The sequence below is a fragment of the Cryptomeria japonica genome, chromosome 8 (assembly GCF_030272615.1).
Source record: "Cryptomeria japonica chromosome 8, Sugi_1.0, whole genome shotgun sequence".
In the NCBI taxonomy this organism is placed as follows: Eukaryota; Viridiplantae; Streptophyta; class Pinopsida; order Cupressales; family Cupressaceae; genus Cryptomeria; species Cryptomeria japonica.
In genome coordinates this window covers 656,714,407-656,858,585 of record NC_081412.1, presented here as the reverse complement: position 1 = coordinate 656,858,585, position 144,179 = coordinate 656,714,407, and positions in this window count along the sequence as shown.

The following is a 144,179-nucleotide window of genomic DNA, read 5'->3' as shown; positions in this document are numbered from 1 at the left end:
GCCTTGAGTCCTTTCAAAATTTGATTATCTATAGACATGATTATTTGTCACCTATTAGATAGGTGAGTTGGGAGAAACATCTCGCTTAAACAAATCAATTTCAATGCTCGATTGTGACATGAAGTGTTGATGTACCCCCCACCTCTACATCAGACATAGCAATAAATAATGTAAACATGTGTTTACTTGGCCCTTGAAGTGAGGAGACTATTGAGTAATTGCATAGAACTTGAGTTTACTTTTTTAGATTTCAGTGGTAAAGTCTATTATTAAAGGGGTGATACACTATAAGGACCTCCCTAATATTAAAGTATTAAATTACATAATTACATTAATACTCATAATTAATCATTAACCAAAGAAACTGGTTAATATACAAAAAAATAGATAAATGATATTATTTCTTAACACAATGTCAATGTACATAAGCTCAACATAAGAAAAAGATAAGGAACTATTTACATTACAAGTGACCATAAGATCTAATATAATAATATATAATGTACAAAGTTTATAATAATTCTGACAAGAGCTCTTGACATATATCTTGCACAACATCACTAGAGTTCTTTACTGCCTTACTACAAATAAATTATGCTTTCCTAGAGTTCTTCATGAGATGAAGAACTATTGACCCTACACAAGGATGTTTAGAAACTTGGAACTTGTAGGGTGATGGAATCTAGTGTAACATAGTGTACCTACAATTGAAAATACTATTATATTAATTGAAACTATGATGATCAAGAGAGTGAAAAATAATAATTGTTTAATTAGTAAGTATATACTAAGAGATGACGGAGTAAACTTGGGCCAAAGTTCTTTTTGCGCCAACTACTGGTAGATAGGTTAAAGCATAGATTAAAGGTTCTCTACGAACTTATTGTTAGTTTTACTTCATATTCGAAACTCATCCAAAATGCACACTATAGCTCACAAAATATACAAGAACTTACAAAAGATTACAAGAGCACATAAGTGCATACAAATTTTATATTCTAGACATATAAAAAACTTTATACTCATTGGTTTACAGAGCATATAGTTATGCATTATCTACTTGGAAATAGGTTCAAACATTACGACCACCTCAATCACAATACAAAAATATGAAATTAGCTTCATAATTTTTAAACATTCACGAGAGAGAGAGAGAGAGAGAGAGAGAGAGAGAGAGAGAGAGAGAGAGAGAGAGAGAGAGAGAGAGAGAGAGAGAGAGAGAGAGAGAGAGAGATTACAAAAGCATGTTAAGAATACAAAATCTTATTATCACTTCGTATTGCCATAGAAGTGAAATCCCAAAAGGTATAATTGTCAAAAATTCCCCTATGTTATTATCTATTCCTCTTTTGAGAGCATTATTAGTTTAATAAATCATTGATACTGAATAATGCCTTTTGAAAATTTCACCTTCAATTTACATTTTCATGAGTTCATCAATAACTCTATTCCTCTTTTGAGAGAATTATTAGTTTAATAAATCATTGATACTGAATAATGCCTTTTTAAAATTTCACCTTCAATTTATCTTTTCATGAGTTCATCAATAACTCAAGCTGATAAAGCCTATTTAAATATGTTAACATCTCAGGGTTGGATTTACACATTATATAAATTTCCATAATTTCAACTTCATTTTATGTTAATTTTAAAGAAAGTCTTCTTGTTCTTCTACACTAAGATCTTAAGTCATTGATAGTTAATACACAAGTATAATTATCCAAGATGAATAATAGCATGTGTTGTCTCAAATAGATAAATTTTAAGGTGACTCAATGGATAACCATACCCAAGTAATACTTATCACTTCATTAACATAATTACTCAAATATAGCTATGAGACATTATACTATACATATTTGCTAATGACATACATGTTTCTAGGTTGCCAAGTCTAATAATGGAACATTGCATTCTACATAATAAGGATCCCAAATTTAATAATTATATAAATCTTTATGATAATTAATTCTTTATAGAAAGAAAAATCAATTAATATATTTATATTTCAATAATTGATTCCTGAGTTCTTATTAAGATAGTAATGATAGAATAATATATAAACATATGCTTATTCATCTCATAACAAATTGCATAGATATCTAATGCATCTAGCCTGTAGTCAAAATATTAATATATTCACAAATATATCAAGTTCTACTAAGTCAATATTTAGAATACTTATGTAATCCATGTTGTCTAGGATTGTCAAATCTAGACCGTAATAGTTCAAAACAAGATTATTTCAATATGATCGTCATCTATCCAACAAAAGAGATCTTAGATACCCTTATTAACATTTGGGCTTAAATATAAATATGTGTACGATTACAACTTTAAAACCCTTCGTTCATATGCTAACTATTGATGTACGATTAAATGTAAACTTCAAGGTAAAGTGGTTGGCATGTAAATTAGAATATTCTATTGCCTTATCATTTGATTCCATCTAGACAAACTTAGAAGGTTTAATTTGATATTTTATTTTAATGTCCCTATTCAATGTTGGGATTTTGCACAACAATTCTTGTATTACTATATATATTATTTTAAATGTTTCAAAATAAAAGTGGTTTCAGGCTTCCAGGAAAAGATCAAATAGGTTTATTGAAAAGGCTTAAGAAACATTCAATCAAAGCTATTTGGTAGGCTTTGGGCTGATTTCCCCAGCCTTTTTCTGCATTTTTCTCACTTGTGATAATATTGGAAGCTTTTGAATAGAATAAGGATAGGAATCCAGAAAGCATATTGTATGTTTCTTGTTATCTTTTCTTATGTTTTGGGTAGTTTGAATTTTGATGTATATCTCTTTTGATAGTCTATTGATTATAATCTTGTAATTCTAATTGCATTCTTTTAATAAAAAAAGGCATTCATCAAAGTATAATTTTATTTTATTTATATTGAATTAATATAGAAACAAATTACAAAGAAGATGGGAAACACAAAGACTACCTTGTTAAAAGAAGATCTGCTATAATAGCCATACATAGAGCAAAGTTTTTAACCATACAACAACTAAAAATAATAGTAAAAAAATTCCAACCATACCACTATTGTACATATGAAATATAGCTTAACTTAGGCCAACACAACTACAAGTCGTACATTAGCATAGATTTGCAACTAGACTTTAAACTTAAAAAATATTTGAAGTTACCTAGAGCAAGTGAGATCTTTTTGATATTGAAGAATTTGGAGCTTTATTTAGTCCAAGTAGTAACTAATTGTATTTATTTTCTTGTAAATCCCCTGTAGTTAAGAACACAAAGAAACAATTTTTAACAATATATTAGAGTAAAACATTAAAATTTGAGTTCCCTAATGAATTGGTAGATTTGAAAATATTAACATACACCTACATTTTCATATATCAAGAAGAACAACTTATCTCAAGGAATCAACCACCACATTATTATGAAGACCAACACCCAACAATATGTTTTTCCAACTCAATGAGTGATTAAAAATGATAAGAAAATATTTAAAATAATATTCCATTTTGCACTTGTTGTAGGAAAATCCCAAAAATATGTGATTTAAGCTCTCATTATGTTGACAAAAGGAGCATTTAATAGAATGGATTACAAATTTCAATCCATCCCTAATTGGTAATTTGTAATGCAAAACTTTATAAGCTAAAATCTTAGCATTAGCAAATTGTTTTAGCCTTCCAAATTTGTGCACTCAAAGTCTTCCACTTTCTTTCACTGAACTTCTACCTACAATATATGTTCAATATACAATTGAGAGACATGCCAAGAAGAATTTTTAAGTAGATTTTTCTAAGAGGATATCAATAAAGGCATATTTAGGCAGCCATAGCTAATGTTCAATAAAATTGCATTCCAAGGGGTACAAAGTTTCATCACAAGGTCATTCACAAAAATCAAGAATCTCTTTGTTGAGGTATTTAAATTAAATTTATCTTTGAACTTGTGTCAAGAACTCTAGTAAAAGGAATTAAAATCCCAAATGTCACAAAACTAATGAACTCCTTTCTTAAAACAATACAAATCATATCTAGGAAAGGCAATGGAAAGGGATGCACTGTGATATTAAACCTGTCTATTTCACCATATAGGAGAGTTTCCAAAATTGAACCCATACTATAAGGAGGCATATTTTCAACATATAAACTTATTAATAATTTTTCAAGCCTTCCATATAGATTGAAGAGGAAATGAAGTCTTTATATGGAAGAAAGGAGCAAGTAAAATTTTATTAAACCATCCAACATTTTGGCATTTCTTATTGTCAGTAGAAAGAATAAAATGGTGATGAATGAGTTTTTTTGTGGTTCATCACAAGATGTGATTGTAATAATCCATTTATCTAATGGTCCTATCCTTGCATTTTCAGATCTAAAAGACCTAAACCAAATTTAGTTTTTGGTTGAATACAGTGTGACCAAGAGGCAGATACTAGGGGTAGTCCAAGGGTTGGACTACGGACCCAACCGCCAAGGTGGATGATTTGGGGGGCGCTCTCGTACGAGAACGAAGGGAAAGATCCGACAAGGAAAGATTCTCCATTGAAGAATGCCACTGGTACCTACCCAGAGAGTAGCTCGTGAAACACACTCCGAACATAAATTAGTCAACTAGGACGATGACGCCATGATTATAAAAATCCATTTAGTCAATAGTCCTATCCCTTGTAGTTTTGGATCTAAGAGACCCAAACAACCTTTATATTTTAGTTGAATATAATGAGAGTAGAAGGTAGATTTATAGCCATCTTTTCCTTCCCCATTCTTTTGCGTCAAAGTATGATGATACAAGATTTTTGTTAGCTATTATAGTTTAAAGAGAAATGGTATATATGTATGTAAAATGTTAACTTTACAAACAAGAAACATGGACTATTTGATAGAATACGTTGAAGAAATAATTTTTATCTCCTCCTTATCTCTACAAAACTACTTACATGGATAAGGAGGATTTTTTCTTTAATTTTCTTAGAAGCTACTAAAAGAAAATTTTTCATAAACTTTTTCTCTACCTTATTTTCTTGTCTTCCTATGTGGGAAGCTAGGAAATTTGTTTATTTTCTTTTTCCTTTTTGAATGCTAAATTTAAAAGGTTTTAAACCTTTCACATTAGTAACTATATAATAATAGGAGATTTCTATCTTTTACCTTTTTGTAATGTTTACTTTTCCTTCTAAAAATAAATGGCTATATTTAGGAATTTAAATAATTTTAAGTTATATATATATATATATATATCATTTAAGATTTTAAGTATAGCTTTCAATATAGAATAAAATATTTTTAATGATAATAATTTAAAATGTAAGTACATATTATTATAAATATCAAAATATCAAATTAATATTATTATTTTTTTTTCATTTTCAATTGTGAAAATATTAAATAAATAAATAAATACATTGAGAAAATAGGGTAGTGACATACACACTTATTGAAATGATCAAATATGTGCAAATTTTTAGATCAAGGGATGACATAGGGATAGGTTCATAAATAAGTGCATGTCATTGTGCATGCCTCATTGAGGGAATTGCATGAATATATTGGAGTGTGTCCACATATGTGGAAGGTTTTAAAGAAATCTTTAGGAATAACTATAAATGGTTATTTAAAAATATGGGGTAAGGGGATTGAATTTGTATGAGATTATGCCAAATTTTTACCAATAAATAAATGTATCAAGCCAATCTATGATAACAAGCACAAAAATAGATTGGAAATAATATAAAAATGTCACCATTATAATTAACCCCTAGTTTCGAGTGTATTTGAATCCGAAGATGACCATAAATCTCAAAGTACTTAGCACTAAAAAATATACACAAAAACTAAATATCCATATAAATAAAATGATGTCTTCTAGTTCCACAGGAAGAGAGGGACACTATTCAATTTTATCATGTTTAATATCATTATGTCATGCACTCTCCATGTGAACCTACAAGAAAGATAAAAATGTGTCAAATGAATAGGTTTTGTGAAACAAGTAATAACAAAAGTACAATATAATTCTTACTATTAGGGATCTTAATAAATAAGAGAGGATGAAAGAGGATCGGAGAAATTTTTCTTGTATCCAAAGTGGTAATGTTATTCTATTCACAATCATCTTGGGGTGATCTTAAACATGCACTAGGTTGATGGCATGTCATGTGGTACTAATGCATCTAGTCATGGTATATGAAATTCTATATAATAACAAACAATTTACTAGAAAATCATGATGAGAATGATAAATAATTAACATGACAATGCTTTAATTAGTTGAATACATATAAGATCTAGGGAATTGAATCATTGTGAAAATAACTGATGAAGTATAAATATCATACATTTGTAGATCAATAAAAATAATATTAATAATATATCAAGTAGAAGAAGTATACCAAGTATGATAATGAAAAAAAATTGCCTAGTGATGAGGTCTATTATGAATGAGATTGTGATTCAATATAGGAAAATCATGGATGGTTGTGTTTCTCTCACTGCATAAGAAGAATTGTGTAGGAGAGTAGGATACTAAAATAATCAAATACCTCTAATGCAGTATGTATAATAGCATCCACATACAAAAAGATGAGGTAAGGAAATATTTCTCTTGTGGTAATGTGCATATAGGCACAAAAATTCTTTGTAAAATCAACTTATTATCAATTAATTTAAAATTAACATATTGATCATATTCACATCCATTAAAGCCAAGGTGTGATATAAAAGAATAACTTATAATACATTAATAGTTTTTTCTTTAGATCATATGCAATGACTACTTCATATTGTAAACCGAGTTTTTATTTTCTTTTACCAAAGAACCATCTTGATTGTTGGTAGGAAAAATGAATAGTTAGACATAGTCAAGAAGATCCTATCATATCATACCCTATCATGTCCACAAAGACCAGATTTTGAAAGATAGCATCTAGGTTGTTAATTTACTATATATGGGTCACATCCCATCTCTCAAATATAAGTATATTGAAATCCATGTAAATGATGGAAGATATATGTACAATTATAGAAGATATATTTGAAAGACTATAAATACGAATAGGGATATATGAACATATGAGAAAATATAGAAGAGTATAGAGGAAGATATGATGTATATGATGTGCTAAAATTCAATTTAAATAATACAAATGCTTTTGGGTTCTATGTATGATATGATATATGGTGACTTCATATTTTGATAAGTAGTTAGTCTCATGGTAAAACCTAACCCCTATTCCTTTGATATAACTAAATCTGGGGTATAAAACTAAAATACATAGAAAGTACTAAAGGCTCAAAAATTTGGTTTGTGTTCATTGATTTATTGCTAGCATTTGTTCCACTATTAGGACCCTGGTTAGGCCATATTATGGACAACAAAGCAATATTAAGCTTTTAAAAATTTTAACTTAATAATGAAAAATAATATAGGATGAAATGGATGTGAAAATATATAGCACTATTCTCTTGATATCTAGCTTGTGAGGGGAGTTAGGTACCAATTATACAGGGAATGGAAAGTAGGAGGAATTTTGAAGGGAATCCTTGAAGAGATGTCCTCATAAGAGTTATAAAATCACTACCATGAGAAACAATCAACTAGTATTGTATTCCTAAACCAAAAAAAGTCATGGAAAATGGAGATAAGATAAGTACAAGAGAGATTAAGAAGAAAATTTACTTAGAAATAAATGTGACTATGATTAGGAGAAATAATAAGGAAAGAATGTCTAAAGTCAAATTGTTGAGAGAGAAGAAATACATTGTATAAAGATGGAAAATATGAAGAAGATAGATGAACATTCCAATGAATATGATATGAAGTGTGCCAAGTGGGGTGTTTCCAAAGATAAATAAAACTTAAAAAATGATTCGAAGACCCTAGTAAAAATGCATTAATGTTTGGAAAAAGACAAACAAGTAATATCTATTATAAAGATAGGCATTGATGATTATGGGAGATCTAAAATTTCTATGGGATTGGAGTAGCATGGAGGCTCAAATCCCACCATAACTACCCAAAATTCCTAAAAGAATAATGGTTTTGTCAAACATAATATTAAAATTGGATAACAGGTTTCTTGATTCTTAAAAAATTCATTGAACGTCTTATCAACCCAAGAAGAAAATTTAGAAGAATTAGTTAACAAAATTATAAGAAAACGAAGAAGAGAACAAAAACAAAAAAAAGGGAAAAAAAATAGAAGAAACAAATAATTATTTATTTTGGTGATAGTGAAAACCAACAATTACACTCAATTTTGCTGAATTGGTCTTTTAAGTGATACTACTAATCTATATAAATAATAAAAATTATTTAAAATCAATTATTTTTTAATCTTATCAATCTACATTGCACAACAAGGAAAGTTCACTAAAAAAAATATTGAGAGAAGTGAGATTATTAGAGGATAGTGTCATTTTAAACCCCATCTTTCAAAGTGGTTATGTTAAATTTCCCTTGGTAAATGTATAAGTACAACTCTAGATTAATTATTCCTTTGTTTTATGTTTTGATCCTTGAAATGTCTTCTATCTTGAAAAGGATAAGGGTATGAGGAAACTAAATAATATTTCATATGCAGGTCTTAAAAGTGAAGATGATGACATAAATGTCAATTATAAATTATTCAATATTTTATTAAAACTATTATCATTAGTCTTTGATTTTTCAGAGTTATAGTCATGCTATTAGTTGTCAATCTATATCAAAATACTTGGTGATGTATCAACTACTATTTGGTCCATGCATCTTGATGTGGATATGATGCAATTGAGTTACAATCAAGCATTCATTATTAACAACAAGCAGGAAGAAACCTAAAAAATAGCAAGGATGAAATGAATTGTTCTTCATTATTCTTCAACTACTCTGTTGCTAGAAAAGAAAATTTCATATTTAATTACAAATTAAAAATTTCCTTATTTGCTACATTTTTACAAAATCTGAAATTTGCCATGTTAGGTATTTTTAAATCCGTCTAAAAATCACCCAAAATTAAAAGAATCTTAAACACATAACTACTGCACAATTTTTTATCTTTCTAAACTGATAACAATTATGAGTTCTCTATTGAGAAATTCCTCGAGGGTTTAGAAAAATCTATTTCAGAATCTATAAATAAATATGTGCAGAGGTATATCAACTATAGTTCAGTTTTCACTTCTTGGGATGCAAATATAGCTAAGAAATGGAAGTTGATTTGTATACCCACTGCTAATTGCTCTTCATCTAACAATCCATTATAATTTATAGATAGATCACATGTTGTCTGGCATCCTCCTTAGTGTAACTTTGTAAAAATAAAATTTGATGGATCTTCACGAGGTAACCCACGTGACTTAGTTGCTGGAGTGTGTATTAGAGGTCATCATGGTGAACTAAAAGCCTTAAAATCCTCAATCTTTCCCCCATGAACCAATAGCATAGTAGAAGCCCAAGCATTTTTACTTGGCTTGATACTTGCTAAGAAGAAGGATTTTTCAAAAGTTCATGTTGAAGGGAATTCTAATATTATAATTAATTCTTGCAAACATAGAAAGTCCATCAATTGGCATATTCACTATGTCTTAGTCCATGTTTGGGATCTATTGGATTCATTCGATGAAGTCCACTTTTTGCATACGTATAAAGAAGGGAATAAATTAGTAGAAAGGCTAGCAAACTTGGGGTGTGATGGTATAGAGGCTGACTCAACAAAAGATGACTGTGGTTTATTCCAAATCCTTCTCCAGTTAGATGACATCATCAAAGTTGAGTCAAGTATGGGAAAATGAGAATTACATCATTAATTATTTAATCATTACAATATATGCCACCTGAATCCTATTTAAACTTCACATATTGGAAAACATGTCAATTATTCTATTCATTCGCATATCCTCGCTTGCATGTGCAAGTAGGTACTAATGGATTAATTGGTGGCTAAGACGTGGAAATCTTGGCACACTCATCACTGTTGGCTCATGTGAAGGCATGGTTTCGGCCTTCACATTTTCAGTAATCAATCTCATCTACTATTTTTTTGCTTACATCATCATTGTTATGAAAATATGTATTATACTCAAAATCCAACCTACATGCAGCTGATTCGGCATCATAAATCAGCAGTTCTCATAATTTATTATATGCATCCTTTATAGTCTTTTGCATTTTCTTAAGGGTTCCAAATTAGTGCAGTCACCACGCAGGGTTCGACTGCAGTTGTCGAATGCTTTCTATTGATGCAAGGGACATGCAGAGTAACATTGCACTTTTCACTTACACTAGAGAACATATGGAGTATATTTTGTGTAACTACAGAGTCAACATCTCTGTGGCAGAATGGGAGCAACCATTTACAGAGCATATTTTAGATGACCATCTTGGGTAGCTTTTCTTCGTTCACAGCTACTAGGTCAAAAAGAGTATCAAATGATTAATTGGGGTAAAAAAAAAATTTCCCCAAGCAAGGAGGCTCATATTACCATCACATTTGGTTTCAATCTTCCTTTCAAACGCTTTAGATATGTTAAAATCTCTTTCCCTGTTGGAGATCATTGCCATAAAAGTTGTAGAGAGGTTCTTTTGCCAGATAATAAACTCCTACTTGCAGTCCAGAAGTACAACCTCTGGGAGGGTCAAGTACATGTTTGTGGCCTCTTCCCACATCAATTTCTTCTCAACATGCTTGAGTTCCTTTCAATTTATGACAACATTAAAAACACATTTGTGTTGCAGAATTTTACAAACATTCAGAGGGTTTTCGACAGACACCACAGAGTTATTGGACAAGAGATGACAAACATGACTAAGATGAAAGTGAATGCACTTCTTATTTTACTTAGTACTCCTCATGTTGATGTCAGGGACCCTCCTCTTCAACCTCGAACCTCTCAGGTCATTCACTCTTCTCTTCTAGATCTTAATATTCTGCCAGTGATGGTTACAACACAGGTATTGGCTGAATTTTCCTCCACTTCTCAAGAGCATGATGTTGGTGTAAAGACTTTGTCCTTTCAACAACAAGCTGAGCATGAGATGAATCCAAAATCAATGGGGGAATAAGTTTGTGTCTATTCCCTATTTTGGATCATTTCTAGTAAAAGGTGGTCATTTTGTTACAAATTTTCAAATCTCTATATGGATTTCAATGGTCAATTTTGGCAATGTAGTAAAAACTGGTCAATGAGTAGCAAGAATAGGTGATAGTTATGTTTTGGGTTCCTATGTTGTAGTTTGTATTTCATTTCAAGCTATAACTAGTGGTTTTATTTCTGGTTTTTCCCTCTTGGTATCCTCTTTGAACTAGATTTTGTAACCTTTTAAGTATATTAATATATATTAGTGTTTTACCACTTTTGCAAAAAAAAAAAATAAAAAATTACGAGTTCAAGAAAAACTTAAAAGAAACATCTTTCTAAAAACTCAAAAAAAGAGAGTTGTTTTAAGGCGCAAGATGAAGGAATTAGGCCCTAAAAAATGCACTGATCCAAGGTCCAAGTTTGGTTGGTAATCCAAACAACTCCTCCTAATACATCTCTATGTCAAATTTCAACACAAACAAACAATCGAGTCAAAAGGTATGACCTTTGAAAGTTTGATGTAGGAGCATCTCTTCTCTATGAGCAATCTTGCATCAACCAAAAATATTTCCTTTCAATTTAGTTCTTGTTTAGCTCAATGTGCAGTTTTATGGGCTCTTACCAATAGGTACTGGTAGTTGTTTGCTTTTCATTTCAAATCCTATTTTTTGGTTTCCAGCTTGGTTCTTGTACTTAATTCCAGTTTTTTAGTCCATGTGGATTCTATTCTGGGTAGTTATCACTCCTGGTTGACTGTTTCTAGGTTCTGGGACAAATCTTGTACTTACCAGTTAACTTTTCTTCATTACCAAAGTGGTTCTTGGCATGTGGATCTATTTAAGGTCTTCCTCGATGTTCTTGGGTATGTGGCCGACCTTCTTGCTGATCCGATCTTCTTAGTTGTTATTTTCCAGAATGATTTCTTTCATTCTTAGTGCTAACCTAGTTGCACATTTCATTTTCCTGCATTGGTAAATGTAATCTTTTGAGGCTGACCTTCATATGTTCTGAAGGGTATATATTGTTGGTATTTTGGATATGTTGATATGGTTTTATCATTGATGTCAACACTTATCAACTCTGGTCAACCTACTGGCACTTGGAGAATTGGCAATATTCACCGGCAAGCAAGTGACTTAGGCACAACCACCAGTATTTGGTTCACCGATAGGATATATTGTTCACCGGCACTTGGAATGACATGGAAAATACTTGGTTATGTCAAATACATTGTTTGGACACTTTGTCTTGGAGATTTGTTCATTAGTACATTCATGTTTGCATATTTGTTGTTACCAGCAAATAGGTCCAGGATAAGCATCGACAGGCTTATCTATTACAGATCAGCACGACATGTCATGGAGATGATTTATTATTGTTGTAAATGCATTGAGATGACATCATGCATGGAACATTGCATCGGTCATTGATTTACTTGTAAATTGTTTTTATTGCAATATCTTTTGTAAAGCCAACCTACATATTTTGGTCCTAGGCTTCGGTATATATGTAAGATCTTATTTGATCAAAAAGAGAGGAATGTGATTAAAAGGATGGATTGTAATTCAGTATATACAAATATTAGCAGAGTTATACACATAGATATCATTCAAGATTGAAGGAAGGTTTGAAGAAGGAATATCAGAACTCTACCGATACTGAATCCAGCATATGAAAATGCTATTTTAAGCAGTACATCATCATTGGATTTAAACATCCAATTGTAGTCAGTGTGACTCCTATTTGTGATTGAGTAGTGAGCTCTAGGCGCTTTGCCTTTCTGCATGTGCAGACCCCATTTGTATACACATACTATCTGTAGTAGTATCATCTGATTGTGGGTAAGGTTTCCCACCATGGTTTTTTCCCCTTATAGGGTTTTCACGTACAAAGATTGGTGTTATGTGTTGTGCATGTTATTACTTTTCTGTTTCATGCATTTATCTTTACTAGTACTACAATTAACTAACAAACTATCTACCTGCATTAAGTTTTGGTTTAGCGGTATTGAGCATTAAGTTTGGTTGAGTTGCTTTTAGTTTGAATTTATTTGACAACTGATTCACCCCCCCCCCTCCCGCTCTCAGTTGTCATCGAGACCTAACAATTGGTATCAGAGCCTAGTCCTCTTTTTTGGAAGTTTAACAACATGAGGAGATCCAAAGTCCTCTAACTATTTCAGGAAGGACAGTCTTAAACTTGATGGAACCAACTATGGGATATGGAAGATCAGGATGGAGACACATCTGAATTGCATTGGAAAGGACATCTAGGAAGTTACAAAGAATGGCTATACTACTCCTACTCAAAGTCATCCTAATCCACCTAACTTGACTAAAGATGAAGAAAATGATTGCAAAGCAAGAGAAGCACTTTTGAGCGTATTATTAGATCAGCAAATCATGGGATTATCAGATAGATCTACTGCTAAAGCTATTTGTGACCATTTGGAAACATTGAATGAATGAGATTCCATAGTCAAAATTGCAAAACTTGAAAGCTTCCGGGTCAGGTATGAAAATCTGAAAATGGAAGAAGATGAAAGGATTTATGCTTTTATGGAAAGAGTTAATGAAATTGTTTTAGGTATTAAATATTGTGGAGGAACCTTAAGTGAAGATGAAATTATTTCAAAAGTTTTGAGAGGATTTCCACCGGCATACAAAATGAAAGTTACTACTATAAATGAGTTAAGAACAATGCCTAATACATCAGTAACTAGGGACACATTGATTGGAAAACTTTCAGCCTTTGAAATTGAGGAATTTGGTCATGTTGCTACTATAAAGATAGATTTAGCTTTTAAGGCATCAACATCATCATCATTTGACAAATCTGATTGGAAAGCGTTTTATGCAAGAGAACTTGAAGAAAGCAGGAAAGAAAATGAAGAACTTGAAGAACTTGAAGCACTATTTGCAAGGAAAATGCCTAAAGTTCCTATTGGAAGTAAGTATGAAGGTAAATCACCCTTTAAATGTTTTAACTGTAATAAGATTGGTCATATGGCTTCAAGATGCCTTGATAGACATGCTAGATTGAAAGAAGAAGGTAGAAGAACATACAAGCCTAACCCTGAATATCAGAGATACAAATTTAAGAAGAATAAAGACAAATCTTGTTATCTTGTTGATGAAGGATTCATTGATGATTTTGATGAGGATCTGACAGACAATGGATGGGGCTTTTTTGCTATAACAGAAGATCAACTAGCACCTACTATTCAATCAGTAGAGCGGGCCCTGGCAGCTAAAATTGAAGTTAAGGATGAATGGATCATTGGTTCAGGATGTTCACATCATATGACTAGTGACAAAAGTAAATTCTTGACTTTTTAGGAATATAATGGAGGTCTAGTAAGATTTGGAGATGATAAAGCTTGTTTGATCAAAGGAAAAGGTACTATATCTCTTGATGGTAAACATAATACTGACAATGTTTACTATGTTGAAGGTTGAAAGAATAATCTTTTGAGTGTTGGTCAATTAGTTGAAAAAGGATTTCAGTTGCAATTGAAAAATGGTAAATGCAAAATTATGAACAGAACTGGTTTTGAAATTGCAATCGGTAGTCAAACTAGAGGTAATATCTTTCATTTGAACAAGAATGAAATGACATGCTTGATTGCACATATTGATGAAAGTTGGTTGTGGCATAAGAGATTCTGTCAAGTAAATTTTGATTGCATTGTGAGAATCAGTAGTACTAAAGCAGTTAGAGATTTACCTAAGATTGTTAAACCTCACAATCTGGTATGTAAGGAATGTCAATTTGGAAAACAAGTAAGAGAATCTTTTAAAAGTATTCCAGAAAATTCCAATAATGCTCTTGATCTAATTCATACTGATTTATGTGGCCCAACTAGAACTAAAATCTTACAAGGTGATAGATATTTCATGCTAATCATTGATGACTATTCTAGAATGTGTTGGGTTACTTTTTTCAGAGAAAAATCAAAAGCACTTGGGAGATTCAAACTATTCAAGGCAATGGTAAAGAATTAAACCGGTAAGAAAATCAAAATGTCTGAGATTAGATCAAGGAGCTGAATTCCCATCTAAGGAATTTAATACATTCTATGAAGTAAATGGAATCAGAAGACAGTTATTAGCACCCCGGACACCACAATAGAATGGAGTTGTAGAAAGGAAAAATAGACCCATCTTGGATGCAGCTAGAAGTATGTTATCAAAAGAAAACCTACCACATGTATATTGGAGAGAGGCAATAAGCACAATAGTCTACACATTCAACAAAGTTCACATCAAAGGTGAAGCCGGTAAGACCCCTCATGAACTATGGTTTGGTATTACTCCTACTCTTAAATATTTTAGAATATTTGGAAGTAAATGCTATATTAGAAGAGATAAGTATATTGTCAAATTTGATCCTAAAAGTGATGAAGGAATATTTCTTGGTTATTCATCTAAGAGTAAGGCATATAGATGTTTTAACAAAAGATTATAGAAAATTGTTGAAAGTACAAATGTGAAGATTGATGAACAGTTTAGAGGAACTTCAAGGTACATAGACTCTAAACCGGAAATAAAGAAATTGACAAATGAGCCTACACTGAACACACCGGTATAGAATGAAGATCCAGTTACATCGGTATCATCTAAAAATTCCACTATAACTGAAGAACAACAACAAACAAAGACACCCTGGTATGTAAGATTTAACCACTTTGAAGATCAGATAATTGGGAACAAGTATCAAGGAGTTATGACAAGAGGAAGACTGGCAAATGAAGAGGTATGTCTTATTTCTCAAATTGAACCAGCATCAATTAATGAGGCATGTGAAGATAAACACTAGATTATAGCTATGGAAGAAGAATTAGAACAAATTGATAAAAATAACACATGGAAATTAGTTCCTCAACCTAAAGACAAAAATATAATTGGAAGAAAATGGGTATTCAGAAACAAACTCAATGAAGGTGTTAAAGTAATCAGAAATAAAGCAAGACTAGTGTGTAAGGGATATTCACAGAAAGAAGGAATTGATTATATTGAAAAATTTGCATCGATAGCTAGAATTGAGGCAGTTAGATTATTCTTGGCTTTTGCAGCACACAAGAACTACAAAGTATATCAAATGGATGTCAAATGTGCATTTCTTAATGGAGATCTTGAAGAAGAAGTTTACATTGAGCAACCTGATGGATTTACTTTGATAGATAACAAAGATATGGTTTGCAGGTTAAGGAAAGCTTTCTATGGGTTGAAGTAAGCTCCAAAAGCTTGGTATGCTAGATTGGATAAATATCTTTTGAAAATTGGTTTTTCTAAAGGCAATGTTCACAACAACTTATACTATAAAGTGACTAATGATGACATCTTGGTTATAGAAGTTTTGGTTGATGATATAATCTTTGGAGGAGAAAATGGATTATGTAAAGACTTTTGTATTGAAATGCAACAAGAATTTGAAATGTCTATGATTGGAGAGGTAAAATTCTTTTTAGGATTGCAAATTTCACAGACTGATAAAGTTATATTCTTATGTCAATCCAAGTACTTAAAGGAGTTATTAAAGAAATTTGGCATGAAAAACTCTAAACCGGTAAGCACACCTATGACTACAACTGATAAATTATCACTAAGGGATGAATCTACACTTGTTAATCTGACTAGGTGCAAATCTATGATAGGAGGGCTACTGTATTTGGCACAAACAAGACCTGATATAATGAATGCAGTATGTATTGTTTCAAGATTTCAGAGTAATCCTAAAGAAAATCATGAATCAATAGTAAAAAGGATTTTTCGGTACTTGCAAGGTACTAAAAATCTTGGCTTATGGTATTCCAGAGATGAAAAATTTGAATTATGTGCATACACAGATGCAAATTGGGCAGGAGATGTAGATGATAGGAAAAACACCATTGGTAGAACATTTTTTCTTGGAAGTAGATTAATTTCTTGGTTGAGTAAGAAACAAAGTTGCACATCTTTATCAACAGTAGAATTAGAATATGTTGCAGTAGTAACTAACTGTACACAGGTATTATGGCTTAAGAAAATGTTGAAGGACATAAAGGTAAAATGAAAGGAACCTATAACTATCTATTGTGATAATACAACAGCAATTGATATATCTAAGAATCCGGTACTACATTCTAAAACTAAACATGTTTCTATCAAATTGAATTTTCTAAAAGAGAATGTTGAAGCAAAAGAAGTAAAACTGGTTTATGTGAATACTAAAGAGTAGATTGTAGATATTTTCACTAAGCCTTTGCCTAAGGAGACCTTTGAATATCTTAGAGATTAGCTTGGGGTCATACCCCCACCAGTAGAGACTTAGACAATTGATGTTTGTCATCAATCGACAGAACTAACAAAGAAATCTTTACTCTGACTTTGATGAGGAGAGCTACTTCTCAGGGGGAGTAGTTGGTATTTTGTATTTGAACCTAGTTTTGGTATTGCTTTGGCATTTGATGTCAAAGGGGGAGAGATTGATATGGAAAAACACATGTTACTCCTAGGGGTAGAGATTATTATTTTGGGAGAGATTGTTACTCTTTGTATCTGAATTTTGATTTCTAGTTATGATCTCTTTTGGGAGATTATTGTTTTTGGTATTTGGCATTTCTGTTTTGGTACTTTGATGGTTTTTCCATCTTGTGTTGCCATCAATGCCAAAGGGGGAGATTGTTGGTATTTTGGTTATGTTGATATGGTTTTGTCATTGATGTCAATATTTATCAACTTTGGTTAGACTACTGACACTTGGAGAATTGGCAATGTTCACGGGCAAGCAAGTGACTTATGCACAGTCATCAGTATCTGGTTCACCGATGGGATATATTGTCCACCGACACTTGAAATGACATGGAAAATACTTGGTTATGTAAAAGACATTTTTTGGAAACTTTGTCTTGGAGATTTGTTCATTAGTACATTTATGTTTGCATATTTTTTGTTACCCGAGGTCCAGGATAAGCATCGACAGGGTTATCTATTCCAAATCAGCATGACATGCTATGGAGATGATTTATTATTGTTGTAAATGTATTGAGCCGACATCATGCATCGAATATTGCATTGGTCATTGATTTACTTGTAAATTGTTTTTATTGTTTTATCTTTTCTAAAGCCGACCTACATATTTTGGTCCTAGGCTTCAGTATGTATGCAAGATCTTATTTGATTGAAAAGAGAGGAATGCGATTAAAAAGAAGGATTGTAATTCAGTATATGCGAATATCAATAGAGCCATACATGCAGATATCATTCAAGATTGAAGGAAGGTTTGAAGAAGGAATATCAGAACTACACCGGTACTGAATCCAGCATATGAAGATGCTATTTTGAGTAGTACATCATCATTGGATTTAACCATCCAATTGTAGTTAGTGCGACTCCTATTTGTGATTGAGCAGTGAGCTCTAGGCGCTTGGCCTTTCTGCATGTGCAAACCCCATTTGTATACACATACTATCTGCAGTAGTATCCTCTGATTGTGGGTAAGGTTTCCTATCGTGGTTTTTCCCCTTACAGGGTTTACACGTACAAATATTGGTGTTATGTGTTGTGGATGTTATTGCTTTTCTATTTCATGCACTTATCTTTATCGGTACTACAATTAACTAACAAACTGTCTACCGACATTAATTTTTGGTTTACCGGTATTGAGAATTAAGCTTGGTTGAATTGCTTTTAGTTTGAATTTAATTGACAACTGATTCACCCTCCCTCTCTCGGTTGTCACTGGGACCTAACATATATATGGCACTATGTAATCATTTTTAGGGGGGGAGGAAGTAAAAGTCAAAATAAGGATTGAGATTGGTAATTAGGGATCTCATTGATTTTGAGTGTCTCGGTTAGATTGTATCTGGCTTGTAGCCCGCATGTAATCAGTTAACTACCAGATGTTCTATGATGATTGTATGATGATAACTGGTTGGTTGTCCAAAATTCAAAGGCAATAATATAATATGTTTCTATAATCTTGCTAGCTATATTTTCTTGTTGCTTTCATTGTGTTACTCTTGCTGCATAAGAGGGTTAATTCTTTTTTGAGGGTTGTACTGGTTATGGCTTCATCAAGTGGTATGAGAGCTGGTTACGAATTGGTTAGTGCAAGAGTTATTTGCAAACCTTTTGTCATTCATTTGGGTGGGGGTGTACTCACAATGTTGGTTCCCACTTTTTGGTACATCCTGATTTTTGCTGAAATCATTCATTTTTCAGAAAATATAATGATTTATGCTTTAAGAGGTCCCATTTGAAGTAATTAATTGAAGAGAGTTAGATCAAATGCTCTTAGATCAAAATTTCTTGGATTGAACCTCTGTACTTCTAAATAATACTTGGAATGGAGTCTCCTTTGCATCTATCAAATGCTGATAAAAAACCAATTGTACATTATCTTTTGGGGGGTCAAATAAATTCATTTAGAAGTTTTGTTCTTTTTAGTATTTAATCCTTATTATAATCTTTCCAAATAGTATAATTTTTAATATATTTAATTCATTAATATATTTTTATTTTATTTCTTATGAATATAGGTTTTTCATTGAACATGAAATTCTTTGTTCAATGCATAAGGAAAAATAGTAAACTAATTCAAAAAAAATCTGAAAAATATGTATGCACCAGGTGTTGATTTCTTCTTTCTAACAAAAAAGATAAAATTGAATTTTTATATATATAGAACAAGTTATGTGTTCAAATATACACCTATATCTATAATATAATTAGTTGGACTTCAAAACTTAATAAAATGAAAAATATTCAACATATCATTATCAACCAATTGTATGCTCTGATTATTGATGTTAGAAACCAAAATTCAAAAGAATTAAGTTTGTATCATTTATAGAAAAAAAGTTGTGTTTCATGATGCAGATTACTCTTAAAAAAAAAATTGTTGTAGAAAACTACTTTATGAGGGAGATGGAAAAGTCAATAAAATTTTATTAAAAAAACTGAAAAAAATATATTTAGAATCTAAAAACAAGATGCTACAAATCACTATTCTACATCATCTTCAAATTATTAATGGTTTATAATTTATAGGTGTCAGAAAGTGAAGTTTTTTTTCAGAATCTTCATCTAAGTGTCAAAGTTGGTTAAAAAGTGGGAACTAGTATTGTGAATTCACCCATGGATAAATCGCTGATTAGAGGTGGGCTACATGTGTGTTCAATAGATCGCCAAAGAGAGGCAATTGAAACCAGTAATTAGATCGCTAAGTTGAGGCAGTTCACCGAAGCAAAAGATGAGATGTCGCATAGAAGGACAAACCCTCAGATGGTAGAGAAGATGATGGAGGACTTCAAGACTAAAGTGAGGAATGAAATCCAGAGTGCATTGGCTGATTCATGGAGGAACCTACATCTGAGGATGAGTATGAAGAGCTCGATGAAGAGCTTGAAGTGGAAGAGGTTGAAGGATCAGAAGATGGAAGCACTAGTACATTTGGCCCTAATTTCTGATGGCTAATTGTCGGATTTGCGATGACCAAACATCGGACTTCTGACTAACTTTACCATAAAAAACTCATCAACGGGCTTCCCGATGATGCCATTTGCATCAGTCATCTGATGATGTAATGAACTCATTCGATGGTGGCTATATTTGCATGCCTCACCACAGATATCGATAGATTTTCATAAGATTTTTGATGGAAGTTATGATTGCTCCTCGACGACCGTCCGACATGGAAGTGACGTCAGATATATAGCATCCTTGTCTGATGTTTCATTAGTTATCGTTGGAATTCCAATGATGAGAGATGATGTGGGTTAAACGGCTTTGCCGTCGGTGGATCAAAGCATTGAATGAGTTCTATTTTTAAAAATTACATTAAACATTTATTATTTATTTGATTCAATGTTATTTGCAAAAAATGATTATCAACGATGCTCCCTTTCTCCAAGAATTGTCTAGGATCTTTCCATCAGATAATATGTAACATCGAATGACTAAATCTTTTCTTTACAAATGCTTATTTTATTTAATTATTATCTGAGCATGAATGAAAATTTATATCTATATGGAAGCAGAACATACAAGCTTTAGAGTCATGTGCAAGCAAATTTCTTAAAAGAAAGCAAGTAGGCATTATCTTGAATGACATGGGAACAAGCTCATCAACTGCCTAGAAGAGAGCAATTGGAGAAAAGCAGAGGAAAGTGTTAAAGGGTGATAAATAGATAGAGAGTATGCAATACAAACAAACAATGTCTAGAGTGTCTGATGTGACGTCTCTAATTTATGTCTGGAGGGACTAACTAGTTTTGGAGTTCCTACGAAACCTATTGGGCCACGCTTTGGAGGAAATCGATGTGTTCATGCAAGGAGCAACTTTTTTCTATTATGAGAATGATGCTTTTGCACCGAAGGATATTTGGACGTCAATATCCAAAAATTTCTGTAGTGTGGAACCAAAGTTGGCAGACTCAAAGTAATTTTCAGCTTTCAAAAGACCAAGAGGTTATGTACACAATCTCCCAATAAAAGGGTGATTTCAAGCATTACCTCTCCCCCCCATGACTATTTAGGAAGCACTTCCTCAAACAAAGGACTATTGGCCTCCATGGGATCAAAGAAAAAAATTGAAGCATAGACTCTAGATGATGTGGTGGTGTCCTTCATGAAGAACTCTGCACTATAATTGAAAATTCACAATGGAAACTACAAGATAGTGAAGAGAAATACAATCTTGAAAAGTGGGAAGAATGGATCTTGGTTTGGGTGGGGCCGAGTCAGGTGGCTCCTCTAGAGGTTGACAAGATAGAAATCATATTAGGATTTGAAAAAGACCACACTCGTGGAACTTCATGTGCGAGTGATCAATTGCGGTGTTTGGGTAATGCATTCCAAATAGATACAGTTGCACGCCATTAGGATAAAAGTATTTAATCAAGACATTACCCATTTGGAATGCAACTCTATCTATTTGGAATGCATTACCCAAACTCCACAATCGATCACTCGCACACAAAGTTCCATGAGTGTGATCTTTTTCAAATCCTAATATGATTTCTATCTCGTCAACCTCTAGAGGAGCCCCCTGACTTGGCACCACCCAAACCAAGATCCATTCTTCCCACTTTTCAAGATTATATTTCTCTTCACTATTTTGTAGTTTCCTTAGTGAATTTTCAATTATAGTGCAGAGTTCTTCATGAAGGACACCACCACATCATCTAGAGTCTATGCTTCAATTTTTTTCTTTGATCCCATGGAGGCCAATAGTCCTTTGTATGAGGAAGTGCTTCCTGAATAGTCATGGGGGGGACAGATAATGCTTGAAATTCTATTGGGAGATTGTGTACATAACCTCTTGGTCTTCTGAAAGTTGAAAAAATTACTTTGATTTCGCCAACTCTGGTTCCACACTATAGAAATGTTTGGATATTGACTTCCAAATATCCCTCGGTGCAAAAGCATCATTCTCATAATAGGAAAAAGGTGCTCCTTGTATGAACACATTGATTTCATCCAAAGCATGGCCCAATAGCTTTCATAGGAACTCCAAAACTAGTTAGTCCCTCCAGACATAAATTAGAGATGTCACATCACACACTCCAGACATTGTTTGTTTGTATTGCATACTCTCTATCTATTTATCACCCTTTAACACTTTCCTCTGACATTCTCCAATCGCTCTCTTCTAGGTAGCTGATGAGATTGTTTCCATGTCATTCAAGATAATGCCTGCTTGCTTTCTTTTAAGAAATTTGCTTGCACATGACTCTTTAGCTTGTATGTTCTACTTCCATACATATATAAATTTTAATTCACACTCATATAATGATTAAATAAAATAAGCATTTGTAATGAAAAGATTTAGTCATTCGATGTTACATATTATCTAACGGAAAGATCCTAGACAATTCTTGGAGAAAGGAAACATCATTGATAATCATTTTTTGCAAATAACACTTAATCAAATAAATTAAAAATGTTTCATGTAATTTTTAAAAGGAGAACCCATTCAATGCTTTCATGCACCGATGGCAAATCCGTCGGACACACACCATTATCCATAATAGAACAAATCAATATAATAGGGTATTATAAAGAATATATACAAAAATATGAAAGAACATTAAATTACCATTACAAACCCATAAACCATTAAATAGTGAAAATAGATATAAATTTGTAAATGTCTCCCTATAAACACCACAACCATAACCAAAACAAAAAAAATTCTTACCCGCAAAAACTAAGTAGTTGGTGAGATGCAAGTCTACAACATCTCTCAGATGATCAAACCATTTCTTAATTTTGTTCTTCTGATTAGTCAATGGATTTAGTTGAATTTACAAGTTTTCTATTTGAAGGCTTCTGTTTCCCTATATTTGAGACTTAATAAAATTATTGTGTGTAGGAAATTGATTCAGGAGTTACGTGTGAAGAATTTGGCAAAGTAAATGATGACAATCAAACTCAAATTTTATCTGTCTTGAAAGCCTTTTATCCTGATGACATTAAATTAAAGTTCTTTCTCTATTTTCTTGTGATCTCTGGTGCAGAGGTTGCTTTGCATCAACCTGGGATACATTTAAGTTGTGTTGAATCTATGGAAATATGTATCCTAGGATGATGTGATGCAACCTCTACTCCACCAATACCAGATAGAAGAGAAAATACTTTAATTTAAAGCCATCATGATAAAATGCTTTCAAGACATATATTAGGTATAAAAGAAAGCCTACCCTGTCATTTGAAGGGCTTTACCTACAATTCAAGTGATCTCTTAATTATAAAATAAATTGAATTCCAAGTGAACAGGCAATCAAGCATTCATCGAGAATTGAAGGAGAAATCAAGTTAATAAAGATATTTAATAGAGGAGATATTTAATAAAGATATCATCTTTTAAATTAAGAAATGGGCAGGAGATTAAGAATACAAACCTTCCATATTAAACACTTCAAGGTATATTAAAATCAGTTTAAAGTGTATTCATTTAGGGACCTTTCATAAAATATTCGCAACTTACACATCATAAAAGGATCTTAAAATATTCATTGTTTATAATGATAAGAATTTGGTTGTTCCATACACCTTTCTTTACTATTTTAAAAATATCATCGACCAAAAGATTGTGCAGTAGTAGTATGGAGTGCATTTCATCTATTTTATGCCTAAATATTTCATCATACCATTTTCTTTTCAAAGGTGACCGATCGATTGTGGTGTTTGGGTAATGCATTCCAAATAGATCCAGTTGCATACCATTTATTTGTCTTGATTAAAGACTTTTATCTTGATGGCATTAAATTAAAGTTCTTTCTCTATTTTCTAGTGATCTCTAGAGTAGAGGTTGCTTTGCATCGACCTGGGATACATTTAACTTGTGTTGTATTTGCGGAAATATGTATCCTAGGATGATGCAATGCAACCTCTTCTCCACCAATACTAGATAGAAGAGAAAGTAATTTAATTTAAAGCCATCAGGATAAAATGCTTTCAAGACATATATTAGGTATAAAAGGAATCCTACCCTATCATTTGAAGGGGTATACCTACAATTCAAGTGATCTCTTAATTATAAAATCAATTCAATTCCAAGTGAATAGGAAATCAAGCATTGAAGGAGAATTCAAGTTGGTGCAAGTGCATTTGGAAGACCAAATGACTCAATTAGGCCATTAAAGACTTTTGAAGGTCTTAGGAGTGAAGAGACAATCAATTATGATCTCTTAAGGGGGTAGCCTTAAACAACACACACTAAGCTTTGACTGCTTAGGTGCGCTATGGGCCCATTCCTTCCCTTGACGTCCCTTCCCATTTGTTTCTGTTAGAAACACAATCACCGTTAGCATTTGAATTCAAACAGTGTTCCCACATTTGACTTCATAGAACAAAGAAAATGGCATAAGAAACTCTCATCTACCTCGCAGTTGTCATAGAATACCTCCCCGAGGAGATATTCTCATGTCCTTTCCTACTTTATGATGATGAAATACATAAGCGTCCTCACAATGTAGTCAATGCAACAAATAGATTTCCATTTCGATTAGTTTTATTTGCCAATGTACTCTCTACCTATGCCAAAATGGGAGCTTTGGAAGAGAGTATGGGCTTCCATCAAAGCAGAAGGTAAGGGCAATTAATATCAGATTCTTATGGTTGGAAATGCTCTGTTTGACATGTGGAAGTATAGACATGAAAGCACGTGAACTCTTTGGTGAGATACATCAAAGAAACATGATCTAATGGAATGTTATGATTGTAGAATATGCACACAATGTGTTTGAAATGGATTTAGAAACTTCCAACCAAATGTGATTAGTGAGTATAGACGTTGTAGTGCAACTACCTAGGTACACATGCATGCAAAATGTGTAAGCTTAGATAAGGCACATGAACTGTTTGACATAATGCCTCAAAGATCACCCAATATCCAATGACGGTTGGGAGAAAGAAAACATCAAATTTTTGAGAATCTTAAATATTTCTTTATTCATCACTATAAATCTATTATGAATTTAGTCTCAATATTGCAGAAATTTATTCTATTATGAATGCAATATTTAGGGATGTAATCTTTATATTTTTTTTTGAATATGGAAAAGGTCCTAATAGAATCCCCAACTAATTAATCTAGAGAAAGATACCACTAAAGAAAGAAATTCAATCCTCACCACTATGGTCTTGAAGGCTTTTAAGACACTTGGATTCCTATTTTGGCCCGCTTTTCCTTGATCCTATGTTAAGATAGTAAACTAGTTTGAGAGAATCTATTGGGTGGGAAATTGTGTATGGTTGCAATTATTTTCATGAATGGAAAGTGATTTAAAGTTTAGACCAATAGAGGATAAGTATTGCTTGAACATTTGAGGACATGTGTAGAGCACTGCATGGATGTTTCTCCATTATTGAACTCTTTGAATATGTAAGTAAATTATTTTTGGTTGATGACACAGTAAGTGTGGTATTTGTCTTTTTGATATGTTGTGGATAATATAAATCAAATATGGAATTTTTTTGATGCTATATACACTATGTTTTGGATTGAATTTAGGTAAGAAAAGAGGTAAACAAAGGAAGAAGAGTGAAATAGGTGGTTTGGGATGGAGGTTACAAGTATATATGATAATTCGTATGGATAATTTGTTGTCTATAAAGAGGCAAATAAGCTATCACAACTTCAACATGAATGAATGCCTCATCTACATAAGCAAAAGGTACCTCTAATGGTTTCAAAATTTGTCAAAATAGTTATGATATACCAAATAATCAAGTGGAATATCCTTTAGGTAACTAATATTATCTTCAAACTATTTATTTTGATTTTCATCATATATGGACCTAATTGCCCCACCTTAAGGAGATAACTATAGGAGATAATTTATTACATTTAAAATTCCATCATAAATAAATTAATTATACATGCTATGTGAATGTTTACTATCACAAATTGATTTTAATTCATTTATCTACATGAATACACTCTTTATTTATTAGTTCTAGGAATGGAGCACTCACATGGGCAAACAAAATGCTAGGTTTGAGAAAAATAGTTAAGAGATTGGATATATTTTTTTATATTTTCCAAATGGCTTGAGTATAATGATAATATAATTTTTAAAATAGGTTTATATCACTTTCCTTTGACTTGGTCATGGAAGATCATCTAAACCCCGAATGCACCTTCATCTTTAAAAACATGTAGTTTAAGGTCAATCATTCATATCTATCTTATCAAACATCAGAGGAGTGGGCTTCTAAAAGTAAGAAGTACCAAGATGCGTGGTCTAGTAAAAATTTTGTAGTCCTAAATATCCACAAGATTTGGAACAATAATATAATTTTTAAATAATATTTAATTGTAAAAGAAATGGTTAAAATGGAACTAAACACTCGAAATAAATTAATCAGGGTTAAAGGGATAAACTAGGATCAATTCATGAAGGCAAGGTTTGTTATCTCAAAATTAATAGATTCATAGAGATAAAATTCTTGAAAAATTTAGCTAGCTAAAAGTGAAAGAATGTTGTCAAGCTCTCTCATTTTTGCGCAAACTCGAAGAATGTTGGCAAACATTGTAGAGGGTAAAGATTGTTGGCCATTGTAGGGTCCCACTTTATACCCACCGATCAGATTTCATTGGAATTTTGTAAATCCATTTCAACAAACATTGTTTGTGCATATCCTGCAATCATAGCATTTCATTAGACCATATTTCTTTTAGGCATCTGACCAAACAGTTCATTTCTTAATTATATAATCAATTCAATTCCAAGTGAACAGGCAATGAAGCATTCATCAATAATTGAAGGAGAAATCACTATTGAACTTACCCCTATCTCATATAACCCTATGTTGGCTAGGCCCCACAATAATTAGAAGATCCTAATTACTACTATCCTAAACCTTGCATTAACCATCACAATTTCATAGTGATTTGAGTTAATTAGTCCATTAGTGAGATTGGGAAAGAGTTTGGTATTGAGTTAGGTGTTGGTGGAAGGTTTAAGGAGGTACACTATCATCATAATTAATGTTAGAGAGTGTTGTGTGAAGAAGAATGGCCATGAAAGGAGTGACTGTCCTAAGTTCTTGAGACTGTCACAAAAAGTGAGTGTTGTAAAAGTGAATCTTCCTTTGACCTTTGTGTGTTTAGGAGGGTAAAGACCCATGGTGGTATATGTTGAGTGGTTGGGAGGGTAAAGACCCACAAATCAACTATCTACTTTGACAACCTAGGATGGTGTCCACCTACTCTAAAACCTTGTGGGCACTCTTTGTCTAATACTAACATATACATAACATGTGCCTCTCATATAACCCTATGTTGGCTAGGCCCCACCATAATTAGAAGATCCTAATTACTAAAAACACTAGATTCTCCCCTAAAAGGTTGTTGAGTCATAGAAGGCCTAGCTTGATAGCCCTATAGTCTCTCATACCTAAAATGAGAGACTTTGCCATAGCTGGTTACAAACTTCTCTCATGCCTCTTGTGTCCTCCCATGTACCTCCTTTTAAATAAGAGACTTTTCCATAGCAATCCTAAAGTCATTTGGATTGGCCATGTGTAGGAAAACTAAAATTTTGGGCTTTCCACCCCTAATGAAATAATTGACAAGTAACTTGTCTTGAATGTAATATACAAACTACAAGAACTCCAAAAACTAACTCTCATGTTGAGCCCATATGAAACCTTATTATGTAAATTGTTAAACTCATCTATGTATCTGTGTCAAAAATATTTTGAAATAGAACACACTTTGAAGCACTCCAAAATGGTATCTGGAGAGGGTTTCCAATGTGAGTTGGTGCATTTTATCCTCCCAGTACCACAAGGTGGAATCAAGTCCTCTAAAAAAATGCATCAGAAATTATGCCTTTAAGTTGCTCAAATATATATGCAACCCAAAGCATAAGTCCAAGCTAAGTAACCAAGACTTAACCTCAACCCCATTTGTGGATCTTAAAAATGTAGAGGATTGGAGATGAAGCAACTCTCGAATATGATCCTTTGGCTCATGATATGTGCTCGCCATAGTCTATACCTCTTGTATTTATGCATGATGAGGCTAGGTAATGTGTATAGATCAATATTCTATCTCCTCTATGTGTATTTCCCAAATTCAAGGCGAACTCCTAATAATCTCCCAAGATGCAAGTATATGCTCCTCTACTACAAGTAGATCCTCATGGCTTGTAATATTTGAGGTCCATAATCAGGCTACTCATCTTGATGAAAACTATCAAAGTGATATGACCCTTCCTTCCATTTCCTACACCCTATTTTCTAACCCACACCTCATAGCCTTTACCTCACTTCCTATCATTATTACCTTCCATCTACCTTTCATATCTGCTATCTTAACCTCCTCCACTTTCCTACATCCTATCCTAAACCTTAACCTCATACACACTTACTTTTACTTCACCTACCTAACCCCATTCCATCCTTCACATCCTTAATTTATCTCCCCCCATTCACTTTCCTACCTTCCAAACCACTAACATATCTTAGCTTACTCTTTCACCATTACATCCTTCATCACTTACCTCCCTATATTACCTCCCTATCTTATCATCTTTCACCATTTTATACCACCTTCCTAATGGTACACTTATGCTCCCTTCCAAAACACTGACAAAAAATACCACTCGATCCCTACATAGTGCTCTCATGGTTCTGCAGCAGGGATATCACCTCAATTTGTATATATTCACCTCAATTTGAGTTGTAGTAGATATCAGAGCATAGAGTAGTGAAGGACAACTATAATAGTAGTTGCCCACAGGATCACGAGATGGATCTATCACCAAGGTTGCTTTCTTTGTTGCCTCTGCCCAATGAGGGGAAGCAATGAGGAACAACTAACACCTCTCCTTGTAGGGGTTCCCTGTTCCAGATGGAGGCTCACCTTCACTGCTTCAAATTCTGGGATAACCTTCATTCAATGTGCGGTGTATGTTAGTGTCATTGATTTTGGTCACTTCACCAGTCATGTCTGTGAGAAAAATGATCAATTAATCGATGGTTTATTAGCTAAATGGACGTTGGTCACTTCTACAGTCATGTCTGCGAGAACAATGATAAATGGAGAGAGAAGTTATGTCGGGGCCCCTACTATTCTATGCCCTTACTATTCTATGGTTGAAGAAGATCTATTCCATCTGATTTTTTTCTGGTCAGAGGATCGATCCACAATTGTTACACTCCATCCCGGGGAAGAGGGATTGAAGCCAGTCCAAAGGATGGAGGTAGTTCACCCCTAGTTGAGGAAGTTAGGTTCTCGATAGTTCAGTTGAAGGGAGCGAAGCTCTTAGGGAACCCCACTTAATTCTATTTTGTTACCCCACTGGATTTTTCTCCCTTGTTATCAGTTTAAATCCTAAACCCATACACCCCTAACAAAATGTCAAATGGCTTATAAATGGGCCTAAAATATTCCCTTATTACATTAAATAATGCTGAGACTTGAAAATTCCCAACAAAATTCCTACCATGAAATTGGAAAGTTTCCCGTCACCTAGTATCCTGGTATAGCTGCTCCTGTAGCACCACTTCATTCCACGGCTGGTTCCCTGTAGAGGTAGGAGGAAGAGGCAGGACAAAGTAATGGCAGAGGTTGATGGGATGAAGATGCAGGATTTATGAAATGACTTGGTCTTTTCATTTTTTTTTAAAGTAATGCATGCAGTCATCGGGATTTCGACGAACGCGGGCACTTTTTCTAAAAAAACCAAAATGTCATTGCCAATTCCTTCTCTGTCGAAACCAAATGTTGCATTATCATTGGAATTCTGATGAAATCAGACATTTTTTCAAAAAAAAAATCAAATTTGATCATAATATACCTTCTCCGTCAGAAACCTCCATCAGAATTTTTGGCCAAATGTATTAGTGAAGAGAGGAAAGATTCCTAAGAGCAGTAGCTCAAGAAAGTAAAGTTCATAAAGTGAAAGTTTCAAACTTTTCTGGAACATGTCAAGGACCCATAGAGAGTCTGATTGGCACATACCAAGTTGAAAGGGCATAATGTCTTATGGTGGAAAGAATTGTAGAAAGACAAAGTGGAGAATGGTGAAATGAAGATCACCCAGTGGAGACAAATGGTTGCAAGATTGAAGGCCAAACTCATACTTAGAGACTATGAGTTGGAATTGTTTAAGAAGTTGGAGAACCTAAAATAGAGAAACATGACTATGAAATAATACATTGAGGAATTCTATAAGGTGATTATTAGATCTGGACATAGAGAGATGGATAGAGAAAAGGTGGTGAGGTACATAAATGGAATTGCATAAACATTCAGGATGAGATGAGTATGTTGAGGGTTTATATAGTTGAAGAAGCTTACCAGTATGCTTTGAAGGCTGAGGAGAAGGTAAGAAGAAGACAACAAAATAACCCTAGAGGGAAGGGGAGATTCAAGGGGCAGATGAGTACAGAGAACAAGAATGTCGTGGAAGAATTAAAACCTAAGTGAAGTAAAGAAGTGAAATAGAAAACACAAAGGAAAGGCAGTGGTGGTACTGGTAGAGAATTTCTTGGCAAATGTTACAAGTGTGGGGAAACTGGACATGGATTTTCTGAATGTAAGTAGGGACTGACAAGAATTTGTGTAGAAAATGAGGAACCCGAAGGTGAAGTTACCGAAATTGACTGTACACTAGAGAAAGGAGAATCCCTTATGTTCAGAAGAGTCATTATGGAATACCTTATCTAGTTAGAGAAAGACTCTTTTTCAGACTATGTGCAAATCACCTGGTAAGTTTTGCAAGGTTATTGTGGTTAGTGGAAGTACTGATAATTTGGTATCTAAAGAGATGGTAGTGAAGCTTGGATTAAAGAGGATTGAGCATCCTTGTCCTTAAAAGGTAATTTGGTTACAATATGATCAAAAGATAGAAGTAAAGGAGTAGTGCTTGTTAAATTTTAATATTGGTTCTTTCATGGATGAAGTTTTGTGTAATGTTGTATCTAATAGTGCTTGTCATCTCTTGTTGGGAAGACCTTGGCAGTTTAATAGGGAAGTTGTTTATGACTATAGAAGAAACCTAATGACTATTGAGAAATATTGGCAGAAATTCACATTGACTTCTTTGAAGGAGAAAGAGAAGGAGGTGAAGAATCTGAGTATTGAGAAAAGTTGCAGTACTGAGAAACCAATTGCAAGGTGATGGGGAGGTTTACTCAAAGAAAGTCAATTCTTTGTCAAATGGAAGTCAAGTGTTGTCTTAGTGGGCTCCCTTCATTTTTCTCTATTCTATCAAACAAATTAGGCATCCAAACTCTCTAGGAGTGCTCCTAATCAATATGTGCTCATTGGTTGCTAAGGTATGGTTGAGATTCACAAGGGTAAATACAACCTTACACTATCAAACTCCTAAAAAATGCTTGCAAAGGTTGTAGTAGATGTTCATGAGGTTTTCCAAGGCCAATCAACTAGTTTTGAGTTTGGGTTTGATCCATTTCCCCATCACTCCTTCCTTTTCCTATTTTCTAGGCCTAGTAGCCCTAAAGGCCCAATTAGCCCTACCTAATTGGTTTTTGTGGATTTGTTCACAATTTCCCCAAACACCCACACAAAATATTTGGTGATCTGAGTGCCCTTTTGGAAGTACTTTAAATTTGAAGAAATGAGAAATCTCAGTTTGACCGTAAAGGTACGAAACCCTAGAATGACTTGTTTTAAGGGGTTTTAGGCTCTTTTTGGTCTTCTTTCAAGGGTTTGGTGTCTTCCCTGATCTACCACACCTCCAAAATCTCACATATGATTTTCCACACCCCACTTATTATTCCAAACACTCTACAAATCCAACCCTACTCATCCCTGCAAGCACTTGCATAATTTCATTCATTTCCTAATTGGGATATCATTGAGCTCGCCTAGGAAATGATGCTCATTGGCCTTTCAATGACCTCCAAATGAAAATAAAGGCTATATACACTATAAAAAGGTTCCATGGCTCAAGTCCCAAGGTTTATTGAGAAAAACTCAAAGGAGTTCAAGCTGGAACCATGTTGGGGCCTCTCAAACCCTTACTCAAGCCGAGAGCTTACAAAATTAAGAACTCAATTAAAAATTGCAACCAAAATAATCAAAATTCTTCCTAAAAACTAGAATAACATGTAAAAAAAATGATCAAATAACAGAAATGCAATCAATCCATTAAGTACAGACTATTGCTCTAATTCTTAGAAAACACAAGGTAAAAACGGAAAAATGGTCTCCAAATTGTATTCAAATTTGCTCCAGGTGTTCACCAACCTCATTACATTCATGCTCAGAGAATTTATATGCTATTTTTGGTATAACTAACTCTCCATTGGTTTCCTAATCAACCCTTTGCTAAAAAATGCAAAAAAGTTGGTCAATGTTGCAAAAGTTGTCAAGCAACTTTGACAACTTTTGCCAAAAAGTGCATTTTGCATTACATGCTTTGTTTCCTTCTCCAAACCATCTAAGATGACTAAAAACTACTAATTTAATATTTCCCAATGCCAAACAAGGCTATCTCAATACACTTTACATCAAAATGCATGATTGTGCCATTTTAGGCTTACAAGGGCTTACAAGCCAAAATTGAGCAAATGCATGATCCTATGGACATCCAACCTACCAAAGCATATCAAAAACATATGAGTACATAAGATAAGACTCTTATTCACCATCCAAAACCAAACTATGAACAAACACACCAAAATGAATAAATTGCACTCAAAACTAGGTGTTCCTGCACCATACTCCCCCAATGAGAAAGAAGTCAAGTGACTCCTTTAGGCAGAAAAGAAAGGGGAACTCCATGCTTAGAAAATTATACCTCAGGTATCCAAGTATCCTCAAATTCTGGAAGGTGCTGCCATTTTATCAAGTTCTCCATATAGGTTCTATGCCTTGTTTTCTTCAAAAATCTAGAATCTAACACCTTAACTTGGGGAATGGGTGCAGATGATAAGGGAAGGTCTGAATGTACTTTAGAGACCTCTGAGACTCTACTATCTTCCTCTAAAAGTGTTCCCTTATACTACACCAAATCTGCCACATTGAAAATGGTTGATAAAGCCATATCACTAGGTAGGTCTATCTTGTATGCATTAGTACCATATTTGGCCAAAACTTTGCAAGGACCTATCCTCCTCATTTGAATCTTACTAGGGACACCTTTCTAAAGCCTTGTCTTGTTCAAATGAACCATCACCATGTCACCAACAACAAACTGGATATCCTTTCTTTTCTCATCTACTCCTTCCTTGATCTTTTGAGTAATGTCTAATAGGGTTGTCATTACCTGCTCATGAACCTCTTGCATTGATTGAGCCATGTCTAATGCATGTCCACTCTTCTGTCCCATCTTTCCCACATCTCTTAGCTCCAAAACACCTCTAGGATTAATGCCATACAAAATCTCTAAAGGGATTTTATCGGTGGACCTATTCACACTATCATTGTAGGCAAACTCAACTTGATGGATGATTTGATCCCAAGCTTGCCCATACTCTTTTGACAGGCATCTAAGAAGGTTTCCAAGTGCTCTATTGACCACCTCAGTTTGGCCATGTGTTTGGGGATGATAGGCTGAAATGAAAGACAAGTTAGTACCTAATCTTTGTCATGAAGTCTTCCAAAAATGACCAATAAACTTTCCATATCTATCTGGCACAATGGTGATAGGTAAACCATGGATTCTAATAACCTCTTCAAAAAACAAGTGAGCAATGTGACTAGCATCATGAGTTACCTTACATGGAATAAAATAAGGCATCTTACTAAACCTATCTACCACAATATAGATGCTATCAAAACCAGATTTGGTTTTAGGCAAACCAACAACAAAGTCCATACTCACACACTCCCATGGCCGCTTGGGAATAAGTAAAGGCTGATAAAGACCAACATTGGAAGATGTACCCTTAGCTCTTTGGAAAACTACACATTACTCCACATATCTTTTGATATCTCTTTGCATTTTAGGCCAATAGTAGAATCTTTGGAAAAGCTCCAAAGTCTTATTCAAACCAAAATGTCCACTCAAGCATCCACTATGCTTCTCTTGCATCACGTTTTCTCTCATAGACCCTTTAGGCACACATAGTTGTCCTTATTTGAACAAATGTCCATCTTTCAAGGTGTAATTTGCATATTCACTATGAAAATGATTTCCAAACCCTTGGCAAACCTTGTAGGCAGTAGTAAAGTCTTCATCTTCTTCATACAAATCCTTGAAACTATCTACTCCAATGGTTTTGAGCTGCACTTCTTGCACTATTAGTATCCTCCTACTAAATGCATCAACTACCTTATTACATTGCACTTTCTTGTGTTTAATGGTAAAGGTATATGACTGCAAGTACTCTACCCATTTAATATGCCTATGGTTTAACTTTTCTTGAGAATTAAGAAAGCTAAGAGCTTGATTATCAATGTAAACCATAAATTGCTTAGGTAGAAAATAATACCTCCATTTCCTAAGAGATTGGACAAGTGCATACAATTCAAAATCATAGGAGGAATACCTTTTCTTTGCATCATTGAGATACTCATTGAAAAAGGCAACCGGTCTATTGTCTTGGCTTAAAATTGCTCCAACCACTATGTTGCTTGCATCACATTCAATGGTGAAGATCTTGTCAAAGCTTGGTAGGATGAGTACTGGTTGAGTAGCCACCTTTGTCTTCAAGAAATCAAATCCTCTTTGTGCTTCCTTTTTCCATACAAGCTTGGTTCTCATATCTCCCTTGATTGTCTCAAGCATGGGTGCACATATTTCATTAAACCCTCTGATGAACTTTCTATCAAACTGAGCCAAGCCATGAAAGCTTCTTACTTTACTTGTTGACTTAGGTATAGGCCAACTGATTATGGCTTCCACCTTAGAGGTATCCATCTTCAAATCACCTCTTGAGACTACAAACCCAAAATACACCAAATCCTATTTCATAAACTCACATTTCTCCAAATTTATGGTTAGTTGCTCATCACATAGTTTACTCAATACAATTTTTATATGCTTAAGAAGTTCATCTTTAAAATTCCTAAAAATTAAGATGTCATCTAAGTAAACAACAAAAAATTTACCAATGTAGTCCTTGAGTATTTCATTCATGAGTCTCATGAATGTGCAAGGAGCATTTGTGAGTCCAAATGGCATAACAAGCCATTCATAGAGTCCTTTTGTGGTCTCAAAGATTGTCTTCCATTCATCACCCTCCTTTATTCTGATTTGGTGGTAACCACTCTTGATATCTATCTTGGTGAAGTATTCAACACCTCCCAAACATTCCATCAAGTCTTCAATTCTTGGGATGGGAAATCTATACCTGATAGTAATCTGGTTTATGGCTCTAGAGTCAGTGCAAAGTCTCCAAGTACCTCCCTTCTTTGGAGCTAAAACAATGGGTACTTCACATGGGCTGATGCTCTTTCTGATTAGTCCATTATCTAGGAGTTCTTGTATTTTCTTGGCTATCTCCTTGTTCTGATCCAGTGTCATTTTATAAGATACCTTATGGGGCGATGAAGCTTTGGGTATGAAGTGAATTTGGTGACTTATGGCACATTGAGGAGGCAATGTAGCTAGTGTTCCATCACTAATGGTGTCCTTAAACTAACTTAGGACCTACTGCACTTCTTTAGGAATGTGCACTTTCTTCTCTTTGTTGTCTTCTTTTGGCTTTACAACTATGGAAAAACCCACTCCTTGTCCCTCCTTGAGTGTGTTGATGAACTCTTTCTCACCAACTAGCAGCATATTAAAACCTTTGGATCTACCCTCTACTTGGTCTCCTATGGACTGGATTTTGTAGGTGGTTCCATCTTTTTGAAAGGTATAAGCATTCTTCTCTCCATGGTGTATTCATTTTCTATCAAATTGCCATGGCCTACCTAAGAGTAGATGACAAGCATCCATGGGAAAGATATCACACAAGATTTTGTCCTTGTAGCCTCCTATAGTGAACTCCACCCAATTTTGTTCATTTACAAGAACATGCTACCCCTTGTTGAGCCATGTAACTCTACAGGGATCACTATGTGGTATTCTTGGCAAATTGAGCTTATTTACTGCTTCCTTTGACACTACGTTGTCTGTGGATCCTGAATCCACCACCACTCTACCTACCTTTCCCATGATCTTGCATTTTATTCTACCTTTGGCTAGGTTCATCCTTAACCAGTTCTTTAATCAAGACTCTTCTTATCATGAGGTTCTCTCCAACCTCTGAATCCAAACTCACTTCTGATGCTTTCATGTTTTCTGCATCCTCTTGAGCATAATTTACTCTCCTCTCACCTCCTTGGGATAAAGAAGACTACTCAGGGCATCTATAGGCTAGGTGTCCAAGTTAATGACAATTGTAGCTGTCATGATCTGTGAAGTGTGATACCTGCAACTGCAATAGAAAAACACTCAATAGATCATTACAAGAATGGTTAGCAAATTAAAAGCAAATGAAAGATAAAACTATGACAAAGTGACCTATCACCTCCTAAGATACGCGAGTATGGATTTTCTCTAATATTTATATAAGCAATCCTAGTGACTTGACTACACCTAGACAGAGGATATTAAATAATAATGATGTACAAAGATGGGATTGATTATGCTAGATTGATCCAAGTGACTAATTAAGGTAATGATATGCATGACTAAGTAATGATGATGATTCAATTAAGCTAGACAAGAGATTGATTAAGCTACATGATTCAACACTTATGCTAGAAAATGATCAAATTAAACTATATCTAAGATGCAAATTACTTAAAACAACAATTCTCAAATGATATGCCTATGGTAACAATGCATAAGATGAAAATGAGATGGGGTCCTTATTTCTCCAAAATGGGGGATATTTATAGGATTTCCAAGGCTAGGGGTGAGGTGGCAGGAATCAACGATCAAGATTGAGTCTAAAGATATCAAGGGTGAAATTGGAGGAGGTTGAAAAAGAGGTTGTAGGAAGAGACACTTGTCATCTCTCTGGTGACAAGTGTCAAGGAACTTTGCTCATAAAAGGCCAAGTGTCCAAGAGAGGAGACATGTGGCAAAAGTGCCATGTGTCTCAAGAAGAAAATATCCATACCATAGGAGGTTAGAATGTGCAAGATAGGATAGGGTTAGTTAAACCCAAGGTTAGGTGGAATGGGTTAGGTTAGAGGGATGATTAGTTTAGGTGGTTAGAAGTTAGGAGGCATGTGGGTAATTTAAATTTAAAAATTCAAATAATAGGAAAAGAGTAATTAATTGTCAACAACTCATAAATTGATTTGTTTTAATTAATTAGGGGATTAGAAGAATTGAATGAAGTGGGGGGAGGATTAATTAATTTTAATTAATTAATCAAAGGGGACTATGGAAATGAACCTATTAAATAAATCCTTAGATTTACTAATAAGTAGATGAAATGGAGAATTTAATCAAATTTCCTAATAAATTCAATTAAATTAGGAAGGGGGATTAATTAAATAATTGCTTATTTAATTAATTATCTTCAAACCATTTTTAGGTGTATACATTTTACCCCTCTTTGAAGCGAGGTGTCATGACACATTGATTCAAAAAATAATCTCATTTTGATGATGATATTGGTTTGATAGGATGCCCTAGCTATTGATTAATACGTTGCGATACGATGATGCCCCCTTAGAAGATCAATTGAGATAATTGACCTTTGGAGTGTTTGGATCTTTTTTAAATTGATATCCCGAATAGAAATAATTTGATGTCTGCAACTGTGGTTGATGAAAATGTGAGTTCTATGGTCATGGTGAAGTGGTTTTGATTATTGATAAAGCTTGATTGATTAGATTGATAAGATCAAGATTCAGTCTGGTTTCAAAAATGATACGTCCTGTATAAGACAAAGCTGATAAAAGCATCTGGTTTCAAGAACGATGTATCATGTATAAGACATGATCAGAACATCTGGTTCTAGGAAAGATACATCTTGTATAAGACATGACAAGATCGATTTAAATGCGATTGATTGGGTATAGAATTGATAGTTGTTGATATCAAGTTGCAGGAAAATTTGGATATGTTGATGTTGGTTCTGTTGAGGGGATAGCATAAGATTCTCAATGAGTCGACAATATCTGGAGAGATGATTCATCAGTCTGACTACATATACACTTGTGATGATACCTTGATGATTCTTGTGATAGATTTAACCTTGGATAAAATGAGAATGTGGGATCCCATGCAAGAATGAAATGCAAGCTAAATGCAAATACCAGTGCAAATGAAATGAAAAGCTATGACCGGACCCGTAACTAGATTATTGTGTTTTGTCATCATTGAGCTTTTTAAAATATGGGAAGTGAGTTTAAACATCAATGGTATAATTAAACCATGATGACTTGAGAACGAATTTCTTGGATTTTGATATGGCAAGTTAGCACAAGCATTGAGGTATAATTAAACTAAGATGACCTAAATGTTGCTTGTGTAAAACAGGCAGTATTAACCATTTCAATACGCAAATCAAAAATGTCTTCGATGATACTTCGATGATCATGTCCTAAAGAAAATTTACACATATTAATGATTAATTTATAGAAAGCAGATAGGAAAAATATCATGTTCCTTCCTTGTTCCTCTAGTTAGAGACATCTTAGAGTTACTCAGAAATCATGATAGTGAAAATCAAGATAGAAAAGTTGAACAAGCATGTTTAAATCATTATCCAAAAGATATCATCCATGGAAAAGTGTGTGAATTTTCTTAGACCGACATGCGATAGTTTGATGTTTGATAATTTGATCTCGTGTTCAATGTTGGCTATGTCTCAGTTTTCACTTGATAAGGGTTACCTAGTTGTTGTTCTACCTATTTGATTAAGCTCAAAATGATCAAAAACTTTTGCCCTCAGCTAGGTGCAGGATTTTGCCCCAAGCCTAGAAACAAATTCATTATGATACACCCAATGATCCAAACCATGGCAAGAAGCCACTCGGGATGCTTGAATATGTACAAGGCTTTATTATGGATATGAACAACATTGAATGAATGCAAGTAGAAGGATGCATGAACTAATAGATGAAAGAGCTAGCTGACAGATAGCACCTATTAGCCAGGTTTTCACCATCTATTTTTATTGCACTTTTTCTCATATTTGATTTGTTTTTTGATTTTCTGCTTTTTCACTTTTTTGGGGATTTTCTTGCTTTTTTACTGTTTTTGATTTTTCTTGCTTTTCCACTATTTTTTTATTTTTCTACTTTTTCAGACATAAAATTTCTTTAGATGTATGCTATTGATGGGTTCCTCGAGCTGATCTCCATCCTATGTTGATATTTGATATGCTCCTTACCCAGATACTATTGTGACCACAAACGGACCTAACCAGTTTGGTTCAAACTTTCCTTTCTTTTCTTGATCTACCTGGTTGCATGGATTTTCCTTTAGTACTAGTTCTCCAATTTGAAAGACTCATGGTTTGACCCTGTGATTATAACTTCGGCATATTCTTTGCTAATATACCTTTAAATGATCAAATTCATTTTGTCTTTGTTCATGGATCAATTGTAACTCTTGCAATCTAGATACTCATTGTTCTTCATCTGGGATAAGACCTTTTAATGATACTCGTAGACAAGGTATCTCTACTTCTATTGGTAGTATTACTTCTGATCCATAGACAAGAGAGAAAGGTGTGACACCTATTGGGGTGCGGATACTAGTACGGTAGGCCCATAGAGAAAGGTTCAATTGAATATGCCAATCTCTTCTAGCATCATTTACTGTCTTTTTGAGGATTTTTCAGAATTGTTTTGTTTGATGCTTCTACTTTCCCATTCCCTTGTGGATAGTGGGGTGTGGAGAATCTGTGTTGGATCTTTAATTTCTCACATAGTTCTTATACATCCTGATTCTTGAAGGGTTGCCCATTATCAGTGATAATGGTCATGGGTATTCCATAGCGACAGATGATGTAGTTCAAGATAAATGTAGGAATTTGTTTTCCTGTGATATTTGTTAGAGGTACTACCTCAATCCATTTTATGAAATATTCTGTAGCTACAAGGATGAATTTACGATCATTAGATGAAGAAGGATTTATCTTTCCTACTAGATCAAGACCCCATTGATAGAAAGTCCAAGATGTTGCCAAAGCTTGAAGTTCTTGTATTGGTGCATGAATCAAATTCCCATGGATCTGACATTGTTTGCATGTTCTAGCTATCTGAAAAGAATCTCGTTCCATAGTTGGCCAATAATATCCCAAGTGTATGAGTTTTTTCAAAAGGGTAAGATGACTTGAATGAGTGCCACAAATGCCATTATGGGCTTCATGTAAGGCCTTCTCAGATTCTTCTTGTTTGAGACATCTTAAAAGAGTACCGTCTAGACCTTGTTTAAACAAGGTATCCACTATGAGAGTACAATGGGAGGAATGGTGAATAAAGTTTCTCTTTTGATTTTTTGATAAGTCAAGAGGGAGGATATTATCTTTCAGGTATGTGTAAGTTTGGCTGTAATGGGAGGAATCATGCCCAACAAGGTGATAGATAGTTTGGGAATCAAGAAAATTATCAGTAGGGTAAAACAACTCTTCTACTAGGAATTCATAATGTTTTTGATTTTCCTATGTCTGAAGGAGAGAAGCAAGTGTAGCCATGGCGTCTTCTACTTTATTGTCATTCATTAGAATCTGCTGAAAAGTTATTTCTAGAAAGCATTTCTTGATATCATCAACCATCTTTTATAAGGCATCAACTTTTCATCCTTTGTTTGATAATCATTATTGATTTGATTGATGATGAGCTGAGAGTCTTCAAAGAATTGAAGTTGTGTAATGTTCCATTCTATAGCCATTTTGATACCTGTAACCAAAGCTTCATATTTTGTTGTATTGTTGGTGCATGGAAAGCTTAATTTGTATGCTTTTGGAATTGTATGACCTTTTGGTGTGATGAATAGGATACCTTCTCATGATCCATCCCGTGTATATGAGCCATCAAAGTATAATTGCCATGTGTTTTGTTGTGACTGGTAGGATATCAGCATTAGGAAACTCAATCTGTAAAGGATGATTATCTTGAAGCAGTGCCTCGGCTAGTTGCTCTACAATGACTTGTCCCTTGATAGATTTTCTGTCTACATATTCAATATCAAACTCACTCAAGATTATGATCCATTTTCCCAATCATCCTATCAATGTTGCCTTGCTAAGTAAATACTTCAATAGATCGATTTTAGCTATCAACTTGATGGAGTGAGATAGTAGATAGTGTCTTAATTTTTGAGAAGCAAAAACTACCGCCAAGCAAGCTTGTCCTGTTGGAGAATAGTTGAGATTGTATCCCACTAATGTTCTACTGATTTAGTAGATGGCTCATTCTTTTTCTTCATTATCCTATTGTGCAAGCAGAACCCCTAATGATACATAGAGTAATAACAACTTTCCTGGAATTGGTGACATTAGAATAAGTGGTTGCATGAGATAGGCCTTGATCTTTTTGAATGTGTCCCCACATTGATGGTCCCACTTGAAATGAACATTTTTATGCAATAGGTAAGTAAATGGTTGACACTTATCTGCTAGTTGAGCAACAAATCTTTTGACTGATTGGAGTCTTCCTTTGAGTGATCTAAGTTGACTGATATTTTTGGGAGATGCCATTTCCATGATTGCTTTTACCTTATCTGGATCTACTTTGATACCTGTAGTTGAAACAATGTATCCCAAAAGCTTGCCTGAAGTGACACCAAAGGCACATGTCTTAGGATTGAGTCGTAGCTTATACTATTCTAGCCTGTCAAAGATCTTTTCTAGTATTCCTATATGGTCTTCTCTGTTGTATGATTTTGCAAAGATGTCATCTACATAGTCTTCCATGAATGTATGCATCATGTCATGGAATATTGTTGTCATAGCTCTTTGAAATGTATCACTTGCATTCTTTAGTCCAAAAGGCATGATGTTCCAACAGAAAGTACCCCATGGGCATGTGAAAGTTGTCTTTTCTTGATCTTCAGGTGCTATTTTAATCTGATTGTATCTAGAGAAACCATCCATTAGAGAAAACATGGAGTGTCCAGGAGTTAAATCTACAATGATGTCAATGTTAGGCAAAGGAAAGTCATCCTTTGGACATGCGTTATTAATATCTCTAAAGTCTATGCATATTTTGATGCTTTTATCTAGTTTTGAAACAAGAATGATGTTGGATACCCATTGAGGATAATCTACAGGTCTTATGAATCCGACATCCAATAATTTCTTTAGTTCTGCTTTGACTAGGAGAGCGATATACGGATGCATTTTCCTTAACTTCTATTTGATTGGTTTGGCTCCTGGATTGACATTTAAGTGATGCATAATAAGCTCTGGATCTAACCTTGACATGTCTACATATGACTTGGCAAAATTGATTTTCCTTTGTTTGAAGAATACCATATATTGTTGCATTTCTTCTTCTAACAAAGAAGTTGTTGATGTCGGATCTTTGGTTACTTTATTGTCCCAATTTTAACTACCTCTGCTGGTTCAATCAAAATGGATGACCTTTCTTGATAGTGTGTAGGTAAAGTGTCAAATGTCCCATCTTCCGGTGCCTTGAGGTCATTTTCACCATTAGATGCGTCCTTTCTTTTTACTTTTTCTTGATCTAATGATCCCAAGAAATGGTTTTCAGCATTAGACCTGATATTGTTTTTTTTATTTTCCTTTTTGCGACTAGGAGATTTGGCACCCACTTGACTGGAAGATGTGTTGATGAAACTCTTGGTGAGAGTTGTTGCAGGTTCGATTGCATTAAGATATACAGATATGGCATGGTCATTCGGAAAGGTATCAATGGCAGTATGTCCCTCATTTTCCTAATCAATAAGTTCAGGGTGGATTAGAGGTAGGGGGTCCTCAAGTTCGGGATTTTCAAGAGTATCAAGGATTATGATGGATGTACCAAAGTTTTTTGATATGTATGTCAATGTCTAGAATGGTATTCTCATCAGAATGACCTCGCATAAGAAGTTCTTGATTGTCCTCGATTAAGTGCAAGTCATCTGAATGTAATTCTAATTCAAGTGAACTAGTTCCTAACATTTTCCCTGCATACGTGTGAACTACATCGACTCCTACATCTTCTTCAAAGCAATTTCTTCAGCTAATTCTTCAGAGTGATAGGAATCCCATTCCCATTCATTAGAATCTGTATCACTTGTAGCCTACAATCTATAGATTTGTTCATATAATGTTTGATTTGTTTCTTTAGCTTTTGTTGCTATATCTTTTCTTCTTACATATTCAACCTCTTTAGGATTGAGATTAAGTTATGTCATCTTTGCTATGAGCTCTCCTTGATTAGTCCTAGGTTCATGCTTGTTTTGATTGAGATTTAAGGTTTCTTGAGAGGTGTTTTTAGTTTGTTTTTCCTATTGATTTGAAGCTTGCTTCTTTTTCCATTTCATGTTTGCTTGTGCTTGTTGTTTAGTTGATGTTTCTTCTCTTTCAATTTCTAGTTGTTCTTGTCTTTCTCATATTCCTCTTGTTGTTGGCTAGAAGATGTGTCTTTTGGTAAAGTAACTTGTCCATATCCTAAGCCTATTTTATCTGTAGCCTGTTGAGTGTAAGGTTGGATAGGTTCTGATATACCTTCTTTTCTTTTCCCTATAGGACCTATTCTAGTGTATCCCATTTTTATGAGAATGTTAAATCCTTTTTCATACTTTTCTGTAGGTATGCAGACATTGTTGATCTTTTGTTGAACTTCTTCATCCTTGTATAGCCACTGTAGCACATCTTTGTCTTATGTTTCCTCTGATAAGGTTCCAGCACTAACAAGGATTTATTAGTGGATGACCTATAAGGAAGTGCCTCCTTTTCTTTATCTTTTTGTTATGGTTGTAGGAGATTGTTGGCATAATGCTACAAATATGTGCTTGAGAGATATTTGAGAGATGTGTTGTCATTGATGTCAACATATTCCTTTGTCTGAGATAGTGATACAATGAAACTTAGTTAGTTAGTTTGTTCGGTATAGAAAGTATGATGAAGATCAGAGTTTATAAATGAAAGGGTTTGTAGAGGATTATCTCTAGTTGATTTAGCTCAAATTTCAGACATCTGCATGAAGATTTGATTAAGTTATGTGAATTTGTGTTGTGGCCAGTTTTTCAGTTGTTCAGTGCTGATAGAGTGTCAGTATTTTTATCTGCATTTATCTGCATTGTAATATCTTGATTTTCTGATTTGGAGGAATGTTAGGGACATTAATATGTGTTCTCAATTCACGTGGTTCGTGGTTTGGAGGTCTGTAAGTGATTTTTCAAGGTTGATAGTCATTACAGTTTGTGTTCCTGAGGTTTGATATGAAATGATGGTGATTCATGTAATTCATGTTGGTACAAATGTTGCTATAATAATTCATGATGCTTGTGGATGTTTTTGAATCTTGTTCATTTTGTGTTGGTGGTCCACATTAATCATTAAGCTAGTAATCGATTATTTTATTCAGTTTAGTTGTGTTATTCATGTTCTTGGCTGATTGGATGCTTGTAATGTGTTGGAGATGTTAAAGGCATAATTCTTAGAGGTGTTTCATGTTTGAGGCAATTAATTTAGGTACATGCTATGTCTTGACTAACATTTCTTGGTCCACATATGATATTGTATTATGTATGGTTATATTTTTTTAATATCAAGGGTAATGTCATGTATAAATAAATGTAATATATTTCTATTCAAGTGTGGCAAGTGGATGAGTGAGTGTGTATTTGGGATGAATGTATACATATTTTTAAGGAAGAGAAGAAATGTGAAAAAGAGAAAGGTGTTGTGTACTTCAATGGAATTGAACCAAACATTGAGATGCTATTTTACACATCATAACTTTTGAATGTGATCCATGGCTATATGTATAGGAAGTGAGCCTTCCCTAAGCACTGAGGCTTCTTTGTTTTTAGTAGTGAGCTCTAGGCAATGTGCCTGAATGCATGTGCATTCCCCATTGTAATACTCATAATAGAGTATACTTATTTTCTGGGTTCATCCCCACTGTGGTTTTTCCTTTAATCATGTTTCCACGTTAAATATTTTGGTGTTATGTGTGTTCATGTTGTGTTGCTGATTTATGCTTTCATATTCTATTATCATATCTGAGAATAAGTTTAAGTTGTATGAGTTTTTGTGACAACTAATTCACCCTCCCCCTAAATTGTCTGCCCTATTTCCATCAAGGGTGTTCCTGTCTGTGTTCCACCATGCTTTCTTTATGTGTTTCTTCCCTCCTAGAGGACCTAAGTTACTCTATTGGTGCTTGGAAATATGAGGTTTCCTATATTTATGTTATGTTCTCTCTCTGTGGGTGCTTGGAAATAGGGAATTTTCATTCCTCATATTCTCCGATTTATTAATTAATTTTCTTTAATTTGTCGTATCTTAGTTTTTGATATCAAGGATGATGCAAATCATTGGGGGAATTTAGGCTCTCTTCAATGTTGACCCAACTTTTCTTATCTTTATATTCTCATGTGCCTTCTTCATATGATCCATAAAATTTTATACCATGATGAAACACTTATATATAGCTATATATTTTCTCATTTCACTACTATGGGTCCTAATACCAAATCATTGGATCCCCCTATGATTTTTTGTTTTGCTAATGTTGTGGGTGTTATGTATCATCTACTACAAGGTGGCATTACATGGAAACATCTCGTTATGTTGGTGTGACACAATGTATCTCTTCCTTAGAATGACATGTGTTTCACCCATATCATTCTAAGGGGGCCTTTCATATCTTCGTTTGTCTCTATAATTCATGTTTCATGCATATTTGCATTCACATTATGATTGTCCTAGTTTATCTATCTAATGATCTTATTATCTTATCATCTTGGTGGGGTCCAAACCACTAGATCTTTTTTCCTTTTGTGGGTTCCAATCCACTCTATTTATGGTCACCCTATCATATGGCTATCTTTCATAACACAACTTGCTACCCATACTGAGGTTTCAATCTTTTTTTATCTTATGATCTAAGGTCACTGTATTGTATGGCTATCTAGCATATTTTGCTACCCATATCAACAAAATCCATTAATCTATAATTTATCTATTTATCTTTATGATCATTATCTATTATCTCAAAGTCTACAGTATCATAATTTTTTCTTTTTTGTCTAACATGTTTTGATGGAACAACCTAGTAGCATCACTCAAAGGTTCAACACTCTTTATGGGGGTCATCTCCAAAGAGTTAGAAGGTTATTCTTCCCCTTTTATTTTGATAATATCTCTAGTTTAGCTTGCATCTTGATAGTAATATGCTCACCAAAGTGGGGGTAAAATGTAGTGTCGTAAATTGCACCCCATGTAATTATATGCTACATAAGCACCTCCATTTTACATCAACTAGAGACCCTCTTTATCATTTTGTCATTTAGTCTATATCTCTTACCATGTTAGTCTCCACCTTGTCCTTTTTTTGACACTACTAATTGTTTGACATATAAACACTAGCGCTTTGTAGAGATGTTCAAATGCCATGGTAGCATGTCATGAATTTGATAGTCAAAAGGTGGTCATTTGAGCATTACACCTATGACTAGAAGATGTCTATAATGTCTCTCTATGACCGTTGACATATATTATTTTCCCAGCATACTTATCTTCCTATTTTGGTTTCATTTTTCCTTTGTAGTTGGCTCTCTAGCTCTCTCTGGTGTGGGATTTGATCTATGTTACTTTTACTCACTCACATGCTTTTTCATTATCACAGTTCAAACCTCTCTTATTATTTTCTTCACTCTCACATATTTTCTACCACCGTTATTATGATTTGAGGAAAACTAACTGATTCTTCTTCTTCATTTGGAAAACTCCTTGTTTTGCATGTAGAAGGGGAGTCTTCCTCTTCCTCTATCTCTCATTATCTCTGTAGTGTATTAATTATTCTTGCTTCTATTATGTATCATTTTATCTATCTATCTTGGCTGTTTGGGGAGTTGGGAACACCAAAATGGGGTTTTAACTATGGCAGGCCTCTAAAACATAGCCACAACATTTTTTCCTTGCTTGTATTATGTGCATGTTATTGAATGGATTTGGGGAGCTAGCTAGAGAATTAAAGCATGGACTAGTTGTGAGATTGTAACTCCTCTTTATTTCCTCTTTATTACTTGTTAGTTAGTTTTGTTTACCTTTCAAATTGTCAAATCACTTAGTTTTCATTATATGGGCACATTTTCATCATAGTTTATTCTCTACATAGACTCCATGACTCTATTTTTTATAGGATTCCAACATGTTGTGCTATTGTCTTAGACTGGTGCATGCATCCTCAAATAGATTGTCATTAGGTTGTGTGAGAGAACCTCTATTACATGTTTAGTGTCATCTAAGAGGTACCTAAGAGTCCTAGAATCTATACTTCATCCTAAGTGGAGAGGTTGATTAGTGATTCCCTAATAGGTGGTCATTCTCCTATCAAAGTGGTTCACTTTTTTCCCTCTACACCATCAAATGCCTCATTCTTTAGTGATACAACATGTCCTCTATACTATTTATGAGGACGGACAACCTCTCAATTGTCAATAATTACTATGACCAAAGGGGACTTGCTTACTAGAATTTCCTTATGTAATGCCATTATACCAACAATGACCAGTATTGATCATGTGTGTCAATATGATAAATGTGGCACCATAGATATCCTTTTGGAGGCTACTAATATTGTTGATGCTACTTGTCAAAGGGTCCCTTTCGAGACTTCTATCCTTCTTATTGTCTAGAAAATAGTACTTTTCAAATTCATCTTATAAAGACTAAATGGCCTTTTATTGTTGATGTAAATTCACCAACTCTTCAAAAGACACCTTCTTTTTGGTGATATTCAAAGTTGTGACAAATATTAAAAATTGAGAAGGAAGAGCTCTCAAGGTTATGATTACAAGAAATGTATCCTTGACCTTCTCACCAAGTGCAAGAAGCTCTACTCAGAGGGTAAACACATGACACATGCAGTCCTCAACTTTCTTGCCATCTTGAATATAAAGTGTATGAAGCTTGGAATAAAGATGAAAAATATTGGTCTAATTATTTTCCTTGTATATGGTAGAGTTCATGCATCCCAAGCCACCTTCAATATGGTTTAATATCGAACATGGACTTGAACCTTGTTAGAGATGCTGAGTGTGATTAACATTAAAATTTCAATATTGTCCTTGTCAAACTTCTTCCATTTATCGACATTATTGGGACATGTTGTGGTACTAGTAACAATCTCTTCTAATTCTCCAAACTGAATAATCATGCGCATCTTGGTTTCCTATGTGGCATAATTTGACTCTTTTAGAAGTTGTGCATCTAAAGGGATACTTTTTGGAGCAAACATGGTAAACACAAAAATAAAATACACTTCACAAAAAAGGAGTAATTTTAATAATAGTATGATGAAATTCACACTTTTATTCAAACAAACACATCCTTTTACGGATGAAGAGGAATCATTAAGATGAGTGTGATAGGCTCGTGCAATGGGATGAGATCTTTTTGTGGGAATTCTACCTCACCTTCATTATCAGCATCATATCCCTCTTCAATATACACACATGTATTTTCCTTACTTGACAATGTACATCAAATAATTAAATACCCCAATGGTCCTTGTCATATAAGCTCATATAATTATAAATTATAATTATAGTATTTTGGATAGCATCTAATAAAGTGAAATAGAGTCTGGTGCTATCAGGGACTACATTCTAAGAATCATGATTACTAACATTGCTACTAGCATAATCTAGCAAGTTTGACATTCAAAACACAAAAATTCTTCTTCCAACTATTTTATTGTATTCTAGATCCATTAGTTACTTGCAAACCTTTTCCTTAATCACTATCATAGTGTCTTTCATCATCTTATTTCTCCATACAAATTTTTTTTCATAAAAGTAACCATAGACCAATGGATGCAGATATAATGGTTTTTTTCATTTTGCATTGATTCTTTTCATTCAAACTACTCTTGCATATGACATTATTAAAATTTCAAAGATTTTTTCTACTTGCAAATCATCTCTCAAATCTTTTATCCATGTTGTATGTTTCTTTATGCTGATATTTTTAAGAAAATGCTTTGCATATGTAGATCACATAAAATATTTCATAGAGAATGATAATTCTAGAGATGACATAAAAAATGCTAACACATGTACCTCTCCTAGGATATCAATACTGCTATCAATACACATACTCTACTATGTGGGGGAAAGGTCAAAATGTTAGTGTATGAATCCCTCTAGATCCTCATTATTGTCCTAGGGCTTACCTTAATCACCAAAATATTTGTAGAGAAGATGATGTTATGTGTTTTAATTATGATCTTTCTCCTCACATAACATTTAGCAAAGATGATTCCTTACATGGAAATGACCCTTCTTCCCAACCAACCAAAGAGGACATGAAATAATGATGATAGAAAGGAGAATTCCCCTAAAAAGGATATCATGTTTTCATCTAATTATCTCTTTAACCCTTCTATGTGTCCTTACACCATAAAATTTGAAGAAATTCATAATGAAAGCCCTTGTCTTTCAGAATTTAGAGCATCTTATTAAGTTATATATTATATGATTTCAAAACATGTCTATAGAGGAGAAGGACTTGGTACACATGAACAAAGAATTAAGATCCTTGTAGACCCTCACACACAGTTTACTAAAGAAATCCTTGGATACTCTAATTCTTAAACATATATAGAGGATTATTGTAAGGTTCAAATGATTAAGTACTTTGCAAAACCTAGAAACTATCATCCATCCAAACATGCTTCTACATCAAGTACAATCCTCCTCCTTCTTTACCAATTCCTTTACCTCAAGAAAATAATCCTCCTAATTATTTACCAATTATTTTTCCTTAAGAAAACCATCCTTATATTTCCACTAGCAAATCTTGTCCTCCATCTCAAGAGACAAGACCTAACCATATTGACAATCGAGAAAAAAATAGCTACAAGAATCTTTTTGAGATTGAATTATGATAAGAATGTGATATTTTCTTTCATAAGATATAATAATTATATTAGAGAAGGTGATTAGTATTTTATTTTTCATCATTTTAATTATCATTCTTTAGGAAATTGTAAAGGTTTTAAAGAATTTGTTCAAGACCAATATGATCGAGCTCGCATAGCTCTTACAATTGATCTTGCAATTTTTATTGGTGAAGACGTAGTGTCTTATCTCTCCATTCACCATATTTTGTTTCTCCTTAACCTATGATATTAGTATTTAAATTTATTGGGGCTCTTGTCATGTGTTGTGATGCATCTTCAATTACAATCATACTAAGACAACAAAATAATTCTTCCTTGTCTCCTTGCTTGGGGGGCAAGGATGGTATATTATCAATTCTCTCTCCTTTTATAAGATTGCCTCTTCCTTTGAGTTATATTTTTTATAATTTTATTCCTTTTCTCACATTGAATTGTTATTCATGATATTACATGTATGTTGCTTGGTTAGGACCTATTCTTTCCTTGAAGTGGTGCACATGTTATGTATAATCTCTCTTTAGAAGGAGTGTAATCCTTATATTTTTCCCTATACTTGGGGGGCATTGATGCTATCTTCTATCTCTTATCCTTTATAAGGATCCAATTTTCCTATGATGAGTGGTGTTTCCTTATGATACAATATTAATCCTTATGCAAAGTTGTTTGGTTCCTTAAGGATTCTCTCTTACGCAAGAAGTGTGTATACTTGAGTACAACCTCTTCTTCACTTGATGATATATAACTAGTATAAATAAACCCCTGGCTTAGGGTTAAAATTGTGTTATCCTTTATCAAGAATTTTCTTACCTAGAAATAGTGGGAAGGTATTAATTCTTGTTCTCCTTCCTTTCTTTGGGTCAATGATGTTATTTTTGTTCAAAATCTCCTCTTGGAGGTATATTTCTTTGAGAAAAATATCTCTTTATCCTTTTCTTCCAAAGGATTCGATTTATACTTGTTGCGAGATATCTCTTTTACAACTATCTTTTCCTTGCTTATAAGAGTCATGCCTTATTAGCTTTGATTTATGTACATTATTGCCTAAAGGATATATCCTTGTTGATGAAAGTGTGTATCCTTGTTTCTAGCTTCTTCAAGACATTAACAAACTTCTACGATGACATCTTTAGAAGTGGGAGGGGGCGTGAGGAATACAACACACCCTCTTTGTACAACATTTTTTATTCTATATGTCTTATACAAGGTTCTTGCATGCTGAAAACTAGATCTAACTCTTAGGTGTGATGCTTCATTCCTGAAACTGGACATGAACCTTTTATATTTCTTATATGGGGTGTACATGATTGAAGCCAGACCTAACTCTTAAATGAGATGTTTCTAAAACCAAACATATTATTTTTCAATTGCATATCTTAAACAAGTTTTTACATGCTCAAAACCAAACCTAACTCTAAGATGATATGCTTAACTCTGAAAACCAGATAGAAACATATGTAGTAGGGTGAGTTCAATAGCGTAAAATAGTTTTCTAGACCTTTAACTCTTCCCTTTTTATCTTATTTAAGGTAGGTTGGCTAGCATAAGAAAAATTTCTAGACTATTTAACCCTCCTTTTTTGACATTTTTGAGATGAGTGGAACTAGCATAACACTACTTGATAGACTATTCAGACTCTCCTTCTATACATGAATTAGACAATATAACACAACTTGTCATCCCATGAGTATTCATGTAGTTTTGGATCACGTAGCATAATGGATCTTCCTAGCCTATGAATTCCATAGTCTCTCTTATTTTTCCTCTCATGGATCAACTAGCACAATGCATCTTGCTATCATTTGGTGTCCATGTTCTCTTCTTTCTCCTCCCCATGAGATCATATCTTTTCTATTTGTTGGATTATGGTTCATCACAAGATGCATGCTCCTTCTTTTTTCATCTAACTACTTATGCTCTTGTAATATAATTCTAAGAATGAGATTAGTGGTTGAGACATTTTGACTTCCAAGGTCTCTTCAACTAGTTGACTTTGAGCTTTTTTTTTTTTTCTAGTAATAACCCCTTGTGTTGTGTGTCTTTTGTCTTTGTTTATATTTTTGTATCTTTGTCTTCTTTTGTGTGTTCTTACATTTGATTGTGTGAGTTAAGATCCTAATATTGGGGGCTTGGTTCCTCAAAATTAGTGATGTTTTATCTTCTCTCTCTCTCTCTCTCTCTCTCTCTCTCTCTCTCTTTTCTTTATCTTTCTACTTTACCCTGATTATTTACATAGGCTCAAACTACCATTAAAGTGGGGGCTAAATATAGCATCGTAAGTTATAATTGGTATAATTAATACCTCATATTTGTATTCCTAGTTTAGCGTACCCTATCTTAATTCTCCCTAGGACAATTTTGGCCCTTTCACTATAAAATTGATGTCACTTTATACATGGCTAAGTGGACACCATACCAAGGGTATGTCCCATATATTTAATGGACTCTTATCCTACATTTGGAGGATAAGGGTATTGTGGTGCCCCTATCTAGACCATGGTAACATTGAACCCTGGTCCTCCTTAACCAAGACCCATTTTAAATATGGGTTGGCTCTACCCCTCCCTGATGAATTCTATTCCTCCTACCTCAATGTGATCATTGGAGGTCAGTCTCATTAGTAGTTTTCCTAGGGAACCCTATGTAAGATATCCTATTTATTCATTTTAGATCTAAGACAAAGTGGATGATGACGAATAGGTTTAGATTTTGATGGAGCAAAAAGTATAAAGGACTAGGGAAACCTAGCACCACAGTCTTGGGAATACTTCTGGAGCTTTTGATAGTAAATCCAATGTGTCTCCCTAATCTCAAAAATATTTCACTTATCTATTTTACAGTTATAGAACCATGGCAACCTAGCACCATGGTCTCAACAATTCAGCTTGAACTTTCAACATCAGGTTCTGATTTTCTCCTTCTACTCAAATCCATATCTATGGCTCTATTTGAAATTTGTGGCATTCTATTATTACTGTCATGTTCTGGTTATTCACTAATTTACCCTAAACTTCATAATTTACATCCAATTTCAACTCAAAAAGGGGAGACAAACAAACAAGTAAATATAATCAACATTTCGGCTCTTTTCATAATTGAATTGTGGCTAGAGCTATTGGATTCACCCCTCATTTTTAATGCAAATATTAACTAGGTAATATTAGTATTTTATAATCTTGATTGGTGAAACTCTAGTTTTATCACCATTACAAGTTGTTTATATTCTACATACCTTTCATGATGGTTTGCATGGTGACTTTAGTTTGTCAGTTTGGCCAGACTATTCGCTACATTACTTGATTTTTGTGAGCGCTTGGGCTTAGAAGTTTTCAAAAAAATTCAAAATAGTTCGGCTAAAATCAATCCGACCGAACTAAGTCGGGCCGGACTCACCTATGTGGCAACTAAATCACCTATTTTGTCTATGTTTCCAAAACTTTTCACTTCTACTCAATTTTTCTTCAAGCAGAATATTGTTTTACAAAAATAAAAAAATACCCTTTTGTAGAGCTCGAAGTCATGAATCTAGAGATATTAAAATTTTAGTATTGTGATTAATTTTAATATTTTTTATTGATTAAACATTGTGAGTAGATTTTTTAAGTTAAAAAGAAGTTAAATAAAAAATTATAAAAAAAGTATTAAATGATATTATAAAAACTTAAATATATGTATATATATATTACTAGATGAGAGAATCTTCTCCAAAAGGGTATAGTTGGATTTTTTTATAATCATAAATTTAGTAGACCAAAGGTGACGCCAAATGAGAACTACCAAATTTAGCTATGTTTGATTTCAAAATATTATTACAAGAAAAATATACGTCAAAATTTATTTTTTTATTTTTTTAACACTACATATATATGTCATCTATTTGAAAAATAAAAAAATAAAAAATAAAGTTCATTTTCATTTTGTTTGGTGATGCCAACTAGAACCCCTAATTTTTAGCATTTTTCAGCAATAAAAATTTGTCTTTGAATATATAAAACAAATGTCAAATTTTAAGAAAAAAAAATTAAAAAATAAAAAACGTAAATTTCATTACTATTTCTATATTTGATAAATTTAAATCATTTTGAAATTCAATTTAGAAATGTCACTTTTATGCGGTCGAAGTTAAATAGTTTTAGTTGTGTTGGCCATTTCCTTTATAAAAGTTTGACACAACATTGTGCTTTTACCCTCCTGCATTTATACACAAGGGAGATGGAGTGATGCTAAATAGTGAGATTCTTTTGGAAACAAATCTAGAAGCAATAAAATCTGAGGGATGGGTTATTGATCCTACTATTTGTGAAGTAGATCTATAAGGTGAAAATGAGTCTACTCCTAGTGGTTAGGATATTGCAAGAGCTAAAAGTGAAGATACAAGGCCAAATTCAATAAGGCTAAAAGGAAAGTTATTAAGGTAAATACTTAAATTGTAGATAGCAAGGAATGCAAACTCAAACTCAAAGAAGAAGAAGATGAAATCATAAAACTAGAAAATGAGAATGATGGAAGCAAAGATTGTGATGATAAACTAAGTAAGGAAGAAAGTGATATGAAAAATCCAAAGATTCAACTTGAAGAAGAGAGGAAAGTTATTGATTGTTTGGAGACCAAACTTTATGATAGAATTGTTAAATTCACCAAACTTGAGGAAGATATTGTTTCTTTGAGAAAAGAATTTGAGGATGCAAAAGTAAAAATAGAGAAATGTTCTAAACTCAAATGTGGTAGAGATCTACTTATTGAGAGACCCAGTTCTCAAAAAACATAAAAGAATGAGGGTGTTCTCTACAGTTGTTCATATTATGTTTCTCATTGTAATATCATTGTATCTTACCTTGGAGAAGTGATCTTCAGTTTATAATTTCATTATATTTTATCCTAAGGTAGTGAGCCTTAGCCTATAAGTCCTTCAAAGAGAAATGAGCTTCCTTAGAAACAACCCTAAGACAAAATCTATAATATATGTTTTCATATAGTATGAACTTTGGTCCTCACCATGGCTATTTCCTCCTTGGGTTTTTCGCATAAATTTTTTGATATTCTTGTGTGGTGCATATTTTGTTTTTGTTCTATATTTTAGCAAAAAAAAATTTAATGGTTGAAGATTGGTTAATAAATATTTAAGTTTTAGTTTATGTTGATTCACACCCTTCTCAACATCTAGATGTGTTGAACACATTCAACTATATGAAATATTTTTATGATTTACTAGAAACACCCAAATTGACTGAAAATTATTTACTTCATAATATAGTGATATATAATAATAGGTTTTTTGAGCCTTTTAGACTCAATCATTAGGTTTTTAACCTATAAACACATTCAACAAACACTACTTCCTAAGTTACCCTTTTATCTATGAATGCATTTATATATCTAAATTCTGTTATCATGTTCATGTCACACAAGAACTCAAGCTCCTAAGATCAAATGAAAAATAAAAGATAACCCTCTATTAGTGAAAGGAAAGAGAATAAATTGACTGATTATGGATATATTAATGATATAATAAAAAATGATCAATGATAATATATGTATTTGGCATTCCTTATATAGGAAAGGTGATAGAATAAGTGACTAAATATTATTACATGTGTCAAAATCAATATGACATGAGACAAAAAGAGATAAGGGTCCTAAGTGACCCTTAAGTAAAATTAACTTACAAGTGTCAATATAACATATGAGGTGAACTAGATAGGTAATCTTCATATTCACATCAACCATTAAATATTTTGTAAGGGTCAAGGAATTGTAGTCTTACCTTTTGTACAATAGATTTATAACATAACTATTACATTGGTGGAATGAATCCTATAATTTGTTATATTTGTTAGGATAATTGGTGAACAATTGAGAAGGGGGGGGGATGAATCAGTTGTTAATAGATTATAACAATTAATCCACAATACAACTTAAAACAAATCAAGTACCGATTACAAAGCACATACAGATGTTGGTAGGAACATATACCAGTAAACAATACAACTTAACAATTAACCAAATAATCAATGTAAAGCAACAATACCACATAACACCATGATTTGTATGTGGAAAACTCAAAAAAGGAAAAACCATGGTGGGAAGCCTACCCATAGTCAGATGATACTTCTGTAGAAAGTATGTGTTACAATAAGGGGCCTCCACTTGCAGGAAGGCACACTGCCTAGAGCGTACTTCTCATTACAAAACAGTCTTAGTGACTACAGAGGTTGAACCCACCTTGAGAAGAATGGACAACAATCCAATAAAGTGAACTGCAAGAGATAGCATCTACCATGCCTAATTACAGTCTTGGCTAAGCTCAATGTTAGAAGACTAAATCCTCTTCTGAATCCATTTTGATCACCAATGATCAACCAACTCTTCTGCTTGAATGATATTACAATATTGACACATTACAATCCTTGACCATGACCTTTTCCACAACCATGATACTCTACAAAGAGTTTCTACCTTTTATTTATACAAACCCTAAGGCCAAAACTAATTAGGTCATCCACCTAAAAGATATTATAATATAAATCCACAATACAATGGTATGCCATGTCGGCTTAAGACCAAAAAAATAATAAAAAATCCATAGAACATCCCAAAATATCCCGGTAACATGTAGAGTACACGTTAGCATGATATCGGTCCATAACCTAGATAGGTACTAGACCTATTCTGAGTCCACCATGCCAAAGCAATATCTTCAAGCAGTTGAAGCACAATCAAAGAACATCTTCAACATCCTAAAAGCCATCTAAAGCTGCACCAACACCACTTATGCATATTGTCAAGATTCCTAAATGAAATCTCTATCGGTAATGCCTTGAACCAATGTTGGCAAGGGTTTACTAGAGTGTGTGACACTATCTGATTACTAAGCCCATACCAAATTACCAAGACATTCTCTAGGAGCACATACCACATGAAATCAAACATATCCCATAGATCAAAACATGCCAAAAGTGTCCAACATATAGTCTCATCTATCGATAACACTAGATCTCTTACTGGTAACCAAAAACTTGTCTGCGGGTACTGGTAACCAACCATATTAGCTAGTGTTGACATCAATGACAAAACATCAATGCAACACATTATCAATTCATCCATAATGCGAACAATCCCTCCGTTTGGCATTGGTGGAAACACTAGATGTGAAAAACATCTAAGTACCAAGAAGTGTCAAACAAGTCTCCCCCCGAGGATGACAACCACCAATTAATAGCTCTCCCCCTGTGAATGATATTTCGGTAAGGTTCTAAATGATTTTTCACATTACTATCAATCCCCCTTTGACATCAATGCCATAAATCTGACATAAAAATCAAAGAAATGATATAAACCTCTAAATCTCAAAGCTGACTACTCCCCTTGAGTAGTAGCACCACTCATCACTACCAGAATGAATAATGTCTCTGATAATGCATGTAAGATTGATGACCAAATGCATCAATCAAGTCTCTGCCAGAGGGACAGAAACCCCTAACTTGTCTCTTAAGTATTCAAATGATTCCTTAGATAATGGTTTAGTGAATATGTCTGCAATCTATTCTTTAGTGTTTACATAAACCAATTTGACTTCATTTCCTTCTACCTTGTCCTTTATAAAGTTATACTTTATTGATATATGCTTAGCCTTAAAGTGAAATACCGAATTCTTAGACATGTCAATAGCTGCAAAGTTATCACATTAGATAACTATCAGTTCACTACAATTTACCCTAATATCCTTCAACATTTGCTTCATCCACAAGACCTGAGTGCAATTAGTTGCTGCTGCAATATACTCAGCTTCTGCAGTACATAAAGAAATGCATGACTATTTTTTGTTGATCCATGAAACCAATTTATTTCCAAGAAAGAAAGCTCCACCAGAAGTTCTCTTCATGTCATCAGTATCACCTGCCTGATCAAAGTCTGTATATGCACATAAAGTGAAGTTATTATTCCTAGAATACCATAAACCATATTCTATTGTACCTTTCCAATACCGAAATATCCTCTTTATTGCCCATTCAATATTTTCTTTAGGATTACTTTGATATCTTGAAACAATACTTACTGCATTCACAATATCTAGTCTAGTCTATGTCAAATATAATAGACCACCAATCATAGATTTATACCTTGTCAGATTTACCATTGAAGAAGTATCCTTGATAGATAATTTCTCACTTGCAACCATAGGAGTACTTACCGGTTTGAAATTATCCATACCAAACTTCTTCAACAATTCCCTCAGATACTTAGTTTGATAAATAAAATGCCTTTATCAATTTGAGTAATCTGCAAACCTAGGAAAAATCTCATTTCACCAATCATGGACATTTCAAATTCATTCTTCATATTGTTAGCAAATTCCATGCACAATTTATCTTCTCCTCCAAAAATGAGATCATCAACAAATACTTCAATTATCAGAATATCATTGTCAGTGATCTTATAATATAAATTACTATCAGCACTGCCCTTAGTAGAACTAAGCCTCAAAAGATATTTATCCAACCTTGCATACTAAGCTCTAGGAGCTTGTTTCAATCCATATAAAGATTTCTTCAATCTGCAAACCACATCTTTATCATCTGTCAGTGAAAATCCATTAGGTTTCTCAATGTATACTTCTTCTTCAAGTTCACAATTCCAAAATGCACATTTGACATCCTGTAGTACCCCTACCGTAATCAATCTCTAACCTTGGTTTAATTTGGATTAGTTATCGTAATATTATGATTAATGTCAGATGTTGATTTTATGCATAGCTATTGATGTGGTTCTCACACTAGTTATATGCAGGTTATTCAGTGTACCTATTTCGTGATTTTAGTATCGGACTAACGCTTTCACTAGATTTTATAAATGTATGCATGTATGATCTTTTGTTGCAGGAGATTTCAGGTACGAAGTCGCATGAGTGCGAGGTTCGTCGTCACCTGGTTTTGCAGGTTTGAGCATACCTTTTAATCCTTAGAGTTGGATTAGGTGGTCGTAAGACCTTAGTCGGCCTTAGTTGTGCTCTAGTGAGCATCGCCAGTCGTCGTCGGTAATCCCTTCTTGCTTGGGTTTGCGAGTCGTCTGTTTGGTTGACTTTCTCGATTTGCATGCTTGGTGTGTTTGGTTAATTGGATTAATTAGTCCTTAATAATTTCTTGATTAAATATGCATTTGTGCATTGATGATTAATGGATTAAATTGATTGAGAATTCGTTATGCATTTTTTCGTTGTTAATGAACTGCTCGTTTTAGATTGGAAGTAAATTTGAATTTAATGGCTGATTTCGATTATTAAATGCATTATATATATATGCTGTTGAAAAGGAAGTTTTATATGTTATCGCCATAGAGTTAATTGTATTTCGTTAGATTGCTAATTTGAAAGGTTAAATTGATCTGATATGAGAAATCGAATTTTGAATTGAAAAACAAGTTAAATTGTTGTATAGTTGAAAAGAATTAATTTTGAGTATTATTTTTAAATAAAAATTTTTATTCCAAAAATGGAATTCTTGGGGTCAACTCTTCCATATTACCCAAATTTGGGAAAATTTGGGGAGGAGGGACAAATTTGGAGAAGATTTGGCTGGGAAGGGATTTTGGAGGATTTTTGGATGGAGAAGGAAGGATTTGGGTAGCTGGAGATTAGGATTCTTCAGCGGATCTTGCCAGGATTGCGTGTTAAGGTAGGATCCAACTCTCTCAATTTTGGTTTTGGTTCGGAATGATAATGGAGATTTTATCTTGGTTTTAGACTCTCCTTCGAATGCCATGTTTATGTTTTGTTTTGGTAATTTAACCAGCTTGGCTGGAAGTGTTTGAGGTGTGATAATTCCTCTTTTTCCTTTGGGCGTTTGAAACCCTTGAGTGTTTGTTATGGATGAGCAAAACCATAAAAAAAAAAAGAGATCCTAATGCAGTTCGTTTAAACCAAGATCATGGCAAATCGAAATTTATTAAAACATGTTTGGGTATGGCGTTTTTAGCCAAGTTCGAACTGTGTAAACAGAAAATATATTATTGTAGGTTCGAACTATATTATGTTATGTTCGAACTGTGCATTGTTATTTTTTTTTTTTGTTCGGAACCAGATGGGCGTTTTTATTGTTTCGGACGAGGTGTGTTTATTTTTTTTAAACCCGTGGGTTTGGGGTTTGGAGGCGGGGAGCGGAGCTCCACCCGCTCCCTCTCCCCTCTCCCCCGCTCGCTCCCCCGCTGGTTCTCCTCCCCCGTGCTTGCAGCATGCTCGCAGTCCTTTTGTAGCCGCAGCGCCTGCGCTCACGACAGTGGCCGCAGGGGCCGCGGTGGCCGCAGGGCGCCGTGGCGCCTGTGGGCACCGCCGTGGCGTCGCCTGCGCGAGGCCCTCCCCGGCTAGGGTTTGGGCGCCCAGCCTTGGCCGTTGGGAGGTGGGCCCGCCCTAGTATCTTTTTTTTTAAATGTTTGTTTTTAAATTAGTTTTTATCAATGTTTTTTTTTATGTAATTTTTTTAAAAGGAAAAAAATATATATATAATGTTTAATATTACTTAATGAGGATTTTTAATTGAGTCTTGATGATGAAAATGGGGCAAGAATGTATTGTTGATGCATTATTTTTTTTGTAGTGATTATGCAAGGCATAATTATAATGGTGTGTAGTTGAGAAGTTAAAATATTTTTATATTGAATAATCTTTTTGGAGGTAAAACGTACTTTATTCTTTATTCATATTGGTTGAAGAATTTAAGGATATAAGTCATATGGAAAGGTTAGAAATGAGTAATTAACCATTGATCTTTAGAATTTAACGATATACTTTTGATAATGATTATCTTCTTTTAGACGTCTTTTTTATAATTATATCGGTTGTCTGAATTTTATTATTATAAATATGGTTTAAAACTCTCATGGCTTTATATGTCTGTTCGATGCTTTGAACTTTAGAGAGATAGAAAACCAAGTATAACTTATCCCTTGACAAGGTAGATAACTGTAATATGTTTTAGATCTTGTAGAAAACTTGTTCGATTTTAATGATTAAATCAAATTGAGGAAATATTGTCTTTTCTGATTATTGCCTTGCGAGTTTAATTTCTGTATTCGCCTTTAATTATGAAATGGCATGTTTTGCTTTGTTTAAATAGGACCCTGTCGTATGAATTGACTTGGTGTACCTGTTTCAGTCCTCGAATGTTGAGTTGACTATGGTATTGTGATGTTGTCTTAGTTGGTTATATCCTCTTGTGTGAGTCGAATGGTGATTCGTGGTTAACCTTAGTTGTCAGGTCTCTAGTTAGAGTACCGTCAGTAAGTGATTACCCTTGAGTCATGTTTGACCAGATGATTGCTCTTCTTCTTGAACTCTGTTCGTCTTACCATGTGTATTCCATGGTTTGAGTTTGTCTGAGTTAGTCTAGTGTCGTATGGGAAAGTGGCTTTCGATTGGGGGCCGCGCCCAAAGTGGCTGCTGGGTAACCCGTCGAAAGTGAGTCTAATAAGTGATAACCTAAATAGATTAGAAAATAATCTCTAAATAAGATAATGTGCCTCACACATGAGACGAATGCTATCATAGATTCGGCATGCTGTGAGAAGGCCTGAAATGGCAAACTACCTTCCTTGTCTTCACGAGAGGATGTGTGGGTCCACATGAGGCTTGGATGGGCCGGAAGTTCGGATTAGGTTGCCAGGGTTACCAGTGTATGGGCTGGGACCTATGAAGACTTGCCATGGTATCCATACCAGGTTGTGTGATGACACTTGTCCCTACGTTCGCTAGTGTGTTGTCGTTTTGTCCTGTTTTGAGTACCTTTGAGAGTCGTCCTTTGTCTCTGCCCTTGTGAGTGTCGGTTTCATGTTATACCCTTGGGTGGTGATGGTTCAGTTTTATGGATGCTCTCATGGACTCTTATGTTATTAGCTTTGATTATGTTCAGCTGGATCCTGTTCCTTGTAAGGATCGTTTATGTATTTATTGACCGATGTGGTCGCTTGTATAATGTTTATGTATCGCCTTGATGGCTGGATTGTATAGTGTAACCTCTTGTACTCTTAACCTTATTATTTATTCGAGGGGGTCTTGCAGTTGAGCAGACCCGGAGATGTAGCCCATTAGGGGTGAACTCCGAGATCATTATGGTGTTATGTGATGCGTTCTTTTACGTCTCTTATTTCAGCTTTATCATGTATGATTAATTTATGTAAAATGGTTAAGTGGATAATGGAATTAACTTTAAATGCTTATATTCAGTTCTATCTTGAATGCCATGTGGATCGAATGCATAATTGGTTGAGATGCGATTTATCGTAATGCATGTGTGAAATCGTCATTTTAATGCAATAAGTTGGTATATGAATGAATGTAACTTAGAGTAATGAATCTTACTCAGTTGATGTTAAGTAATTTAAATATGCTTGGAAAGATCTCTTATGTTATGATGAAATCCTAGTGTATTAGAATGTTCGATGTGTGATTTGTAATTTTAAATGAAAAGCTTGAATGAGGAATCATGAATGGATCTTAATGATGAATTCTTGCTTGTGATTTATATTTCCATCTTTGAAAGAAATTATCCTGATTATGAATTATCTCATTATTAAGATTTTCAGCGTAATGGATTAATGGTGTGAGTTAAATGAATTGTGAATTAAGTAATCTCGTTGGGAAACTCTTTAGGAGTTAGTTGAAGTCTTCCGCTTTGTAATCTGAATCTTTGTTATCGTGTTGCATCTTATGTGTTGTAACCTTTAAAAAAAAAATTTTGCTCTCTATTCTTGTGTTATGGCTTTATCCCTTCGAGATTTCCTGGCGGGGCATTACATTTGGTATCAGAGCCCATGTTGCAAACATTGGGATCTCTGGTGTCGCGTGTGCCCTCTATTTGTGTGAGGTGTATCGACCTTATGTGTATGCTTGTCCTCCTTTTGCATGTGAGTGATTGAGCAGACCTTAGCTGGTGTGTAACGTGTGTGTGTTCACACCTTGTCTTCGCCTTCTTGATGTTGGTGTTGAGTGCTTATGTGTGCATTGTGTGCCTTCCCTATTGAGTGTTGTACTCTTTAGACTAACCCAGTTGGATTGGTCTGTGCTTGTCTTGGATCTGAAAGTGTGAATTGCATTTGTTTAAAAAGATTAGGATCTAGCTTATGTGGTCCACTTGAAGGACTAGTATGGCAATTATTGAATGCTTATTTGTAGAAAATTAAATGATCCTCTCTCTCTTTCTGGAAATTAAAATGATTAAGATATGTGTAATTATCTTTGATTCGAATTTTCTTGTTTGCAAGAGAGAAAAGGTTGTGACTTCTTGAACCTTTGTGTGAGCCTTATGTCGCTTATGTTTTAGATTAGTAAATGGGCTATGGGTTTAAAAATTTATTTTGGGTGATGGGAGAAAACTGCATGTGTATGTTTAAAGAATTCTCCATATGTATGTTGTAGGAGTAGCATGATTAAATTCTACCTTAGTAAGGTGCATTGATATGCGAATAGATGAATTATGTGAAACTGCTTGGTTATAGAAGAAGTATTATAAAAGAGCATGTTATTGTAGCTCCAAGAAAGTATTAATGTGTTCCCTGAAAGATTGTTTTATGTGTTTTCCGAAAGATTGTCTTATGTGTTTCAGTAAACCAGTTTGATTGAAGATTTATTTTAGCAAATGCTCCATTGAACTCGCTTTTGGGTATATGTAATAACCTTAATGTGTTTAGAAAGTGCGAATGGAAAAGCTATTTGATGAGTATGCATTAATATGTTCTATTTGGTCAATAGCTCTTTGCTTATCTTTGATCGTAATGTGATCTTCTCTAATAGGTTGCAAATGACGGCATGTGTCTGAATTGTATTATTTATGTGAGTGTTCTTATGAGGTCTTGCATTATCGAAAGAGTGCCTCTCTTGATTTCTGTTTTGTTTGGTAAACTAGAACCTCCTGTTGCAACCATAATTGTTGGAAATGTTTTTGCTCGGCTGATTGTCATCTTTTTAAAATGGTAGCGAAATGAAAACCGTGTAATTGAAATGATAGGCTTATAGTGAGAAATTTAATATTGTAGCGGGATCTTGATTGATCTTGTGTTTTCGCAGGAAACAGTTTGGTTATCAAACCCTCTTTCCCTTCTCTTTGCCTAATCCTAAGATTTTTAGAAATGGTATTAAGGAATGCATTGATTTAAATATAATGTTTATAAAACCTGTGAAGTTATGTGTTTTCTTTTGGCTTCATAGTGATAGATGAAAGTCTTAAGCTTTAGAAATGAATTTGCTTAGCTAGTAATTTAGTTATGAATGCTTAGTAAGATTCGAGAAAGATATAGGAATGATGTTATTTCCTTATGTAATTGTGAATTGTTAATGAATTCAATACTTGAATCTAGAGTAAACGTGATTCAGTTATCTATATAGAAAGCGTAATTGGAATCTTCCTTGAATAGATGTTAGCGTACTGAAAAGTATTCCCCGTAATGTGACTAAACCAGTATTGGTGTTTTATGTGCATTGTGAGAAACCAGTGCTTATCTTGTGTGCCCATGGGTTGGTGAAGTAATCAACCATGGAGGATATGTTGTTTATGAGTATGGGAAACCATACTGTTTATGTGATGTTGCTTATTTGTTTCCCTGCTGAGTACCAAACCTCGGGTTGTGGGTAACTCGGTATGTTAAGGGGTAGTATTCGAAGCGACCGTTCCTTGAATAGTATGGATTGGCGTGCGAGTAATGTCGACGCGAAGCGACTTTAGCTTCTCTACTTCGAGGAATGATATAGTTGTACTACTAAACTATATCAAGGTGTACTCAATACTTTCCCTTTGATGAACCTATTTATAGGTTTATGTGTGTCAGCCTATTCTCTTCCTTATCTGAGCATATAGATGGTAGTTTTTGTGCATATTGTTGGATTCTATTGGAGTATCTGTTGCCTTGTCTTCTTGAGAGGCGTGTTATTATTCTTACATAAGTTGCCAACTGGCCTGTGTTGGTAGACTTGTGGGTGGACCAGAGTCATGTATACCTCTGACTTACGGCGAGTATCCTTCTAGATACGTCGCTATGCGGGATGTGGCTTGCGCGTGCTTTTTCCGCGAGGTGCACTACCATGCGGGATACGTCCATTGTGTGTTTTCTCCACTTGGGGTATTGCCATGCCACGTGACGACGTGATGCGGGGTGATGTCGAGGTGCACACCGCCATGCCATGTGGATAGTGTGACTATGTCGCACCACATGATGAGCTACTGCAATAGCTAGTCAGTTGTTCCTTCCTTCCTCGTTGGTGGCTAGATGCTAGTCACACAGTGCTGTTATGTGCAGTTGTGATATTCTTTATATTTCTTGGGGATCAGCAATTTATTTTACTTTGACTTTGAAGGTTTAGCCACGATCTTGTGATCTTTTGCACTTTGATTTGGTGTTGAAATTCCAGATTATTTTCTTACCTTATTGTTGGAATTGATGATTTATTATCTTTATTCATCTGTGCTTTGGTGGTTGAACTGGTTTATTCTTATTGTTTTCGGATGCTGGTCTTGTGTCGAGATGTGAAATTCCTCTCCAAGGACGTATGATACGGAATTGGTAGAGTGTGTGCGAGGAAGTTGTTGTAGGGAATCCGTGAGGATGGGGGTATGTGAGGCTGTGATGCAGCTAGTATCCACTACCTACCTATGTGTGGTGACTATCTCTTGGAGGCTAACCACCTTGTACAACAAGGGATATTCACAAAGGTCTTGTATGGAAGGTAGCACCGCTATGGTGTGCCTAGCACCATCGAGCCTTTGAGCGAGATATTGGATATTTATGATCATATTGTTGTTATGAGATCAGGCATAGAGATGCTGATCGTGCATGTTATCATTGACCGAGCATTAGACATGCTCACATGTGGCCTTTTCTGTTATGCATTCCAGTCATGTGGATGGTTATTATTTGTATCATGGAGTAAATTGTGTTAGCTTGTCGCTATGTTATGGGACATAGTCTTTGGAAAGGTTTTCTTATGCTTGGCAAGTGTAACCAATTGAGTTATTTATGTTGCTCTTATTTCATGAAAGTTGATTTGGTTATAGAAATTGATATTTTGAGCTAGTTCTATGTTATTAAATTTTATGATTAAGATGGATTGGTAAAGGAAATTGATCTTATGGCATGTTTTTCTGTCATTTGTGATCGAAGATTATGGTAATTGTTGTATACCTCTTTGTAATGTTCTAATTTGGTGTAATGAAAGGAAGAAAATTCCTGTTTTCTCTACTATGATTGTGGATAATTCCTGGAATATTTTAAGGAATGTATGGTTTTAGATGTATCTTGCCAATGGATAATGGCGTTTGTAAAGGATTTTGCAATTATATTTCATTTATTTATGGAAAGTTTTCTATGTGCAATTTGATCTTTGTTGAATGAGTTTCAGGGCTGATGCGTACGACGTGTTCTTCATCTAGCCTTACGACTTCCAGGAGTAAGTCAGAACCTAGGGGGGGAGAATGTAGTACCCCTACCGTAATCGATCTCTAACCTTGGTTTAATTTGGATTAGTTATCGTAATATTATGATTAATGTCAGATGTTGATTTTATGCATAGCTATTGATGTGGTTCTCACACTAGTTATATGCAGGTTATTCAGTGTACCTATTTCGTGATTTTAGTATCGGACTAACGCTTTCACTAGATTTTATAAATGTATGCATGTATGATCTTTTGTTGCAGGAGATTTCAGGTACGAAGTCGCATGAGTGCGAGGTTCGTCGTCACCTGGTTTTGCAGGTTTGAGCATACCTTTTAATCCTTAGAGTTGGATTAGGTGGTCGTAAGACCTTAGTCGGCCTTAGTTGTGCTCTAGTGAGCATCGCCAGTCGTCGTCGGTAATCCCTTCTTGCTTGGGTTTGCGAGTCGTCTGTTTGGTTGACTTTCTCGATTTGCATGCTTGGTGTGTTTGGTTAATTGGATTAATTAGTCCTTAATAATTTCTTGATTAAATATGCATTTGTGCATTGATGATTAATGGATTAAATTGATTGAGAATTCGTTATGCGTTTTTTCGTTGTTAATGAACTGCTCGTTTTAGATTGGAAGTAAATTTGAATTTAATGGCTGATTTCGATTATTAAATGCATTATATATATATGCTATTGAAAAGGAAGTTTTATATGTTATCGCCATAGAGTTAATTGTATTTCGTTAGATTGCTAATTTGAAAGGTTAAATTGATCTGATATGAGAAATCGAATTTTGAATTGAAAAACAAGTTAAATTGTTGTATAGTTGAAAAGAATTAATTTTGAGTATTATTTTTAAATAAAAGTTTTTATTCCAAAAATGGAATTCTTGGGGTCAACTCTTCCATATTACCCAAATTTGGGAAAATTTGGGGAGGAGGGACAAATTTGGAGAAGATTTGGCTGGGAAGGGATTTTGGAGGATTTTTGGATGGAGAAGGAAGGATTTGGGCAGCTGGAGATTAGGATTCTTCAGCGGATCTTGCCAGGATTGCGTGTTAAGGTAGGATCCAACTCTCTCAATTTTGGTTTTGGTTTGGAATGATAATGGAGATTTTATCTTGGTTTTAGACTCTCCTTCGAATGCCATGTTTATGTTTTGTTTTGGTAATTTAACCAGCTTGGCTGGAAGTGTTTGAGGTGTGATAATTCCTCTTTTTCCTTTGGGCGTTTGAAACCCTTGAGTGTTTGTTATGGATGAGCAAAACCATAAAAAAAAAAAGAGATCCTAATGCAGTTCGTTTAAACCAAGATCATGGCAAATCGAAATTTATTAAAACATGTCTGGGTATGGCGTTTTTAGCCAAGTTCAAACTGTGTAAACAGAAAATATATTATTGTAGGTTCGAACTATATTATGTTATGTTCGAACTGTGCATTGTTATTTTTTTTTTTTGTTCGGAACCAGATGGGCATTTTTATTGTTTCGGACGAGGCGTGCTTATTTTTTTTAAACCCGTGGGTTTGGGGTTTGGAGGCGGGGAGCGGAGCTCCACCCGCTCCCTCTCCCCTCTCCCCCGCTCGCTCCCCCACTGGTTCTCCTCCCCCGTGCTTGCAGCATGCTCGCAGTCCTTTTGTAGCCGCAGCGCCTGTGCTCACGACGGTGGCCGCAGGGGCCGCGGTGGCCGCAGGGCGCCGCGGCGCCTGCGGGCACCGCCGTGGCGTCGCCTGCGCGAGGCCCTCCCTGGCTAGGGTTTGGGCGCCCAGCCTTGGCCGTTGGGAGGTGGGCCCGCCCTAGTATCTTTTTTTTTAAATGTTTGTTTTTAAATTAGTTTTTATCAATGTTTTTTTTTATGTAATTTTTTTAAAAGGAAAAAAATATATATATAATGTTTAATATTACTTAATGAGGATTTTTAATTGAGTCTTGATGATGAAAATGGGGCAAGAATGTATTGTTGATGCATTATTTTTTTTGTAGTGATTATGCAAGGCATAATTATAATGGTGTGTAGTTGAGAAGTTAAAATATTTTTATATTGAATAATCTTTTTGGAGGTAAAACATACTTTATTCTTTATTCATATTGGTTGAAGAATTTAAGGATATAAGTCATATGGAAAGGTTAGAAATGAGTAATTAACCATTGATCTTTAGAATTTAACGATATACTTTTGATAATGATTATCTTCTTTTAGACGTCTTTTTTATAATTATATCGGTTGTCTGAATTTTATTATTATAAATATGGTTTAAAACTCTCATGGCTTTATATGTCTGTTCGATGCTTTGAACTTTAGAGAGATAGAAAACCAAGTATAACTTATCCCTTGACAAGGTAGATAACTGTAATATGTTTTAGATCTTGTAGAAAACTTGTTCAGTTTTAATGATTAAATCAAATTGAGGAAATATTGTCTTTTCTGATTATTGCCTTGCGAGTTTAATTTATGTATTCGCCTTTAATTATGAAATGGCATGTTTTGCTTTGTTTAAATAGGACCCTGTCGTATGAATTGACTTGGTGTACCTGTTTCAGTCCTCGAATGTTGAGTTGACTATGGTATTGTGATGTTGTCTTAGTTGGTTATATCCTCTTGTGTGAGTCGAATGATGATTCGTGGTTAACCTTAGTTGTCAGGTCTCTAGTTAGAGTACCGTCAGTAAGTGATTACCCTTGAGTCGTGTTTGACCAGATGATTGCTCTTCTTCTTGAACTCCGTTCATCTTACCATGTGTATTCCGTGGTTTGAGTTCGTCTGAGTTAGTCTAGTGTCGTATGGGAAAGTGGCTTTCAATTGGGGGCCGCGCCCAAAGTGGCTGCTGGGTAACCCGTCGAAAGTGAGTCTAATAAGTGATAACCTAAATAGATTAGAAAATAATCTCTAAATAAGATAATGTGCCTCACACATGAGACGAATGCTATCATAGATTCGGCATGCTGTGAGAAGGCCTGAAATGGCAAACTACCTTCCTTGTCTTCACGAGAGGATGTGTGGGTCCACATGAGGCTTGGATGGGCCGGAAGTTCGGATTAGGTTGCCAGGGTTACCAGTGTATGGGCCGGGACCTATGAAGACTTGCCATGGTATCCATACCAGGTTGTGTGATGACACTTGTCCCTACGTTCGCTAGTGTGTTGTCGTTTTGTCCTGTTTTGAGTACCTTTGAGAGTCGTCCTTTGTCTCTGCCCTTGTGAGTGTCGGTTTCATGTTAGACCCTTGGGTGGTGATGGTTCAGTTTTATGGATGCTCTCATGGACTCTTATGTTATTAGCTTTGATTATGTTCAGCTGGATCCTGTTCCTTGTAAGGATCGTTTATGTATTTATTGACCGATGTGGTCGCTTGTATAATGTTTATGTATCGCCTTGATGGCTGGATTGTATAGTGTAACCTCTTGTACTCTTAACCTTATTATTTATCCGAGGGGGTCTTGCAGTTGAGCAGACCCGGAGATGTAGCCCATTAGGGGTGAACTCCGAGATCATTATGGTGTTATGTGATGCGTTCTTTTACGTCTCTTATTTCAGCTTTATCATGTATGATTAATTTATGTAAAATGGTTAAGTGGATAATGGAATTAACTTTAAATGCTTATATTCAGTTCTATCTTGAATGCCATGTGGATCGAATGCATAATTGGTTGAGATGCGATTTATCGTAATGCATGTGTGAAATCGTCATTTTAATGCAATAAGTTGGTATATGAATGAATGTAACTTAGAGTAATGAATCTTACTCAGTTGATGTTAAGTAATTTAAATATGCTTGGAAAGATCTCTTATGTTATGATGAAATCCTAGTGTATTAGAATGTTCGATGTGTGATTTGTAATTTTAAATGAAAAGCTTGAATGAGGAATCATGAATGGATCTTAATGATGAATTCTTGCTTGTGATTTATATTTCCATCTTTGAAAGAAATTATCCTGATTATGAATTATCTCATTATTAAGATTTTCAACGTAATGGATTAATGGTGTGAGTTAAATGAATTGTGAATTAAGTAATCTTGTTGGGAAACTCTTTAGGAGTTAGTTGAAGTCTTCCGCTTTGTAATCTGAATCTTTGTTATCGTGTTGCATCTTATGTGTTGTAACCTTTAAAAAAAATTTTTTGCTCTCTATTCTTGTGTTATGGCTTTATCCCTTCGGGGTTTCCTGGCGGGGCATTACACATCCATTTGATAAACCTTATAGTTCTTATAAGCTGCACAGGCAAGAAATAATCTAACAACTTAAATTCTAGCTACAGGTGCAAAGGTTTCACCATAAACAATTCCTTCCATTTGAGAATATCCTTTACAAACCAATCTAGTCTTGTTTCTTACAAATTTACCATCCTCATTCAGTTTATTTCTAAAAACCCATTTCGTTCCAATAACATTCTTATTTTTAGGTCGAGGAACTAAAGTCCAAGTTTCATTCTTCTCTATCTGATCTAACTCATCTTCCATAGCCTTTAAACATTGTTTATCCTTACAAGATTCAATAATAGTTGCTGGTTCAATTTGAGAAATAAGACATACTTCATCATTTGCCAGTGTCCTTCTTGTCATAACTCCCTTGTTCCTATCTCCAATAATTTGATCTTCAGAATGATTTAATCTTACATACCTTGGTGTCTTCTGAATTTCATGTTCACTTCTCTGATCATCAGTCACAGTTGAATTTTATGATATTGTAGGTGTAACTGTCTTAGATTCCTATACCGTTTGAGTCATTGTTGGTTCTATTATGATCATTTCTACTGTTGGTTCCCTATCATATGATATTGACTGATTTCTATATTTCTCATCCACTTTCACATTAGCACTCTCCATAATTTTCTGCAATCTTTTATTGTAATATCTATATAATTTTCTTTGAATTGAATAACCAAGAAATATCCCTCCATCACATCTATGGTCAAACTTTCCAATAGAATAATCTCTTTTGATATAACATTTACTTTCAAAAATTCTGAAATATTTAATAGTCGGTGTATGTCCAAACCATAATTCATAAGGGGTCTTACCGGTTTCACCTTTGATATGAACTATGTTAAATGTGTAGACTATTGTACTCACTGCTTTTCTCTAGTAGATATGAGGAAATTTAGCTTCCATCATCATAGATCTAGTTGCATCCAAAATAGTTATGTTCTTTCTTTCAACTACTCCATTCTACTGAGGAGTTTGGGGTACAGATAGCTACTTTTTGCCAATAGACAAAAACTTCATTTGTACTTGTTCACATAGTATAAATTGCCATTTTTTTCTATGCCTTCTATAACTAATCTTTGAGAACATCCTTTTTTATCATACATCTAAACACATGAGAGATGAGATTGTAGCCTTTACTACACATTTGAGTCACACTCAAAAATTATGTCTCAAACGTTTAACATAATAAAGATCACTTTTCTTATGGTTACCATAAATAGTCATGGTTCCTTTATTAAAGATAGGTGCAACCTCCTCACTAGTGAACTTTACTGATCCACCATCATACTTTTCAAAATATATGAAATTTCTATTTTCACCTATCAAATGATATGATAATTTGGAATCATGTATCCAAGATTTAGATTTCACTATTGCATGTAATATAGTCATAACAGTGACTAAGCTCTCATTGTTATTTCTGTCATGTAGAGTAACATACCTTTCACAGTCTTTTTATTCTATGGAGAGAAACAAAATTCTTCATTTGAGTCATCACCATCTTCATCTTTAGAAGTGTAGGTTTCCATTGAACAAAAACTTATTTTAGACTTATCTTTGTCATCCATTCTTTCTTTCTTTTGTCACCTCTCCTATAATTATCTTTTTACTTATTATCATCATCCGATATCATATAGTTATCCTTCTTGAAAGTAAATCTAGAAGCATAATGACAAATTCTTTCATAATTAAAATATTTAATGGGCAACATGCCTTTGTATTTCCCAAATCCTTTCTTTAGTCTTCTCACAAAGTTTTCCTCCACTTCATCCATGCCATTGCATATTTTAGGTTGATCTTCAATCTTCTTGGTAACTTTGAATGTTGCTTTGTTCTTGTCATTGTTCTGCCCACTAAGTTTTGAATGAAAATATAATTATACAAAGAAATGAACAATTATCTTGTTCTACAAAAATGGGTCCTTTTATAGGTTGGAACAAATAAAATGCATTGAAGTAAGATAAAAATGAAGCAATGATATTTTTAGAGATTAAATTATATAAGAAAGGAACAACATTATGGAAATAACTAAATTAGAACATGTCTAATAGCATGTGTGCATATTCTATATATTTATAAAGCAATGGGAAATTCATACAGGAAAAAGTTGTAATAATGTAAGTGAGGAGGTGCCACTGCTAGAAAAAGATCATATTTTCATAATAAGATATTCATACGATTCGAAATCTTCTCAAAGCATGAAAATATTTTTAAGGCGGAGGAAAAAAAAATGAGTGGGGTGCTTGGTTATTGGGGAATCACTAGGAAATGCTTTTGTTGCCACCTTATCACATAGATATGTATAAAATTGAGTTACATAATAAAACATATAGTTATAAGCATCATTTTCATGATACATTAAAGATGTATAAAATGAAATGTAATTGAATTTTTTGATAGTGGGCTTGCATATTTTATAGCTTTTTCACTTTTTCATTTACTCTTCTAGCCCAAATAATTTTGTTTTTCAATTGAATGAAGTGAAACAGATTACAATATCAAAGAAGAGAAAAGGTGCAGAAGGGTCACCCACAGGTACAAATCTAGCATAAACAAGCAAAACAAATAATTATTAGCATGAGACTCGCTATAACCTATTTATTTATTTGCATCTCCATTTAAGATGAAAGCACAACACTGCAATCACGCTGCTAACAACATTAAATGTAAAAGAGAGGTAGTTATAAGGTTGCATGTTGGATTAATTCACATTGTATAATATTCTTTAATAATTTAATATATTATATAATTAAGATATATGTTTTTAATTTTATTATATTTAAAATACTAGTTTTTGAATATTATATTTTTTCTTATATTACAATATTAAAGTGCATGTTTGTGTTTTATTATATTTTACTCTTTTAGTATACATATACTTATTTAAATGATCAAAATGAATATAATTACTCTTCTAGTATATATATACCTATTTCCTGAGGAATGTTACCTGACAGCTTGTTGTGAGAAAGATCCATAAAGTGTTTGTTGATTCACTAACTCTAGTGGGAAAAGGGGACCAGCACCAAATCCAAGAAGCCCAGTCCCTGTTGTGAGTATTACATCACTTTGTGACTGATCCCAAACTCTGAGGAACATGTCCAGTTAAATTATTATGAGATAAATCTAGAACCTGAAGATTCCCAAGCCTAAGCAATTCCGACAGAAAAGTGCCTTGAAAGTTATTAAAAGCCAAGCTGAGAATTCGTAACTCTGCCAAATCTCCAATCCAAACTGGGATGCTTCCCTGAATCCTGTTACTTCCTATGTCGAATACTTTGAGTTTTGCACAATTTCCAATAGAAGGGGGAATCATACCTTGCAATTTGTTTCCATTGGGATTTAGTGTCTGAAGTTAAGTAAGAGTTCCTAGCTCTTCTGGAATGTCACCTTCCAAATAATTTTGAGCCAACTTCAAAATTAACAGCTCAGAGCATCTCCCCAGATTTGTAGGAATGACATCACTTAGCCCGTTCTTAGATAAGTCCAAAAGCATCAATATTCTAAAGATGGAGCATATAGAGCGTGGAATAGAACTGGTGAACTTGTTACTTGACAAGTCTAAAAGCGTTGGACTAAAATCTGGAATAGAGCCATGTAAACTCCTACTCTCTAATAGTCCTCCAGAGAGATCCAGACTCAAATCCAAATATCGCAGTAGGTATGGCAGTAGGATAGAAGTCATTCAGACTCAAATCCAAATATTGCAGATGCTGCAGGTTAAACAGCGACGGACGGATATTCCCATTAAAACGGAGATCAGACTTAAAACTTTTGAGGTCGAGGGAAACAACATGGCCGGAATGATAGTCACAGACGACACCCTCCCATTGGCAACAGTTGAAGTGCTTCCACGAGCTCAATCGGCTAGAGGAATCCTTAAGGCCACTTTTAAAATCGAGAAGGTAACTACTTTCATCATCTCGGCAAGCATTAACAGATGAGACATGAAAGTGCAGAATTATTATGACGGCCATGCAGAAGGAAAAGGGAGACATGATTGTACACAAAAGCCAAGCTGTTGAGGTGGAAGAGAGTAAGGGTTGTGGATGATTTAGCAGATCTCTATAACATCCTCCTGAAAAAGAATCTTCGTCTCTCTTCTCTGCCGTGTGTGTTTGAAATGAGGTTATGTTTATTTTAATATAAAATATTATCAAAGACATGTTTATTTCACATATTAATATAAAATGTGTTATATAATGTTTATTTTTATGTTTCTTAAATGAATATTTAAAACTTGTCATTTTCATATAATATGTAATATATTTTGTTCTATATAATGTAGTACAAGTATCTAACATATATGTATTAATTTTAAAATAGAGTTTCTGAAATAAAGATTTAAAATTATGTATAAAAACTATCTATTACATATTACATTTTAAAATAAATTGGATAAATATTTGATATCATTTGCATAAATGTAGATCTAAAGTAATGCAATTTACAATTTAGTTTGTATCAGTAAATTTATTAATTTGAATAATCCAATTAATATTATTTTTCCAATACAATAAGCTAATATACAACTAATGGAATACTTGTTTAAATATGATATAATATTAATAAAAGGTAATTACATAGATAATTTAATAATACAAAATTTAAAATATTTATATCAACTATATGTGAATGCCAATATTATATTTTGATTTGTATATCTAATTTGCACATAGCTAGTTCATTAAGCATTTATATAAAAAATCATTTGTGATTGTACCAAGAAGATTAAATGAGCTTGAATGCAATGGATTCTATCATGGATCAAGACATCCTTTATTAAGCATTATGAGTTGATGAAAAAATAAAATAGAGAAAAAGGAACAAGTAATAGGAGACCTCGTAAAGACTTTCAACATTGTCTAGGAAAGATCGGTATACCCATATATAATTGATTAAGTGGTTGTTTTTCTTGGGGTATGAGTAAAGGAAAATCACATTATATAGAGTTTGTGTTAGATAAATATTCAAAATATAAGGAAGAACCATAGATATTGGGAAAATATAATGATCATATTGATAAATAACACATAGACACAAAGGAGAGTACACTTATTGCCATCACAAGAGACCCAAAATACCTTCCCTTCAAGGTTCATGTAGTGTTAGCAAGGTATAGGATGACTATCCTCATTGAGAGTCAAGCTATCTACAATTGTATGAATGAATATTTGGTGATGAAAATAGCATTGAAGGTAGAAGAATCTGAAGGCTTCAATGTCATAGTAACTAATGTATCCACTATTCCCTACACCAAGGTACTTAGGTAACTTGACATAAATCTTGGATATAATAAGCTATGTGATGATTTTTATGTGGCTAGTTTGGAGGCTATTGATATCATATTGGGTGTATAATGGTTGCATCATATCAGATCGTATTTCTAGAACTACTAGAATATGGTGCTTAAGTTCAAGTAGTATATTGAATGAAGATTATCCTTAGAGGGATTCTATATGGAGCTTCATGGGTGGTGAAAACAAATATGATGGAGAGAATCTTTCATAGAAACCACCTAGCATGGGCAATGATATTAAAGAATTGGAAGAAGTAGCTAAACATATTATCACTACACCATACTACCATCCAAAGGGGTATAAAGAGGAGATAGAGGAGACTATGAAGGAATTTCTTCACATGAGATTTATAGACGTAATTCCAATTCATTTGAATATTCACTAGATTTGATAAAGAAGAAGGATAATACCATGAGAGTGTTTATTAACTACATAAACCTAAACAAGAAGATCGTGAAAAATATGTAATATTTTTCTAAGGATAGATGGACTCATAGATGAATTAAATGGAACCTTGAACTTCTCCAAGATTGATATGAGATTAGAACACTGTCATATCCACATGCTGGATAAAGATGTTGAAAATATAGATTTCCAATACCATTATGAATATTTAGAGTTCTTGGTCATGTGTTTCTATTATGGTTCTAATATCACATATTCTTAAGTCTATATTACCTATTTATAATTTTGATGAGTTAATCACTCATGGAAGGCTTAAACTTAACCAAAACATTAGTTAATAGTCTAATCCATCTTAACTAGGATGAAGGGGTTTGTCCATATATAGTTAAGCCTATCAAAAAGGAAGAAAAATCTCTTGCATATCAACATATAATCTATTATTGAATTCATAGATTATTAGATAATTATTTGATGTCACCCCTTTGACATGGGTTTTTATATTTTTTATCTTTTCCATTTATTTCCAAGGAATATTGTACCAAGTGGTATCACAACTGCAATTTATTTTAAAAAATTGTTTCCACCATAAATTACAAATGAGCACACAATTGGATCAATTTCTTTTTGGAGTTTTAGGTATGATTTATGTCATCTCTCAATAAAAAATTTTAACTTTCAAGTATTATTTTCTAAAAGTTACCTAGACTTAATGTGTTTCAATTAATTTTCTCTATAGACCACAATTTTTATTTTTTTATATTTTTAAATTTACATTTTTAGAAAGCTTGCAAAAAAATAAACAATGTAAACTATTTATAATTTTTTAATTAAAAATAAAAAAATTAATTAATTAGTTGTTAAAGTCTAGTCAAAATTTTCACTAATTTGTTCTATAGAATACAAATTTTGATTTTTTTTTAAAACGTAAATATTTTTTAATGATTATGAAAAATTAAGTAGGACTAGTTCTTTACAATTTCTTTTTAGACATAAAATATATCCTTAATTTAGTGGTCAAAATTGGATAAAAATTGAAACATATGGCAAGTACCCTATGTTGGGCCCTAGTACTACTAGCATATGGCAAGTACTGCTAGTGACACTCTAGTGCGGGGGCACTTGAGAAATTTTGTTGTGTATGTTCCAGGAGTTTGGAATCATGTTATCTTGGTTTGTAATAAGGTCATTAGGTTTGTGAATAAGTACTCAGAAGTTTGTAAGGACCCTAGGAGTCACTGATTAGCCAATGTTGGCATATGGGCTCTTAAGGGTGCCAGGAAGAATACTTGGTAGAATAAGTTGATTTTGTGTTACAATAGGATGATTGTTGTTGTCTAGTGGTTTTTAAAGTCATTTGAACCTTTATAAGCTATCTAGGTTTGTTTTGGGCACAAGTTTCTCAACTATGTAAAAGTTGCAAAAAGTTGCAAAAAGTTGCTCATAGCAACTTTGCAACTTTCACATTTTACAAACACCAATGGCTAGTTGGTTGTCTTTTTCAGTGAAAAGAAACTTGTAACCAACCCAAGGCTAATATAAGGCTCTGGAAAACTGATGAGAATGTTGGTTTCTGAGAATAGAACTAAGGAGAGTAAGTTTTAGCCTTCAAATTTTTGCGTCTTCAATGAATTGCATTGAGTTTTCATTGGTATTGCACGGTCTACACGGACTTCCAAGCCCAAACCAAGATATGAATTGTTATAAAAAAGACTTGTTTTCCATTTCATGGTGATTTGAGGATTTGAAGTGTTATTGTTTGCAAGTTTTGGGTTTTTGGTTGCAGGTGGGTCCTACAGACCTTGAACAAGGGTTTTGAAGACTCTATGGCTCAATCCTAGCATTCCATGGTCGAAAAACATATTGAAACCTTGTGGAATGCTAGGAGGATTTTAAAATTGTGTTTTCATTTTTTTCTTTCTTTTATTTTTAAGATATGGAAGGCTGATCTCCTGTTTTGCTAGCATACCCTAGGCTTGGCACATTGAGTTGGCAACCAATGGGGTACATGGACAGCAGGTCGTAGATGGGTAAATCCATTGAATGGAATTGATACTAGGTTGTATTGGGCATCTTCATGCGTGTAAAGACCTGAGACAAACATCATATTTATTGGACCTTTGGACTAGTGAAGACATTTGAGCAAAACCCTAGTTTGTAGGCTTAAAGGGTGGAAAGTAGGCCTATAATAGGGTTCAAAGGGTTAGTGACCAAACCTAGATCTAATTATGAGATATTGTTTGAAACTCCCAAAAGGGTGTCTGAAAAATGAAAGAGTTCATAGGGGTGTTTAGGATTTCTGGAAGTTAAGTGAAAAATACCTTGTAGGTAGGGCGAATTGGACTAGGTCTTCTAGTAGGCCTACAAGAGAAAATAGGTCCTTAAGCTAGAAATTGGTAATCTCCAAAGACCTATATGAAGGGATAGGGTTGGAAAATAAAAATAAAATCAACCCTATGTGTGTTGGGAATGTGTGAATGACGATCTTATTGTGGACGGGTTTGGCTCATGGTGAAGGTGTGAGTTGGTGTTGGGTTGGAGAGTCACAATTAAGGAGTCTTGGATACTCACAAGTCTAGGGGTGATCACCTTAGTCATAAGACCTTGGGAAGGTTAGTAAGGGTGGACCCTACAACCTCTAGAAAGCTGGGTTAGAGAGGAACCATAGGATGGTTCAAGAGACAACATAGTGAGACACCAAGAACTAGCTACCCCTGAAGGATTGAGTGTCCTCTCTATATTAGATTGGTATCAGAGCCACTTGATTTAACAAAGTGGTGTATGTCTGACCAAGAGGTAGAATTAGAAGCCAACAACATGCCACCTAAGACAATGAGCCAAGGAGCCATTAGTAAGTTGGTCCAAGACATGCTTGATGAAGCCCAGGAGCAAGACTCCAAGAAAGGTAAGGGTAAGATCATAGAGTGGGCTAAAGAAACTGATGATGAAGATGTGGAAGTGATAGGAGTGGTAACTAAAAATAAGGAGTTGGAGAAAGATCAACAAATCTTCCTAGATTCCCTTAAATCACTCAACAAAGATAGCCTAGATGGTTTATCGGCCTATAGTGGAAGCATGAATGGAGAAGAACTATTGCATTGGATAGAAGCTTTGAATAACTATTTTGAATACAAGGAGGTTGTAGAAGAGAAGAGAGTCAATATGGCTAAGACCAAGTTGAAAGGATTAGCTATAGTGTGGTGGAACATGATGCAAGAAAAGAGGGAACAAACCGGGAGAAAGAAGATCAACTCTTGGGAGAGAATGAAGATCAAAATCAAAACTCAATTCCTAAATTTAGATTATGAGGTGCAGATAAACAAGAAATTGATGAGTTTGAAGAAAGAGAAATGGACATGAGTGCTTACACAAAGGAGTTCAACAAACTAACTCTAAGAGAAAGGAAACAAGAGAAAGATGTGGAGAAGGTAGAAAGATACCTAAATGGCCTTAGACAAAACATTCAAGATGAAATTAGCATGATGGAACCTGAGACAGTACATAAGAGTTTTCAGTTGGCCTTAAGAGTAGAGGACAAGACAAAGAGGAAAAGTGAGTTTGATCAAAGAGGTAGAGGTGGTAAAGGATTCAGAGGAAGAGGAACTTTTGGAAGGGGTCATAAGTCTAGAAATAATGAAGAAAACAATCAATCTTAACATAGTTAGGATAAATTTAGCAAGAATGGTCCATTTAGAGACAACTCTAGAGGAAGAAACAACTTTAGGGGAAGATTTAGTAGTCAAGGAAGAGGATTCATAGTCTTCACCTTTAAATGATTTCATTGTCATCAAGTGGGCCACACAATGAATGAGTGTCTTGAAAAAACTTCAAGTTCTTATGTAGGTGAAAGGAGAACTTAGTTGCTGCAGGAGGAAGACAACCAAAGTGATACCACACCAATCAGCAAAGATGGACTAGTTCTAGATGGAGAGAACCTGATGTTAAGGAGGACCTTGTTGAAGGTACTATAGGCCAAAGAACCCACTCAAAGAAAGACACTCTTTAAAACCACTCGCAAATCATATGGTAAGATTTGTAGGGTCATAGTGTATTCAAGGTCTACTGAGATCATTGTAGTAGTTGAAATGGTAGAAAAACTCAAGTTGAAAAGGTTGTCACATACCAATCCTTATAAGATATCATGGTTGAAATTGGAGAGTATAAGGATAGAGTACTATGTGATATATTATGTATGGATGCATGCCATTTGTTGCTTGGACGCCCTTGGAAATATGATGTCAAAGCCATACATGATGGGGAGAAGAATTCTTATGTTATCACCAAGGAAGGAAGGAAGTTCCAAATGGATCCTTTGCATAATGACCCACTTAACTTGATCCAAAAATCTCAACTAATTTTTTTTTTTGATGATTACTTATTCCCACTTATTCTTAATTATTTTTTATTCAATCACATACTCTAGGCATCTATCCAGACGAGATAGGCATCCATACAACTGGGATGGGCATCTAACCATACTGGTTAGGCATCTATCCATATGGGACAAGGAGTTTCATCTATCCAATTTATGATAGGCATCAATCCAAACGGAGTAGGCATCTATTCAAAGATTAGGTAATGCTTTGGCCAAAGACTTTAGACTCATCGGGACCATTCAGGTCTTGAGTCACTCTCTAAAGACTACACTCCCCTACTATGAATGCACTGAGGTCATCGTCTTTAGGAGTATATAAAAAAATTAAAATAAACAAGCTTGAGTTCTGCCTCAAACTTTGGCCTAAAACCTTGAGAAGTCAAGCGAATCCATACGGGATCCCTTTCGAGTATGCATTGAATTACTTATAATCTTCTAATTAGTGTTACTATACCCTTTCATTGAAAGACCAAGGAACTTCAATAAAAAAATGATCAACTCATCCTTAACGAAATCCTAATCCCCATCCCCGAATGTGTAAGTACAAGGGACAACTCCATCCCTAGACTACCTACATACCCATTTTGGCACGAGATCAAGGTGTAAAGTATGTAGTTCTGGTTTCTAACAATGGTTTAATGTAAACTATTTGGTGGGTATGCAACCCTTTCTAGGGTCAATGCCCCAGATAGATTCTCTATGGTTGCTACCCACGATGGTAGCTCCATAGCAAAAAGGCTCAAGGTGGCCTTCCTCTTGTAGCCTAAAACAACTAATTCCTATTTCCTATCATATGTGTCACCCTTGACCCATTATCAGCGACTAAAATTCATCAAGATAGATCATTTGCAAAACATCACACACAACCAAACCCTAATGGGGTTTTCTAAGTTTTAACTGAGCGGATGCAAATTCATTTCAAAATTTATCTTTTTAGATTATCGATCCAAGCGGGATTACCCACCCCTTGCATTTTGACTTCCAAATGACCCTTATTTCTGCTCAACGATTTATAGGGACGATACCACAAATGTCATTGTTGCAGCTTTATTAGGCATTAAGTGCGGTAGTTCAACACGACAACATTACACATAAGCGTGACCCAGAGGCACCATAGATACTGAATGCTACTAAGGTTTTTGGTTTCAAATCCTCTTCTTTAGTTGTCTAACTAGGAACTATTAATTTATAAAAGTTAAACAATATTATACTAAAACAGCTATGAAAATATTACATGCAAGGAAAAATTGTTTCAATTTCAGAAATCAAGATATAAATTTCACATAATTGAAGGGAACCTTTGTAGAGAAAAATAAACAAATTATCTACTTGGGAAAAAAAAATATTATTTCTTGAAGAAGAAAGACTAATAATGAAAGGTAGCTTGCATGATAAACAAACAATTATTCAACTCCTTGAAAAGTAACTTGCATGATAAACAAACAAATGTTCAACTTCTTTAAATAAAAAATATTTTTACTAAACATTAAATTATTTTGCAAGAATTATTTTAAGGAGACTATGAATCTAAACACATCTAATTAGAAGATAAATCCTTTCAGCTTTTAATACTAAGCATCTAAATATGTACATACTAAACACTCATCTAACTTATATACATTATATTTAATAATTCAAAGAATAAGGTTCCCACTTAGATGATAATTTAAATAAGTTGAATGAACTTATATTTCATTCAATAATTAGTAAAATGTTTAATTAATAATATTTTATTTCATATGTTATTTGGTATTTTAACTACAACTCATCGTTAGCATATTACTTATAATTACCTCCTTCTCCATTTATATTCAAAATATAAGGACCATTTAAATAATTTAAATGTAAACTCCTATTCAAATAATCCAAAATATAAGGAGCATTTAAATAATTTAAATATAAAGTCCTACTTAAATAATTAGAGTGCACATAATAAGTAAACTTTACTAAACAATTTCTCAAATATAAAAAAGAAATAAATTCTCTTTTTCTTTTATTTTTAATAAAATTTTCAAACAATTAAATTAAGATTATTCTTTTTTTTATGAGTATAACTTAACAATTGATTTTAAAATTTATAGCTTTAATAGGGAAACTCAAATAAGAAAGTTTTAAATCTTTTTAGATAACTTATTAATTATCAAAGAGGCGATTTTTCAAAACAATTTTATCCCTTATCTTTTAAATTTTAATATTCAAGAAATTTAAATAATAAGTCGGGTTAAATCATTGGTTCATAAGTATTGGCATAAATTATAATTAAGGTTGTTAATATCTTTTTATAAAATAAGCAATCAATTTAATATAGTTATGAATAAAATTAATTTTATACAAGAGAATGTAACAACCAACCAAATCAATGGTAAATTTACTAATAAATTGATTTTTATTGATTTTATCTAATTTTATGTTTATGAACAAATAGATTACTTAAAATTTGTCTTAAATTAAATTGTCTTCACAAAATAAATACCTCCATGAAATTAAATTTAAATATGAAGGAAAGATTTTTTTTTTTATTATATTGAATACTGAAATTTAAACTAAACATATTAAGTAAGCAATCTCAACCCTTAGATTAGATTTAATCTTATCCCTTAGATGTAAAGTTCACCCACAACCCTAAAATCTTTATACTAATACTAAAATTTAGGGCTATTCTTTCATTTCATTGTTGTGGATCTTACAGGGAAGAATGGAAGAAGAAGAATGCATTCAGAAGAGTTATACGAAATCTACCATGGGAACGATAGAAGAAGAAGAATGCATTCAAAAGAGTTTTATGAAATCTACCTTGGAAAGAATGGAAGAAGAAGAATGCAATCAAAAGAGTTCTATGAAATCTACCATGCCTCTCTATGAGTTTTCTGCCCTTTGCATCAATCAGATTCCTATTTTGTATAAAACCCTCTTAATAGGATAATTTTTCCTAGTCTTGTTTGTGGGTTAATGTATTCAAATTTATGCAGATTTTGAAAACCCTTTTTGCAAGGATTGGATGACTGATTTTGTTGTAGCTTTTTTTTTCAAGTTTAGTTATCCTATCTTTATTCTTTTTAGATAAAACTTTAAATCAATTTTTTTAATTTATTTCATTTTATTATATTTTCATATGAAACTATTTCTATATGAATAAAATTATTTAATTTACTTACATATAGACTATTTATAGAACAATAGATTCAAAATTACCTTCATGGCTATTAAGAGTTTTTATAAATTTAGTTGAGATTAAACTATTCTGTACAATAGTATAGATCTATAATAGTTACTCATATCAATTATAAATTTAACTATTTATATTTAATTTAACTAAATCTAATTTTCCAATTACTTAATGATGAAGGTTTGACTTTTTATTTTATTTTATTGCTAAAATAAATTAATATGTCTCTTCAAACTTTCATGCGAAAATCAAGCATACCTGGGTCATAATCAAATATTAAACTTCTAATTATAAAGATTCTAAAGAGTACATATTTTAAGATTGTATTTCTAATTATATTGCCTTTTAAAAGAAAAATTGTTAGAGTTGCATGAAAAGGGTAAAACCATATTTAATTTGATTTTTATCCCATAGCTTTTCTCTCACAGATTTACTTTCCATTTCCAATCAATAATTTATGAGTAATTATTTCTTAGATGAAACTAATTAATTCATTAACTAAATTTCATTTCTGAACCCACATATAAATATTAATTACCTCTTTTCCCTTGTTTATAACTAATTAAATTATAAGTTTTAGTGAAAGTAATTGACTAAAAGGTCAATTCAATTAATATAAATTATTTTACATGTTCAATTTTAAACAATACATTTTTGTAACTAGAGTCAATTGCAATAATAATATTTACTATGCCAAGCTTCAAAATAGGATAACCTAACATTATTTCATTATTCTCATTTAGTATTAAATCTAGACACTTAATAATTTAGTAATATTTAATTTAATAATAATGGATTGATATCTTATCTTTTTTTTTTGTAGTTGGAAAATTTATTTTATTATTAAACTATATTAAATTAGGTATTTCAAGATAGATATGCAATGAATATATTTCATATATTTTATCGATAAATCTATTTAAAATTTTAATTCATAACTAAGATAAATGTTGTTTCCAATAATTTTAATCAAACTTTTACTATTTCATTGTATGAATAAATTAAGACACCATTGGCTTCCTTTGAAATAAAATGAGATTGAAAAATCCAAGTTGAAAATATTATGTGGAACCAATAGAAAATCTTAATAATAAATAAAAAGAATATTTATTTCCTTGCTAAAAGACAAACAGATTTTTTATTTTATTTCTTAAGATATTACAAAGAAATAAAAGAAACTTCATATTTTTTTTTTGAAATATAACTAAATAAATTTTATAGATCAAACTTCCTTAATCGTTGAGGAAAATTCACTTATCTAATAATGCTCTCCTTTGTTGAATATCTTCAATACCTTTGATTTATTCTTGAATTTTCCTCTTGCTCCCTTCGATCCTTGTCCTGCAACCTGGTATAGATCTCCTCCAAAACCCCTAGAAAATCCTATCTCCTACAATAGAATATGTCTACCAAAATCCTCCTACTACTAACATAATTTGCAAGAATTCAAAACTAATTATCAAAGAAAACCATGAACTCTCCCTTTTCAAAAATATAGTGTTCAATATATAGAAAAGAGAGTCATTTCCCCACTCCCATGTAAATTAATTGGTTTTGAGATTCTTTTCCTGAAATAATCCCATACAAAAATGACTATTGTCATAGTGGGGTTTTCATGCAAAAATTTGAATTTGGGATTCTCTTCTAGAACCTTCTCATTTCCTCCTACAACATGTGCTAAATAACATATTGAGAAAATAAGTAATTTTTAAATTAATTTCATGCAAAATGATTATTGTCATAGTGGCGGTTATATTTGACCATGCATTAAAAATCTGAATTTGAATTTTCCTTCATTTTATCAAATATGAATTTTGTAACTCCTTTGTCATAAAAGGGCCATGAATAAAATTATTGTTGTCATAGAATCATTTTGTAACTCCCATGTCATATATTTGCTAAATATAATATTTATTTCTTAATATTTTGAAATTGAATTTTTTTTTCTAGAATATTTCTTTCTCCTACACCATGTGCTCAATTAAAATATTGAGGAAATTAATAATTTCTAAGTAAATTATGACCTCACATGTGAGTCACCACTTGTTACTCATTTTTATTTAAAATTTTGACCTTATTTAATTTATCATTTCTAACTCATAAAAGTAATATTAAGAATAATAGTAATAATAATAATATTAATAATAGTAGTAGTAATAATAATAAGGATAATTATCAATCAAAAAAAATAAAATAATAAGGATAATAAGGATAATAATAGTATTATCAGCAAGTTTTATCAAAGTCTGAAAAGAGGGTTATGACACTTTGGTTGTTCAGGGGGAAGAAATACATGTAGGTTCAAGTTTGATGTTGATTAGTGAGAAAGAGTTCCTAAAAGAGTTGAAGCATGAAGGGAACCAACGATATGGCATCATAGTGAAACCAAAAGAATAGGCAAAGATTGAACCCAAGCCGATAGTACCTCAAGAAGTGAAAAACGTGTTGGACCAGTACAAGGACATTGTGGTGAATAAGATACAAGATGCTTTACACCCATATAGAGATGTGAACCATTAGATAGACCTCATACCTGGAGTTACCCTGCCAAACAAAGCTCCCTACAAAATGACACCTACTCAAAATGAAGAAATAGGAAGACAAATGCAAGAGTAACTAGATAATAGGTTTATAAAGAAGAGTTTAACCCCATGTGCAGTACCTACTATTTTGGTACCTAAGGAAGATGGAAAATGAAGAATATGCATTGACTCAAGAGCCACAAACAAGATTACCATCGGATATCGGTTTCCAATGCCAAGAATTGAGGACCTAATGGACTACCTAGGAGGAGCTTATTACTTATCAAAGGTGGATTTGAAATTAGGCTATCATTAGATAAGGATCAAACCTAAAGATGAATGGAGAATAACCTTTAAGGCCAATGAGGGGGTCTATGAATGGTTTGTGATGCCCTTTTTGGCTCACAAATGCACCTAGCACCTTCATGAGACTCATGAATGAGTGGTTGTAGAGTTTATTGGAAAATTTGTGATTGTTTATCTTGATGACATTCTGATTTTTTGCAAGCTAAGGGAGGAGCATATCAGACATTTGGATCAGGTCTTGAGGAAGCTACATCAAGCAAAGTTGATGATCAACTTAGACAAGTGCGAGTTCTTCAAAATTGAACTAGTATATCTTAGTTTTGTAGTTTCTCAAGGGTGTTTGAAAAGGGATCCAACAAAGGTAGATGCAATAGTTAATTGGCCTACTCCTAAGTCAATAGGAGATGTGAGAAGTTTTCATGAATTAGCTTCATTCTATAGGAAGTTTATTAGAGGCTTTAGTCATGTATGTGCACCCATATTGAATACCATCAAAGGAGGAATGAAATGTCAGTTTAAGTGGACTAGTGCAATAGACAAGGGGTTTGAGTTGTTGAAACAAAAATTAGCAAAACTACCTTATCTGAAGATTCCTAATTTCAATCAGTTTTTTACTGTGGAGTGTGATGCTAGTAAGTTGGTAATAAGAGCAATTTTGAGCCAAGAAGGTCATCCGGTAGCATTTTTCTCTGAGAAGCTCAATGAAGCAAAGCAAAAGTATTCTACCAATGACCTAGAGTTATATGCCATGGTACAAGCCCTTAAGAATTAGCAGAATTATCCACTTCCCAATGAATTCATAGTTTATACTGACAACCATGCACTTAGCTTCTTGAATGGACATGAGAAGTTGCATCAAAGACACATCAAATGGGTTGAGTACTTGCAGGCTTATACCTTTTCCATCAAATGCAAGAAAGGAGTCATCAATAAGGTAGCAGATGCCTTAAGTAGAAGATTTCTTATCATCCAAGAAGTGCAGCTCCAAAGTGTGGGGTTAAATAAACTCAAGGATCTATACCAAGGTGACAAGGATTTTGGTGAACCATATGATGTTTGCACCAAGTTTACTAATGTTTGTCATGTTGCCTATTTGAATTTCATGTTGCAGGAAGGCCTTTTGTTTAAAGGACACTTACTTTGCAGACCTCAGTGCTTAGGAGGATATTTCGGTCTTGACAAGACCTTAGAGTAGGTTGGAAGGTTTTCTCATTAGCCTAAACTTCAGTCAGATGTTAGGAGGTTTGTGGAGAAATGTCCCATATGTCAAAGAGCTAAGGGAACCTCCAACAATGTAGGTTTATATCAGCCATTGGCCATACCAACCAGACCTTGGGAATGTTTGAGCATGGACTTTGTTCTTGGCTTGCCTAGGACACCAAGAGGGTATGATAGTGTTTTTGTCATAGTGGACAGATTTAGCAAGATGACACACTTTATGGCTTCCAAATGTACTAACGATGCCTCCTACATAGCAGAGTTATTATTCAAGGAAGTTGTGAGGATACATGGCTTACTGATTAGCATTATCAGCGACAGAGACACTAGGTTTATAAGTCACTTTTGGTGAACCTTATGGAAGAAACTAGGCACAAAAAATTCCTTTTCATCAACATACCATCCACAATCAGATGGTCAAACTAATCTAGTTAATAGATCCTTAGGTAGCTTGTTGAGATGTCTCAGCAAACAACATGGACAAGCTTGGGATTTGGTATTGGGTCAAGCTGAGTATGCCTACAATGACTCGGTTAATAGAAGCACAGGGCGAAGTCCCTTTGAGATTATTTATGGATGTGATCCTAGGGGCATCTTGGAGCTTAGAGACCTAAGTCCTATGGACCATAGAAGTGCACATGGGGAAAACTTTGCACAAAATATAAGAGATACATGAGTAGGTCAAGATAACATTGCAACAACACACTGAGAAGTACAAGGCACTAGCAAATAAGATAAGAAGAGAAGTACACTATAAGGTAGGTGATCTAGTATTGGCCTACTTGAGGAAGGAGAGGCTACCCAAGGGAAAACCTAGTAAGCTATGCATGAAGAAGATTGGACCTCTTAAGGTGATACATAAATTTGGCAATAATCCATATGAGTTAGAGTTACCTCCAAACTTGGGCATATTCCCAATCTTTAATGTATGCGATTTATATCCATACAAAGGGTCTCAAACAATAAAAAATCAAGAAGACCCTACTAATATGGAAAATGTAGACTGGTTACAAGATTTACCTCCAGGCCAACCAGTCACATTGGAATGCATCTTGGATTCTAAAGTTGTGAAAAAGACTAGGGAAGGGGTCTATAGAGACTATTTGATCAAATGGACAGGGTTACCAGAGTCAGAGGCTACATGGATGTCAGAGAGAGATATAATACACCATGGTACCACTGTACAAGCTTTATCCACTCAAGAGACTTGAGTTTTTCTTACCTCGTGGAGTTGTTAGGTCCTGGAGACAACTGAGAGGGGGGGGGGGTGAATTAGTTGTCTAATAATAATAAACCAAAAACAACTTAATCAAATTATTGATTAATATCGGTGAGACGTTCTGTTATACTGGTGGACAGATTTAATAGATAAATGCAATACCGGTAAAGATTAATGCATGAAACTAAAAGACAAAATCATTCACAACACATAACACCAATATTTGTACATGGAAACCCTGTAAGGGGAAAAACCATAGTGGGAAACCCTACCCACAATCACATGATACTACTGTAGATAGTAAGCATACATAAATGGGGTTTGCACATGTAGAAAGGCCAAGTGCTTAGAGTTCACTACTCAATCACAAATGGGAGTCACACTGACTATAATTGGATGGTTAAATCCAATAAGAATGTACTACTTGAAATAGCATCTTCATATGTTGGATTCAGTACCGGTGTAGTTCTGATATGCTTTCACAAAAACCTAGCTTCACCTTCAAATGATGTCTACGTGTATAGCTCTTCTTAATCTCGCATATACCTTTGCACAAAACCTTTTTCACATTCCTCCATCGATCTTCCAATTAAGACCTTACATTTATACCATAAACTAAGACCAATTTTAGTAGGTCGGCTCTACAAGATATAATAATAAAATCATTTTATAGACAATACAATATCCAATGCAATAACCAATTGAACATGTTGGCTTAATGCATTTACAACAATAATTAATCATCTCCATAGCGTGCCATGCTGATCTGGAAAAGATAAACCTGCAGGTGTAACCCTAAACCTATTTGTCGGTAATAGAAAATATGAAAATACAAATATTCCAATAAACCAATCTTTAAGACAAAGTGTCCGAATGATGTCTTCGACATAATCATGTGTTTTCCATGCTATTCCAAGTGTCAGTTTTCATTATATCCTGCCCGTGTACCATATACCGGTGACTGTGCATTAGTCACTTGCTTGCCGGTGAATGTTGCTGGATCTCCAAAGTGCTAGAGTTTTAGTAGGTGTTGACATCAATGACAAAACCATACCAAAATACCAACAATGTCCCCCTTTGGCATTGATGGAAACACAAGATGGAAAAACCATCAAAGTGGCAAAATAGAAATGCCAAATACCAAAAACCAACAATCTTCCAAAAAAGAACATTACAGAGTTCAAAAACCAAAATAAACAATCTCTCCCCCTAGGAGTAAATTGTATATTTCTATGTTTTTTCTGTTTTTGGATACCAATCTCTCCCCCTTTGACATCAAATGCCAATGCAATATAAAAACCATTTTCAGATAGAAAATACGAATCAGTTTACTATACCAACTACTCCCCTTGAGAAGTAGCTTCCTCATCAAAGCTAGAGTAAGAATATATCTCTGTTAATTCTACCAGTTGATGACAGACATTAGCTCTCTAAGTATCTACCGATGGGGGTATGACCCCAAGTTGTTCTCTTAGATATTCAAAAGTCTCCTTAGGTAGAGGTTTCATGAAAATATCTACAATCTTCTCTTTAGTATTCACATAAACCAGTTTGACTACTTTTGCTCCAACATTTTCTTTCAGAAAGTTCAATTTGATAGAAACATGATTACTTTTAGAATGTTGTACCAGATTCTTGGATATATCAATTGTTGCGGTGTTATCACAATAGATAGTTATAGGTTCCTTGCAATTTACCTTTATGTCCTTCAACATTTATTTAAGCCATAATACCTGTGTACAATTTGTTGCTGCTGCAACATATTCTTATTCTGCTATTGATAAAGATGTGCAACTCTATTTCTTGCTTAACCAAGAAATTAATCTATTTCCAAGGAAAAATGCTCCGCCGGTGGTGCTTTTTCTATCATCTACCCAATTTGCATACGTGTATACACTTAATTCAAATTTTTCATCTCTAGGATACAATAATCTAATATTTGTAGTGCCTTGTAAGTACCGAAAAATCCTTTTTACTGCCGATTCATGATTTTCTCTAGGATTACTCTGAAATCTTGAAACAATACATACTACATTCATAATATTTGGTCTTGTTTGTGTTAAATACAGTAAACCTCCTATCATAGATTTGTACCTAGTTGGATTAACAAGTGTTGATTCATCTCTTAGTGATAATTTGTCATTTGTAGTCATAGGTGTACTTACCAGTTTAGAGTTTTCCATCCCAAATTTCTTCAATAGTTCTTTTAAGTACTTGGTTTGACTCAAGAATATACCTTTATCAGTCTATGAGATCTATAATCCTAAAAAGAATTTTACTTCCACAATCATAGACATTTCAAATTCTTGCTGCATTTTGATAGAAAAATCTTTACATAATCCATCTTCTCCTCCAAATATTATGTCATCAACAAAAACTTATATAACCAAGATGTCATCATTAGTCACTTTATAGTATAAATTACTGTCTACATTTCCTTTAGAGAAACCAATCTTTGAAAGATACTTGTCTAATCTTTCATACCAAGCTCTTGGAGCTTGCTTCAACCCATACAAAGCTTTCCTTAACCTACAAACCATATCTTTGTCTTCTGTCAAAGAAAATCAGGTTGTTCAATGTAAACTTCTTCTTCAAGAATTCCATTCAAAAATGCACATTTAATATCCATTTGATATACTTTGTAGTTCTTATGTGCTGCAAAATCTAAGAGTAATCTGACTGCCTCTATTCTAGCTACCAGTGCAAAGGTTTCATTATAATCAATTCCTTCTTTCTGAGAATATCCCTTACACACTAGTCTTTCTTTATTTTTTATTACATTACCATCTTCATTAAGTTTGTTTCTAAATACCCATTTGGTTCCAATAACATTTTTATCTTTAGGCCGGGGAACTAATGTCCATGTGTTATTCTTCTCAATCTGTTATAATTCTTCTTCCATAGCTTTAATCCAAAATTTATCTTCATATGCTTCATTAACAGATGACAATTCAATTTGAGAAATAAGACATACCTCTTCATTTGTCAATCTTCCTCTTGTCATAACTCCTTTGTATTTGTTTCCAATTATTTGATCTTCAGAATGATTCAGTCTTACATACCGAGGAGTCTTTGTTTGCTGTTGTTCCTCAGTCACAGTGGAATTTTTAGATGATACCAGTGTAACTAGATCTTCATTCTGTACTAGTGGATTTTGTACAGATTCATTTGTCAGTATTTCTATTACCGGTTCAAAATCTATATACTTTGAAGTTCCTCTGAATTGTTCATCAATCTTTACATTTGTACTCTCAACAATTTTTTGCAATCTCTTGTTAAAACATCTATATGCTTTACTCTTAGATGAATAACCAAGAAATATTCCTTCATCACTTCTAGGATCAAATTTCCCAATGTACTCATCTCTTCTGATATAGCATTTACTTCCAAATATTCTGAAATATTTAAGAGTAGGAGTAATACCAAACCATAGTTCATGAGGGGTCTTACCGGTTTCACCTTTGATGTGAACTTTGTTGAATGTATAGACCGTTGTACTTGCTGCCTCTCTCCAATATCCATGTGGCAAGTTTTCTTCTGATAACATACTTCTAGCTGCATCCAGGATAGTTCTATTTTTCCTTTCAACAACTCCATTCTACTAAGGTGTCTGAGGTGCTGATAGTTGTCTTCTAATTCCATTCACTTCACAGAATGCATTAAATTCCTTAGATGTAAATTTACCTCCTTGATCTGACCTTAAACATTTGATTTTCTTACCGGTTTCATTTTTCAACCATTGCTTTGAACAGTTTAAACTTTCCAAGTGCTTTTGATTTTTCTCTGAGAAAAGTAACCCAGCACATTCTTGAATAGTCGTCAATGATTAGCATGAAATATCTATCACCTTGTAAGCTTTTAGTTCTAGCTAGACCACATAAATTAGTATGAATTAAATCAAGAGCATTATTTGATTTTTCTGGAATACTTTTGAAACTAGCTCTAACCTATTTTCCAAATTGATATTCCTTAAATACTGTGTTGTGAGGTTTGACAATTTTGGGTAAATCTTTAATTGCCTTAGTAGTACTGATCTTCACCATACAATGAAAATTTACATGACAGAGTCTGTTATGCCATAACCAACTTTCATCAATGTGTGCAATCAAGCATGTCTTTTCACTGTTATTCAAATGAAAGATATTACCTCTAGTCTGATTACTAGTTACAATTTCTAAACCACTTCTGTTCATGATTTTGCATTTTCCATTCTTAAAATGTAAATGAAATCCTTTCTCAACTAATTGACCAACACTCAAAAGATTATGCTTTAAACCTTCAACATAGTAAACATTGTCAGTGTTATGCTTACCATCAAGAGATATTGAACCCTTACCTTTGAATTGACAAGCTTTGTCATCTCCAAATCTTACTAAGCTGGCATTATACTCTTGAAAGTTCAAGAATTTACCTTTATCTCCTGTCATATGATGTGAGCATCCATAATCAATGATCCATTCATCCTTTACTTCAACTTTAGCTACCAAGGCCTGCTCTACCGGTTGAACAATAGGTGCCAGTTGATCTTCTGTTATAGCAACAAAAACCCATCCATTGTCTGTCGGATCTTCATCAGCAACATAACAAGATTTGTCCTTATTCTTCTTGAATATGTATCTCTGATATTTAGGATTAGGCTTGTATGTCCTTCTATCTTCTTCTCTTAATCTAGCATGTCTATCAAGGCATCTTGAAGCCATATGACCAATCTTGTTGTAGTTAAAACATTTAAAGGGTGCTTTACCTTCATACTTACTTCCTGTAGCATCCTAAAATTGCGACACTTGCAATTTCGACTGCATTTCGGTCTTCACGATGGCGACGCAACACGCAACCTGAATGGAGACCCTGAAACTTGCTCACGACACTAAAAACTGCATTTTTCAAGCACCCTAGCCTGAACCTTCTTGCACCTCGCTGTCCCGGGAGGTCGGACCAGAGCGCCCAGCGCCCTGGTCCCTGGGCCTATTTTGGGCCCGATCTCCTAAGGGGACTTCGGGTCTTTTTGTTTGCAATTTGGAAATAAACTTCCCTGGTTGGCCTAACGTCGGGAAAATCAGTCTTTTAACCTTAATTGGCAAGAATATAAACTACATTTTTCTCTCTCATTTGGCATGGATGAAGAGGATATGTGTACAAAGGGTGGAAACTATACTCAAGCATTCAAGCACTCCTTCTAAGTCTCCATTCAAGGCTAAGTGTTGCATTTAAGACAAGGATTCAACCATTGAAGAGGAGATCACTTACTACATGCTACATACAACATACAACAATACAACAAACAACAACATCTAAACCTTCACACATAAGGATACAAACATCCTTACAACAAGGTATTAGTACTTGTTTTACCTTACATACATTTACATTTACAGCAATTGCTCATTTCTTGGTTAATTCCAAAACCGGGGTTTGACCTAAAGGCAAACCCCTAATCCCTAACCCCCCAATCGTCTTCGCTTTTCTGTGTGTAGGTTGCAGGTACGTGGCTGAAATTGAAGATCTGGAATCCTTGTGCAGAGACGAACAGATCCCCCTTCGTTTCGCGGATTTTTCAGAGGACCATGGCGCCGGGTGCCATCATCCTGACAACTTTTGCTCAAATTTGCAGGACAGCGCCGTATCGACATTTTACTGCTAATTCCAGGTCTGCAGCTTCATACTATATCCCTAACTCAGTTTATAAGTGAATCTTTATCACTTTCTATGCATTCCTAGCTTAATTCTCCTATGCACATTCTTTACAAAAGAGGGTAGCCTTGCTTTCTTAACCCTTGAAACACATTTAGCATTCAATCTTGCCTTGTGTGGGATTGGATCTTGTGGGTTTCAACCCCTCTTTTGAATGTAAAGTCTCTCCCCTAAGTGAAAACCATCAACCCTAGCGAACCTCCCTTCTCTCTCCTCGGAGTTGGAAGAGGGGAGAGCAACTAGGGTTCGATTGCGATTTTCCGCTTTACATTTTGGTGAACCCGACATGAACATCCTTTTTGATTATTCATGATTAGATCTGAAAATTGATTCCTTGATTACATTTCCATGTTTGATCTTTTGCAAAATTTTAGAGGTGATTGCATAAAAACCCTAAAATTTCTTTTTAGTAATTGACCTTGTGAAATGCTTAATTGTTAATGTTTGTTTCAGATCTGCCCTTCTATTACAAATTATCAATTCATGTCTGTGCTTTAATTTTGAAAATTAAGTGGTTAAGTGTCAAAACCCTAAATTTTGAAACCCTCTTGATTCAACCTTTGTCTGACAATTTCACTGATCAAAACATCTCCAAATCAGCTGTAACTTTGGATTCTGCAATAAAATCACAATATCTTTCATCCCTGAAAATTTGGAAAAAAGTTGCGAGGACCGTGTGCACTCCGAGCGCCATCGTCCCTGACATTTTTTCTGAAATTTTGGGAGCAAGATCTTACTGTATTTTCCTGCTAAAATCCAGAATTTTAGCTGATTTTATCAATTATAACACTTTCAAAATTACAATCAAAGTTGGTCTTGTGATTGCTTGGTTTAGGGCTTCTAATTATTCAAAAATCATTGAAATTGAAATTTTGTGTCAAAATTGTGTTCTTACTGTCCTAAATCTGAAAACTGTGTTTACATTCATTCGAAATTTCAGTGCTTTATTCAAATTCTTGCAATTTGTGACTTTTGAAATTAAGTGCTTAATTACAACAACTTTGATTTCCGATTTCAAAATTGAATTTTGCGTGAAATTGAGTCAATTTTTAAATTTCAAAATTTGCATTGCTTTTGACATTCCCTCTAAAATCATAAAATTCAAAATTTTAGTTTCCCTCTCTTTTTCAAAATTCAAATTTTGCATTTTTCGACAATCTGGGTAGGGTTCAATTTTGAGATTGCAACTTTAATTTGGCCTATCTACAGATCGTAAAATCACTCAATTTTTTCAGATTAGCTCTAAAATCATCATAACTTTCATCCCTGCAAATTTCGAAAAAAGTTGCAAGGACCATGTTGCACTCCGAGCGCCACGGTCCTGGACATTTTTTCCGAAATTTCGGGAGACTGTCGTGATTGCATTTAACAGCTTAAATCCAGAAATTTGGCTGATTTTACTGAAAATTGCTACCTCTAAAATTCAAAATCTTCTCCCTCTCTAGTGCATGAGTTTTACAACAATAAGCCCTACTTCCACTATTCCCGTTAGACGAAGCTATAGAATTAAGTCTCTCCGAGGTTTAACTATTGAGGAGATGGAACCTAATTTGAATAGCCTTTTTAACGAGGACATGGGTAATTTCCCTAATTCTCCTAATGATGAAGAAGCTCTCCATGAGGTTTTTGTAGAACAACTTTCAAAATTGGATAACCAATTTGACGATTTTCACCAATGGATGTCTCATGAGTATCCCGATAGTCAAGCTCTTCCTTTAATTGAGGGTCTAAAATGTATGCTTCAAAGTGATAAGAATGGAATTGATATTTTGTGTGGTATTGCACACATTGTGGATTTGAATGTGATGCCTATAAAGAGTTGTGCCGAAACTTTAGGTTATACACAACCTCCTACACAAGTCAATCATTCTATTCCTTTGACAACTTCCATTGCTAGCATACCTACCTTTACATCAAACATAATGGCTACTTCTATACAAGACATTCCTCCTGTGATTACCAGTCATGGGGGCAATCCCTCTTCTTCAATTAACCCTATTCCTTCATTCAATCCGACTTCTTCATTCATTCCTTCAATGAGTGTTCCTATTACATCTTCACAAATGAACATGACGCAAGGGGGAAATTCATTTAACCATTCTATTCCTCCTTGTAGTGTTCGTCCTGTCCAATCATCCCCTATGACTGACTATTATAGAGTCCCACCACCTTATTCTTTACCTTCTTTCAATAACATCACACCTCCATCTCAATCTAACACACCTAATATGAACTCTTCGACTGAAGCGACCATTAACAATTTTGCACAAACTGTCTCTTCTTTATAGCAACAAATTGCCTCTATGAATCAATCTAAGTTTAGTGTGCCCACATTTGATGTTGCGAGCCCACTTTCTCTTGACATTGTTCGAGCTATCCCTCCTAAACATGATGAAATCCTGCATTTGGAGCTTTATAAAGGTAAAGGTGATCCTCTAACACATGTTAAGACTTTTCAAATAATATGTACTGATTTTGCTTATGACCCAAGGTTGCTTGCAAAACTGTTCACTAGAACATTAAGAGACAAAGCCTTACAATGGTATTGCTCGTTGCCTTCCTATTCTATTATTTCTTTCGAACAACTTGCAAATGCTTTCATTCAACAATTTCAAAACAATATAAGTCCTAAAGTTACTTTGATTGATTTAATGCATTGTAAACAAGGTGTTAAAGAAAAAGTGACTGATTTCATTGGTAGATATAAGCATTTGTATGCTCAAATTTCTTTTCCAGTGCCTGATAATGATATTCAAAGAATCTTTATTTCTAATTTACAAAAAGATATTCGAGATAGACTTCTATTTTCTGAGTTTACTTCTTTCCAATAGTTGTGTGCCACTCTTCACAATTATCAACTGACTGTGAGTCAAATGGAACAATCACATCCTATGGCTCTGAGTGATAAGGGTGATAGCAGTCAACAACCATTTGGAAAGTTTAAACCGAACAGAGATTCCATCAAATTCAATGAAAACATCATCAACAACAATGTGAATGCAGCATCAGGTGTGCCTCCTATTTCCAAATTTTTCAAGAAAGAAAGAAAGTATACTCCTTTGAATGAATCATTGCATTGTATTATGAATAAGTTATTGGAACAAAATGTGCTTACTCTTCCTCCTATAAGGCAAATTGATCCTGCAAAGATTACTTCACCTTATTTTGATAACAAAGCTTTTTGTCAATTTCATCGTCAGCCTGGGCATGATACTGAAAAATGTTTTTCTTTAAAAGGTAAAATTCAGGATTTGATTGATAATAATACTATCTCTGTCTCTGGAGTGAATGATAAAGGCAACACATCTGTAGCTCCTCCTAACCAAAATCTTCAGATTTTTACTTATCCTTTACCTTCCCATACCTCTAATGCGATTGAGACTAATGATTCCTCTTTATCATCTGATGGTCTTGTGTCTATGACTCCGAATGTGATTAACTTTTTAGAGCAGCAAGAAATCCCTAAAGAACCTTCCATCACATTTGATTCTAGTGAAACCATTAGAGCACCTGATGGTCCTTTATACATAGTTGCAAAAGTCAAGAATACACCTTGCCGTGGAGTGCTTATTGATCCTTCGTGCATGGTTAATGTTATTACTGAAGAATTTCTTTTTACTTTGCAATTGAATCAAGTGATCTATGAAAAAATAGATGTGGTTGTGAAATTATTTTATGCATTTTCTTCTCCTACAATTGGTTTTATTACATTACCTATTGAGGTCCATAACAAATCCCTTGATGTGAACTCTGCTATTATTCCTTCATCTGAACAATTTCGTGTGAAGCTTGGCTATCCTTGGCTATCTTCCATGAAAGCTATTGTTTCTCCCATACATAAGTGTTTGAAATTTCCCCATAATGGTGAAGTTGTTACTGTTAATCATAGTCTCTTTAAACCAGCTGAAAGAACATCTAGTGTTCCTATAGATTACTTTTGGCCTAAACAATTCCAATCCCTTCCTCCGCGAAGTGATCATCTTTTCAAATCTTATCAAAAATGGAAAACAGATATGATCCTATCTTTAAGTGAACCTAGAACACCCAAACTTGACATTCCTATCATTCTTGAGAAGGAAGTTCTTCCTTTGAAAGATAAAACTAATGTCTTTCCTCAAGAAGATTCCCAACCCGTTCCTATGGATGTGACTATGTCTATGCCTAATAAATCTCCTAAAAGTAGACCTATACCTCCTCGTCATGATGGACTTGGTCTCCTTCCTAAACCAAAAATTCCTCCTTTATATGGAGCAGTTCCTCCTCCTTCCTTTTATAGAGAGAAGAGACCTTCTTCTTCTCCTATTATCCAGCCTAAGAGACCACAACCTAAACACCCAAGTGATAAGGATGAGAACATTGCTCCTCATCAATCTTCTCCACTTCCTACTAAGACTAGACAAAATCGTTCTGCATGTGAACGCCGACGAAAGCGTTGTCTTAGAGCTCAAGCAGCCGCTTCTCAAATTTTACAATCTCCAAAAACACCTTCAACAAGCATTATTCCATTTTCTCCTTAGCCGGAAATTGAGCCTAAATCTCCTAAACATAAGATGCATGATGGTCTTGATCCTGTGCAAGTTAAAGATCCTATTTTTATAAATCTTGATGATGATATAGATGAAAATGTTATTCATGATGAAAATGTTACTCCTCTTGCTTCTGATAGTGAATATGAACTTGTTGATGTTGATAACCATTTATCTAACGAATTTTCTAAAGCACTTATCCTAGCTCCTAGACAAGAACAATGTGGCTTGGAACATGAACATAGCCCTTGTTTGGATCTTGTGATAGCTCCATCTGTTGTGTTGGATGTTCCTCCTCTAGCGTGTTCCCTGCCTTCCCGAAACATTGATCAGCAAGATTGGGAGGTAGATGACGTGCAAGACTAGTTACATTAGCATAACAGATTCTCTCCTCCTCTCTTTTGTTACTTCTTCTATATGTTATTCTCATTCTTCTATTTGTTGTCCTTAGTGTTGTCTACTTGAGGACGATGCAAAGCATTGAGATCTGTTTTGGTCTCTCTCATGTTGACTCAAAAGAGACATGTGTTCCCTTCTTCTAGGTGACCTTCCTTGATTGGGGAATGAAGAACAATTATGCATACATACATATGATATATATACATGACATATCATACAGCATACTGACCCCGAGGAAAGCGAAGTCACCTTGTGCTTTGTGTTTTGTGTCCATTATCCTTGGGTTTATCTCACACTTGGGGGCTAAATCTTTGCGATAATGTGCTCCTTTCCCTTCTCATTTCTTATGTGTATCACTATGTTAAAACAATCACCCCCATTGAGGCGTGTGTGATCGCTTTAATGTAGGGGGGCATACACCCTGACTATCCTTTCAAGATACTTAGCTTTGCCTTGAAAATTTTTGGTATTTTTCTTGCATGACTCATAGTGAGGGAACCTTACTACTGACAGTCATGGTTCTCCCTCGTGATCTTCCCTTTTACTTTGTCAATCGAAGTCGTAAGATCCTTAGTCCACTGGGGGCTTGGTGTGTCTTGCCTCCTTGACGTGGTGAAAGTCTTTCAATGTTGTTTCCTTGTACTTTACCAGAAGTATGAGTATACATACTCTCGCTAAAGTGGGGGCTAAATGTAGCGTCCTAAAATTGTGACACTTGCAATTTCGACTGCATTTCGGTCTTCACAATGGCGATGCAACACGCAACCTGAATGGAGACCCTGAAACTTGCTCACGACACTAAAAACTGCATTTTTCAAGCACCCTGGCCTGAACCTCCTTGCACCCCGCTGTCCCGGGAGGTGGGACCAGAGTGCCTAGTGCCCTGGTCCTTTAGGACCAGGGCGCCCAGTACCTTGGTCCCCCAGGACCATGGTGCCCAGGGCCCTAGTCCTTGGGCCTATTTTGGGCCCGGTCTCCTAAGGGGACTTCGGGTCTTTTTGTTTGCAATTTGGAACTAAACTTCCCTGGTCGGCCTAAGGTCGGGAAAATCAGTCTTTTAACCTTAATTGGCAAGTATATAAACTACATTTTTCTCTCTCACTTGGCATGGATGAAGAGGATATGTGTACAAAGCGTGGAAACTATACTCAAGCATTCAAGCAGTCCTTCTAAGTCTCCATTCAAGGCTAAGTGTTGCATTCAAGACAAGGATTCAACCATTGAAGAGGAGATCACTTACTACATGCTACATACAACATACAACAATACAACAAACAACAACATCTAAACCTTCGTACATAAGGATACAAACATCCTTACAACAAGGTATTAGTACTTGTTTTACATTACATACATTTACATTTACAGCAATTGCTCATTTCTTGGTTAATTCCAAAACCGGGGTTTGACCTAAAGGCAAACCCCTAATCCCTAACCCCCCAATCGTCTTCGCTTTTCTGTGTGTAGGTTGCAGGTACGCGGCTGAAATTGAAGATCTAGAATCCTTGTGCAGAGACGAATAGATCCCCCTTCGTTTCGCGGATTTTTCGGAGGACCGTGGCGTCGGGCGCCATCATCCTGACAACTTTTGCTCAAATTTGCAGGACAGTGCCGTATCGACATTTTACTGCTAATTCCAGGTCCACAGCTTCATACTATATCCCTAACTCAGTTTATAAGCGAATCTTTATCACTTTCTATGCATTCCTAGCTTAATTCTCCTATGCACATTCTTTACAAAAGAGGGTAGCCTTGCTTTCTTAACCCTTGAAACACATTTAGCATCCAATCTTGCCTTGTGTGGGATTGGATCTTGTGGGTTTCAACCCCTCTTTTGAATGTAAAGTCTCTCCCCTAAGTGAAAACCATCAACCCTAGCGAACCTCCCTTCTCTCTCCTCGGAGTTGGAAGAGGGGAGAGCAACTAGGGTTCGATTGCGATTTTCTGCTTTACACTTCCAACTAGACCTTTAGGCATTTTTCTTGCAAATAGTGCTTCAATTTATTCAAGTTCTTCATTTTCTTTCCTGCTTTCCTCAAGTTCTCTTGCATAAAATGATTTCCAATTAGATTTGTCAAATGATGATGCAGATGATGTTGATGCCTTGAAAGATAAATCTATCTTTATAGTAGCAACATGACCAAATTCCTCAATTTAAAAGGCTGAAAGTTTTCCAATCAATGTATCCCTAGTTACTGATGTATAAGGCATTGTTCTTAACTCATTTATAGAAGTAACCTTCATTTTGTATGTCAATGACAATCCTCTTAAAACTTTTGAAACAATTTCATCTTCACTTAACGTTCCTCCATAATATTTAATACCCAAAACAATTTCATTTACTCTTTCCATAAAAGTAGAAATTCTTTCATCTTCTTCCATTTTCTAATTTTCATACCTGACTTAGGAGCTTTCAAGTTTTGCAATTTTGACTGTGGAATCTCCTTCATTCAGTGTTTCCAAATGATCTCAAATAGCTTTTGCAGTTGATCTATCTAATAATCCCATGATTTGTTGATTTGTTAATACGCTCAAAAGTGCTTCTCTTGCTTTGCAATCATTTTCCTCATCTTTGGCCAGATTTGGAGGATTAGGTTAAGTTGTAGTAGGAGCAGTATATCCATTCTTTGTAACCTCCCAGATATCTTTTCCAATGCAATTTAGATGTGTCTTCATTCTGATCTTCCATATGCCATAGTTTGTTCCATCAAGTTTAGGACTATCATTTTTGAAATAGTTGCTAGACATTGGATCTCCTCAAGTTGTTAAACTTTTGCAAAAAGAGGACTATGCTTTGATACCAATTGTTAGGTCCCGAAGACAACTAAGAGGAGGAGCGTGAATCAGTTGTCTAATAATACTAAAACAAAAACAACTTAATCAAATTATTGCTTAATACCGGTGGACAAATTTAACAGATTAATGCATGAAACTAAAAGACAAAGTCATCCACAACACATAACACCAATATTTGTATGTGGAAACCCTGTAAGGGAAAAAAGCACAGTGGGAAAACTTACCCACAATCAGATGATACTACTGTAGATAGTAAGTGTACATAAATAGGGTCTGCACATGCAAAAAGGCCAAGCGCCTAGAGCTCACTGCTCAATCACAAATGGGAGTCACACTGACTATAATTGGATGGTTAAATCCAATAAGAATGTACTGCTTGAAATAGTATCTTCATATGTTGGATTCAGTACCAGTGTAGTTCTGATATGCTTTCACAAAAACCTAGCTTCACCTTCAAATGATGTCTATGTGTATAGCTCTGCTTAATCTCGCATATACCTTCACACAAAACCTTTTTCACATTCCTCCATCGATCTTACAATTAAGACCTTACATTTATACCATAACCTAAGACCTATTTTAGTAGGTTAGCTCTACAAGATATAACAATAAAATCATTTTACAAACAATACAATATCTGATGCAATAACCAATTGAACATGTCAGCTTAATTCATTTACAACAATAATTAATCATCTCCATAGCATGCCATGCTGATCTAGAAAAGATAAACCTGCTGGTGTAACCCTGGACCTATTTACGGATAATAGCAAATATGCAAATACAAATATTCCAATAAACCAATCTTTAAGACAAAGTGTCCAAAAGATGTCTTCGACATAATCATGTGTTTTCCATACCATTCCAAGTGTCAGTGATCATTATATCCTATCGATGTACCATATACTAGTGAGTATGCATTAGTCACTTGCTTGCCAGTGAATGTTGTTGGATCTCCAAAGTGCTAGAGTTTTAGTAGGTGTTGACATCAATGACAAAACCATACCAAAATACCAACAGGAGCATCGTGTAGGAGAACTTGAGCAATTTTGTTGTGTAGGTTCTAGGAGCATGGAATGATGTGATCTTGGTTTGTAATAAGGTCATCAGGTTTGTGAATAAGTACTTAGAAGTTTGTAAGGACCCTAGGAGTCATTGATTGGCCAATGTTGGCATATGGGCTATTAAGGGTGCCAGGAAGAATACTTGGTAGAATAAATTGATTTTGTGTTGGAATAGGATGGTTGTTGTTGTCTAGTTGTTTTTAAGGTTGTTTTAACCTTTAGAAGTGATCTAGGTTTGTTTTGGGCACAAGTTGCTCAACTATGTAAAAGTTGCAAAAATTTGCAAAAAGTTGCTCATAGCAACTTTGAAACTTTTGCATTTTCCAAACACCAATGGCTAGTTGGTTGTCGTTTTCAGTTAAAAGACACTTGTAACCAACCCAAGGCTGATATAAGGCTTCGAAAAACTGATAAAAATGTTGTTTTTTAAAAATTGAACTAAGGAGAGTAAGTTGTAGCCTTCAAATTTTTGTGTTTTCAGCGAATTGCATTAGGTTTTCATTGGTATTGCATAGTCTGCAAGGACTTCCAAGACTAGACCAAGATATGAATTGTTAGAACAAAGACTTGTTTTACATTTGATGGTGATTTGAGGATTTGAAGTGTTCTTGTTTGCAAGTTTTGGGCTTTTGGTTGCAGGCGGGTCCTAAAGACCTTGAACAAGGGTTTTGAAGACTCTATGGCTCAATCCTAGCATTCTATGGTTGAACCACATACTAAAACCTTATGGAATGCTAGGAGGCTTTGTACATTATGTTTTCATTTTATTTTGAAGACATGCAAGGTAGATCTCCAGTTTTTCCATCATACCCTAGGCTTGGCATGTTGAGTTGGCAAGTGATGGGGTACATGGACATCAGGCCCTAGATGGGTAAATCTGTTGAATGGAATTGATAATAGGTTGTATTGGACATCTTGATGGGTGTATAGACATGAGAAAAACATTATATTTCTTGGACCTTTGGACTAGTGAAGACATTTGAGCTAAACCCTAGTTTGTAGGCTTAAAAGGTGGAAAGTATGCCTAAAATAGGGTTTGAAGGGTTAGTTACCAAACCCAGATCTAATTATGAGATATTGTTTGAAACTCCCAAAAGGGTGTTTGAAAAATGAAAGAGTTCATAGGGGTGTTTAGGATTTTTGGAAGTTAAGTGCAAAATACCTTGCAGGTAGGGCTAATTCGACTAGGTCTTCTAGTAGGCCTACAAGAGGAAATAGGTTCTTAAGCTTGAAATTGGCAATCTCCAAAGACCTACATGAAGGGATAGGGTTGGAAAAAAAATAAAAATCAAACCTATTTGTGTTGCGAATGTGTGAATGATGATCCTATTGTGGAGGGGGTTGGCTCATGGTGAAGGTGTGAGTAGGTGTTGGGTTGGAGAGTCTCAATTAAGGAGTGCTCGACACTCACAAGTCTAGGGGTGATCACCTTAGTCATAAGACCTTGGGAAGGTTAGTAAGGGTGGGCCCTACAACCTTTAGAAGGTTGGGTTAGAGAGGAACGATAAGATGGTTCAAGAGACAGCTTAGTGAGACACCAAGAACTAGCAACCCCTGAAGGATTGAGCATCCTCTCTACATCACTCTTTCCAACCAGTGGTTGTCTTATTTGGCTAGTAATTGTTGGGATGATAGGAATTACTAAAGGAAGTGTCTATGCAGCTGATAGAATAGTTGCTAAATTTTATATTTAAAGACTTTTAATCAAAAGTAAATAGTCTATTTTATCAACTGCATAGCCATTTGTCTGCTAATGAGCTCCTTGTTTTGTACCCAAAGCTTAACAATCAACCTTCAAATTTTAAAGAACCATTATTTGAGTGAGAATTTAAATTATTAAATGCAAAAATATTAAAAATCTACCTAGCGACATTAAACCTTTTTTAATTTATCCAGAGGGTCTCTCTCTGAGGTATGTTTCCCCTCCACCACTGGTATACCACCTAGGGTGTTGTCAGTCTGTCACCATTGGTATACCACCTAGGGTGTTGTAAGTCTGGCTCCATCTAAAGGCCATGTTTGATTGCTCCTACAAGTGAAATTGGTAGCTTATTAAAATGAACATAATGTTTTCCTAGATGGTCTATTTTTCAAAACATTTATTTTAAGTTTTAAATGTTTAAGGTTCTCATAATTATTATAAAATCATAGTCATGGATCAACAAGTCCCTAAGAGCTCCATATTAAATTAAAACATGAATTCTGGATCCAAATTAATTTGTATGAAAAAATAAAATCAGCTCAATTATTCTCCCTATAGCATAGCCGAACTAATAATATTAACAACTCATACATGCATTCGTTTAAATCCTTATTTTTTATTAATTAATATTTTTTAATAAAATATGTTCATATTATTATTATTATATATATTATTTTGTTATTTGATTTTAGTTATTTTATTACATTTTCTTATGTTTTATTTAATGATATATTTTGCATAAATAAGTATTTTAATTTTATTAGTTTATTATTATTATGTGTGTTAAAATATCATATTTTTTTATTTTTTTTATTGATTCACTATGATAATTTGTTTATGTATTGTTTAAAGAAAATAAATTTCATTTTAAATTTATAAATAATAAATTATTTATTTTATATGCAACTTTATTTTTAGTTAATATAATATTTTTTATTTTATTTTAGAAAGTACCATATCTATCTTATGAAATGGCTCCCCAAATTAAAGAGAAATAAAAAAAAAGTGTGAGACAACTTAGGTATAATATGTCTTTATTTTAAAATACATGTCAAACAGTTTGCAAGAAGTCTTCTTAAAATTCTTGTCACATAAATCCAATTTTTACATGAGCACTTTTAATTCTAAAAATAAATATATTAAATTTATCCAAAACACGCATTCCCTATAATTTGCAAGACATTTATAGAGATGCTCAACCTACATTCTTCACTCATGATTAAATCTATTAGTTGACTTGATCAAGAATAGCATTATCTTATTCATAATTTAATTCTTTACTAAAAAAACTTGGGTATATATTTAGAATTAGTTCATTAGAAAATTCTAGATAGAATTAAATTAGACTATTATATTACACTAAAGAGTTGAATATTAATAAAACCTTTTCTTTTGAGAGCACAAGCTTCTTTTACATTAATAGACATATTTTCATATACCATCATGTTATGTTCTATCTAATTATTTATGAGATGCTAAATTGAGATGTTTTCTTCTATATAAATAACTTTTTTTATCTAATTTTATAAGATTCGTAGTAGACATACTTACTATTTTGTTCTATCTAGTTATAAAGTTTTGTTCTTATCTCAAAAGCTAAAGCAATTTATTTCTATAAATTTATAAGAGAAGTTAGTCATTGAGCTGGAGTTAGAATGAACTTTATTATATATTCTATGTTTATGTCTTTTATTTGGCTATATTTCTATTTACATATATTGTTTGTGTTTTCGTACATGTATATGCACTTACCCACTAATTTAATTACCATTTTAATTCTAATTTAATTACCATTTTAATTACTAACTATAGTTGTGTAAAAAAGGGATAGACAGAGACTAGAGTAAAATGGAAAGAATTTTAATATTAAAATAATTCGATGTTGAATATTAAATGTTGTTGGCGTTAAGGGAAACTGCTATTTTTGTAGTAGTGAAAAATGATGTTGAATGATGATAATTAAAGTGGAGTTGAGATCTTTAGATCTATTTAAAGAGATAAATTGCACGGCAGTTTATTAATTGTGGATTTTTTGTTTGCTAAACAAAAAAATAAGTAGTGTATGTTAAACTATTGAATAAATTTTTAAACAAATAAATTTCATATGTACAATAGTGTAAGAAAACTAACCTTTCCATTAAATTAAACTAAACTATTTTAACAAGATGCATTTTACACAACATACATTAATCATTAAATGATACCAATGAGAGTGCATCAAATTGTAAAACTAAATATGATAAATAACCATTAGTAGCTCTAGTATTAATAAATCTATGAAAAACTTTAATGGCGGATATATATAAATCATTCTAGTATAAAAGGATAGTCTAGCTATGTGCATTATGTAGAATATGTATTTAGTTCTCTTATTCAAATATGTAGATCTATCTCAATTCCACATGAATACAACTATTGTGTGGTCCATATATTATCATACAAGAATACAAAATTTTACTTATTTTTCTTTATTTTTGATACCATGTTCCATTTAGAGGCACAATACATCCACCATGCTAGATAGGCACTACCTAATAAATCAATAAATCCTTCAATAAGTAAGTCATTGACTCCAATCTCATACATGACAAAAGGAAAACAAGGTCCAATCAGCCCCCATATAGGACATAAATAAAAAGTAAGAATAGTTACACATTGTTTTTTGTATTATTCACAAATTAGTGGTATAGAGTTGCTTTTCAACATGCTCAATAGACTCTGCCACTATTTTACAGCAGGGGTATGTTTGGAAACTTTGTTAGTTTTATGTCGCACAAATAGTTTTAGTTGTTGTACACTTGAAAACCTTGTTCTATATATGATTGTTATTGCTAATCTTCTTTTAACTCGACAGGGTTAATGCTACCCATCTTTTTTGTAATATTTTTTTCAATGAAAAAAACTCTTCTTTTTGACTAGTCCTTTTAATTTGCCATATTGTCAACAAGTCAACCATATCTTAAGACAATACTCAAACCTTAGAGTCTAGGAACATATTTATATGTATGCTATTGTAAGGGAAAATAATTTGCACTCCTCAACACTAATGACTAGTCTTTGATTTCAACAATTACTTGTGATTTTGGTCATTGAATTTGGTAGGAAGGGAAGGGTCACATGAGCCCATTACTCAATTCTGATTTTTGACTATCCTTTCAATGTGGGAAGCACTAATAATTCGGTCAAATATTTGAGTCTCTATGAAATTTTAAAATTTTAATGTCAAAGGTCACAATTATGTAACAATTAATTAAAATAGAGTATTAACCATGTTATTTAATAATACAATTAGTTTAGGGTTTTCTTAAAGTAAACAACAAATAAAAGTTATGAAAAAGTTTATTAATAAGTAAAAGAAATAATATTTAATTATTTTATTTGAAATGTTTAAAAATAAAATATGAAAAGAAGTAGATATTTTATTTAATAAAAATAAATATAGTTATTTAGTAAATCTTAAAATGAGTATCTATGATATTTTCAATCTATTTACTAAGTCTTAAAAAGTTGTTTGAAAGCTATCTAGGTGGGTGGATGGATGGAAGAAGTAATGGCTATTCCCATTAAGTCTTCGAATGCAGACCATGGAATAATCCTGACGATTTCAAACTTGATAGCAGCAAGCAGAGTCAGATTTGATAAGATGTTAATTCGTTGACTTCATTAACTTGGAGTGTTGTACAATGAATTGAAGTTGTGACATCAACGCTACCTAAGCACTATGAAGACTTTAAGCGAAAGGGAAATTCTCAATAAATTTTGAGCAAACCCACTTGTAGTGTAATTAAATAAATCCTTCAACAAGTCAGACATAGATGCCAATCTCACACACGACAACATGAAAAAGAGGTCTGATCAACCCCCATATGGGACGTAAATAAAAATAATAATAAATTTACGTCGGGCTTTTTTATCTATTGTCACTCAAATTGTACCCGTAATGCACAAGCTGAAAGCTCAAGAAACTTGGTGACACACGGGATAATTTTCAGCCTATGGGTTGCCTATAGTGAGAATTAACCTCCAAATGAAGGGTTGGTTCCTTGTGAATAACTCTAAGCTCTTTACCAAGAAAAGGGATAGGAAAAACTAAAAACTAAAATAGAATGACTTTGCGAATGCTAAACTAAGGTGAAGCATCAATAAGATATCTCAAAATGATAGAAATACACTCCTAAAAATACCAATATGCACAAATAGACATCTGGTTCATAGCACATAAATATTTCATGCAAAGGATTTAAAATTCAAGAAATTGAAAGGAAAGAAAGCTTTCACAATCAACCAAATGAACCAATTTATCACAATGCACAACCTATGACTTACAAATGAGACAAAAAATTTAAAGGTTATCTAGACAATAACATAGTAAACTAACTCTCAATCATGAATAAGAAAATGAACTTCAAAGATATAAGGCATAAGCTGATAATTTTATTTAGTATTCTGTCATAAAACTGCATAGGAGCTACAAGAATATATTCTCTGCTAAAACCAACAAGAGAATGATCAAGAGCTTCATGAAGAAAGATAAAAAAAAATTACTTTATACAAAAACCTTCCAAATGGTAGAGGAAATATGACTTGAGAATGACTCAAGATGAACTCCCACTGAAAATATATTTTCTAAAAATTGATCCTCGAGTAGAAATAAAAGCCACCAAAATAGGCTCAAAATAATGCAAAAAAGTGGGTAATCCAATTCAAACTCTAAGTCAACTAAAGGTTGACCCATGTGGCACTCAAAATCAAGCCTTATCACCTTAAGATCCTGAGAAAAACTCATGCAAACTTTCTCTCAAGCTTAATAACCACCTGCATTAATTGTCAGCACATGATAGATTAACATTCAACTATAGGGACTACTGATGGCTTGTCGCTGTGTTGCGAGGATTAACATTCAGACACATATTCGTTGCGGTAGAGTGACAACCACTAGATCTCCAGGAACTTGTTCACTTTTTAACTACTTTAACCTTCAAAATGGGCCCACTTTTGAGTCACTCATTTGTAGACCCTTTCCATGTCTTACAATCTGACTTGTCTATGGCCACCACCTGGGCTCCACATAAACACCTCAACACTTTAGACTAGACCCACCTCTTCCTGGGCTCATCTTGTTGCCAAGTCGCGGTGTGTATTCATTGATCATCTTCCCTTCGTGACATAGCAACAACCGTCAGATCTTTCTTGATCACCGTTGATCTTTCCTCTATGAGCTCAACCTTTAACCTCTCTGAGAGACTCTCTCTTATGCCATGGTGGCACGCTCGATATCAGCCACTAGTTCGCTCATGACATTCGCCTGTCTCACCACTTGGACCTGCCACTAGACTTGGGTCCGCCTTGGTTCGTTTGATATTATTCTTTCGGTCCAAATTTCTCCCTCAGCGAATTGCTCAAATGTCTCACTGATACCTTATTTTCATTGATACCCTTTTATTTTATTAGCGGGACCAGTTCTGATTTCTTCAATGTACCTTATGTCGATGGAACTGATGCTTTCGGTGAATCCTTTTAGATATCCATTGATTCCAAGGTTTGATCGATAGGTCATTCTTTGATTTTTTGGGCACCATTTCGGTGCCACCTGTCTGCCACCTCGCCAGTCGCTAGGGTATTCATTTCGGGCACTTTCTATACTGTGGTACAACGACAGTCATGGATAGCCCCAGAATTTCACTCCACCATCCGATCTTTCTTGATCTACATGCCCTTTAACCTCCTCTTTTCGGCACGTGCTTTGTCACCAAGTCATGGGGAGTATTCAGTGGGCATCTTTTTATCGCGACATAGTGACCACCATCAGATCTTTCTTGATCACCTTTGATCTTCCTTGATCTCCTCGCTGTTTAATTTGTCCTTCTGCTACAAAATTCGTGTGCCTTGAGATGTGCACACAGGTAGGGGACCCACCAATACTAAGCTACTCCTTTTTAAATGCCCATAAGGTTTGACACTATAGTTATATGTGTTCTTATATTTAATGGCGATAAACTTCGTATGCACTACCAATGTGGGACAAATGCTTTCCCTTGAAAGTTTATTTTTTTTGTAAACCCAACTTGGCACCCAGGTAAAAAATGCCTTACATAGGCCAATTGCATTTGTTTTGAAGTTTCTTTTACCTTCCATAAGCCATGCAGGGGATTTGGCAATACACTTGCGAAATGAATTTTCCTGAAGGTTTGATAAGCCATGCCATTCTTGAAAGTGCAACGGAGCATGAATATCTTTGTGATCTATTTATCTTTGTAACACCCATCTCCATCAGCAGGTTGGGCTCAACCCTCATGGGAGCCACATTTTAACCCATATGTTGTATTTTACTTTTCCTGTATTTGATATTTGCGTATTTTCTTGACACTTTTCAATATAAATGAAAGCAAGGCCTCATTAGGCCATCAAATTTAGCATGTGCAAAGATTTGGTAACATTTTTGGCAACCTTTGCAGAGTGTTTGCCTGCTAAACACTATAGACCAGTAGCCTTTGTGGCATCCATTGAGCACAAAGTCATGCCTCTTCACCTCTTGTAACTCAACTGAAGATATGGAACAACAACAAAACAAAAAAGAAAACAAAACAAGGCTCACAAAAATATCTGCAAGTTGTGCAATAGTTTCTTATTTGTAACAAACTAGACTAAAGCTAAAATAAAACATGTGCAACAAATGCACTTATTGAAAACAACTGAAATAAAAAAAAAATCTATCTATCCTAAGCTAACCAGGAATAGCATTGTATCAAACAAAACCATTAATTGGTTCTGAAAAGTAACTACCCTTTCTTGACAATATTCTATGTTGTGCATGAGTTTGGGTGGCTACAAGAAAAATTAGGGTAAAGATATGCCTTAGACAAAGTTGTATAGCTTCTTGAAAGATGAAAAATAGAGTTCCTACCTCCTTCAGTTGGTCTTTCTCACTTTCTTTTATAAATGAAGAGATGATTGGGATGAAAACCCCTTTTATAAGTTCATGATGAGGATCTTTGGTCTTTGAACCTTCATGTTTGATTGCAAGCATAGTTTGCAATGTTCTGCTTTCCTTTTCTCTGGATAAGTACCTAATAGGACAACCTCTTGATAGTGTAGGCTTGTGTGTAACACCTAGCTGTCCTTGATGAATTATTCCAATCTTATCTTCTTCTGTAGAGGTTAGCTCACATGTATCTTGATCATCATCAACAAATAAATGAAGCTCGGCAAATAGATCGAAATGAATCATTCCTTTCTCTTGGGTTTGTTGTTCTAGATTGCTAATCATTTCTACATCAAAGAATATATCTACCTTTTCATATTGAATATTATCTGCATGTGTTACCTTTTCTATCATAGGCGATGATACCATGGCTGGAGGTGCTTGGCTGAAACTAGGCATTGAAAGAATCTGGTCTTTCTGAAATTGAACCAACAAAGTATTCATTTGTTCATTCTTTGCTGCCATCACCCTCACAAGATGCTCTTCATATTGTCTTCTTCCATCCTCCATCTCCCACTCACAAAGATGAATCTGATAATCCAGCTCATCCTCTTCGACACTATCAGTCTACTATCTAGAAACCATGATATTTTCTCCTTGTGGTAGATATTCATCATCTTCTTCCCAATTTATGTATCCACAAATAGAAATATTTTCCTCAACTTGTGGACCTTTTTTCTCATATATATCCTACACCGAATATTTAGAAACCATGCAATTGTGATTCCCCTGATGGCTTTGACCTTGGATTTCTTTGGGGTAAGTGCAGTGATTATGAATCTCAGGTAGGTAAAGGACTGACTTCCCTCTATAAGTTTGTAACATATCTTTTAACTATTGGATTTATTGAGAAGGGGTTGGTAAAGCAAAACCCTGAGGTGTTTCTTGATGCTCTAAGGTTGAAATAGTAGCTGTAATTGGGACTGGTAATAGCATATTTGGCTTTATCTCTAGAAGAATTGGCATAAGTTCTCTAGGAGTTAGCTTTCCAGCTAGAATTAAACTATTCTCCACTCTAATAGCTATATTAAAAGCATCTGTCAAGTAAAACCTCACATAGATTGAATCATTACATATATATTGCTATTAAGAGATCTCAAATAATATAAGAAAGCATGGTCATTGGTGGGTCTTATCGATACTAGAATCCTGCTCCATGTTCTTTGGAATCTATCATTGAAATCAGACATGAGCTCATGTTGCACTCTCTTTATTGTAGATAGTTGTTTTATTCATAACAGAATGTTTGACCTATCCTTAAAGTGTTCATTCAAGGCAACTCCTAATTGATCCCAGGTTTTGATAGAAGCTACAGGTAGTTGTCTGAACCAGTGCAGTGCCTTTCCCTTAAATGACATGGAAAGCAATCTGATGGCGATATTCTCCTGTGTGATATGGTGAACTTCAAATAGTGATGCAATGTTTGTGATGCAATGTCTCTGATGTGATCTATTGCCACTATTTGGTCTTCACCAGTGAAATAAGTTAAATTCTTCTATGCAATAGAAGGTATATCATCATATTGTGTCAAAATCAAGGGAGTACCCTGATCAAATGACATGAATGACTAATTCCTTGGTGGATTTTGAGCCATCTGAATTAGTGTTGGTACTAATGGTACATCTTTTGAATGTTGATAATCTTTGATCTTGAAACAGGATCACATAGTCGCTAGGTATTTGTGCTGAAAACCTCTGAAAGGTTGAAAAATGTTGTTCAATACCCAAAACAAAAGTAGGAAATAAGTCTACTCCTAAATTGAGGATTAGTTCAGGGTCCCACCGAGCGTGCCAAAAACTATTGTCACTCAAATTGCACCCATAATGGACAAGATGAAAGCTCAAGCAACTTGATGACACATGGGATAATTCTCAGGCCTATCAATTTCCTATAGTGAGAATTAACCTCCAGATGAAGGGTTGGTTCCTTGTGAATAACTTTAATCTCTTTACCAAGAAAAGGGATAGGAAAAACTAAAAATAAAAATAGAATGACTTTGGGAATGCTAAACTAAGGTGAAGCATCAATAAGATATCTCAAAATGACAGAAATACACTCCCAAAAACACCTAAATATTTCATGCAAAGGATTTAAACTTCAAGAAATTGAAAGGAAAGAAAGCTTTCACAATCAATCAAATGAACTGATTTATCACAATGCACAACCCATGACTTACAAATGAGAGAAAATTTAAAGGTTATCTAGACCATAACACAATAAACTCTCTCAATCATGAATAAGAAAATGAACTTCAAAGATATAAGGCATAAATTGATACTTTAATTTAGTATTCTGTCATAAAATTGTACAATTGGTACAAGAATATATTCTTTGCTAAAACAAGCAAGAGAATGATCAAGAACTTCGCGAAGAAAGATAAAACTTTTTCAGTTTATACAAAAACCTTCGAAAAGGTAGAGGGAAGATGACTTCAGAATGACTCAAGATGAACTCCCACTGAAAATATCTTTTCTGGGAACTGATGCTCGAGTAGAAATAAAACCCACCAAAATAGGCTCAAAATCATTCAATAAAGTGGGTAATTTAGTTCAAACTCTTACTCAGAAGGTTGACCCATGTGACGCTCAAAATAAAGCTTTATCACCTCAAGATCATGAGAAAAACTCATGCCAAATTGCTCTCAATCTTAATCACCGCTTGCATTAACTGTCAGCGCATGACAGATTAACATTAAACCACTGGGACTGCTGACAGCTTATCACTATGTCATGAGGATTAATGTTCAGGCACCTTTTCATTGCGGTATAGTGACAACCGCTAGATCTTCAGGAACTTGTTCACTTTTTAACTACTTTAACCTTCAAAATGGGCCCACTTTTGAGTCACTCATCTGCAGACCCTTGCCACGTGTTACAATATGACTTGTTTGTGGCCACCACCTGGGCTCCACCTAAATACCTCAACACTTTACACTGGACCCACCTCTTCCTAGGCTCGTCTTGTCACCAAGTCGCAAAGAGTATTTGTTGATCATCTTCCCATTGCGACATAGCAACAACCGTCAGATCTTTCTTGATCACTGTTGAGCTTTCCTCTCTGAGCTCGACCTTTAGCCTCTCTAAGTAGCTCTCTCTTATGCCATGGTGGCACGCTCGGTGTCAGCCACTAGTTTGTTCATGAGATCTGCCTGTCTTGCCACTTGGACCTGCTACTAGACTTGGGCCCACCTTGGTTCATTCAATATTATTCTTTCGGCCAAACTTCCTCCCTCGGTGAACTACTCACATGTCTCATCGATACCTTAGTTTCATCGATACCCTTTTATTTTATCAGCGAGACTAGTTCTGATTACTTCAATGTACGTTACGTTGATGGAACCGATGCTTTCGGCGAATCCTTTTAGATATCCATCGATGCCAAGGTTCAAACAATAGGTCACTCTCTGTGCATCCATCTAGGCACCATCTGGGTGCCACCTATCTGCCACTTCGCTAATCGATAGGGTATTCATTATGGGAACTTTCTATACCATGGTACGACAATAGTCATGGATAGCCCTGGAATTTCACTCCACTGTTCGATCTTTCTTGATCTACATGCCCTTTAACCACCTCTTTTTGGCATGTTCTTTGTCGCCAAGTCGCGAGGAGAATTTGGTGGGCATCTTTCTATCGCAACTTAGCGGCCACCATCAGATCTTTCTTGATCACCTTTGATCTTCCTTGATCTACTCGCTGGTTAATTTTCCCTTCTACTACAAAATTCAGGCACCTTGAGATGTGCGCGCACGCGGGGGACCCACCAATGCTAAGCTTCTCATTGTCAAAATCCCGTAAGCTTTGACACTATCGTTATATGTGTTCTTATAGTTAAATGTGATAAACTCCCTGTGCAGTGCCAATGTGGGATAAATGCTTTCCCTTGAAATTTCATTTCTTTTTGTAAACCCAACTTGGAGCCCAAGTAAAAAATGCCTCACATAGGCCGATTGCATTTGTTTTGAAGTTTCTTTTACCTTCCATCAACCATGCACGGGATGTGGCAATACACTTGCAAAATGAATTTGCTTGAAGGTTTGATAAGCCACACCATTCTTGAAAGTGCAATGGAGCATGAATATCTCTGTGATCTATTCATCTTTCTAATACCCATCTCCATCAGCATGCTAGGCTCAACCCTCGTGGGAGCCAAATTTTAACCCACATGCTATATTTTACTTTTCCTATATCTGATATTTGTTGATTTGCTTGACACTTTTCAATATGAATGAAAGAAAGGCCTCATTAGGCCACCAAATTTAGCATGTGGAAAAAATTGGTAACACTGTCTTTTTCATGATTTAATGGTGTAATGCTATATTTCAACAAGCTTGATAGACTCTGGCCTCTAATTCAACTCTTCTTTCCGACTAGTCCTTTCAATGTGCCATATTGTCAATAAGTTGGCAGTGTCTTGCAAAGCACTAATAATTTGGCCAGATATTCGAGTCTCTCAAATTTCTTAATCTAAATGTCAGAGGTCACAACTAAGTAACGTTTAATAAAATTATAGTATTAATCATGTTATTTAATATTTAATAATATAGTTAGTTCAAAGTTTATCTTAAAGTAAAAAATAAATAAAAAATTCTGAAAAAATTCTTAAAAAGTAGCGAAAATAATTTTGTCTCTACCAACTCCCCCAATCCTAGCATGCCCAATATTACCTCTAGAAGAACAGTCACTGTTTAACTTCAAAACAACATTAGGTGGGGGTGAGAAAGATCCATCCTTTCTAACCTTTCTCTCAACCCGACAAACCCCCTAATAGAGGAAAGCCTCCTCCTACGTCCCTCTAGAGCCAACCTCTAGATGATGCCAAAATACCAGGGTAAACTTGGGCATACAAATCACATTTTTCTAATAAGGTCTCCTACAATCCACTAACTATCTACATCCAAACTTGATGACTAAGCATTCTTTTCTCTTGAAAAAATCTTCTATTCCTTTCCAACCAAATATGCCAAAGAATAAAGGAAGAGCCTATATTCCAAGAAATATGAAGAAAGGGAGCCTTAGTTAGGGAATTCCCTACTAAACTATAGAACTCAATCAGAGAGCCATCATGGAGACAATCCTTGTTCCACACTTTGCACCAAAAATGCTAAATTTCCCTAGAGAAGGGACATGATAAAAATATATGAAATGAATTCTCCTCACTATGATTACAAAGGGACCACATAGAAGGATCGTAAAATCCTCACTTTCTCAAATAATCCCATGTGAGAATTTACTCCACACCTATTTTCACCAAGGAGCCCCAACATTCCCTTGAATTTTCTTAACCAACTCATGATATCCCAAGGCCATAGAAAATTTACCTTTTGGGCTAGAACCCCAAGAAAGAGTATCTCTCTCCTCTAAGGAACTATACACTCTTCCTACAAAAATATTTCTAGGCTCTTTCCTATCCTCATCAAATCCCCTCAAAGGCCAATAATGAGGTCATTTTCATCTATACAAGTGGCAAAGAGAATAAGAGATTTTATAATCATTCACCCTAGTCCAACCAAACTCTAGAAAGATGTTACATAAAGATCAACCCAAGATAAAGAGTTGTAAGAATTTTCCTTTATCAACCCAAGATCTAGAGGCCAAATCAATAGCACTTGAGAGATAAAAATATTGATAAGAACATACTATATTCTCATCAAGATGCAAAATACTATTAAATGGATTAACCAATACAATGAAGATGAGCCCGGTTATAAAGGCAAGGCCATATGGATATGTGACCACACAATGATGACATGTGGGCTAATGAGAAACAAGGGTAGGTGAGGGTAGGTATGAGAAATAACAAAGTATTTCACAAGAGGGAGATCACGCACCGAAGGTGGAATGTAACAACAAGATAAGACCAATAAAAGTGAAATTTCACCTACAAGGAACTCATGTATGTGTAGACTTCCCTAAGTGTCTCATATCTAAACTATTATTAAATTCTTTACCCTAAGTCAACTCAAGTAAAGTGTAATTATGAGACATAATTTACATGAACACCCCCTCTTAGGTGCAACTTAGGGGAATGTAGGCTCAAGCTAACAATGGAAGATGGGTCCTGGCTATGACCACATGTTATATACACATGTACAAATACAAATGCAATCAAAGCAATGCAATATTTCACAAAAGCAAAAAGGGAGAAAACTACATGGGAAAAAAAGACCCCCCAAAAGAGAGATGAAATAAAAAGAACTGTCAAAGAAGAATGAGAACATAGACAAAGCCCCATGTGGGAAAAAAGTCCCCCCCATAAGAGAGAAGTGAGATCAAGTAAGCCCCCCTCAATATAAAATGTGCACCAATGGTAGAAGCTCGAAACTGAATGAGGAAACTACTCCACAATCATTGAACAATGTTACTCCCCTTGGGCAAGTGCAAGGTAATGAGTCAGAAATTCGTGGAAGTCCGTGCGTTGGAAAACGTGCTCTTATAAACAGAGGCCCCGTTTTCAAAAAATGAGGGCCCATTTATGCTTCGGGCTATCAAGCCGAAAGGTAACGAGGGTCTAAAGAAAAAATAAACGGGCCCCCGTTTTGTTCTAAAATGGGGGCCCGCTTTTAAACAAAGTGGGGGCCCGTTTCTAAATCGCATTTTTCCTTTTTTTTCCACAAGCCGCCCTTGTTTGAAAATAGGGGCCCGTTTTGTGGAAGTTGATTCTACAACCCACCACTTGGCTCGGGATTAGGCCTGGGATAGGCCTGGGATGGCCACACCTGAGACATGGACCTGCAAATTCAAATCTCCATGAATGAAAGCACAAATATGAACTTCTCAAAAAGTTTATGTGCCTCTAATCAGAGAATTTTTATACGAAATTAAAACCCATTTCAGATTATACTATCTAGATTCTAAATATGTAAATTTATTTAAAAATTGATTATTTTAACTATTTTTCATTTAATTTATACTAAATTGGGTCCATAAATTTGAAATATTAACTAATTTTGTTAATTTAATAACTTTTTTATTTTAAAGAATTTTGGAAAAAAAATTATATGTCATCAATCTACACAAAATTCTTTTGTATTTAAAAAAAATAAAAATAAAAAATGTTAAGTTTACATCAAATTATGTGGGTCGTACACATCAAATTTTTAAAAAGATAATTATGGCCATTAAAAAATTAATTAAAAAAAAAATATTAGAAAAAAAAATACTGAAAAATATGCTCATCAATATTCAATGTGTTGCAAACCATTTCTCAAAACGGTTTGAGAAAATAATTTTAATTGTGTCAAAAAGTGTGGGTCGTACACATGCATGGTATGGTCCTGAAACAGGCATTTTTAAAACATAGTTTTTTAGAACTCCATTCAAAAAGTTATTTTTTATTATGTGGGTATTAAAATAAATTACATATTTGGAAAGTAAACTCAGAGGGCTATCTTTTATATTATTTACTTTTTCCAAGATTCAAACTCTAAGTGTTTTAAAATTTAAGCTCAAATGAGACAAAATCTGAAAATCAGGGAAAACACTTCCACATTTTTGCCAAAAAATGGACCCATCTTCTTGCACTGACCCCCTTAGGAAGAAACCAAACCAAAGGTGTGTCCATGAAGTCTCCCCAATAATGAAGGCAAGATGTAGGAAAAAAACTCAAGATGTATGGAGTCTCTAAAAACTTCTCAACCGTCCCCATGTTGATGCTAAAAGTTTCCCCCTCCAAATAAGGTGTAATAGCTCATATTATTGAAAATAACAATCCAAGATCTAGTGAATATGAATGTAGAATATTATCCAAATACTCAAGTTGCACCACTAAAGATAAAGAGACCTCCTCAAAATGTTTTACATAAGTATCCACAATCATGTCAATTTTGAGAGAATGATCATGTAGAGAATGAACAAGAGGGTCAGAGTGTTCCCTCACAACAATTGAAGAAGGATTATCTCCATCAAATAGAAGATGAATATCATCAATGGTGTCTCCCAAATCTGCAATGTAGGACTCCACAAAAATGATTGCAATGTCTATCAAATAGTCATCCCAAGGAATTATATTTGGAAGACAAGGTATATCCTATTGCACTGAATTATAAGAAGCCCAAACTATAGGAACGTCTACACTATTAGGCGCAATAGCAGATGTGAAATAAATAGGAGGACATGACATTGAAGGAACAATAACTAGATAATATGTGAAAACACCCAAGTTCAAGTAACCAAAGTTCTCCTTGATATTAGAATCCACACAATAAGAGTAATCATCATGTGAAGAATCAACCTCATAATTAGGACCAAAATCTGAAAAAGTGTATAACTGAGATGCATGTTCAACCATCCTAGTTGCAATGACAACTCTACTCTCCAACTCTCCAATGATAACTAAATCTGGTGTGAACTCCATAGCCTTCCTTCTTGCCCCATGAGTGATTTTATAGATGGAAAGAAGAATTTTTGTCAAGTGAGGTACACACAACACATAATTGAAGGATTTATCTCCAATAGCAATAAATCCTTTCCCAACCACATTCATATATGTATGATTGATCAAAATTGGTGGCATGTTGCAAGGCTCAAATGAAGATAACATAGACTATGAAGATGCCATATGATGAGAAGCTCCAAAATCAAGAAGTCATCTCCCTAAATAATGACTTGTAGTAGCACAAAGAGCTTGTCCTTTTCTTGTCCCAAAATTTTGATCCTTTCCTTTATCAAATTCATTTCCTTTGGAAGAAGAAGAAGTAGACATTATAGAAGGAAAATGGATTCTATTCTTCTCATAAACATGTTTCAATTCATCAATATCCTTCTTGTAACAATGGTGTTCATTATATCCCTACTTGTTGCATTATGCACAAAAAGATTCTCCTTATATGATTTACCCTTAGGTGAGCATGTAAAATCACCATATTGCAGAGAAAATGATTATGCTCTATCTTGGTGTGGCTTTGGCTTACATAATTGAAGGATTTATCCCCCATACAAATAGATCCTTTCCCAACCACATTCATATATTTATGATTGATCAAAATAAGAGAATATAGACTATGAAGATGCCATATGATGAGAAGCTCCGAAATCAAGAAGCCATCTCCCTAAATAATGACTTGTAGTAGCACAAAGAGCTTGTCCTTTTCTTGTTCCAAAAGTTTGATCCTTTCCTTTATCAAATTCATTTCCTTTGGAAGAAGAAGAAGAAGTAGACATTCTAGAAGGAAAATTGATTCTATTCTTCTCAGGAACATGTTTCAATTCATCAATATCCTTCTTGTAACAATGGTATTCATTATATCCCTACTTCTTGCAATATGCACAAAAAAGATTCTCCTTATATGATTTACCCTTAGGTGAGGATGTAAAATCACCATATTGCAAAGAAAATGATTATGCTCTAACTTGATGTGCCTTTGGCTTAGATTGCTTTTGGTTCTTGTGTCTTTCTTGATTGCTTTGATTCCCTTTATTAGCCATTAAAGTCTGGGACTTTGAAGACTTGAGATTCCCCATCTTGTTCAACTTTGATTTCTCATGTATCAACATCTCTATGAATGCATCAAATGGTGGTGGAGTGTATGAGGCACCTTGAGTCTACCGATGGGTGTGAAAGCTAGAAACAAAGGCTATATACTCTAATGGAAGTTTTTCCAACAAGTTGTAAACCAATTGAGCATCCTTCTTGTCAATGCCACAATACTTAAGCTTTGCTCTTAGCTCATTTTCTTTCGTGACATAATCTTGGATTGTATCAAAATCCTTGGGATCCAACAATCTGAGTTTATTGTCAAGCTTGTAGCCCTTAATCACATCAACTTGAGCATATAATTTCTCATAGTTAACCTAGGCATCCTTGATTGTAGTACATTTCTCAATGTGGAAAATAAGGTCATCTTTAGATACATACTTTCTCAATGTTCTAGGAGCCAAAGAATTTTTAGTGAGCCATTACAATTGAGAATTAGGATCATATTTAGGATTGGTTGGTGGTGTGATTGTTCCATTTATGTAATGAATGAGTCCTTTTTTCATTAACCTACTCCATGGTTTAATTTTCCATGATGCATAATTATGCAGAGTTAAAATTATAAATTTAAGATAACCCAAATAGCAATAAAGTAAAAGAGCACAAGATACAGATAAGCACAATCACACAAGAAACTCCCCCAAATTTGCTTAATCAAAGAACCCCTCTCCCCACCCCCCAAAATAATGATTTGACACTTTATACTTAGTGTGTGTACAAAGGACCACTTGCAAACAAGGGAAAAGTGTGCTTTTGATTTCAAAATAAAACAACCTCAAATAGGCTATACATACAAGACTCAAACCAATAATGCAAGAGATATAAAATGAGTTCCAAGCAAATTAAAGTACCAAATAGGACAAAAAAGACCAAACAATTAAAGTAAAATTTCTACTCAAAAAGGTGAAAATTTTATAGCACCATATGAAACTAGACAAAAAAATTATGCACTTAAAAAAAACAACAACTAAAAACGATGTTGTATGAGCATGAACGGAGCTTGAGAAGTTGAAAAATTGAGGATTGGATAGGTACAAGTGTGGAAAACTAAAAAATCTAAAAACATCTATCTACAAAAGTCAAAAACTATCAACACTAATGTGTGAAAAGCACAAAACATTAGCCCAAATTAAAAAAATTACACTTAAAGAGGCCTAAAAATGACGAAGATATGAGCCTCTGAAGATGGACTACAAAATCAAAAGCCTCATTTGAGAGGGTTTAAAAAAATTTCAAAAAATGTGCTACTGCAGTGCTGATGTAAGAATTTCAGTAACCTAAAATTGACGATTGTATGGCCATCACATTCAAAATACCCTCTACGTGGCAGTGTATGGATACTAAAGTCATCAGTATGGAGGTGCTGACATGCCATACAAAAAATAGAGTGGAATTCCACGTGGCATATTAGAAAATCTAACATTGCATGCGAATTATTCTATAGGGATGCTCACTTGACATATGATGTATCGAGGTGAGGTGGTTGTTCGTATGACTATGTGGCAAGTGATTGTTCTTTTCATTTAATTACGTGGTAGGTACAGATGGACCAAATGTTGACATGTGTTGTTATGGTGGCAGCCGAGTGTGTCCTGATTGAGCATTATTAATGAGTCAAATGTTGCCATGTGGCATTATGAGAACTGGAGTAGTTTCCTGCATGGTCGAATGAATTATTGTCGTGCGGCGGCTTTGTTGCACTATCAGTCGCATGTGGCATACTGAAGATTGTTGCATGGAAGCTGATAGAATTTTCGCTAGTGGATGAGACAAGGTAGAGGCTCTACATCACCAAAGAGGCGGGTGGTGGGAGTTATGACAAGAAACAATCGAGAGCAAGATCGAGGGTTGGCGAACCTAGAGCGAGCATCGACTAGGAGCAAGATGGTGATCGGCGAAAAAATGAAACGATGGATAGAAAGATGCATGTTAGTGGAGTTGGTAGAAGGTACGATCAACACATGGACAAAAGTTTGGTGCAGGTACTGTCCTCCAGAACATGGCCATGGTACAATATGGGGACGGGGGTGACCAAACCCACCCAACACCCCCCCCCACCGCTCTAAAAAAAAATACTTATTTTTATTTTTATTTTTTAAAATCTAAAAGAAAATTACACCACAATAAAAAAATATAGATTAATAAATAAAATATGAAAATAATAAACAATAGAAAAAACATTATTATTATTTTCTAAAAATTTTTACCGTACAATGAAATAGGCAAATATTTTCGTCCAAAGGCCTGAAATTGACATTGCTCCTCAGATTCAAAAAAGGAATGCTCCAAGATCTCTGCAAAAGGACTACTCAATTAAGCCCCAATGTCTTTGATACCATTTAAGAATTTTCCTTTATCAACCCAATATATAGAATCCAAATTAATAGCACATAAGAGAGAAAAATATTGATAAGAATAAACTATATTGTAATCAAGATGCAAAATACTATCAACTGGATTAATCACTACAATGAAGATTAGCCTTCTTATAAAGGCAAGGTCATATGGACATGTAGGCCAATAAGAAAAAAGGGTAGGTGAGTGTAGGTAGGATAAATAGTAAAGTATTCCACAAGAGGTGGATTGCCCACTGGAGGTGGAATGTAACAAGACAAGACCATAAAAGGAGGATTTTTTCCTACAAGCAACTTCCCTATGTACACACTTCCCTAAGTGTCTCATATCGAAGCTATTAAGAAATGCATTACCCTAAGTCAGCTTAAGTAAAGTGTAATTATGAGACATAATTTAATTCAATAGGAGTCAAACTAGAATAGAGCATCTAAGCCTTTATTGCAGATTTAAAATAATCCTCGATTAATTTAGCTCCTCTTTTGAGAGTACTCCAAATCATATATCATTTCCCTTCCAAAATGCATCATTGCTCGCCACTGCATGTAGATACTTCAAAGTAAGGATGCTTCCCCAATCCAAATCTTTGTGAGAACACCACCTCCAATAAAGTTTAGCAGCCAAAGCATGTCCATAAAGACCAGTCTTTCACAAGACTAGACTCCTTGCTTCAGTCTACAAACCAAATCCCACTTAATGAAACTCTAATTATTTGAGAGTAGATTACTTTTCTTTAAAATATGATGAGAGAGGGTGTCAAACTCATGAATGAAGCTAGATGGATCACCCTACACAAACACCCATATAATGGGAGAGCCTAAATCACTGACTTCAGAAGAGTTACCCTCCCAGCAGAAGAAAACCACCTATTAGTCAAATGAGAAATCCTCTTACATAGCTTACCCAAAATATCCTACCAAAATATATTAGGAAAGGAGCCTACTACAATAGGAATGCAAACATAAAAAAAAAGAAAGAGTTCTAATCAAGAACATGAGAATTCTTGCAATCCTGGTTTGGACAGGCTTAGGAGTGTTAAAATAAATAAATTTTTTTGATGATGTAACTTCATTAATTCTTTTCCCAGAGGCAGCTAAATATATGTCTAAGGATTTTCAAAAGTTAACTACCTTGTTAACTCTAGAGAAGCCCATAAAAGTTGTTTGATATACAAAATATAAGTGCACTTGGGAATCTGCTCTATAACCCTAGTTTTTCCCTAGAAAAATATTAGCCTCACCTAAGGTTTTATAAATATTCCTAGCCCTTTAGCCATCGAGATGAAAAGATAAGGGAAAGGAGGATCATGTTGGTGAAGACCTCGCGACGCTCAAAATAGCTCAAATAGTTCACTATTGCTGAGAATAGAGAAAGAGGAAGATGTGCCACAACTCACAACCCATTTGATCTATTCACCACCAAATTTAAAGGAACACAAAACCTTAGTTAAGAAGGTCCAATTAACCCTATCACAATATTTGGCCATGTCAAGCTTGATAAAAATATCTTTCTATTTGGAGGTAGCCATCGAGTGAGTATCCTCTGTTGCAATAAACACCATCCAAAATCTATTTTCCATCTAAAAAACCTTCTTGTTCTTCTGAAATGAGGATACAAAGGCACAAATTTAGTCTCTCGACAATTAGCTTAGTAACAAGTTTGCAAACCACACTACATAGGGCTATAGACCTATATTCTTCCAAAGAATTTGGTCCTTCTATTTATGGGATAAGGACAAGAAAGGTAGCATTCATGGCCTTCATCATTTGCTTGTTTATGTGAGATTTCAAAACCACCTCCAACAATATCCCAAAATTCTTGATAAACTTCAATTAGAAGGCTATCGACACAAGAGGCTGTCACTTTTTTAATTTGAAACACAATCTCCTCCAACTCATACAAAGTGATGGGTATGATTAGAGACTCATTTATCTCAATAAACACTACTTAAGGGATACAATTAAGGATGACCATGTAAAGATTTAAATTAGGCTATTATAAAATGTTAGTTAAACAAAAATATTTTTATAAAAAATATATAATTATTTTATATTTTTTATATAATGAAGTGTGGAATGTTTATTTATTGTAATATTTTGAAATCTCAAATAAAAAAAATTAATAATAGTTTTAAAAAATGTGTTTAGAAAATCTCTATTTTATAAGATTTAAAAACTACTTAAGAAATAATTATTTAATGAAAGAAAAATATTGTTTATCATATTTATGAATATTAGAGTTAAGGTATAATACTTATATCTATCTCACTCTCTCACACACACTTCATATTTCTCCCTTCCTATCTCTATCTCTATATCTATCTCTCATTCACTCACACACACTTCCTATTTCTCCCTCCCTTTCTCTATCTCTCTACCTCCCTCTATATCTCCTTACATCTCTAGCTCTACTTTCTTTTGTTTGGCTGCCTTATTCTCTCCTCTCTTTATATTTCCTTATATATATGTCTCTCTATTACTCTATCTCACTATTTGTATCTCTCTATATTGTTTCCTTTAATGAGATTCTCTCTATCTCTCTATATCTTTCGTTCTATTTCTTCATATCTATATCCCTATCTCTTTATCTTTATCTCTCCATTTACATCTCTATCTCTATATCTCTTTGAGAACCTCTTCCTCTCTTTCTCTATCTTCATATTATTTACCTATATCCATGCATGTATCTCTCTTTATATGTCCATATCTCTCCTTCTCTCCCCCTCTCCATCTTCCTAGACCTTATATCTATATCTCTTTGCTACTATATCTCTATCTTTGCATATTTTTTCTTCCATATTCCCTCTAGCTCTAGTTTATATCTCTTAATCTCACTCTACACTTATGTATCTATTCCTACCTATCTATATATCACTTTTTATCCATCTATCCATACATCCATCCATTTATCCATCCATCCACCCATCCATCCATCTATCTATCTATATGTGTGTGTGTGTGTATGTAGTGTCATAAAATTGCGCCTCTTGAAATTTTAACCATATTTGAGGTCCTCACCTTGGTGATCACATCCTCATTCCTAGTCGAGACCCCTTTCCTGCATTTTTACCCCTTGCCCCCTTCTTGTTTGAGCCTTGAGGTAGCCACATGAACCTGCATGAACTCCAAGATAAGGCAGGATAGGGGCATGGTGTCCTCGTCCCAACCTCTTAGGGTCACCCCAAGATAGGTCCCCCAGGCCCCATTTGCACTTCAGGATCCTAAATCTCCCTGATGTTGGCCTTTTATGAGATGAATTAATCTTCAGAGGCATGCGTAAAAGGGAGTTGGTTTTTCTCATTGGCATAAGTAGGAATGAGAAGCAAAATTCAAGCAGGAATTAGATAAGCAAGCATAGGCGAAGATATACATCATCAAACATTCATGCATTCAATTCTTCTTCATTCATCCATTGGAGAAATCTTTCAACATTCATTTGCAAGCATGTATGTATGTTAGGGTTTTGTCATGTTACATGTCATTCCATGCAATACTTGTGATTACATTCAAGAAGCAAAGCAATCATCATCAAGAAGTTTCAGCTCTACAAGGCATACATTTCTATTGTTTACATTCAAGTATTTGCAATTACTTTCTTTAAAGGTTGATTCTTCATATGGGGTTTCACAAAGGCAAACCCCTATCCACAACCCTTCTTCCCCTCTTTTTTGTGTGTAGGTTGCACGTGTATGACTATAATTGTAGGTTTAGGCTTCATTTGCAGAAATGGAAGAACCCTTTTCGTTTCACGGATTTTGTCATGGACCATGTACACTCCCGCTACGGTCTTGATGCATTTTCTCCAAATTTGTAGGACAGATCCATATCATTCTAGTTAGATCAAATCCAAAGTTACAACGTGACCCCAAACTAGTATCTCCTCATTTGACTCATTTTCTCTTTGTTTTTGACATAGTCAACCAGTCAACTTTCTCATTTATAAAAGAGGGTAAATCACACTTCAACCCTTGCAATCCACTTGGAATTCACATTCTAGTTTCACTTGGATTTGGAGCTAGTGGATTCAAGCCCCTCTTTTGAATGTAAAGTTCCTCCAAGTGAAAATCATCCTAGTGGTTTCCTTTCTCTCTCCTAGGTAAAGAGTCACTAGGATCCAATTTTCCACTTTACATTTTGGTGAACTCGACATCTTACACATTAATTCTAATTTCTAATTATTAAATCTAATTAATTTTAATTTAGTTTTCAAATTTTCATTTCCAAGTTTGATCTATTTGCAAATTTTAGATGTTAATTGCATAAAACCCTAAATTTTCATTTTCAAAAAATTAAACTTGTGAAGTGTAAAATTTTAATTACTTGTTTCAGATTTGATTTCTATTTCAAAATTGCAATTCAAATCCGTCTCTTTATTCTGAAAATTCAGTGGTTATATCATAAAACCTGAATTTTTAAGATCTTTCTATTTTTGACCTTTAACTGCAAATTTGACCAATCTAAACATCTCCAAATAAACTATTTTTTTGGATTGCACAATAATATCATAGTACCTATCATCCCTGAAAAATTTCAAAAAAGTTGGTCGAACCGTGTGCACTTTTGCCATGATCCTTGGCTTTTTTCCCGAAATTTTAGGAGATGGAATTGACTGTGTTTTTCTAATCTTAAATCCATAAAATTGGCATACTTTATCAATTTTAACACCCTCTAAGTTCAAACACAAACTCAAATTCAAATTTCAAAATTCAAGTTTCAAATTTGCAGTTCAAATTCCATTTTCCTTCGTTTATTAAATTTTCTATGCATGTATGGGGTGAACATTATTCTTATTTGATCATCAATGAATATGTAGTTCTTATCTTATTTTGCTAATTCAATTTTGAGTTACATTAAAGATATTGATGATGTTCCCTTTCATGCATATGATGATACTCTAGTTCTCCCTTTCATTCATAGTTATGATTTACCCTCTCCCAACATTAATCTCATTAATGAGGGCACATTGGTGCAAAAAGGGAGTATGGACACTTCTTTTAAAGATCTCCCTCCTAAAGATGAATCTTTGGAGAATTGTGTTCCTTCTTTTCCTACAAAGTACTTCCCTCATAAGGACTATTTGGTGCAAGAGGATGATATTATGACTACTTATCCTAGTGATACCATACCTTCTTTTCATGGCCTTCCCTCTAAAGATGAAACATTAATTACATATGATAGTCCTTTTTCTAATGAGTATCTTGAACATAAAAACACCTTAGAACAAGAGGAATATATTATTTCTCATTATAATGCTCTCTCCAAAAAATAAAGAGCCTGACAAAAATGAAATCAATTCCATTCATGTTCCTAGGAAACCAAATATTCTTCCTGATTATCATGTTGTGCCTTACACATATACTAATGAGGTAGTTGATGAGAACATAAGTGAAGCATCATATGCTTTCCTAGTTCCTACAATCCTCTATTCAATTCACTCAAATACACCATCTCCTACCAAATAAGTTCTTAAAGAAGAACTCTTAGAGGATGATTGGGGTTCCTTAGATTTCACTCCTACCTTTTCTAGACAATCTAAGATGCCTTAATTTCATATTCCAAATTTATCTCCTAACACAAATTTTGAAATTGATTGGGCCTCTTTAAACTTCAATCCAATTCCCCCTAAGAGTAAACCTTCTTTTGAACATACACATGGATGCAATGGCAAATGCTTGAATGTGAGCGACAAAGTCATAAGAAATTACACTTTCCTTTGTCCACATCTTCTTCTCCATTGTCTTGTAAATCCACACCTTCTCATTCTAATTTTGAGTTACAACAAGAAAGTGTGTTGACCAATCTTCTCAATTCCAAATTAATATCTCCTCTTTGTCCTAAATGAAGACGAAAACATAAAAAACATTCTCAGATTTCTTCTTTTTGTAAATATCATCAAACCCATGGCCATTCTACTAACGAGTGTCAAGCTTTGAAAACAAATATAATATTTCATTGTTTCATCCATGTTAAAAATGACATCTGATAATGAATGGCATATTCATCATGATCATCTAAAATAACAATCAAGTTCTTATTATATTGTTCCTCACTATGTGACATAGTTAGCCTACCTATTGGGGGCTCCTTGCCATTCGTGGTGGTATAGTTTCAGGTGCAATCATACTTAGTGAGGAATGTAACAGACTATTTGTTCTTGCCTTTATGCTTGGGGGGCAAGAACATTTATTTTCCTCTTTTTAAGGTTTCACTATTTTCTTTATAGAGTAAATTATTCATAAACTTGATGTCCTTTCTAGCATGAAGTATTTCTTCATGTGAACGCATGTCTGTTCCGTGAGTGGGACCTTCTCCTTGCTTGAAATGGTATGTCTATTATGAATAATCTATATTTAGAGAACCTTTGTGAACCTTCTTCTTCTTTTTCTCTCTTTGACAATTACCTCTTATATTGTGTTATTCATAACTTGATGTCCTTTCTGGCATGGAGTATTCCTTCATGTGAGCGCATGTCTATTCCATGAGTGGGATCTTCTCCTTGCTTGAAACGATACGTCTATTATGAACAATATTTTCTTATAGGACTTTTTGAACATTCTTCTTCTTACATCTCTCTCTTTAAAAGTTACCTCTTTTGTTGTGCTATTCCTAACTTGATGTCCTTTATTGAATGGAGTTATCCTTCATGCGAGTGCATGTTTGTTCCTTGGTTAGGATGTAGTCCTTGCGTGAAATGGTATGTCTTTTATGAGTAATATCTCTTTAGGAGTTGTGTAATTCTTCTCATTGTTCTATAATTTGGGGGCAATAATCTCTCTCCCTCTCTCTTTCTCTAAGGATCCACCTTTCCCTATTGTGTGGATGTTGTGAGCTTTATTACTTAATGTCATTCCTTGTGTGATATTGTTGGTTGTTTGCTCAAGGATTCTATCTTATACAAGAAGTGTGACTCCTTGATTACAACCTCTTTTCCACTTGGTAATGTACATCTATGATAAATTCACCCATCCCTCTTGGGAATAAACGCGAGTCAGCCTTCATCAAGAATTCCTTTCACCTAGCAATAGGAGGAATGATTGCATACTTGTTCTCTTCTACACTTCATTCTATAAGATGTTATATCTGTCTAAGACAACTCCTCTTGGGGGTAGATATCTTTTGAAAAAACATCTCTTCTCCTTCAAGGATCACCTTTACACTTACAACATGATATCTCTTTTCAACCATCTTAGCTGTGCTTGACGAGTATTGCCTCTCTTGTTTGGATTTATGACATTGTTGCATAACAAATATCTTCATTGTGATGAAGGTAGATATCCTTGTTCTTATCTCCTTAAGATATCAACATTAGTCTATGTTGGCATCTTAAGGGGGGGCTCCCACTCTGCTCCTTTGTACTATACTTCTCTTATGCAATGTATAGTGGGACATTCTTGGAACTAGAGGGCGGCCTCTTAGACCAAGGTGTTATCACTTTTCTTGTACAATGAGAAATTCTTAGAACTAGAGGGAAGCCTCTTAGAGGAATATGTCATCACTTTTCTCTTGTACAGTGGGTCATTCTCAGAACAAGAGAACAAACTCTTAGAGTGAGATGATGGCACTTTTCTCTTATGTAGGGTGATTATTCTTGGAACCAAAGCATAGACTCTTAGAGCAAGATATCACACCTTTCTTGACACATGTACTATACATTTTATACAGGTTGTAGTGTACTTAGGCATAGACTCCTACAAGGTGCTTTGAACCTCACTTGTACACACACACGCTTGAGGTTGAGTAGAACTAACAATGTTCTCAGTCTCCTCCCTTACGTGGATCACCCAGACAGGCTCTAGGGGATAGATTTCCATTTCCTTCTCTCTCCATGGATCACCTAGTTTTAGGGGTGATATTTCCATGGTTTCTCTCTTGTTTGCCTTTCTTCTCATGGATCACCAAAGTGTGTATTGATGTCCTCTCTCTTCTTCCTCTCATGACCCTAAAGTTTTTCTATTGATGGTTCATGGATGATGTCAGCTTTGCTGTTTTATGTGATCACTTATGTTTATGTGATGGCATTGGTCTTTGTGTCCTGATTAGTTGTTGGGATATCTAAGTATCCAGGTCTCTTTAGCTAGTTGGTTTGTCATCTTGTGTCTTGTGTCTGGTGTGTGTCTTTTGTTCTTTGTTTTTGTTTTGTGTTATCTTGAATATGTTTGAGTGAGTTAAGACCCTAATATTGGGGTCTTGATTCCTCAAGATTAGTGACATCTTATACTCCTTGTGGTATTTTTTTGCATCTCTCATCTTCATCTCTCTCTTTCTTCTAATTTACCGATAGTAGTGGTGTAAGACATTCTCCTGCTAAAGTGGGGGCTAAATGTAGTGCGATAAAATTGTGCTTGCTATAATTTTAACCACATTTGAGGTCCTCACCTTGGCGACAACATCCTCCTTCCTAGCAAAGACCCCTTTCTGCATTTTTACCCCTTGCTCCCTCTCTGTTTGAGCCCTGAGGTAGCCTCAAGACCCTGTCTAGACCCCAAGATAGGGAAGAAAAGGGGCATGGTGCCCCTATCTCCCTTGGATAGGGGCATGGTTCCCTTGTCCCACCCTCTTAGGGTGGCCCTAAGATAGGTGCCCTCAGCCCCATTTGCACTTCGAGATCCTAAATCTCCCTGATGTTTGTCATTTATGAGATGAATTAATAGTTAGAGGTATGTATAAAAGGGAGTTGAGTTTCTCATTTGCATAAGAAGGAATGAGAGGTGAAATTCAAGTAGGAATTAGATAAGCAAGCATAAGTGAAGATATGTACATCATCAAGCATTCAAACATTCAAGTCTTCTTCATTCATCCATTAGAGAAATATTTCAACATTCATTTGCAAGCAGGTATGTCTATTAGGGTTTTGTCATGTTACATGCCATTCCATGCAACAGTTGTGATTACATTCAAGAAGCAAAGAAATCATCGTCAACAAGTTGTAGATCTACAAGGTATACATTTCTATTTTTTACATTCAAGCATTTGTAATTACTTTCTTTCAAGGTTGATTCCTCAACTGGAGTTTGACTGAGGCGAACTTCTATCCACAACCCTTCTTCCCCTCTTTTTTGTGTATAAATTGTAGGTGCACGACTGTAATTATAGGTTTAGGCTTCATTTGTAGAGACCAAAGAATCCTTTTCATTCCAAGGATTTTGTGGAGAATCATGTACACTCCTGCCACAGTCCCGACAAATTTTCTTCAAATTTGCAGCGCAGATCTATATCAGTCTAATTAGCTCAGATTCAAAGTAACAATGCAATTCCGAACTCGTAGCTCCTCATTTCACTCATTTTCTCTCTCTTTTCCACATAGTCAACAAGTTAGCTTTCTCATTGACAAAAGAGGGTAAATCTCACTTCAACCCTTGCAATCCACTTGGAATTCACATCCTAGTTTCCCTTGGATTTGGATCTAGTGGATTCAAGCCTCTCTTTTTAATGTAAATTTCCTCTAAGTGAAAATCATCCTAGTGGTTTCCTTTCTCTCTCCTAGGTGGGAAGTCACTAGGATCTAATTTTCCACTTTACATTTTGGTGAACCCGACGTCTTACACATTAATTCTGATTTCTCATTATTAGATCTAATTAATTGCAATTTAGTTTTCAATTTTTCATTTCCAAGTTTGATTTATTTCCAAGTTTGACTTGTATCCTTAGATTTTGATGAGAAAGGAGAGCCCATTGGGACTTCCTGCATTAGCAAATACAATATCTCTTAACTAGAGCTCATGAAATTATAAATACACAAGATGTACATATCCCTCTCTATGTGTTTCTCTTCCCTCTCTATGTATCCCTCACTCTTCTCTATATCTTTGTATCTCTCTCTCCTTCTCTATATATCCCTTTCCTTCTACATCTCCATCTCTATCTCCTTCTCTATCATTATGTCTTTGCCAACTCTCTCTTAATCACTCTTCCCATCCCCCCATCTTTCTCTCCCTCTTCCTCTCTGCCTATTGGAAACACAAGATGATCACATTGGTAATGTTTGCATAGTTGATTTGAAGTTCTTACTTCTCCATTGAGAGCTTTGTTGCACAAAAACATTAATCTCTTAATGGTCTACCAATTGAACTTATCAACTACAAAAATGTATGTAGAGAATAGAAAAAAAAGTATCCTAATTAACCTTCCACACCTCTTCAATGCACCCATTCCACACTAAGGTATGATTGCTATTTTAGTAAGTATTAAAATAAATAGTGTTTATGTCTATGTCTTTTCTTATCTGTTTGGTTATTTATTTTTTAATGAATATATAATATTTTAGCTCATTATTAAAAATAATATTTATGCTTGACTCTATTGATAATAATATGAGGGTTAATTATCTTCCAAACATAAAATATTAAACAATGTGGATAACACCACCTAACTAATGGATGTTGTTACAATCAATAAAATACAATAAATGTGTTGCCATAATGTTGCTAGGATACTAGGTATTTTGATTTAAAATTTTACTCTTAGATGTGCATATAACATCCTTGACATGCAACTAAGATCATTATAGTAATTCTTGATTATTGATTGCACTCCAACCTTTCCATTATAGCATGCATTAATGATAAATCTTACTGGATCATCTATGTGTATGCAAATCGTTAGGGGTCATGAACCTTTAAGGATTCAGTTTAATATAAAGCATTATTAGATTGATATTCTATAGGCTTCCATCGTCCACTTAAGCTCAATAAATTGTCAAGATCAATTTGAAGTGGTCTTGGTGCCCAACAATGGACATGAAGGTGAGGCTCTTAGGAATAAAACATCAAATTTCCTTTTCTAGAAGAGATTATTAATCTTTAATCAGAAATATGTTTCTAATTGGATACATTTTTTTGTATTATCCCAATGGATAAATTTTTTTATACAATTTGAAACCTTCATAGTCATTCAAGAAGTAGGTTGTTGTCTATAAATGTTTTGTACAGTAGAAAACTAAGTTACATTTTGAAGAAAACATCCCCAATAAGAATCTTCTAATTACCAAAAGATTGGGTCTCAATAGATAAACGTGGAAGGACCTCTCAACAATGATGCATATACAACTCCATACTAGAACACAAAATGAGAGAAATATGAAAATCAATATAACTATTTCTCCGTATGTGTTTGAATGATATAATATAAGAATGCTTGAACTAGGAATTACTTTATCAACATCAACTTATTCAATCAAAACAATAGAAGCGATTTATAATTATTTACCATTATTGTATAACCTTTATTGACTCCCTGTACTATTAAGACCTCTTCCCCATCAAACTAATGTTGACTACTAGACAGAAATCAATAAATATTCAAAAGTAAAAAATATACCCCGATCTCATGAATTTTTTTAGAAATAGCAACATTCACTTTTTCACTGACATATAACTTGGATACATTGCATATTGATGCATATTAAGTAATATTAGTTTGCATGCAATTGTACAATTAAACATCCTTAGTAATTTTGACCATAGCTATGGAACATTAAAAGACCCTTATCCATATACTTTAGTAGCCTCACGATTCTCTTTCAAGATTCTGTTTTGCTTGTGCTTTATATCTCTATACACAAGACACGTTCAATACATACTGAGCCTTATGCAACTCTACATTGAACCATATGTTTGTGACACATGGAACATAAACTACCACATGCTATGCTTTAATGGCGTAGTGCTGTATTTAAACAGACTCTGCCCCTAACTCAACTCTTATTTTCGACGAATATTTTCAGTGTGCCAAATTGTCAATAAGTTGGCACACTGAAAATAGTTCATTACGGTGCGATGCTGTATTTAGGAGCATGGTAAATCCATCATGCTCGATAGACGTTCCCCTCTAATCCAACTTTTCTTTTCCATTTTTTCAATAACTCAGGCGTAGACTTGAGACAAAACAAGGTATTCTGTCTTTTTTGAGATTTAATGGTGTAGAACTGCATTTCAACACGCTCCATAGACTCTACCCTCTAATTCAACTCTTCTTTTCGACGAGTCCTTTCAATTTGCCAAAATGTCAATAAGTCAGCCATAACTCGAGACAAAACAATGTATCCTCGGAGTCTTTGGAATCGATTAGTCTGTACGCCGATGCGAGGGAAAAATAATTGTTCAATAAATTCGTTTCCGAAGGGAAAGTAACACATGAGCCCTTACTTGATTATGATTTTTGGCAGTCCTCTCTATCTGAAAATTGCTGGGTAATTATTCAGCCACAGCTTTGAGAGTTCTCTAAAATATCTTACTTTAAACTTTAGGGTGCAAATCAGTATTATTTAATAAAATATGGAGTATCAATACCCTGCACATAGGTAGTGGAGTTGATTTGAGTTGTTGGTTTGCTTCTCATTGATTCTCGGTTCTATTTTGAGGCATGATCTTATCTCATATACGTGGTTTCTGGGTGAATGCGTGCATTCCCATGGTGATGGGATTAATCTTGCCCCCTTTCTGCTAGTAAGTAAGACCAGTGAAACCCAACATGACAATAAGTAAGACCAAGGCAATGCAACATATTCGTGGTGCAACAAAAGAAAATGAAGCATCAAAAAATATAAAATTTAAACGAAAAAAAAAATTATAGCAAATGTTATCTAGTAAATAGTGTTTGTTTCTTTTCTTATCTATTTGTGTTCATGAATCTATTTAATAGTTTACACCATTGTTAGTTCCTCCCATGGAATTACAACCGAGGCATAGCTTTTACACCATTGTTAGTTCCTTGATTGTTTTTTAGGTAAATTTTTTTTTCACAATAATTTGTATGCCTTTGATTGGGTTACAAGTGTATTCCCACATACCAACACTAGAGAACACACCATTACCAAAGTGCATGGTAGATTGGAAGAAGTGGTTAAATGCTAAACAAGGCTATGTGTTGGAAATAAGCATTAAATGGTTGATCTCCAAGTTTGTATTTCAATCCACCCACGTCCTTGTATTTGCATTCAAAACTACTTATTTGTCATTTTTTTGGCATGCACATCATTGCAACAATTTCAAGATAGCAAAAGGATATTTCAAAGAAATAGTGCATGGTTTCAGAGGATATGTTGTGTAGTACCCCTACCCTAATCAATTTCTAATCTTGGTTTAATCTTGGTTAGTTATCTTAATATAATGAGTATAGTCAGATGTTTGATTTAACGCATAGCCGTTGATGTGGTTTTCACACTAGTTGTATGCTAGTTATTCGGTGTTCCTAGTTCGTGGTATTAATATCAGGCTAACGCTTTCATTAAATTTTATATATGTATGCATGTATGACTCTTGGTTGCAGGAAATTACAGGTACAACGCCGCATGAGTGCGAGGTTCGTCTTCACCTAGTTTTGCAGGTTTGAGTGTACCTCTTTAATTCTTAGAGTTGGATTAGGTGGTCGTAAGACCCTAGTCGACCTTAGTCGTGCTCAAGTGAGCATCGTCAGTCGTCGTCGGTAATCCCTTTTTGTGTGGGTTTGCGAGTCGTCTGTTTGGTTGACCTTCTCAGTTTGCGTGCTTGGTGTGTTTGGATAAATTGATTAATTAGTCCTTAGTAATTATTTTGATTAAATATGTAATTGTGCATTAGAGATTAATGAATTAGATTAATCGAGATTTCGTTATGCGATTTTCGTTGACATTGGATTGCTCGTTTTAAATTGAAAGTAAGTTCGATTAAATGACTGATTTTGAATAATAAATGCATTTTAGATATGCTGTTGAAAAAAAGAAAGATTTGTATTTAATTGCGATAGGTTTAATTGTATTCTGTTGGATTATTAAATTAGAAAGGTTAAATTGGATTAAGTGAGGAAATCGATTTTTTGATTTGAAAAGCAAGTTAATTGTTGCTATAGTTAGAAAAGTATTAATTTGGAGAGTTATTTTTTTTAAAAAGAATTTTAATTCCAAAAATGGAATTTTGGTCAACTCTTCCATATAACCCAAAATTTGGGGAAAATTGGAGGATGGACATTTTTGGAGAATTTTTGGTTGAAAAATAATTTTGGATAAAATTGGGGGTTTTGGGGAGGAAGAAAGTTTTGCTGGATCTGATAGGTGGGCTCTCCTTCAGCTATTCCAGGATTGTGTATGAAGGTAGGATTCTGAATTGTTTTCTTGTTGCCAAAAGAATTTACTGTTCTGGTTGAAAGAAATGAATTTGTTATTGAAAAATCAATTTGATTGTCCATTATGAGTTTGCCTAGAGATTTTAATTGAGGTGTGTATTTCCTCATTGCTATTTGGGTGTTTGAAACCCTTTGTTATTGGGAAGGATGAAAATCACCAAAGAAATGGGATACCAGAACATAGTTCCTTTTTAATCTAAACTTTTCTTAAATCGAAAACTTCAACAAACTCTTTTTTGGGCATTTTGTTTTCGGAAGTTTCAGACTGTGTGTTTTAAAAAAAAAAAAATATATATATATATATATTTTAATGCGAGCTGGGCGTTTGTTTTTGTTTCGGCCTGGGCGTTTGTTTTTGTTTCGGCCTGGGCGTATGTTTTTAGACTGTTGTTTGGGGTTGGAGGCCGGGGAGCGGAGCTCCACCCGCTCCTCCTCCCCTCCCCCGCTCATCCCCCTTTCTCCCTTCCTTCCCGCACACCGCAACCAGCAGGGCCGTAGCTCGCTGCGACCCCCGCGGCAGCCGCAGGCACTGCGTCTCCGCCGCGGTGGCTGCAGGGAGCGGCGCGTCCCTGTGCGGGAGCCGCTGGGGCTAGGGCACGGCCCGGTTCCCCACGTGGCCACTTCTATTCTATTTCGTTTAAATGTTTTTTTTAATTAGTTTTTAAAAAAGGTTTTTTTAATGTGTTTTTTTTTTTTTTTTTTTAACTCAAAAAAAATATATAATGTTTTTAATATTATTTAATGAAGATTTTTAATTAAGTCTTTGATGATGAGAAATGTGACATGAATATATATGCTGATGAATTTTTTAGTAGATTCTGATGTAAGATTTAATATTAAATTGTGAATACTTTGGGTAGATCAAATATTGTTATATTGGAAAACTCTTTTCTTGAGTTTAAACGTACTTATTCCCATATATATATTGTTTGAAGATTTTAAGGGTATAAGTCATCTGGAAAGGTTAGAAATGAATAATTAACCATTGGGCATTAGAAATTTAACGATATGCTTTTGGAAATGACTATCTTCATTTGGATTCCCTTTTTATAATTATATTTCCGTGATCCGTATAGTACATCTAGGATTGAAAAATATATGAAACTGTAGAGGTTGGTTTTGAACCAGTATGTCTATGACGTTTTGATTGGAGATTAAATATCTTATTTATTTGATTAATGGTTGTCTGAATTTTATTAATATGAATTGGTTTAAAAAACTCATTATAACTTTATATGTCTATTCGATGCTTTGAACCTTAGAGAGTTAGAAAACCAAGAACAACTTATCCCTTGATGAGGTAGATAACTGTAATCTGATTTGGATCTTGTAGAAAACTTGATCGACGTTTAATGTTTAGATCAATTCGGAAAGATTGCATCTGTTGAATATTGTCTTTCTGTTTATTGCCTATGCGAGTTTAATTTCTGTATTCGTTTTTAATTATGAAATGGCAAGAGTGCTTTGTTTGATAGGACCTTGTTGTATGGCTTGACTTGGGGTACCTATTTCAGTCCTTGATTCCGAGTTGACTGTTGTATTGTGGTAGTGTCATTTTGGTGATATCCTCTTTGTGTGAGTCGAATGATGATTCGTGGTTGACCTTAGTTTGTCGGGTCTCTAGTTAGAGTACCGTCTGTTAGTGTACCATGTTTGAGTCGTGTTTGACCAGATGATTGTCTCTCCCTTCTTGAACTTCGTTCGTCTGACCATGTGTATTCCTTGGTTTTGAGTTCGTCTGAGTATAGTCTAGTGTCGTATGGGAAAGTGGCTTTCGATTGGGGGCCGCGCCCAAAGTGGCTGCTAGGTAACCCGTCGAAAGTGAGTCTAATAAGTGATAACCTAATAGTAGATTAGAATGTAATCTCTAAGTAAGATAAATGTGCCTCACACTTGGGACGAGTGCTAACATAGACTCGACATGCTGTGAGAAGGCCTGAAATGGCAAACCATCATCCTTGTCTTCACGAGAGGATGTGTGGGTCCACATGAGGCTTGGATGGGCCGGAAGCTCGGATTAGGTTGCCTGGGTAACCTAGTGTATGGGGCCGGGACCTATGAAGACTTGCCATGGTAACCATACCAGGTGGTGTGATGACACTTGTCCCTACGTTCGCTAGTGTGTTGTCGTTTTGTCCTGTTAAGAGTACCTTTGTGGGTCATCCTTTTGTTTATGCCCTTGTGAGTGCCGGTTTCATGTTAGACCTTGGGTGGTGATGACTCAGTTTTATGGATGCTCTCTTGGACCTCTGTATTAGCTTTGATTATGTTCAGCTGGATCCTGTTCTTTTTAGGGATCGTTTATGTATTAATTGACCGATGCGGTCGTTTGTATATTATTTATGTTTCGCCTTGATGGCCGGATTGTAATGGTGTAACCTCTTGTATTCTTAACTTTATTATTTATCAGAGGGGTCTTGCAGTTGAGCAGACCCGGAGATGTAGCCCTTTAGGGGTGAACTCCGAGATCATTATGGTGTTATGTGATGTATTCTCTTATGTTTCCTTTATTCAGCTTTATCATGTATGATTAGCTTATGTTAGAATGGATAAGTGGATGAATGGAATTAACTTTTAATGCTTTTATGCAGTTCCTTCTTGAATGCCATGTTGATTGAATGCATAAGTGGTTTAGATGAGATTTATCGTAGATGCTAGTATGCAATCGTCTTTTGAAATGCAATAAGTTGGAATATGAAAGAATGTAACTTAGAGTAATGGATTTTATTCAGTTGTTGTTAAGGAAATTAAGTATGCTTGAATAGATCTCTTATGTTTATGATGGAATTCTAGTGTGTTAGGATGTTAGATGTATGGCTTGTAATTTTAAATGAAAAGCTTGAATGAAGATTATGAATAGATCTTAATGGATGAGTCATGGCTTGTGATTTATATTTCCATCTTTTGAAAGGAATTATCCTGATTAAGAATTATCTCGTTGTTAGTTTAGCAGCTTATTGGATTAATTGTGTGAGTTAAGTGAATTGTGAAATTTAAGTAATCTCGTTGGGAAACTCTTTAGGTGTTAGTTGATGTCTTCCGCTATGTAATCTGAATCTTTGATATCGCGTTGTATCTTAATGTGGTGTAATTTAAAAAAAAAAAAAATTATTGCACTCTATTCTTGTGTTATGGCTTAATACCTTCGGGGTTTCCTGGCGGGGCATTACATGTTGGCAATGTCTACATGTAGAGGAGACATGGAATAAATTTTCAAATGTTTGGACATTTGGTGAATTTTTAGTGACTTCAAAGCTTATACTTCTAGATATCTTTGTATATTGGTGGCCATTTTACGCCTAGATGCTACGAAAGTGATCAATCCTTCTCAAATTACCATATCTAACATTATAATTCCTATCATTTTAGAACCCTAAAATGAATGAGATTTAATTTTGGTCCAACTAAAATCCTAATCTATAAATAATATTATTTTTGTTTTGTATTTTCCTTTTGTCAAATTGGCAAACCTTAACTAGCATTTGAGGAAGTATTTCAGTTCACCCATGTGTTTCCTTGTTTAAACTTGAGTATGTTTTATGTTACTATTTGTTTCATGGTCTCACTGAATTATGTTGTTGATTGCTACTATCTTTGACCTAAAAAATTTCCATTTAAAGGAGTAGAACAATCAAGAAAAATATAGGCTCAAAATTAAAGGACAAAACAAAAAAATAGAGAAAAATCCACTAACTTTTCTATGCCAAGCAATACATGAATTAATAGAACTACCATAAAAAATACACAAACAAAAAGGGGAAGTATAAGGAAAGGTTTATGCTTTCCACATTTAAGAATTAATAGAAGTATAATGAGGTTGTTCCTCTTTGTGAACAAAAGGACTTATTACATTTTTTTCAATCAAATTTAATTGCAATTTTACAAGTTTTTTCAATTGTTAAAGTGTGACTTAGTATGTTTTTTAAAATGCCAATGAGTAGGTTTTATTGTTGGAGCTGCATCTATGAACAACGTTTCTTTCTCTAACAGCTTAAGATATAGGTAATTAGGTTTTCATAGTTTGTAATAATAGAGAGAACTGAAAACAAGCCTCACCTTTGGATTAATAATTTCATATGAATAGCATCACTTTTTCTAATGGGGCCTTGGTTTATAGTAAAAGTTTATCTATTTATCTTGAAAATATTGTAAAATTATTTTCTTTCTAATTATCATATTAATCAATGCATGCATGGGTTCATTAATTGTTTTAGTTTCAATCAACTATTGAAGAGTAACATGTCGCCTTCCAAGAGATATTAGTGTCTTCACCCATTTTCAATATAGATTTCATGTCATAGGTTTTCGCTGGTGATAGACTAGTTTGTATATTGATTAAAGTGACACCAAATGTGGTTGGGCAAACTCTCTAGTTTGGTACATAGAGAAGAGACTACTGTTACTCTATTAGGATATGTATGAATACCTTACATTCTACAACTACTTTGAAGTGATAAGTTTAAACTATAAAAAATGTATACCAATAAGGTTCAGATATATATACATCTTCAACAGCTAATCTTCTTCTAGTCATCACACCTTTCCTATTATCTCCAACGATATTATCTTTAGAATGATTTAGTTTCACATACCAGGGAGTCTTTGAATTTTCTTTATTTTCAGACTCTTTTTGTTGTTCATCTGTCACTGTGGAAGTTTTTGATGTTACCAGTGTTATTGGTTCATTGTTCTGAACTGATTCTTGCTTTATCAATTCAGGTCTAATAAATTCATCTTCCAATCCATAGTTGTATGATCTGATCTGATTATTACCATGCTCATCCACCTTGACGTTTATGCTTTAAATTATCCTATTCAATATATTTTTTTTACATCTATATTCTTTTCTCTTAGTAGAATATCCCAAAAATACTCACTCATCACTTCTAGGATCAAACTTTCCTATTGCATCATCTCTTCTAATGTAACACTTACTTCCAAAAATTCTGAAATATCAGATAGTAGAAGTATGACCAAACCATAATTCACAAGGAGTCTTACAGGTATCACCTTTAATGTGTACTCTGTTGAAAGTGTATATAACTGTATTGATAGCTTCCCTCCAATAGATATCAGACAATCTATCTTCAGTCATCATTGTCCTTGTAGCATCTAATATGGTTTAGTTCTTTCTTTCCACTAATCCATTCTGTTGTGGAGTCCTAGGTGTAGAAAGTTGTCTTCTGATTCCATTCCTCTCACAAAATTTGTTGAACTCACCAAATGTAAAATCACCACCTTGATCTGATGTTAAGCACTTTATCTTTTGTTTTGTCTCAGTCTCAACCATAGCTTCTGATTTTTCTTTCAAAAATGCTACCCACATCATTCTAGAATAATCATCAATAAGTAACATAAAGTATCTCTCACATTGAAAGATTTTAGTCCTTTCCGGTCCACACAGATCAGTATGAATATGATCAAGAAATTGATTATATTTATCATGTATACTTCTTAAAGAAGTTCTAACTTGCTTACCC